This window comes from Mesocricetus auratus, unplaced genomic scaffold (assembly GCF_017639785.1).
Source record: "Mesocricetus auratus isolate SY011 unplaced genomic scaffold, BCM_Maur_2.0 Super-Scaffold_100009, whole genome shotgun sequence".
NCBI lineage: Eukaryota > Metazoa > Chordata > Mammalia > Rodentia > Cricetidae > Mesocricetus > Mesocricetus auratus.
Window position 1 is genome coordinate 38,094,186 of NW_024429193.1, and position 144,179 is coordinate 38,238,364.

At 37.9% G+C, this 144,179-nt stretch overlaps 1 protein-coding gene across 4 annotated transcripts; it reads left to right on the top strand.

Annotated features, from left to right (window-relative positions):
* Nucleotides 1-15,410: 15,410 nt before the first annotated feature.
* Ptbp2 (polypyrimidine tract binding protein 2) lies at nt 15,411-78,258 on the top strand. Of its 4 annotated transcripts, none has more exons than XM_013118402.3 (14): nt 15,411-15,538; nt 17,148-17,178; nt 34,795-34,870; nt 39,783-39,955; nt 40,892-41,035; nt 50,493-50,657; nt 50,744-50,854; nt 57,887-58,082; nt 71,233-71,387; nt 72,822-72,855; nt 73,279-73,371; nt 75,978-76,194; nt 76,294-76,371; nt 76,527-78,258. In XM_013118402.3, exons 1-14 carry the CDS (start codon nt 15,531-15,533, stop codon nt 76,657-76,659), a joined length of 1,614 nt encoding a protein of 537 aa, XP_012973856.1. In that variant the 5' UTR covers nt 15,411-15,530; the 3' UTR covers nt 76,660-78,258. The 4 variants fall into 4 exon arrangements, with proteins under 4 accessions (XP_012973856.1, XP_012973858.1, XP_005077180.1 ...); XM_013118404.3 differs by having other exon boundaries at nt 76,530-78,258; XM_005077123.4 differs by having other exon boundaries at nt 71,248-71,387.
* The last annotated feature ends 65,921 nt before the right edge of the window (nt 78,259-144,179 follow it).

Below are 144,179 nucleotides of genomic sequence, written 5' to 3' on the forward strand. Positions count from 1 at the left end.
TTTGAACAACAATAAGACAAAAATAAATGAATAAAAGGAATACAAATGGGGACAGGAAAATATCCCCATTTGTATATGACATAGTTCTGTACCTGAAAAGTCCTAATACATAACTCCATTATAAAACTCTAAATTCTTATGCTTTCTACAAAATCAATGTATAAAAATCAATTAACTCTTCTACATATCAATACCAAACTTAATAAAAAAGTAGAAAAACACTCCGTTAATAGTAGCTTTAAAAAGAATATCTTGAAAATAAGAACCTTGAAATGCATGTAATGTAGGAAGTGAAAGAACTCTATAATAAAAATTTTAAGACACTGAAAAAATAAATTGATGAAGATACTAGAAAACAAAAGACATATTATACTCAGGGATTAGAAAGATTAATATTGTAGAAATATCTATGTTACTGAAAGCCATGTACAGATTTAATACAACCCCCCTCACATACACACATACTCCAATTACTTCTTCACCAAATTAGAAGAAAAGTCATAAAATTTCTATGCAGACACACAAGACTCCAAATATCCAAAACAAAGCTAAGCAAAAGGAACAATACTAGAGTTATCATAACTTCTGACTATACTCCAGAGTTATAGTGACAAAGACAGCATACTCTTGAAACAAACACAGATGAGTAGAACAATGGAATAGAATGGAGGAAATAAACCAACACAGCTATACTCATCTATTTTCTGACCAAGGTGTCAAGAATGCACATTAGAAAGAAGTCAGCCTGTTTGATAAAGTAGTGCTGGGGAAATTGGATATCCACACAGATGCACGTTTCTCAATGTGCACGAAAATCAATTCAAAGTGATTCAAAGACATTAATATAAGAACAGCGATGTTGAATCTGCTAGAGAAAAAAAAATGGGTAAACATCTTTAAGATACAGTCACAGGCAAAAACTTCCTTTCAAGGGCAGAAACAACGCCAAATATCAACAAGTGGTATGACATGAAATCAAGTGTTTAGCACAAGAAGTAAACAAGAAAACCAACAGAGTGAAGAGTTTCATATCTTATTGTTATGACAACACAGCACGACAGAGGCTTCTTAGTGGAGAAAGGGTTTATTTCAGTTCACTGTTCCATGTTACTGTCCCCCACACTGGGACGTCACTGTGGCCACAGCCTGCAGGAGCTTATCACATCACATCTGTGATCAGACAGGGAGAACAAAGAGTGCATTCCTACTTGTGCTTAGTTCACTTTTTCCTTTATCCTTCAGTACAAATCCCTACCCCATGGGATGGCGCCACAGTCGTCTGTGTCTACCGTTCCAGGGAAGTAAATGCCCTCTTCTTGTTTCCATGGGCTCCTGCATATGTACAAATACTCTTATACAGAAACACACACATATACACACAAATAAAAGTAAATTATTATTAAAAAGCTAGAAAGGGGATGATCAGGAGAAGAAAACTTCTTATGGGTGGGAGTGGAGATAAAGTACATGGAATCAGAAGAGGGGCATTGTGAGGAAGGAGAGGGTTAGCAGAAAGCAGGGGGTAAGGGAAAAGGGAGCAGGGAGCAGGGAGGCGTACCAAAGAGAAGGAAGCATATGTGAAAACACTATGATAAAACTCATTGCTTTGTATACTAATTGATAATTACAATCTTTAGACTGGGCATCACTATGAAGCCCTTACTATCTTGGAACTTGAAATGTAAATCATGTTCACAGAGCTCCATCCAAGTGCTGGTGTTAAAGGGTTGAAGTATACCACACCTGATTTTAAAAAAATGTCTCTCTTACGCCTTTAATTCCAGCACTCAGGAGGCAGAGGCAGGCTGATCAGTGTGAGTTTGAGGCCAGTCTGGTGTGTGTTCCAGGACAGGCTCCAAAGCTACATAAAGAATAGAGAAACCCTGTCTCAAAAAAAAGTCTCTCTTTGATCCCTAACACCTGTTTTATCGAAGTCACACCACTACAACCAATACCTAGACCTGAAAGGCAAAAGGACTGGGGAAGGTGAGGAATAACAACAATGAACAAATACCCCCCTCAGAGCGAATAGGATACAATAATTGCATTAGAAAAAAGTCAGAAGGCATGGCACATTGATGATATACCCAAATATAAAACTGTAGAACTTTGCGTTGGGTACTAACACATGGTAATGATGGCAAAGCCAGTGATATATTTTGAGAGATGCTATGTAACTTATTTTACAATTCATAGTATGTAATTCCAGTTAGTGCAGAGAAAGGACCATAGTTTTAGCATTTGTATATAAATAATGCAAGACTTTATGAATTTAGAAAATTAAATACAAATTTAAGGTAGAGGTGAAAATCAAATAAAATGTTATTAATTGAGACTCTTAGGTTGTACCTAACAGAATTAATTAACTTAGAGAGAGGGAGAGGGAGAGAGAGAGAGAGAGAGAGAGAGAGAGAGAGAGAGAGAGAGAGAGAGAGAGAGAGAGAGAGAGAGAGAGAGAGAGAGAGAGAGAGAAGAAAGGGGAAGGGAGAGAGAAGAACGATGAATGTAGAGAATGAGAAAGGGAGACAGGGGAGGAAGAAGAAAGCAAAAATCTCAAGGTTCCCGTATCAATGAGCCTTGGCAAATCCCGTAGTAAAGGTGCGGCAAACCAGGCATTAAGTGTCCTCCATCCCTCAAGTCCTTTCAACCAAGTTCTCATTCCTCTGCACTGGCATCATTCTTTTGCCTGTCACTGTAAGTTAGCAAACAGCTGTCCACTACTCCTGTGTTAGAATTTTTACCCTCAGAGCACTGGAGTCTTCCTCTCTGTGAATTTGTAGGATGGAGACTCTAATTGACAAGCGTTAATAAATTGCCTTTCATGACTGAATCAACAACGGCCAAGAGAACTCTGCTCCCAGTGCAGGTGGCACAGCTGAAGGCCCCTTTGTGTGAAGAGAGATTAGGAACTAGGAAAGAGACATGGCATAGAGAGGGGTTTTCTTTATGGAGAGTCCTCAAGTGTTCAGATCAAAATGTTTCATAACACATTCTAGAGTAGAAATGGCAAGGTCCAAGGCATTTCCCAGTGCAGGGTACCTTCTGCCTCAAGGACAGACACGCTCAGCCCCTCCTCCAACACTGTGCTAACAGGGAGCTGGGAGGCAGTTCATTCCAGTGTAAGGCAGCTTCATTGTTAGAAGTTAGTTGTTATGCTGAGCTGGAATTTGCCTTTCTATAACTTTAATCCACTCTGCTCTGTTGAACAAAAACTACAATATGCCTAATTCCCCTTTTTATATGACAGCCCTTTGTTTGTTTGAAAATAAGTGATGTATTCTCTGGTTTTCCCCAGGGTAAACATCACCAACTCCTTCAAACTTTCTCTGGATGTCATGAATGGCTCATTCTTCATTATTTTAGTGGGTAGTTTGGCTTTCAATTGTCTAAAAACATATTCTGACTGCAAACGCATAAAGTAGTAAAAGAATTACCTTTGCTCCCATCCAATTCTGTGTTCAGAAAATGTGTCAACCAGCAGCGCCATTATCCCTAAAGGCTTAGGGAACAGGTATCGTTCACCAGGTGTCTTATATTCCAAGGGATGGAGGCAGAAACCAAGCAATGAATGTTTAAAAAAATGTATATATAGTACATATGTACATATATAGTGCTCTATACTGTTAACATGTGCTTTGAGAAATTCATACCATGAGAGGCAGTATATTTGTCGGACGGTTATTGGTAAGCCAATCAGATATTAGTGGGTTAAAAGATTCCTCATCATTGGCGGGTGGTAAAACCAGAAATTGAAACTGCAGGACTTTGATTACTGGTTAAAGAACAGATTCTGAATAATATCTCCAGCCTTTCTTAGAAACATGGGAAGTTCTAAACCACCCCAAAGAATGCAAAATTGCTACCTAGCTGGATGCTTTCTGGTAATGAACAACAACAACAAAAACCTATACCATTTGTCCCTTCTCTTAAGTGTTAATCCAAGCCAGGCGTTGGTGGCACATGCCTTTAATCCTAGCACTCGGGAGGCAGAGGCAGGCCGATCTCTGTGAGTTTCAGACCAGCCTGGTCTACAGAGCAAGTTCCAGGACAGTCTCCAAAACAATACAGAGAAATGCTGTCTCAGGAAAAAAAAAAAAAAAGAGTTAATCCAAAAGGTCCTGTCAATCACCTGGACAGGAAACCTCTATGTTCTAGAGATGATAGGAAAACATTTAAAACCTAGCCTAAAAATGTAGGTTGATGCAATGGTCTTCCGGGCCATTGCCCACTCTCGTGCCCCACTTCACTAAGAAGAAACTCTATCTTTTCTTCTATGCTCTGTGTGTCTCGGATGAATTCTTTTGATAGAGACATAAAGAGGACGAGGAAGTTGAACAAAGGCTAGAATGGAACCCTGGTAACATCATCTGGGTGTCCCTCTGGGATGGGGCAGGGTTGAATAAGGACTGAGAAATGAAGGCATTATCTGTCAGGGAGGCAAGAAATATTGAGGGAGAACAGAACAGCTTACACTAAAACCCTAAAAGGAGACAGGATCTTGCATGCCAACCACACCAGGGACCGTGGAGGAGGCTGACGTTCTGGTTAGGAATGAACAAACAAGACAGCTGTAAAGAATGGGGTCAGAGAGAGGACAAGAGAGCAGCGCATACTGGTTTATAAACCTCTGTCAGGATTGTAGCTTCCTCTCCGATGAGGGCAGGTTTCATTTCAGGAACCTAAGCAGAGAACTGTGATGCCCGCATGTTCTAAAACGATCTAAGTTCTTAGGAAGAACAGGTTGCTAAGGTACAGGACCGTTTCCTTTCTTTTGGTAGACTTTACATTTAGGTAAGTTTCTTTTGTGCTCTGCATGGTCACTGGCGTCCATCAGAGCTATATGCTCCCAATGAATGCATTTGTACCATCATCAAACATAAATTTCAGGGTTATTGATTTACCTCTGAAGCAATCTCTGTTTGAGCTTAGATTGACTTTGGGTCTTACCAGAAACTGTCATGATAGCTGGGAAACATTACCTTGATTAGCTTATCCCAGAGCTGTAAAAGAAGGTCAAATGAATGGAAATTGCATGGCTAATCCACAAGGGAAGGACAGAAAGAACATAAAACTGCCAATCACAATACTTTTCACAGTCACTTTGTCAAAATTAGTATTTGCTTTCTTAACGTTTATTCTAACTCAGCACAATCTGGGACTATGCTGTCCTTAGTTGAGAACATTAACTTCATTAACAAGATCTAAGATTTTAATTGCTTTAGGTCAGTGTCCCATGGTTTCTTTATGGGTATTGTTATAAAGGCATGAATATCCTTATATGTAAAGCACTCAACACAGCAGCTATTTTATTTGTTAATTAAGTGTGTGTGTGTGTGTGTGTGTGTGTGTGTGTGCGCACGCGCGCGCGCTTATACATGTGTGAATATGCATAGTATAGCACAGGTGTGGTTTCAGAGGACAACTTGAAGGAGTCAGTTGTCTCCCTCCATCCCTTAGGTGCTGGGCATGAAAAGTTTGTTGTCTTAACCCTTTCCAATTCACCGTTTTTACTTTGTCCTTGCTGTTGAAGATGTGATCTCTCACCTTCCAGCTTCAACTGACTGCTGACATGCCTCCTACACCATTATGGATGCCTCTGTGGAACTAGGCAAAGGAAATTCTTCCTATAAGTAGCTTTTGATGATGATTTTTTTTTTTTTTTGGTTTTTACGAGACAGGGTTTCTCTGTATTGTTTCGGAGGCTATCGGTCCAGCCCGGCCTCGAACTCACAGAGATCTGCCTGCCTCTGCCTCCCGAGTGCTGGGATTAAAGGCGTGCACCACCACCGCCCGGCCTGATGATGATATTTTTAATCACAGCAACAGAGAAGTAATATATTCAGCTTGGTAACAAGCATTTTTTTCTACTTTGCTGTCTTGCTGCCCTAATATTTTATGTTGTTCTGGTTTTACATGTATTTATTTATTTGCGGGGGATGTCACAGAACACACAAAGAAGTCAGAGGACAACTTGTAGGACTCTATGCTCTTCTTCCATGATGTATGTCTGGGAAATTGAACACAGGTAACTGAGGTTTTGTTTTTAATCTAAATAAAATATTTTGTACTTATGTTTTGCTGTAGTCCTTTCCAGGTTTTGTGTTCTGGTTCTACTTTTGTAGTATAAGTCATCTGTCACTTGAAAATCTGATTAACATTATTTATGGAAATATTTAATAAGAACATTCCCTTTCTTTTCTTAAAGAAATTATATTCCTATTCCTATAGTTAAAAATAGGCATGGGGGTGAAAAAAACACAGACTGGAATAGCGGTGCTCCAAGTGAGACATCTATTATGAAACAATTAAGAGCAACCACATTGGGAGTATTTTCAACTCTCATTTCTCATTTCATCCTTTCTATCATTAAGGAGTCAAACTACTTCGAAAGCTAGAAATAGTAAGAGATTTTTAAGAGGCCGACTTCTTCCATTTGCAATGTTCCTTTTCTTTGTAATATTTGTTACTTAGTCTATGAAAATTTCATACAGGTATTCAATATATTTTGATCATACCCACCCAACATTACCTCTGTCCAATTCCCACTAAGGTGCCACCTTGTGTCACTTCCAATTTCATGTCTTCCCCTTTTTGTTTTTGTTATTACCAACTTTCTGAATTCAGTTAGTGCTGCCCATATGAGCATGAATGTGGGGGCATCCGCTAAAGCATTAGCAACCTCCTGTGGCTATGTCCCTAAAGAAAAGTGAATCTTATCAGCAGACGTCAACTTTGGATAGTTCCTCATTTCAAGGGTGGGGTCTTGGGGGTGTTCTCCTAAGCCATGCTGAAGTTTTGAGTGCCTTGACCTAATATAGGTCTTATGCAGGTAATAATAACTGCTGCGAGTTGGTATGTATAACAACCTTGGTCATCTCCAGAAATCTGGATTTCACAGTTCTCCTCCTCATTTGTCAGTCCTACATTCTTTCTATCTTGTCTTTTGTGATGCTTCCTGAGCCTTGGATTATTGGAACTTGATATAGATGATTTAGCCATAGTTAATCACCCTCAGTTACATATCTTGGCACTTTGATGAGTCTCTACATTAACTGTTTACCAACTGCAAAAGGAAGCTTCTCCGAGGAAAGGTGAGAGCAACACAAATCTATGGGTATAAACTTAAATATTTAAAAGCAGTTTGAGAGCATGACCAGTTAGCAAGACAATAGTAAGTTTCCCCTTAGGGCCTATGATCTTTCCAGTCATGTTTACAGTTCTGGGTGTTGTGTTATTTTGTTTATGATCAAACAAATAAAGCTTTCTTGAAGATCAGAATGCAAAGCTAGCCACACTAGTTAGCCATAGAGGCCAGGCAGTGTTGGAACACACTTTTAATCCCAGAACTTGGGAGACAGAGGCAGACAGATCTCTGCTAACTCAAGGCCACCCTGAGCTACATGAAATCTAACCAGTCTATAAGAGAAACAAAGCTCACACAAAGGTGATCTCAGCACTTGGGATCCCACACCTTTAATCCCAGACTAGAGAGGAATATAAGGTGAGAGGAGACAAAAGTTCAGAGCATTCTGAGGTTTGGTGGAGACAGATGCAATTTGGAGATGCAGTCTGAGGACAGGATCACCGTTTCAGTCTGAACATTGGTAGAGGTGAGAACTCTCTAGTGGCTGGCCGCTTTGCTTCTCTGACCTTAAGCTTTATCCTCAATATCTATCTTTGAGTTTTTACTGTTAAGACCAAGTAGAATTTGTGCTACACCTGGGCATGACCTCTTGTAGAACAGACCTTATATCCAGTCAGAATGTGGTTGGCTACCACCACAACATTCATATTACAGTAAGCCCATCTTGTCATGCAGGTCAACACTGTTGCCTGTAGAGTCCAGTGCTGGGTGAAACCATAGATGTCTTTTTCTAGAAGCCAGAATCACACAAAATAACAGAGGTTATGGCCATTGCTCTTGATTGTTCACCATAACTAGGTGATAAAACCCTGGTGCTGAAGACACTTTGCTTTGGATGCAGGACATAAAGAAAGCAAGCTCAACTGACAAGGAAATGCTTCCTGCTGGCTAACTTACATAGTGATGAAAACTGGTTCCTTTCTTTGAAAAATTAAAAACGAATGTGTAAAGCCTTACTCTTTCTTGGTATGAGCTAAAATTTGTATATTCAAAAATTTCTGTCCTTAGCTTCCATTTATGTGGGTGTTTGCACAATGCCACATATATTATGACATGGATTTCAGATTTCATTTTATTGTTATAGCATTCCAAAATGAGATGATGTTGTTTCCTTTGCATTTCACTCCCCTGCCTCTCTTTCACTTTTCTATGTGTTTTTTGTTTTCTGTCTCACCCCTAGTTGGAGTCTTTATGCGTTACCATTCTGAAAAATGTTGATCCAATCAAAGTTATTGTGTGCTCTTCCAGGAATAATCTTTATCCTGTGCACAATATAGGAAGGACAGTCATCTCTGTTGAACTTTCTTTTAGTAAACACGCAGACAAGCAGTCACTGAATACCAACAAGGTAGCACTGCACTAAAACCATACTTCACTCCCTGTAACCTAATCCCTTTTCTTTTTCAGCACAAAACTTAGTTTCTATCAAAGTAAAACATTCACATAGCTTTGGAAGCAAACATCTCTGGAAGATCTGGCAGAAAATAAACTGAACCCAAACTGTGCCCTTCTTCTTTCCTAAGTTCCATGACCCAGACAGAAGTGACCACTTTCAAATTTGTCACATTTCCATGACCTAGTGAACTCCTAGAATCCTCACCTCTGAGTTACACCTCTGCCATTTTCTCAGCCACGCATTGTATGCAGACTATCTGTTGACCTCCTACTTTGGAAGAGGCAAATTTTTAACCCTAACACATTGGAGTACACAGGTGAACACACACACACACACACACACACACACACTTCTCTACTCTTCTCTGCAAAATTGTTTCACAATCTTAATGTTTAGTATACTATGATGACATTTCATTACATTTTTAGTTATTCTGGAATTAATGTTTTTAAAAAATCTGTATGGGAAAGATGGCTCAGCCAGTAGAGGCACTTGCCACTGAACCTGATGACCTGAGTTGATCCGCAGAACCTACATGGTAAAAGTAGAGAAATTACTCCCACAAGTTACCCTCTGACTTTCGCACACATGCTGCATCACATATTTCCATACTTAGACACACTAAACACAGGATAAATGCATACATACATATTAAGCCTTTTAAAATTCCATGTAATTTTTGCTTCTTTTCCTATGCCAAGAACTATAAATCTCTGTTTAATGGATCTATATGGTTAATGACTGTGTGTTCCATGTTTTTCCTGGAGATTCTTTTGGGCAGCATTTCCTCTCTGGTTCCACAAGAAGTTAAAGACTGGTTTATAGCTAGGGTGTGGGGCTTCTGATGTTCTCTTGAATCACACATGGGATGTCAGGTTTTCCAGAAGTTTCATTTCCTTCTTTCCTAAGTATTAAAAGGCACATCACAGCAAAAGACTTAATTGTGTGCAGAAGAGCTTTGCTGTTACTAGTTTTGTTTTGTTTTACCTTTAAGGCATCTAGAAGGATTTTTTTAAAAAGAGATTTTAATTTATGTGTATGTATGTGGGTATGTGCAGATGAGTGCAGGTGTCCGCTGAGGCCAGAGGGGTCAGCTTCCCAGAAGCTAGAGTTCTGAATCATTGGACAAGGTGCTGGGACCCAAACTCAGGTGCTCCGAAGGAGGGGTACAGGCTGGCCTTTTAACTGCTGTGCCATCTCTTCAGCCCTCAAGCAATTTCATTGTGTCTCCGTGTGTCAATGATAGTATGGAAGAGACTCTTTTTCCTCAGGACTCAGTATAATATTCCTAGGACCTTGTTAAGTGACACTGGGAATATTTGTTCTCATTTTTGGGAAAACTTTTAATATCCTGTTGCTCGTTTTTTTGTTAGATTGTTGGCTTTTTATGGTTGCTTTTAGACTGCATGTTTATTTGCTGTGTGTGGTATGTATGTATATATGTATGTATGTATGTATGTGACATGGCCCCCTGACAACTTGTAGGAGTTGGTTCTCTCTTTCCTCAGTATAGGCCTGCCAGATCATGTGGTCCATCAGACTTGATGACAAACACCTTTATCTGCTGTGCTATCTCTTGTTGACTTTTGACAATTATTTAATTACAACAGCAACTGCTAACCTTCGTTAAGGTCTCAAGTCACATGTTGGGCAATTTGGTAGCATCTTTCACAATTTAGAAAAAAATACTTTAGTTTTATTTTTTATTTATGGCAGTTACCTAAGAGATGTATTCAGGTATGAAAAGTGACCCAAAAACAATGGAATTAACTGCAGAATTATTCACAAATATCAATATATAGACCACCTAAGGCCTCATTGACATGACTTGTTAAATAAAGTGTAATTTACTTGGTGGAACACATAGCCATGTAGAAAGAACAAGAAATTCTTAAACTCCATCATGTATTTTTCTTAGATTTCAAAGACACAGTTTTTATTTACAAAATAATGCCAGTTACATAAGGATTATCACCTCTGAGTAAAAGAATAAATACTTTTGTCCCAGTTTTCTTTCCAGTTGCTGTGATAAAACACCTGAGAGAAACAACTTGAAGGGAGGAAGGGCCTCTGCCTCTTACACCCCCAGATGACACTCTTAGCCACTGCTCTATTGCTGTGAAGAGTCATCATGACCAACTCTTAAGAGGAAGCATCTTACTGTTGGCTTGTTTACAGTTTACAGTTTACAGTCCATGACCATCATGACGTGGGGCATGGAGGCAGGCCTAGCACTGGTGGGCAGGAGCAGTAGCTGAGAGCTTACATCTGATCCACAAACAGAGGGCAGAGACTAAGGAACACTGGGTCTCAAATCTCACCTCCTCCACAAGTCCACACCTTCTAATCCTTCCCAATAGTTCTACCAGTTGGGGAGCATGTTTTCAAATATATGGTCCAGGGTGGCCATTCTCATCAAAACACTGCACAGTTCATCATTGGGGGGAGGGGAGTCAAGGCAACAGGAATTTGAATCAGCTAGTTACATCCACAGTAAGAGCAGAGAAGGAATGAAAGCACATATGTTCGCTACTCAACTCACTCTCTCTACTTTGATACAGTCTAGGACCCAAACCCACATAATGTTTCCACCCATAGCGGGCTGCATCTTCCCACTCAATTAATGTGACTGAGTCAGTCTCCCACAGTTATACCCACAAGCCAACCTGATGTACACTCCCTCTGCCACACCCTGAGGCTCTTCTCAGGTGACTCTAGACAGTGTCTAGTTGACTGTTAAATCAACCATCACAATGTCAATACAGGTATTAAAACATATCTGAAAATGTATGTGACAAAGTGCCAAGACAGATGGCCAAGATATGGAGATGGAACCGGTTTGGGGGAGCAGGGTCCTAAAACACATGCTCTTTTTTTCTTGGGATAGATTTATTGGCACACAGTTCACATGCTCCGAAAGTCATGAGCATCAAGCCTCAATAAGTTTGAGTGTCTTTGGAAAATTGCACAACCCTTATCACATTGTAGTCTGGCATCTATTTACATCTGTTTTACATTCCATTCCCAGAGTTAAGTAACCTAGTGTCTGCCTTCTGTTTCTAATTGTTTTCCTTTTCCAGGGAGTTTGCACACATTTTTATAGCTTTTGAATTTCCTTTTCTCTACTTTGAATTTATATTACCTACTTAAAAATAAAATATTATCTAATTGGCATTATTATTATTTCTCTTGTGTGAAGTTAAATGGAACTTTTCTGTCCTCTAAGCAGACCACAGTGGGGCTAAGTATAAAATCCTCATGTTGTGAGCATGGTCCCATTTCCTACTTTTATTGCACTAATATTAGACCTCATTTTGGCTTAGCCTGTGCTGAAATTTAGATTTTATCATTGCTCACATAAGTGAAAATCTCTGTAAAAGGTCAAAACATTTACCATTCAGATGGGAAAGAACAAATCATTATACCGAAAGAAGATATGGGTATGAAAATAAATACTGTCTTGGCACTTCACTTTTTATTGCCTTATTCTGTTAGGAGTCCATAAAATGAATCAAATATTGTCAGAGATTATGAAGTTTAGCCACCCTCTACTGTTGAGATTAATAATCCCAGCCATGGTTAACCCATAGCATCATACAGATTTAGATTTGGGTGGGACTTTACAAATTTACGCCCGTGACAATCTAAATTCATTAGTGATATGTAGAACCTTTGTGAAGAATCTCTATACAGATATATCGATATGGACATGGACTGTTGCGAAAATTCCAAAAGCCAAACTCGTGGCCTGTTCCTTCTCCAGAGAACAGAGTGGTGACAACGACATGAACAACAATCAGAGACAGAGAGAGTAGCACCCTTTCTTAAGTATCTACTGCAGCCAGCCAGATCATTTGGACTTCACAGCTATCGGGGGTGAAGGCATCACTTTTAATCTCATTCTCAAGAAAGAATACTTCATCCTCCGGCTATAGCAAACATGTCTAACATCACATAGCCAATAAATGGGGCATCTCAAATGTGAAGCCAGGCTTCCATGGGTATGTTTTTGTGATATGTATATAGCATACAGTCTTATGCCACCACCAGGAGCTTACAAATGCATATGGCACCACACTCTGAATGTTATTTCTTTCTGTACAACCATCTTCTTTATCCAACTTATGCTATTAGCCTCACACTGCTAGTACAGGAGACACAGCCAGTGAATAACAGTAACTGATAAAAACAGAGTAAATGTAAGAACATACTAATGAAGGTCATATAAATGTGGTTTTCGTGTGTGTCTTAAAATATCTTGCTGCATTTTCACCTCCAACGAAGCATTTTACAACTTCTTGGCATATATGAATTGCCAGAATGACTAGTCTTGCATTTTGGGGTCACTGTTGAGTAAAATAAGGAACCCCTGCATATAAAAACCCTGAGATACTATGACAGTTAAACTGATGAGAGATGCCTGTCCAGTGAATAACTAACTGGAAGATAGCATTTTATAGCCTTGATGCCCTAGACATGAAAATGACTCAGGTCCTAACTGGCCAGAGAGGCATGGAGAAGATTTCATTATGCTTTATTCAGAATGGTGCATCATTTAAAACTTATAAATTGTTTAGTTCTAGAATTTACACCTAATGTTTCCCAGCTATGGTTTACAACTGAACAAATGGCCGAAACTGAAACCTCAGGCAGATGTCCAAGGCAGCCTACTGCTGTGTGTTGAAACATTAGTGTCATCCCCAACTTATAATATATTTTACACTTATTCATTAATTCTTTACCCATTTTTTTTGGGTTTTCCTTTTTTTTTTTTTTTTGATTATTTGAGACACACACAGTCCCTCTGTGTAACAGATATAGCTGTCCTGGAACTCGATTTGAAGGCCAGGCCAGGCTGGCCTCAAACTCACTGAGATCCACCTGCCTCTGCCTCCCTGGTGCTGGGATTAAAGGTGGGTACCACAACAGCCACTCTTATTTCCTATTATTTCTTTTTTCTTTCTTTTTTTTTCTTTCTTTCTTTTTTTTTTTTTTTTTTTGGTTCTTACGAGACAGGGTTTCTCTGTGTTGTTTTGGAGGCTGTCGGTCCAGCCTGGCCTCGAACTCACAGAGATCCTCCTGCCTCTGCCTCCCGAGTGCTGGGATTAAAGGCGTGCACCACCACCGCCCGGCTCTTATTTCTTTATTACATTTTAAAATCTAGTACTTGATGTATCTTGACTTTTGAACTACTTCAAATATTTTCTACAAAGTACTGACTTAAATAAGCCAGCATATTGATTATTGTTGTGTGTTTTCTCTCTTATACTTTATTAGGAAGAAAAACAAAGTGTATTTTAATGAATACTTGACACTTGACAGAAGAAATTCTGTCTCTTATGACACAGTTTGTCTTCCCCAATATAAAGCAAGAGCCAATTAATCAATATTGACTGAGCCAATGTGAGATATATAGAGAATGAATGTTGTATTCCTCTCTCCCTTTGGGAGCATACACATTTAATTGTTGAGTGAAACCACGTGAACAAAACCACAACACATGAAAAACTATTATTAATGGAAATGATAATGGGTCCTTTATGTATCATAAGTCAACAGTGTAGTCAAAAGGGAGGCATTATAGGAAATTAGATTTTAAAAAGAATTGGCAATCTCTGAGGCAAATCAAGAGTATTTGACCATGTGGTGGCTTTCAAAAGTTCTTACAGCAACAACACTGTGTGCGAGTGTGTGCGTGCGTGTGTGTTGTTTTTACTTTTGAAATAGGGTCTCACTAAGTTGCCCAGGCTGGTCTCATCCCTTGGAGTCGATGGGGCCAGGTTCTGATCTATCATTTAAAAAATTATCGTCAACCTACCATTTAGTGAAGTAAAACTCCAACTGGTAAGGGCAAGGGCTTTCCTGAAGGAGACATGGGCAGATCTGGAGGGTACACTGAGAACAACTACAGAAACGCAGCTGATGAGTGTTGAAAAGTAGGCAGTGAAGAGTGAGCGAAAGAGGGTCCTGGCATTAGTGTTATCTATTGAGCATTTTCCAAAACCAAAATTTAGTTGAGGCTATGCTACAAATACATTAAAGAAAAACAGAAAACATGTACTATGCTATTAAATTTAAGATCTTGAGTCCTATGGAAAAAAAGAGTGACTTTGTCTAGGCCATTTTAACATTTTCACCCTCTCTAGCCAATGCTAACTCAATTGTCCGCACTCCCATTCTCATTTTTCCATATCTCCAAATGTTGGAATGCACAGTCACTCTGACACTCGTTCAGCGTGTGACCATTCCTATTTAGAGAACTGGGAGATACGTTTTTTATTTTATTTATTGATTTTTAACAGATGCACAGTAATTACTACCCGAAATGAGGATCATGTTTTCTTCCACTTGGCCGGATTGACCGGATTGATTCCAGGTTTGGAAGCAAACGCCAATCTTGATGAGCCCTCCTTGTTTAGAAGTACTGTTTTTACTAAGCAGTGGGTCTTGTTCAGTGGGATAAGACTTTTGAGGATGGGCAGTCTGTAAGTACAGTATAGGATGCAGCTATTAAGTTATTTTCCCTAAGGCTAAGTGGGTGGAGGGTCACCAGGTTGAGGCTGGGATTGGCTTGTGTGGGTGGCAGTAACCCAGTTTGGGGTTGGAGGGAAATCCTGCAGTCAGGGCCAGCCTGAGGCACTCTGGGTGCAGGCTGGAGGTTGTCCCACTCACACCGCCCACAGAAGGGAACCCAGGACGCCTCGCCAGCCACTGCGGCAGGCACGTCGCAGAGGGCGGGAGCAGGCGCGCGGGCAGGCGGAGGCAGCCAACGGCGGAGGCGCCCACTCCCCCCGGTCCCTGTGCCCCGCCGCTCGTCTCCCGCCGCCGGGCGCCCGAGCGCTCGGCTCTTTCCGCCGCCGCGCGCTGCCCCGTGCGCTCCGGCACCTTCGGCAATTTCCGTCGGGCCCTGGCCGCCATTTTCTCGCCGCTTGTGTGGCTCGCTGGCTGCGTGGCTCGGTTCTTGGGAGCGAAGCTTTGTCCGGTTCGGCAATGGACGGGTAGGTCCCGGAGCCCGTGAGGAGATGTGAGAGGGAGAGGAATGTGGCCGGGCCGCGGCCAGGGTCGGGGGTCGGGTCGGAGAGCGGGGCTCGGGCGGCCCCTCCCAGGCCGCGCCGCCGTTACCCAACCCCCGCCCCATCACACACACCCCTCCCCGGGCTTCCCTCGGCGGCTTCGGCGACTAGCGCGAACCGCAGCCGGGGCTGGGAGGCCGGGGAGGCCTCGGGGCTTCTGTGGGGACTCGGTGGGGCCGGGCGGCGGGGGATGGGGCGGGAAGCCCGGCGCGGCCCTGCCCCCTCGGGAGCCATGTCGACGCCGCGGGGGGACCCGAACCCTGGGGTGGCGGCGGCCGCGGGGGCGCGAGTGGGGAACGCCACGGAGGCCTGTGGGGACCCGCGAAGCCCGAGGCCCGCCATCCCCGGCCTCGCCCCGAAGCACCGCGGCGGGAGAGCCGAGTGGGAGCCGCGGGAAAGGGGAGGGCGCGTGGCGGCGGGAGGGAGGAGGGCACATGTCACACTCCTTTGTTTTCATCCGAGTCTGGGAGCGGGGGCGGGAGGCCATCGAAATGCCTGTACAACCAAAAATTGCGAGGCTCGGCCCAAAGGGCCCAGAAATCAAACCAGAAACAAAACAAAACCCCATGAAGTGTTTGAGGGAAGCATCAATCACACGGGCAAAGGCCACCAAGCCATGGCAAAGACAAGAATGGATATTCCACACAGGGATTTTTTTTTTAAAAGCCACTTTGGTTAGTTTCTGGGGGAACAAAACTAAAAACAAACAAAACCCCAAGGAAACATGGAACAGAGTCCCGATGCATCTTTGAGAGCCTGGGTGTGCGGATAGGATGCAGACTGAGATAATAGCGGTAAGAAAAGGTGAGGACCAATGTTGCGCCCGTTAACTCATCTCAGAGGACTCAGTTCAACTCATTGTTGAGAGAAGAGGGCACTGCAGTTCTGGATACAAATAAGACACTACTCACAGCTCACATAGGGGAAGGGGATTAAAAGAGGCCTCAGATAACACGAACGTCCATTAAAAGGAGTATCAGTGTTTGAAGAATCTAAGGTAAAATTTGAGTTCATTAAGTTGGTTTTCTAGAGTTACCTAATGTTTTTAAGAGATAATAAAAAAGTAACAGACCGTAGAACTCATGCCACAAATTACCTTAGTGGTTTATCATTTCCAACATGAAACGTAGGTTCACACATGTTTAAAATTCCCTCCAGACAATTGATACCAAAACTTGAGTAGAAATCCATGTTTTCCAATTCCCAGATTCTATCTAGATTACTGAAGAACTTGAGTTATGTTGCTAATGTCGGCATACAAGCACTGTAGGAATGGCATAGTGTTCTGGACTTTCATCTTGCTGCTAAAGGTTCTTAAAAATGACCATAAACTGAAACATTCCATGTTTTCAAGTTGTTTCTAAAAAAAATCAAGGTAGATAATAGCTTTAAAAATTCACTGAACAGCTCTGTATTTGTTTTCTAACTGTATTTGCTAGTGTCTGGAGAATTAATGAAAGATGTTGAAAGTTTTAAAGTTAAACAGTGATCATTAGAAGAACAAGAGGTTGACACTTATTTTTTTTCTTTTCAGAATTGTCACTGAGGTTGCTGTTGGTGTGAAGGTAGGAGACTGTGTTTCAAAGTAAAGTGGAAACCAAAAATGTTGACTCTGCTATCATTATAAAGAGTTGAAATTTCAGTTAGCTTTGACAACAAAACCCAGTTATAAAATATTTCCTTTAATTTGTAAAGTCAGAGTCTATAAACACCCATATAGTCGGATAGTGTAAACGACCGTAAACTTTGTTAGTTTGAGATAGTTTGACTCTGATTAAAGTGAAATGTGTATGTTAAGAATAAGTCACATTGGAAATCAGTTGCCCTGACACCAAAGAAGAACAGAGTTGTTAAGTACTTTCAGCTTGAGTCCGTAAAAGCTGTCTTGTCTGTGGTAGGTTTTTACCCATTTCCTGGGTAGGGAAACTGCTCAACCTTCACAGTTGACTCCATGCTTACCATCTGGTGCTTCCTGGAAGACATAGACCTTGTATTGGTGTATTTTAGATTTTTGTTTGCAAGTCCATCTGCCCTGTTAGGGCATATTCCTGTCTTTTAGCTTCTGCCCAAGTCTTGAATAAGGAGATTTCTCCTGCCCTTCAACCAAAAATATAAGCATAAATATGAAGCCTCTCAAATATACGTATACTTAGAATTGTTAGTATTCCTGGTTTAGTGAGGTTGATCCTCAGTATTTTTCTTGAACCTTAAAAAATTGTGTTTGTGCTGGATTGATCTTCTTAATAGATTAGTAGATGTTATTGTTTTTGTTTGATAATTAACTTGCTGACCATACATTAATATTTAGGTTATTTCTTGAGTTTATATTGTATAGAACATCTAGTTTTATTGATAGTCATTTTCCAAGTTGAGATAGTTAAGAGCTTTGTAGTCAGGAATAACTCAAGTACAAAATATGTTGATGTAGTTATTATCCAAATAGATTTCTTCTGTGAATTTTGTAAAAGAATAAAGATATAAGTTACATTGTAAAAATGGCTTTGTAACTCTGTGGTCTCTTGTCAGCAGATGAGTTTACACACAAAATGTCATGAACAGTCAGGAAAAAGGAGGACACTTAGACTAGACAGCCTGGATAGGCTATGTTGGCTTTACTAGTTTTCAGAAAACTGTAAAAAAATACTTCTCATTTTAGAAAGTGTTTGATATAAAAATTTGCAAACTAAAAATTTTATATCATTTTATAGAACATTGGTTAAATGCATTTATTGGTGTCAATTATGTACAAGCATTTAAACTTTCTTAAAAGTAAAAAAATAATTTAAAGGAAAGTAATATATGTGCATGTTTGAAATGTAGCATGCATTCTCCTTGATCCACAATATATCCTCTTAGGTGTAGATCAATAAATTGTTTTTAAATTTCTTTCATGTTTTGAAAAGTTATTGACTTGCATAATATATATTGTACACCTGTCTTTCTTGTACAAATACATTGTGTTATGACCCTTTAAAATTTTTTTATTTAAAGTATGCAGTGTTTTGTATGTATACACCACTTGTAAAATAACTTCTGTTGCTCTTAGAAATGCCATGCTGCCTCTTTGTAGTCCCCCCACTTTCTCCTCCAGATGCCAGTGGTCTGCTGCATTTTTAGAAGTTTAAATGAATGGATTGAGAACGAGGTCCTCTGGTCTCTTACACTCAACAGAAACTTTTAAGTTATTTACACGTGTTTATTGATTGTTCCCCACCCACACCTTGCTTAGTATCACTACAATATCTGGTAATTAAAAACTTTTAGTGGGCATTTGTGTTTGGGGTATTATAAGGTTTCTCTGAACATTCCTGCACATTTCTGCTTAGACATATGCTTTTATTTCTCTTGGGGCCCATTGTTAAGAATGCCTGAATCATGTTTGTCATATGCTTAACTAATTGAGAAACTGCAGTCTCTTTTCCACAGTGGATGTACCATCTTGCCATCAACAGGGTATGGAAATTTCAGTTCCTCAGGAGACTTCTCAGTGCCTTTTAGTGTTTAGTGGGTGTGAAGTGATAATTTAATTGTGGTTTTAATTTGTACTTCTGTGTGGTATCTATCATGAGCAGTTTTCAGTGTGTCTTTTGCCAGCTGTTGTTGATTTCCTCCTTTTTTATCCTCTTTTTGGGTTTGTGAATCAAGGTTTCACTGTGTGAACCAGGTTGGCCTCCCAACTAGACTAGAGATCTACCTCCTGAGTGCTGGGATTAAAGACTTGCACCACCAAGATTGGTGTATTATAGTCATGGTTCTAGTCTAGAAGGAATAGAACTAATAGAGTAAACCAGTCTCTCTGTGTGTCTCTCTTTTTCGTGTGTGTGTGTGTGTGTGTGTGTGTGAGTGTGTGTGTGAGTGTGAGTGTGTGTGTGTATTCACACTCAGAATTTATTTGAGTAGTTTATAGGTTGTTGTCTTAGTTATGGTTTCTATTGCTGTGAAGAGACAACCATAACCATTGGCAACTCTTACAAAGGAAAGCATTTAATTGGGGCTGGCTTACAGGTTCAGAGATTTACAGGGTGGTGTGCAGGCAGTCACGATGCTGGAGAGGAGCTGATAGTTCTACATTTGGATTGTCAGGCAGCAGGGAGAGAGAGACACACACTGGACCTGGCCTGAGTATTTGAAACCTCAAAGCCTGCCCCCAGTGACACACTTCCTCCAACAAGGCTACACCTTGTAATCCTTTGAAATAATGCCACTCATGAGTTTATGGGGGGCTATTTTCATTCAAACTACACAGCTGTGGTTCAGCTAGGCTAACCAGTGGCAGTCTCCCATTGGCAAGTTCAAGAAACCAATGGTTGTTCAGTTCACCAGGCTGGGTGTCACAACTGGTCTTGTGTATGTGTCAGAATCCTGAAGGAGTAGGCTCTGATGCCAGTGAAGGAATGCCTCAGCAGGATCTATGAAGTTGCCATTGAGAAAGAGGGCGAGCATGCAAAAAGCAAAAGATGCTTTCCTCCATGTTCTTCATATCGGCAGATTCAGGGTGTGTCTTCCTACCTCAAAAGAGGGATTTATGATGAGAATTCCCACCTCCAGTGAGCCCACCAAGAAAAGTCGCTTACAGGGTTACCCTTGGGGTTTCATTAATTTCAGGTGTTGTCAAGTTAACAACTAAGAATAGCCATCACACCTGGCTTGTTATTAAGTATCTTTTGAAGTCTCTTGTCCAAGTTTTACTTTTGGATTTTGACAGGCTTCATTCTGGACATGTCCTTTCTTAATAGCTGCACATTTTTTCCCATCACTTTGCATTCTCTACACAGTACCTTTGAGGAATAACAGCTATACTGGTGAGCTCCATTTTAGTTCGCCAACTTTTTCATTTATGGATGATGTCGTTTGTCCTATCTAAGCCTTTTCTAACCTAAAGTAAAATGACTCCTTCGTTTTCTAAGAGTTTTCATTTTAGTTTAATATTTAGGTCTCTTCTGCATTTGGGATGAATTTCTTTTCCACTGCCTTTCCATTTTGTTAGATTAAAAAACAACAAAACTCTAGAAGAAAATAGGGGAAAAGATGGGGAAGGAAATATCGACTACAACAAGAGAAGCAGAGAGAGGGGAGAAAGAGTCAAAAGCCCCACAAATCAGGAGTTAACGATTTTTTAAAAGGCTACAAAGCATGGATTGAGAATTTTGATTTAAATATGGGCATCCGTTTTTCTAGCAATGTTTGCTGAAAATGTTTTCTTTGCTAATAAACCTTGTAGCCTTGTCAAAAACAAGTTGACTTTAAAAAGTTGCCTGCGTAAGTTTTTTTTTCTATACTCTTTCCTGTTGACCCATTTTTATCTGTCTAGTTGCCAGAAACATACTGTAATCTCTTAGTTACTGACTCTTCACATCAAGTTGCCTTAGTTTGCCAACTTTGTTCTTTTTCAAAGTTGTTTTGGCTCTTTAGGGTCATAGAAAGCATGCTGGAATCTTACTGTATTTGGCTTGAATGTGAAGCAGTTTGAGGAAAATTAATTTAATAATGAATTTTTCTACCAATGCAGTTTTATCTCTTCATTCACATAGCCTTTAACATTTTTGGCATTGTTTTTTGTTTTCACTGTAAAGATTTATGCATCATTAATTTTGGGGGGAGGTGGATTCATCTCTAAGTATTCACAGCTTCTGTTATAAATTATCGGTTCTCAATCTCTGGGCCTTGAACCCTTTTCATAGGGGTTACCAAAGACTATTGGAACATACAGGTATTTACATTATGATTCATAACAGTAGCAAAAGGACAGTTATGAAGTAGCAACAAGATAATTTTATGGTTGGGGGTCACCACAACATAAGGAACTGTGTTAAAGGATGGAAGCTTTAGCAAGGTTGAGAACCACTGCTTTAGAACCTGTAATCATGTGAGCTCTCTGCTTTCTAATACTGATTATTCATGTTTTGATTTTACCTTGTTTTGATTGTCAATTGATTTCATTAATTATCTCATAGTGGTCAACTTCATGAAGTTTTCGTGTCCGTGTCCTTTCCTCCCGTCTCTCCCCACTCCTTCTGCTTTTGTCTCATGTTAACTTCTGCTTTTCCTTTTTTGTTTCTGAAACAGGTTCTTACTATGTGGCCCTGACTATCTCAGAGCTCACTGTGTAGACCAGGTTGGCCTCAAACTCACAGTTGTGCCCCACCCCCATCCCCACCCCTTTTGCTCATCAAGTGCTGGGATTATAAGTGTGTGCTTTTTCTACCACATGGGTTCATTTGCTTCTCCATTGCTTCGATCAACACCATGCATCTTGGGGAAGAAAGACGTAAAAGTTAGTGTGTTACTCAGCCCGGACAGGAACTCAAAGACAGGCACTGAAGTAGAGACCATGCAGAAGTACTGCTTACTGTCTGGTTTCCCATGCCATCCTTCTGATACATCCTGGAACCACCTTCCTTCCTGCAAGTGGACCACTCATAGTGGGCTGGACCCTTTCTTGTCAACCATCAAAGAAAAGCCCCATAGATTTGCTCCTAGGTCAGTCTGATGAGGAAGCTCTACAAGTTCCCTCTTCCTGGGTATCTCTGTTTGTGTTAAATTGACAAAACTTAACCACACATGAACCTTTTCTTTTTTTAAATTTAAATTAGAAACATGCATGCTTCAAATGTCAATCCCAGCCCCCCTTCTCTTCCACCAGCCCCACCCCCACCCCCAGCCCAATCCCCACATCATTCCCCAGAGTCTCTCATTTCATCCAGGGCAGGACCTACGCCCTTCCCCATGTGTCCAGGCTGAGAGAGCATCCCTCCATGTGGAGTGGGTTCCCAAAGTTCATTTGTATGCCATGGTGAACACTAATCTGCTACCCAAGGCCCCAGAGATTTCTGAAACCTAACTTAACACTACATTCATAGAGTCTGGATCAGTCTCCTGTTGGCCTCTTAGCCATCAGTCTGGGGTTCAAGAGCTCCTCCTTGTCCAGTCAGCTCTCTTTGTGGGTTTCACCAGCACAGTCTTGACCCCTTTGCTCATCACTCCTCCATCTCTGTCACTGGACATGTGAACCTTTTCTAATAGAAGGCTTTGGTTCTATGTTATCTATCCCTCTTAGTCTCTTAGTGGTGCTTTTAAGACGTCCTCTTCATTTTTCCTTGTTGCTCTTCATTGAATATGTTGTCTTCAAGTTTTTCATTTGTTTATATCTACTTAATACAGCAACTTTAGATGCAGACTTGTATGGCCAGATTTATAGCAGTTGTTTTGTTTGTTTGTTTTGGTGAGTTAACTAAAAATCAAGATATGATTACAACTGGAGTGCTGTAAAGTTTTGTTAAAAGTATTTTTCCCCCCAAATTGGTTTCTGCTCCATAAGTAACACATAGCCTGAGGTGGTGGCACATGCTTTTAATCCCAGCACTTGGGAGACAAAGGCAGGTGGATCTCTGCAAGTTTGAGGCTAGCCTGGTCTACAAGGCATTCCAGGACAACTAGGACTGTTACACATAAAAACCCTGTTTGGGTGGGAAAAAAAGGTAACAAACACATCGTAAGCTCATAACTCACAGTTTAAGTTGTACTATCACTATCTTTGGCTTGACTTAATGGGTAATTAAATAATGCTAAGCATGTCTCTTTTTGGTAATAGTTGAATATAATTTATTTTTAATATGGTATGTGTTTCACAGAGTTGTTTTTGCTCTTTAATGAATGAAATCTTTTAATGTAATGCTGTAGCATATACCTTGTGCTAGATTCTTTTTCTAATAGTTTCGTTTTATAACATAATCTCTATTGAATGACAGCTCTGTTGAACATACACTTTTAAAACAGTTTGTTGATTTTTCTTCCATTAAGTGCACATATTAAGTAGTAGGTTAATACTTAATGACTCTGGAAGTGTCTTGGGTTTTACTGTAATGTTTGTAATCCACGAACAATTCAGCATTAAAAAGACAAATACTGGCTTTATCTCACGACATTCCTATTTGTTGGAGTTCTAAAAGATTCAGTCTCTAGAAGGATGAAATTGGGGATAATGCTTAAGGTTTTAAGTAAGTACCATACTGACAGGCTCAGAGTAGGCTCTCTGGAAACAGTGAGCTGGGCTTTGTAGTGGATTGGTTGAGAGACAGAAAGAGCACAGAGCAGAGCACACTAATGTTAAGCACACACACATTTGTTAAATGCACCTTATTTTAATAGAAAAAAGTCCTGCTACTTAGTTGTCTCTTTCCCCCCAAAACCTTGTAAGTCTCTGTACAGCTCCAACCAGTTAACTGAAAGTGCAGAGAACAGAATACAGCAAATAAATGCAGCCTTTGTAAATTCTGTAAATTCTGTAAATGTTTATGGCTTCTCTGTAGCAAATGAGATATAATAATTAAAAAAGGATGGAGAACTTTTGGGTAAAAAAATGTTTTAAGAAGTAATACCAACTCCTTCACACTGACTTTTATTATATTCGGATCCTTCCTCCCACATAATAGAACCTTTGAATAAGATAACATTCATGAAAAGTTACAAATTGTAACACAGATTTAATTTCTGACAGTACTAATTGCAACCTTTTGTATATCCTAATAGTTTTATTGCTGTTGTTGGTTGCTTTTTGAGGGTCCATGTTTTGAAAGGAAAACACTGAGACATTTACGTAGGAAAGGCATAGGTATATGGAAGTTGTCACAGTAACTGGAGAAGAGTTGATTGTGGTGAGTCTCATATTTTGGCTATGGTTCAAGATTCCCATAGTTTCCAATATTATCATATTCAGGAAGAACTGCTTGCTCAGAACTCCTGTGGTAACTTTTTGTGATGCTTTATTGCTTTTAAAGTGAAAAATAGTAACTTTATTTCTAATGCATTCCACTTATAACCCAATTAAGAATCCTGTTAAAAGTTTGCTACACAAATAGCAAATAGCAAATATTTTGTCTACTTTAAATTGATCTGGTCACAATGATACCATTCTTTTTATACAATAAAATTAATGATAACTTTTAATATCATGGGAAGTTTCCTTTTAAATTAAGAACAAAGGAAAGCCACTAACTTAATTAATGCTTGTTAGATCTCTTTTTATCTATAAATCTCATTTTCTGTACCCTGCCCCTTATACTTTCTTTGTTAGAGAATTTGTACATTTTCTACTCTTCAGTATTCTGCTGATTATACCTTGTTTCATTTACTCCTTGGATTTTCTGTATTGTGAACTTATAATTAGACAAAACTTGATCAAATATAGGTTTAGTTTTTCATAAGAATATCTTGAAAGATATGATCTATGTATGTAAATGGAAGTTTTTCTGTCTCAACTGGTTTCACTGGACCAGTTTCTCTCCCACTTGTTGGTCCCTGCAGCTGCTTATTAAATATTCATTCTGAGGCTTAATATTAATTATAATTGCTTGACCAATAGCTCAGGCATATTACTGACTAGCTCTCACTATTAAAATAACCCATTTCTATTCTGTATTTTACCATGAGGTTTGTGGCTTGTTACCTCACATCTTGCTTCCCCAATGACTGCATGGCGTCTTCTCAGCCTCTCCTTCTCTCTCTCAGCAACTCTGGGTTTTCTATCTAGTTATATTCTGCCTAGCCATTGGCCATATCAGCTTTATTCATCAACCAGTAAAAGCAACACATATTCACAGTATACAGAAGGACATCCCCCATCACATGTAATTGCTGTTGTATTATCAAGAGGAACAGAATATTAACATCAGTAGGGTGAGGTTTTACATACTGGTTACAGAATGCTCCTGTCATTTATTCATTTTTAGTAATGAATGATTATGTAGTTTTATTGGTATTGTGGAAATAATACATTTTCCTCTTCATATATTGAAGTTCCTCTTTCAAGAACTTTGCCCATGAATTATTAGTTTACATTGTAGCCACACCATTTAAAAAAATGGAAGCAGTATAGATCTTACTCTTTGATAATTGCATACATGAGTATAATGCATTGTAGTTGTTCTCATTCCCATTTTCCTCTCTTATTCCCCTTTCCCTTTTCTGCTGTAACCCTCCTTCCCATGAAGTCCCAGACCTATTTTATCTTTGTGTGTGTGTGTGTATAATCCACTGATTTACCTTGCATTTCTTGAAGAGCCTGGCTGGAAGGTTATTTACTGGAGTATGGGCAATTTATTAATGCCTATACCACTAAGAAACTAATGCTCCTCTTCTAGCAACCATTAACTGCTAATACTCCCTTGGGGAGGGAGGGATTGGGTCTCATAAGCCCCTCCCCATCCCATTTTTTTTTTGATGATCAAAACTCTAGTGTAGTTAGTTGAAGTTCCTTCTTTTTAATTGCTATTACCATTATGAGATGAAGCATTTTAACGTTTACCTTCTAGTCCATTGCAGTGACTGTTTTAAAAATGCTATTACATCTTGGGCAGGTGGAGCTTCAAATAGCAGTAACTTTAATAATGTGGTTGAAGTATCTTTGTTTTAAAATTAATCAGCCATGCTTTTAAAAAGTCTCTGTGTCCAAGATGTGAAAAATGTTCTTTAGAAACTACAATAATAGGGTGCCAAGGGGATACTTGATCTAAGATTGTTACTGCTTCAGGACCCTTTCAGTGAACAGTAGGTTTTTTTAGATAAAAATATATTGTGAACGCATTTATTATTTCTCATTTGTATTTAAGGTTACATAGTTTTTGATTATTTTTTTCAGATTTATTTATGTGTATCTGTGCTTTGTTCACATGTATGTCTGTGTATCATGTGCATGCATCCTGGAACTGGAATTATGGAGAGTTGTGAACTGACATGTGGGTATTGGGAATGAAACCCCAAACCTATGTAAAGAACAAGTACTTTTTTCAGCCTCTTGATTTTAGTGTTTGTATCTCTTGTCCCTGAAAAACCTTGTTTGCAATGTTAACCTTAATATATTATACATAGCACTTTAAAAACAGTGGCTTTAAAAGACACTAGTTTTTGAAAAGCAGATTAATACTGTATTCATATTATTTAACATAACATACAATTTTTTATAGTCATGTTTTGTCTCTAGGGTTTATTCCACAAAAAGGCATAGTATAATCATTGAATTAAAGGTTATTGAAATTACTCTTCCGTTTTACCACCAAATTTGGTAGATTTGTTTCATTTTTTAAAAAATATTTTTTAACTAAATTACCTCTGACTTCTGTAGCAAGCTCCAAAAAATGACTTCCAGCAAGCTACAAAGAAGCTTAGGTAGCCTACCACATTGTATTCCTTCTATATATATTTTCATTAATTGATTCTTTATTCAACTTATCCATTATATTCAAGTTTTTTCATTTTCCTTCCCACAACATGTAGAAAGTAGCATAGTATGTATAATGTTTCATATCTTGACATTTTACTAAATGATGCATACCTCCTTGGAGGACACTGCTTCGCTGAAATAAGGAAACATTCTCATTGCCTTCTGTAGTCTTTCACTGTTTCTACTCTTGCTAGTATGAAAAATCACCTATATTTCTTTAGAATAGCTCCTAAATATGAGTTGTTTGGTCATTGTGTAATACAAATACAGTTTTACTAGATATTCCTAAATGTGTTTGTGTGGGGGTTGTTTGCTATCCATAAATATGAATGCCACTGTCTCACAGCAAGTTTTATAGTATGTGCTTGTACCTTCAAGTGGGTATTGGGGAGGGGCGGGACAAGGGGATCCCAAGAGCTTGCTGGCTAGTCCTTAAGGTCCCTAGGCCCCAGTGAGAGACTCTGTCTCAGGTAAAGAAAAAATTGGAAGTGTTGCTAGTCTGGTGGATGAGAAAGTATCCAAATACAGAATTAATTTGAATTTGTTTTACCATGAGGAAGATTAAACAGATTTTCAGCTTATGATTTCTACTTCCTGTACCAAAAACTTCCTAAGTTTTTAAGTCTGTTTAAAGTTTAGATTTCCTTTTTGATTCATTTATTTAAAATTTATTTCAAAATTTTATCTGTTTAAACCAGTTGAACTTGATTGCATTTTTCTTTCTCACTATGCTTTTCATTAAAAATATCTTTCTGTGTTTTGCTAAACATGGAATGTATTCTAGAATTCATATTGCAGTGGATTTCATGGACATATAAATCAATATTAGGATGATGTTGAAGCAGTGAAACAGATTTTTGTCTACTGTTTTGATTTTTTTCCCCTTTGGCAGAAAGAGTATGATCCATGTTTTTCCTATGCATATTCCTGTTTTAAAATATTGTTTATATTGTTTTTAGAAAACAAATCTTGGGTGTGGATTGATGAAGTTAAGAACACTTGTTGCTCTTGCAGAGGACCCAAGTTTGGTTCCCAGGACTTTTGTCAGGCTTTAACTCCAGCTCTAGGGGATGTGTCCTGGCTAGTATTATCTTTAGAATGACTATAGTTATCCTAAAGGAAGGAACCTCAATTGAGAAAATGCCTGTGTAAGATGCAGCTGTAGAACATTTTCTTAAATTAGTGATTGATCGAAAAGGTCCCAGACCATGGTGGATGGTTCCATCCCTGAGCTGGTTGTCTTGTTTCTTACAAGGAAGGAGGTTGAGCAAGCCATGACTAACAGTCCAGTAAGCAGCACCTCTCCATGGCCTTCCATCAGCTCCTGTATCCAGGTTCCTACCCTGTTTGAGAAACTGAGACAGAATTCAACTTTTTTCTGTAGTCAGTTGGTTACCTATATATATATTTGCCATAAACACATGTAGACACATACACATAAAAAGTAAAAATGAAATTTTAAGCAAGTCTTTCTTGGTGAGTAAGAAGAATGATTAGAGTATGGGGCAAATTTATATAGTATTAAGTTGTATCTTTTGCTTATGAAATTATTTTATGATAGCTTTTAAGATATTTGTGGGGGGGCGCATTATCATGTTGTGTATGTGGAGGTCTGGACAACTTCTGGGGATTTCTTACCTTCCACTTTGTTGAAGCAGTGTCTCTTGTTTCTGTTGTGCTTCGTCTAACTGGCCTGGAAGTTTCAGAACTATTTCTGTCTCCGTCTTCCATCTTCTGTAGCAGTACTGGGATTACAGATTAGTGGTTTCACATATCCAACTTTATTGTGGGTTCTGAGGATCTAAACTATTGTCATCCGGCTTACACTATTAGCCATTTTACCTGCTGATCCCAGTTCCTGGGCTTGTGTGATATCTTAATCTATAGCATTGGTTGTAGTTTATTCTGGTTCTTTTTATCTTACCATTTGATTTCTTAACATTTGATTATTTCACAGAACTGACTTATTAGGATGATTAAAATGCTTTGTTCTTATTCATTGTTTTCTCCCTGGAACCATTAATTAATTTGTGAGAATATTATTAGCCCCTTATCTATTGCTTTAAAAATGTGAATGTTACCATATATGTGTATGCCTGTATGCTTTTACCTCCCTCTGTATCCTAACACAGGTGTGCCCTGAAGATTTTTTTCTTACCCTTCCAATATGATTTTGTCATGGAAATGAAAAAGGTTAACATTTGGTCTTCCATGTTCATTGGCTTATGTTCTGCCTCTGGGTAAACTTGGACTGAAAATATTGCCTCCAAATTGTTTATGTGAAAACTTTCTTACTGTAAAAAATGCATTTTCTCTACTGTTTATATTGTATATTTTTGTTTATATTGTATTACATATTTTAAGTAATTTAGAGATTGAGTATGTGTCAGAAGATGTGTACAGGTTATAAGCAGTGGTGCATGTCATACACAGGGCATGAGCATTCTCTTATTTTAATATTCCTAAGGATGCAAGAGCTAATTCTCCCAGATACTCAGGAACTGGAGTTGTGCATGATCATGTGTATATACATAGGTTCATAAATGCACAAATGGAATACATTTTATGTAAATAGTGTAGCTGTATAATGGTTTCTATAATTCGTCTTTTTGGAGGAGGGGAGCAGGGTCTCACACTGTAGTCTAGGCTGACTTGGAACTCACTATGTAGCTCAGGTTGGCTTCCAACCTGTGTCAATCCTTCTGCATAAGCCCCTGGGTGCTGAGATTACCAAAGTGAGCCATTACACCTGACTGTGGCTGTGACTTCTGTTTTGATTCAGTGATGATTTCAGTAATTAGCCAAATTATATGTGCAGTTGCATAATACTGTGGAGAGCTCTTCTGTGAAAATGCTCAAATTATCTCATTTGGTAGATATTTGGGATACGGTTTTTAAATTTGAACAGTGCTGGTACATGCATGACCTTTTTTTTTTTTAAGATTATACACTGAGATTTGAGCATGTTAAACTTACCAGGTAGTAGCAGATTATTTCCCAGCATTTCATTCTGAATTATGTCTCAGATTAATACAGGAAAGTTACATGTCAAATTCTTAGTGGCACTTCTTTAAATAGTTTTTAAATTTCTGTTAATCTGGTGTGTTGTGATTTTTTTTTATTGGTTTGTTGTTGTTTTCTCTTGATTAATGGAGTGTACGCTGTTTTTGTTTTTTATTTTTAATGTGAAGCTTCACATTAACTTTTCATGTTCAGTATCAAATATATTTCATGCACTTAGCCACCAAGAACAAAAAAATTTCATGACAAAATTAGATCTAGAAAAACAATTGTTTTATATTTATATTTTATAACACATTGTCTACTTTCAGTCTTCCCTCAGTCTTCCCTCATCCCCTTATATTTAGCCCTTCTTTTTCTGTTACATTACCCACATGTACATTTGTATACACATAAGCATATATTAGCTACATTTCACATATGAGAGAGAAAATGCAGTTTTTTTTTCTTCTGAGATTGTGTGGTCTTAATACTGTACATTGTAAGTTCGCTTTCCCTGCAAATTTGTAGTTTTTTTCTTTAGAACTTAGTGTTCTATTTTGCACACACACACACACACACACACACACACACACACTTTCATTATCCATTCATCTGTTGATAGGCAGCTAGTTAATTCCTATTTTTTGATATAGGGAACAAAGCAGCAGTAAACATGGGGTGCAGATTCTCTGGGTATATATGCTGAGGAGTGAAATAGTTGGGTTATATGTAATTCTTTGTCAACTTTTTAAAAATCTCCAAGCCATTTTCCAACCAATAGCTGTTACTTTGCATCCCTACCAACAGTGAGTGGGGGCGGGGGTGGTGGTGGTGTTCTTATTCTCCTACCCTCTCCAACATTTTTGAGAGATTTGTTGATTGTAGCCACTCTTAACTGGGGTGAGGTGGTATTCGTGGTAGCTTTAATTTGCATTTCTTTGGTTGCTAGGTTTATTGAATACTTTTAAAACTAGTTATTGGACATTTTTATTAATTTTTAACACTTTATTCTTTGCTATGTGTTGATTGGTTGCTATTTATTTCCTTGGTGTGTAACTTTTGCAGTTCTTTGTAAATTCTAAATATAGATACTTGTCTGATGCATAATTGGTAAAGATTTTTTCCTGTTTTGTGGGCTATTCTACTGATTATTTCTGTTGCTGTAGAAAACTACTTTTCATGTAGTCACATCTGTTGATATTTGAGGTTAGTTCCTGTGTGGTTAGTGGATAATTTTACAACTTTGCTCACTCCAGCACCTTGAAGGCTATCTCCTGTGGCTTTTAAGAGTGTTTTAGTATGGCCACATGTTGCATTATTTGAATGTCAGTTAAAAATATATGAATCCATTCCTTGCACATTTTAATTTTTCTCTTGTTCTTCTGGCTGTCTTTTTTGATTGATAAAAGCCTGTTAGCATTATGTTTGGGAAAACAAACTTACTGTCTTCTTTCCAAAACCCAGTGGCAATCAACATAGAAAGAAGACTTTTCTGACCCCAGAAGGTTTGGAGGCTTCTTCCTACTAGCAAACAAGTAATTAATTCTTCAAAAAAAGAACAGTGGGTGTCCTCCAAATAACTTCTGACATTGTATCTGGAGAAAGCCTTACATTTCACAGGTTGGGGGGTCTGTCTTCAAATTTCTGTCCATTTTGGAATGCCAGTCATAAGCCCCTGGTTGTTTGGCATTGCTTCGAATGTGTTGTTCCCACAGTTGTCTCCTTGGGTCATTTAATTTACTAAAGAAAAGGACTTAGAGCTTTATTAAGGATAAAAAGAGATGGTCAAGGTGAGAGAGAAGGAATGTAGAGCTTTTCTAGGTGTGCCGTTTTAGGGATCTCTACATGTTAAACTTGGAAACTGTCAGGGACTAGTGTTAGGGTTATACGAAGGCTTCATTACATAGGCATGTTTGATCAAACCATTGCCAGTCAGTGATCAAAATTAACCTTTACCTCCTCCCCTCTTCATCTTTGGTCATCCAGTGACCAGCTGCTATCTTGAGCCTGCCCTGAGCCTTCCAGCCGAAGTTATCTCATTAGTATCATTTTTATAAGAATTTTTTCAGAGTTTTATGCCAGAAAATGGAAATGAAAACCATGTGTGTTTGTGTATGTGCACATACATATATTTGCAATGTCATCAGACCTTTTAATCATTTTTAATTATTGCACTAGTTTTTCCATAGGGATTTTGTGACTATATAGTACTAGGATTTGCCATTATTTCCTTTTAGATTTAGTTTCTTTGTGGGAATCCTTGAAATAAAGATAATTTTTTTGAAGAAGTTTCTTTCTGGTCATGTAAGAAAATGATTTCAGCAAGCCAGATTTCTCCCATCTTACATTTATGATTCCTATGCCTCATGTTCTTGGCTAATTGGTCTGATAATATATAACTGCCAGTTTTTCTTCTTGCTATTCTTCCTGAAGGTTTGTCTGTATTGTTGATATTTCAAAGGTAACTTTTGACTCTCAGAATTCTGTTAGGTCTGTCAATGTTTTGAATATTTTTATGGGCACTGTGATTTAGTGCTTTTCTAGCATTTAATAGGTTAGCACTCATTTCATCTTTTCTCTGTCAAGGATGAGTAACTTCGTTTTCTGAAAGTTTAATTTTTATCTGGAACCTGATATTTTTTCTTTTTCCAGGTCATGATTTCCTAGGCTGGCATCTTTAGAGTATAAAGTGCTTGGCTAGATGTCAGTCTTCAACCCAGCAGGGCCCATGGACTTTTCAACTTCTGCTAACGGTTTTTGCTTGCCATCTTGGCAGTCCTAGGAATTCTTCTGCTGGGAATAGTAGATGGTAGTTAGGTTCAATTATGATAAGCAGAGTACTATTTAGTAATAGAAGAAAAACCCATTCAGACCATTCAAATTAATTACAAATGACTTGCATTTTTAAAAAAAAATCATATTCATTCCTCTGAGAAAAATTTTAATCCTCTTGTGAGCATTTTCTTAATTCAGTGGGATAATTTTTTTGAAATGATCATTTGTACTATATAATAGATGTCAAAGTTTCTCTGATCATACTTACCAAGAGGCATTCAAACTAATTTTGACGTGTAAATTTTTTAGTTGAATGTAGGACAGGTTGACATTTTAGATGATTCTAGAGAGTATGTATTCTTAGGACAGGTTTTTATTCTGAAATTAAATATTATAAGTTTGGTTTGTTTTCAGCAGCCACTACAATGGAACATCCATCAATTATTATCATTATGTGTCTTTTTTAAAAATAGCATCCAATTTAAATGGCTAAGTTGAATAAGATATTTCATGTAAAATTCCACTGCTTAATGTGGTAATCTAATATCAGTGTTGTTGAGTCATATCTCTTGGTCATAATAATGGCAAACTTTTTACTCGTTGAAAAGGTGAGCATAGTTTTCTGGAAGGTAGTCTAAATAGCCCTCAGTAATTCTTCACATCTTAAAATCATTAATAACTTGTATTCTGACTGTTAGAATAGATTCAAAATGTACTCAACAGGTATGAAGCAATTGGGTGAAAAGTGACCACCATATAAAAAAATTTTAAAACTCAAAACTACTTTGGTGAAAGTTTGTTGTAGGGAGAAGGAAGAGAGCCTTCTGCATGCAGTGAGTCAGTTAGAGGCTTTTCTTTAACTTATAACAGGAATCAGCTACCCATCACTTTGTAATTACTTATGATCTCATAGATTTGAAAAAAAAGCCAGGAGTAATTTAAAGATACACTGCTTATACACATCTGAAAGGATGTTGTGTTTACCCTTTTTTGGAAGCTAGGATATGTGTAGGGGTGAAGATGAATGTTTAGACATCAGACATTGACCCCTCTAAAGGGTTGTGTGTCTTATTCCAGTAAGCAAAGCACTAAAACTTACCCCTTTTGCCCCGCCCCCTTCATGTTTAGAATCAGATATGGAATGAATCAGTGAAGGGCTGATTTTATTCACTGAGAAACCCCTATCCTATAGTTAGAGGACAACTTTGTGTATGCAACGATTTATTTCTCTAGTTTTTAAAAATACTTTGTAATATAGCTTTTTTATTTTATCATTTTGATTTTTGTGTTCATCTTATTCTGATAAATTCTTAAAATCAACCAGTATTATTTAATTGTTTTAAATTTTAATGTCCATCTATGTAAATAGACACATTTTTAAAATAGACAAAACAGTTGATTTACTTTAAATGTTAGTCTAGTGAAGTATATTTTTATAAAATACAGGTGTTTTCAAATAACTAAAACATCAATGAGTGATTTGTATATGACATTGTAACCTTTCCTTAAAGAATTTTAAGATGGGTCAATTTCTCATTTTCTTTTTTGTCTTCAGTGTTCTATTTGCTGATATTTTTAGCCGTGTTTTTGATTATGGCAACAACTGGATCCCCATTTTGAATTTCCTAAAGACCTCATTTATCTGAATGCGGAAAACTAGTGGACTGGAAGATTTAAATAACACTTTTGAGAAAGGCTATCTCCTCTGTCCTATTCTTTTCTTTTCTTTTTGGTAAAAATTTGAGGTGTAGCCTTTTAAAGAATTGACTGTGGAACTTTATACTTTTCATGCGTGGACTTGGGTGAAAGAAGGAAAGGAAAGCACTGCCACTTGATGCAGATGGGAGAGTAAAGGGGATGAAGTTACCCTTTGTTTTTGGGCTTCGGTTAGAATCTGTGAGTCACACTCTTGACAGGGGTTAGATATCAGATATCCTGTATATCAGGGATTTATATTATGATCCATAATAGTAGCAAAATTAGTTATAAAGTAGCAGTGAAATAATATGGTAGGGGTCATCACAACATGAAGAACTGTAGTACAGGGTCGTAGCATTAGGAAGGTTGAGATCCACTATAAGGGATTCAGTTATGTGCAATAGTGAAAAGTTAGGTATAAAAGATGAAGCTTTTGTATTATTTTTTTAATTGCAGTATCTTACGGTACTGTTTTTATTTTTTATAGAGAGGATCTGACGAGCTACTCTCAGGCAGTGTTCTCAGTAGTCCCAACTCTAATATGAGTGGCATGGTAGTTACAGGTAAGTGTTGCTGTGTTAGCAGTCCTCATTTACTGTTTCCAGGGCAGAATGTTAAAACTTAAGCATGATTTAGGCCAGAATGTCTAATGTCATTGCTCTTCATGTCATGGTGTTTCCTCAGATTCTTCCTCCTTCCCAACATTCTTTTAGTCTGGTTTTCCTGCCTAACCTTATCCTGTCTACCCACCAGCCAGCCAATCAGCTGAGAGTAATATATAACCAATGAGAGTAATATATAATCAGAATTTTGATACTAAGTAGGTTGGTTAAATTTGTACAGGTGGGAACTTGCAGTGCCCATTATAAATGGCCTTACTAAGGTTTGAGAGTTATTACATGATCTCATAGGCTGAACAGTGTTAGTGTTCTGAGACACTGCAGTTCTGAGAAGTCAGATCTTCTAGAGTACTTCCAACTTAAAATTTGGATGCAGAAAGTACAGATCTTTAGTAAATTTATGTTCGGTAGTAAATGCCATTCATCTGAGAAATTGAAAAGTCTAACATGACAGTATGTGAATGCTTTGTCTGTAGTTTTGTTGCTGGCTAAAAATATAAACCCTTAAGGAAGACAACATGATTAAATCTTCCTTTCTCAGTCATCCATAATATTGGTATACTAAAATAAAAAATTACAAATCATGTGAAGAAAGAGGAAAATAAAGACCTAGAGACTTCTATAGTGCCATTTAGGAGAATTAGTAAGCAAAGGCTGTTACAGCATTAAGTTTAAATGAAAAGGTTTAAATAACAGTTGAACAGAAGATGGAATGTCTTTAGATAAAGACTTTTTATTTTAAACTATACCAAAAAATTCTGACTGAGCAATAGGATATTTGAAATGAAAATTTTGCTAGTTGAGGTTAAAAGTGGGAAAATATTTAATAAACTTTCATAAAAATGAGTTAAATATTGACTCTGCCAAAGAAAAAGTATACCTATGGGGATACCAAGCAATAAACAAACAGTCTTACCCGTCTCAATCCATATTTAGATTTCTGGATAGTGCATAAAGAGAAGGACAAAATATAGTCTCTCTCTCTCTCTCTCTCTCTCTCTCTCTCTCTCTCTCTCTCTCTCTCTCTCTCTCTCACACACACACACACACACTATATATATATGTATATATATATATAAATGTATGTATGTATACAAATGCATACATGTATGTGCACATATGTGTGTCCATGTTTGAAACAGGAATTATTGAACACTTCTAAAACTTTGTGGGAAATAAATGAACTTAAGAGTTCTAAGAAGCTCAGTATGCCCTCCCCTTACCCCCACTCCCACCCATTATTGGGTTAATTTGAAAAACAGAAACACAGACAGGCACAGAATAGCTAATAATTGAAAACTAATGTTAAAGATATTTAAAACATGTACTCGAAAGACATTTAATAAGAAGTCAGGAGTTCACACCGAAAGCATACAAACTAACCTTTTTAGATTTAATAAAAGGATATTAGCTAAAAACTCAGAGCTACAGAAAGGTTATGAAAAGTACTGTGAAATAGCAAATGTAAATAATTCTTTTAAACCCTGCTTCATCTGAATTTCTTTGTTTTCTCTGCATTTCAGTATATTATGAATACTGTAGTGAAAACTGTATTACAGGCTTTATTATATAGATGGCATTGACAATAGCCCCAAAGTGAAAACAAATGAGATTACTTTCACAAAATACTTGCTATTTTATATAAAGTAATATACTGTTGACTTTAACATAAAAACATTTGGAACTTTAGGTTATATACTAAAATCTTAGTGCTAGCTATAAGAAAAGATAAAAATGTAACTAGTATATAATGGTGAAAAAACTGGAAGATTGTCTGATTTTGGTAATGACTATAAATTATAAAACCAAAATAGCACTGTTTGGCTTAAAGATAAATAGGCTGGTTGGTAGAACATAATACAGAGAATTCAAAAGTAAGCCCACAATTTATGGGTAGCTGATGTTTGTGGGAGGTACAAAGTCTTGTAGGAAAAAAGAGATTAAATAGAATGCTGTATAGTTTTTTGCCTTCCCATCCAGCTCAAAGTGATTTTTAAATTTATGTCTTCATATAGGTGGAAATGAACTCCAAGTGTACTGTTGTAAGTTATTCTGAAAGTTATAAAAATTTTAGAAGAAAACATAAGTAGAAATTATGTAGGTAATGACTCAAAAAGTCCAAAAAAGAAAAGAATTAAACATGCTGTGTCTTCCCTTCTAAGACACTTAATGTACAAAGGAAGCCATCTGATAGCCAAATACTTTTTGTAGAGTGTGACTATAGAAACTAGTATTGAGATCATAAATAAATTTAGAGATTATGCAAACTTAAATTTAACAGCAAGGTGATGAACAACCCAGTTTTAGAACTTGATAAAAATACTTGAACAGATTAAGCAAAAAAGATAATCACATAACATGTAGTATTAGGGTGTAAGAGTTTTGATAACCATAAAGTTGTAATATAAAATTCTAAAACCACTTTAGGAAATAATTTGGCAGGTTTTCTTTTAAATATTTTTAATTTATTCTTCAGAAATTTCATATGTTTTGTATTTTGATCATATCTGTCCACCCTCCCTCCTGCTCTATTGCCCTTTACACTGTCACTCTTTCCAACTTAGTGTGTCTCCTATTTTGTTATTAACAACCCCCTTAGTGCTCCCCACATTAGCTTGGTTCTGTGGCCACCCACTGGGGCATTGGCAATTTGCCAGCAGACATGTCTCCAAAGAAAAGTGACTCTTAATGCCTTCAGCAGCCATCCCTCATGAGTGTGAGCTCCTCGTGGCTCCTCCCCATGCCATGTTGGAATTTTGACTGTCTCAATCTTGCACTGGTAACCACAGCAGCTGAGTTAATATGTACAACAGCCTTGGAAAGTGTATTTCACAGCTTTTGTCCTCATTCATCAGCTCTTTCTTTCTGCTCATGCTTCTACACACTGAGCCTTGGATAGGGGAAGGTTAATAAGATGATTCATCCACAACTAAGCATTAATGGTTACTTATACTTAGTACTTTGATCACCTGTGAGTCTGCTACACACTGCATGAAGAAGCTTCTCTGACGAGATTGAGAGCAACACAAGTCTGTGGGTATGGGCCACAGTAGTATTGGGCCATGACTATTAGCAAAACAGCAGTAGTAATTTTCCCCCAGGGCCTATGATCTCTCCGGTTATAAGCTTTTGACCATGTTTTGGTAACAGACATGGAATTCCTCCTGTAGGGCAGGCTTCTTCTTTTTGATTTTTGAGACAGGATTTCTCTATTGCTTTGGAGGTGTCCTGGAACTCACTCTGTAGACCAGGCTGGCCTCAAATTCACAGAGATCCACCTCCCAAGTACGGGGATTAAAGGCACATGCCACCAGTGCCCCACCTGAATACAAGGGGAGGTGCTTAGTCTTACTACAACTTGAAATGTCATGCTTTGTTGATACCCATAGAGGCCTGCCCCTTTCTGAACAGTAACAGAGGAGGAGTGAATGGGGAGGGGGGTGGGGAAGGGAATGGAAGGAGGGGAAACTGTAGTCAGGATGTAAAATAAATAAAAAGGAGATAATCTTCAAGTCAATGGTGGTTCCTAAAGGCTGGTCCAGAAAAGTGGAAGAATCAAAGATGAAGATGCTTATTTATTTCATTTTTATCATTATTTTTAACCAAAGTGCTCTGTCTTAATGGGAAGGTAATTTCTAGTGAATTGTAGGAGATCATAAGAATATTTTGAACAAACAACAATTTTAGATAGGCAGTTGTAAGGAAGATAATTAAAACAGAAGCCAGAGCAACATGATTCTTTCACAGGGTCCGGCATAAGATTACTCATTAAGATGTTGATGTTAGATTGAAATAGGAAACAGGCTTTGAATTTAGAGAAGTGTTCAAGTAGAAATAGTTTTAAAGTTTCCTTTGAGTTTTTAAAGTAGAAGCTGTCCTTAAAGTGCCTCAGGACTGAATAATACATGGTAAATGGTATAATTAGAGACTTCCGGGCCTCTGAGGAAGCTCAGCAGGTAAAGGCATTGGTTGCCAACCTACTAACCTGTATGGGACTCCTGGGGCCCACATGGTGCAGAGCACTGACACAGGCAAGTTGTCCTCTGACTTCATATGTACACCGTGGCATCATAAAGTATTTAATTTTATTTTAAAGTGTATCTATGACTATATTAGCATGTAAAAGGGATTTTTCATGTCAGTTGCAGTCTTAGAAATGCACTTGTATCTAGGAAATTACAACTGATCAGATGTAGAAATGCCTTACAAACAATTCTGTATGAAATATAATCTATAGGCATTCATAATTACAGAGAGTTTTTCTCTTTTGGTGAAATTTTGTAATGAAGGCATATTCATTTATTGAAATGAATGCTACCTGTCTACTTTAGTGATTGAGAAGTGTATACTTTTACTTCATTATGTTGTTTCATTCTGTTTTGTTTGTTCTTAGTAAACTCTTACTGTGCCAAGTATAAATTAACCTTACCATATGCTTGTAACATGGAAAAAAATCTATAGAGCTTATTCTAGCTGTTTATAGATCGAGTGGAAGCTTTGGAATGTATCTCTTTTAGCTAAGGGGAACTTATTGTATCTGTTAGTTTGTAAAAAGAATTAAATGGTAATATATTTGTGTACTTAGTCATTGGACAGTTTCTATATGAAATTGAATCTTAATATTTTTTCTGATTACTTAATATTTTCTCTAAATTGATTGTGCACATAGCTTAATGGTAACTTTAATTAATGATTCAATAATTTCTCCATCTGTCAAGAGCCTAATTTTAATTTCTCAAAAATTCATATTTTCTCACCTATGTTGTAAGGTTATTTTTAACTTTTTATAAAAATAAGGAAATCCATATGTTTCTGTTGTACTAAAATATAAAGAGTGTTTCTGAATATCTTTCAGCCAATGGTAATGATAGTAAGAAGTTTAAAGGAGAAGATAAAATGGATGGGGCACCCTCTCGTGTTCTTCACATTCGAAAGTTACCTGGTGAAGTGACTGAAACGGAAGTCATTGCTTTAGGTTTACCTTTTGGTAAGGTGACTAACATCCTTATGCTGAAAGGAAAAAACCAGGTACAGTTCTACAAACGTTGCTGGCATATTAAAACTCAGATACTCAGATTACAGAGAATAATTGTTATCTGTCACCTAATGAGAGGATTAATTTTTTGACAAAATTAAAAAGAAGTCTTGTTCCTTTTTTTTTTTAAAGCAGAACCAGGGGCACTATTAACATCTATTGCTTATTTATCTGGTAGCATTAGTAGAAATTAGTCATAAATTTTGGATATTCATTCAGTAAATGTAACAGGAGCAGTAGGATCCAGGTATATTAAACATGACATTTTGTTTTAAACTATTTAATGATTCTATTTGGAAGAATTTACAAAACTTAACATTCTCTAAAATACAGCTAATGTTACAGTTATTCTGGCTATTTAAAAATTTTCCCCTTGTATTTTTCAAGTGAGACCTCTAAGGTAGTAATAATAAAATTCTGGTGCTAGAATATGTTTATTTTCTCTAGTTTTTGTTAGGAAACAGATTTATGGAGTATAATTTGTAGATGGAGCATGCAAATAGTTTGTTCTCAAAGGCTATTGCTTGAATTGGCTTTACTTGTATATTTAAAATATTTCTAAGATGTGTTTTATTATGTTCAAATTATGTATATGTGTGTGGATAGATGAATATGAATAGAGGTACCTACAGAATCCTCTGGAACTGTGGTTTAAGACATTTGAGTTGCACCATACATGGATGTTGGGGGTGTAAACTTGGGTTCTCTAGAAAAGCAACAAGCTGTCTTTAACAGCCACCTCTTCTATACCTTCAGTAGGATACTAAATTCTGATTATTAGAACACTGAAATGTAAATTGAGGGTTATATTCTAGGCAATTTTTAATTAGCAGACTGATTACACAGATACTTGAGTTTGAGTTAAAATTTGTAATTTTTATTTAAAATTTTAATTAATAGTTTTTTGTTTATTTGAAACTCACTTTCAGGCATTTTTGGAACTGGCAACAGAGGAAGCAGCTATTACTATGGTTAATTACTATTCTGCTGTGACACCTCATCTTCGTAACCAACCAATTTACATTCAGTATTCCAATCACAAAGAACTAAAGACAGATAATACATTAAATCAAGTGAGTGTTGAGTGTGTATATCTACATAAATAATATAGCCGATAGCGTCTTAAGAATCTCATAAATCGTATATATTAATAGAAAATAGTTTCTGTATGTATTGTTATCTTTAAAAATATCATAGTGTATGTATGTACATGTTAAGTATTCATTTACAAAAATATGGCTTTCTGATACTCATTTTCATGGTCTAAATGTTAGATTAGTTTTACTATTTAAACACTTTCTTGTTACAGATTACAGTTTTTAATATGGAAACTAGGGCTAAGGGTTACTTGAACATGTTTGAGGTTCTGGGTTTATTTAGTCCCTAGTACAGGCAACAAAAGGAGCAGACACTGGCAAACATCTGTAGTCTTAGCTGGAGCTAAAAGTTAGGTGCAAGAGGGGAGCCGGAGAGGTTTGAAAGATGAGATGGAGTTGTTAGTATAGGTTTTACTTTTTTTTGCTTAATATTAAATTAGGAAATGAAGTGTTGATGTTGGTATTCTTTCCTTATCAAAGTTTTCCCCCTAAGTGCTAATTTTCTTGAGGAAATCTAAGAATGAATACTATATGAATGTTGGCTTTTGAAAATATAATATAGAAGATATTTAAAATTAATGTTAAAATAGATAAGAATGCTTTTAGACCCCAACATGTTAATAGTGTTGTCTAAGAATTTTTAATTTCTTTAATAGAGTGCTTTTAAAGCTTATTGTATATATGTATGTAGATATGGATGTATCTGGCTATTTGTCATATCAAAAACTTTCATTCCTTGGAGATTTTCCTAACTTTGTGAAAAGTGACTTGAAATTATTTTTAATAGCTTTTGAAAAGTAAGCTGAAACCTTTTGCCTAAAGAACAGGGCTAACAAGCCATAAGCGCTTATTGTTTTAATTTGTAACAAACATTTCGTTTCCCTTGAATCGAGAAAGCTAGAAAGTATGCCAAGAGAACTGTTTCTTCTGTACCTTTTATTGAAATTTTTTGCTTCTTTTTTTAATTATCAATTGGCAAATCTTGAATGGACATTTGTGGAGTACAGTGTGATGTTTTTTATCTGTCCTTTTCTACTACCTAAAATATTTAATTCCTTTATGGTGAGAATGTTTAAAATATTTTGAAATATACAAGTAGCTGTAATTTTCATAGTTTGACTTAGGCTACTCAGACCTATCCTGACCAAAAGAGCATCCCCCAAGAATCCTTTTTGCCACTGGAAGCCAGTCTTCTTGCTACTTCTATGAACTTGATGATGTGAGATTCTCTCTGTGAGATCATGTACTGCATATCTTTCCGTGTGCATTCTGTTACACTTAGTAAATTGTCTCCTTAAAATGAGGTTTCTCCCAGTTTTATTTATTACTTTAATTTTTGAGTTTCTGAACACATTATCATTCTTTCTATGTGGTGAATTAAATCCAAGGTCTTGAACATGCTAGTTGAGCACTCTTTATTGCTGGGTTATGTTAGAAGATTGAACAAACAGAAATCTATGAAAGGGAATAAAAACAGGGAGTCTTTAGATACATAATTTAAATAGTGATGGTTACTTAACGCACCAAATAGAGGGTTCTTTTGTTTGTTTGTTTGTTTGTTTGTTTTATGAGACAGGGTTTCTCTGTATTGTTTTGGAGGCTATCGGTCCAGCCCGGCCTCGTACTCAACAGAGATCCACCTGCCTCTGCCTCCCGAGTGCTGGGACTAAAGGCGTGCACCACCACCGCCAGGCTAGAGGGTTCTTTAGAGTAATGAACTTCCAAGTAGTTAGAGAATAAATCACTTACTTTAGTCTAGTTTGATCATACACAAAAGGAGTGTTCAAATTAAGTCAAGTTTTTAACTTTAAAAGTCCTTTAATGTTACGTTTTGTTTTGTTTTTTTTCTTTTTGTTTGTTTGGTTTTTGGTCTGTTTTTACATTGTATTGGGTACAGAAAGAACATTGCAGTTCTTTGAAGATTTTAAGTACAGTTTAAAATAACTTAGCAGAGTTTAAGTGGTCTCTTCTTTAGTTTTATCTTTTAGTTTATCTTGTTCTTACTCTCCTTACTTGCTCTTCATTTTTATTCATAGCTGAGAATGCACAGTTAGAATTTTGTTAGACTCATGTGATTCCCCCACAGATTAAAGTAATGAGGAAGGAATTGGATGCATCTGCCCCTGCATCCCATTCTTTACCCATTGACAAAGAGACATTTATTTTGAACTAATAAATATGCCTTTTAGGCCTTTTGATTCTTTTAAGGAATGGTTTTGTGTTTTTAGTGTTGACGTGATGAGTCAGAAGCAAGAATTGAGTTGCTTGTTCATTATCTAAACTTCCTGCTAATCTGTGAACCTGTCAGCTAATGCTCTGATACCTGGGTTTTTGTTTGTTTGGGTTTTGTTGTTGTTGTTGTTGTTGTTGTTGCCAGTAAACCTCCCAGTTTGCTGTGTGTTCACTGTGTCCTTAATCTGTTTCCATTCATTTTCTCTGTTCTTGGGATTTGATAAAAAATCATTCTCAGCCTGTTGTTTAGTATTTGTTAAATCTATTCACTTTGTAGGCATTTTGATATTTCATAATAGATGAGGGGGGCAAGTAAATATGTGCTTAACTCTAAATTCTATTATAATCATTTATTAAATATATTAAAGACCTGTCTATAAACAAATAGACAAAACACCTAATAGCAGATGTTGGAGTTAATATGTAAGGAAACTTGAATACTTATATGTAGGTGACCAGAATGTAAGTAGGTAGAATCATTTTTGAAAATTGAAGTGGCTCAAATTGAGCATATGCATGTTTTGTACTTAATATTTTCTGCTTCTAATTATGTGGTTATGAAAACATGTGAATCAAAAGATATGCAAAGGAAATTCATGAAGCATCCATTACATTGTAGTAGCCCAAAGCTTGAAAATGACCCAGATGTGCAGTAGTAAAATAAGTTGCCGTGAATCCATTTAGTAGCATATTTATGGCCATAAAAAATGAACAAGCTCTGTGTGTCTGCAAAGCATAAGCAGTAGATGGTTTTTGTTCGTTTTTGAGGAAGATGATATTAGTTCAGACAAGTCCAATTTTTGGTATTTTACTGAGGTCTCTCACAGCATTTGCTTCCTTTTCTTTGGTATATGTAATATTTTCAAAATGTCACATAAAATCTAGATTGGCATGCTAACTGTGCTTCATGTATTAAGTATAAAGTTAGTAGTTACTCCTATGAGAGATCACAGTTTTTAAGTGAAAAGAGATGATTAACAATGAATAAGCATAAAATTAATGGAATTTATTCCATGAGAAGGCATATTATTATATATATTACATATGCTTTTATAGAGATTTTGTCTCTAAGAAGATAGCCACAGTCCGTATTTGTGAAGGATTAGTACAGGAAAAGAAACTTAGGTGATAAAGTTGCAGGGAAAGCATCTTTTGTGTTTACTGACATTTAATGCTGTGATCTTATGATTCCTGGTCTTAAAAGACATTTAAAATTGTAACAGACGTTTGTAGTTGTATTTAATTGTGGATAAATGTGTGGGGGGAAACGATGGTTTTAAGGTCTCTTTATTTTTCTGTAGTAGTAGTATTAAAGTATAAGTAGTTATGGCCTTAAAATTCTGAGTTTCATTTGAGCTTCTTGAACTGATACATGCATTTAGGGTTCATATTATTAATAGGCATTGAATGATGTTTATTAGATATATATGTTGACTTTTTGAGGATTGAGCATTGTGATCCCTGGATTTTCTTCTTTACTCCCATAAGCATTTTAATTATTTTGAATTTTTCTTTTATCAGTTATATTTATCTGCAAATAAAGATTTGTCAAATCATGAAGATAATATGGAAGTTAAATACTGGTGTATTTTTGCAGAATTGATGGTGTATTATCTACTGTAAAATAACATTGAAAATATCCTTCACAGTATATCTGGAAATTTTCTTGAAAGTTGTACATCAGTTTATTTTTAATTTTTAAAACTCATCAACTTTATATCTGAGCAGCAATCTTCTCACATCCTCCTCTCCCAGTTCCTTCCCACCATTTCCCCCTCCCCTCCCCTCCCAATCCTCTCCCCCCACTCTCCAATCTCCTCCTGTTACATCTCCATCCAGGAAAGGTCAGGTCTCCTATAAGTATCAATAAAACATGGCATAGCAAGTTGCAGTAAGACTAAGCACTTCTCTGTAGCCAGAGATCTAACTATGCACCTGTGTCACTGACCACAGGTGCATACAAGAGGGGAGGATTTAGGTTGGCTCTGGGGGGGCGCTTCCTGTAGGTTATGGAACAGGCTGGGAGGATCCTAGGAGCTGGAACCTGGGGTAGCCACCCTTGTCTTCTGTAAGTGTTACTTCTCCAAGTAAACCTTTTAACCTGCTCTGGGTGTAGCGAATCTTGACTCCTACTTGTATTAAAAGCTGGCATGGTAACCCAGTATGGTCCCAAAAGCCAGTGAAATAGTTGGGGATAGTTCATGTTTCAGCTGTTACAAGTCCTGCAAGAAGACCAAGTGACACAATTGTAACATATATGCAGAGTACCTAGGTCAGTCCAATGCATGCACCATAGTTGTCCGTTCAGTCTCTTCTATCCCCTGTGAGGCCAGGTTAGTGGATTATGTGAGCCATCCCATGGTGTTCTTGACCCCTCAGGCTCCTACAATCCTTTCTCCTCCTACTACTCTATAAACTCTGCTTATTGCTTGCCTGTGGGTCTCTTCATCTGTCTCCATCAGTTGCTGGATGGCACCTCTCTGATGACAATTGGGCCAGGCACCAATCTGTTTATGGGAGACAGCAGGTTCAGGCTACTTGTCCACTATTGCTAGGAGTCTAAGCTGGAGTCCTCTACTTACTCTCTTGGGAGATTCCCCTGTGCCAGTCTTCCACCTGACCCTAAAATTCACCTCCCCAACAGTCCCCCACAACCCTCTCCCCTTTGCTCCTCCCCCAAACCTGATCACTCATTTTTTTCATCCCCACCCACCCTCAGTCCACTCCCAAAATCTGTTCCCCTTCTCAGAGAGATCTGGGTGTCCCCATGAACTCTCCTTGTTACCTAGTCTCTCTGGGTCTGGATTGTAGCATAGTTAACTTTTATTTTACAGCTAATGTCCACTTACGAGTGAATACCATGTTTGCCCTTATCAGCCTGGGTTACCTATCTTGGGACTATTTTTTCTATTCTATCCATTTGCCTTCAAATTTCCTGGTGTCCTTGTTTTTAACAGCTGAGTAATATGCCATTGTACCACATTTTCTTTATACATTTCTTTGTTGAGGAACATCTGGGTTGTTTTCAGGTTCTGGCTAATACAAATAAAGGTGCTATGAACATAATTGAGCAAGTGACCTTTTGCTATGATTTATGATTGAGCATCCTCTGGATATGCCCAGGAGTGGTAAAACTGGGTCTTGTGGTAGGTTAATTCCCAGTTTTCTGAGAAACCGCCACACTGACTTCCAAAGTGACTGTATAAGTTTGCACTCCCATCAACAATGGAGGAATGTTCCCCTTGCTCCACATCCTCCAGCATGAGCTGTTGCCTGCATCTTTGATCTTAACTGTCCTGACAGGTATAAGGTGGAATCTCAAGGGTCATTTTGATTTGAATTTCCCTGATGGCTAAGGATGTTCAACATCTCCTTAAGTGTTTCATGGCCGTTTGAGATTCTTCAGCTGAGAAGTTCAGATTAATGTCCCATTTTTTAACTGAATTATTTGGTTTGTTGACATCTAGTTTCTTGAGTTCTTTATATATTTTGGAAATCAATCCTCTGTTAGATGTGGGATAGTGAAGATCTTTTCCCATTCTGTAGGTTGCCCTTTTGTCCTATTGACTGTATCCTTTGCCTTATAGAAATTTCAGTTTCATGAAGTTCCATTTATTGTCCAGTCTTAGTGCCTATGCGATTGGTGTTCTATTCAGAAAGTTGTCTCCTTCCTATGCCAATGCCTTTCCCACTTTCACTTCTATTGGGTTCAGTGTAACTCAATTTATGTTGAGGGCTATGATCCACTTGGACTTGAATTTTGTGCAGGATGATAAATATGGATCAGTTTGCATTTGCTTGCTGACATCCAGTTAGAGCTTTCTTTTTTTCCATTGTATACTTTTGGCTTCCATGTAGAAAATCAGGTGTCCATAGGTTTGTGGATTTACATCTGGGTCTTTGATTCAGTTCCATTGTCTGTTTTTATACCAATACGATGTGGGTTTTATTACTCTAGCTCTGTATAGAGCTTGAAATCAGGCATGGTGATCTTTTATTTATTGCATAGGATTATTTTAGCTATACTGGATTTTTGTGTTTCCATATGAGGTTGAGTATAGTTCTTTCAAGGTTTGTGAAAAATTGTATTTGTATTGCTTTCGGTAAGATTGCCATTTTTATTATGTTAATTGCATGATACATGAGCATGGGAGATCTTTCCATCTTTTTCAGTTTCTTCAAAGAATTGCAGTTCTTGTCATATAAGTTTTTCACTTGCTTAGTTAGAGCTATACCAACATATTTTATATTATTTGAAGCTATTGTAAAGGATGTTGATTCTCTGGTTTCTTTCTAAGCCTGTTTATCATTTGTGTATAGGAGGGCTACTGATTTTTTTTTAATGTAGTCTTATATCCAGCCACTTGACTAAAGGTGTTTATCAACTGGAGGTGTTCCCTGGTAGAGTTTTTGGGGTTGCTTATGTATACTATCCTATCTGTGAATAATGATGCTGTGACTTCTTCCTTTCCAATTTGTAACCCCTTGATCTCTTTTAGTTGCTATATTTCTAGCTAGAACTTTGAGTACTATATTGAATAGATGGATATGAAGAGAGTGGCCAACCCTGCTTTGCTCCTGGTTTTAGTGGAATTGCTTTGAGTTTTCTCATTTAATTTGAAGTTGGCTGTAGCTTTGATGTAAATTGCCTTCATTGTGTCTAGGTATGTCCCTGGTATCCTTGATCTTTCTAAGACTTTATCATAAGGGAATGTTGGGTTGTCAAAGGCTTTTTCAGGATTAAGAAGATCATGTGATTTTTTTTTCCTCTCAGTTTGTTTATATTACAATGACAGGTTTTTATATGTTGAACCATCCCTGCATCTCTGTGATAAGCCTTTTTGGTTATAGTGGATAATCTTTTCGATGTGTTCTTGGGTTTGGTTTGCCAGCGTTTTATTGAATATGTTTGCATCTATGTTCATGAATGAAATGGGTTTGTAATTCTCTTTGTTGGATCTTTGTGTGGCTTGGTTATCAGGGTGACTGTAGCCTCATAAAAATAATTTGGCAATGTTTTTTTCTGATTTGTGGAATAATTTGAAGAGTATTGGTATTAGCTCTTTGAAAGTCTGGTAGAATTTTGTACTGTAAACCATCTGGTCCTGGCTGTTTTGTTTTTTGTTTTTTTGGGGAGTGGCGTTTGGTTGGGAGACTTTTAATAATTGCGTCTATTTCCTGAGGTGTTATTGGTGTATTTAAATTGTTTCTCTGACCTTGATTTAACTAAGGTTAGTGGTATCTATTAAGAAAATTATCCATTTTGGTTTTTGGGTTTTTTTTTTTTTTGGACTTTCCAATTTACTGGAGTACAGGTTTTTTGGCTTTTGAAGTGTGTCTTAATGATTGTCTATTTCCTCAGAGTCTGTTGTTATATCCCATTTTTACTTCTGATTTGTTTTTATTTTGGATATTCTTTCTCTGGCTTTTAGTTAGTTTGGATAAAGGTTTCTCTAAGAGCCAACTATCTGTTTTATTGATTTATTGTTCTCTTTGTTTCTATTTTAATGATTTCAGCCCTCAGTTTCATTATTTCCTGCATTCTACTCCTGTGGTGTGTCTGCTTCTTTTGTTCCAGATTTTTCTGGTGTGCTGTTAAGTTACTAGTATGAGAACATTCCAAATTCTTCATGAAGGCACTTAGTTCTAGCGCCACTTTCATTGTGTTCTATAAGTTTGGTTATGTTGTGCATTCATTCTCATTGAATTTTAGGAAGTTTTTACGTTCTTTATTTGTATCTTGACCCAGTGATAACTGAGTAAAAAGTTGTTGAATTTCCATGAATTTGTAGGCTTTCTGTTTTTGTTGAAATCCAGCTTTAATCTCTGATGGTCTGATGAGATACAGGGAATTGCTCTTTTTTTTTTTTTTTTTTCTTTTGTATCTGTTGAGACTTGCTTTGTGGCCAAGTATATAGTCAATTTTGGAGAAGGTTCCATGCGAAGCTGAGAAGAAGGTATATTTGTGTTTGGGTGACATGTTCTGTAGATATTTGTTAGGTCCATTTGAATCATAGCGTTTGTTAGTTCTCTTGTTTCACAGTTTAGTTTATGTCTGGATGACCTGTCCATTGGTGAGAATGGGATGTTAAATTCTCCCAATGTTACGGTGTGGGGTTCTATGTGTGATTTAAGCTTTAGTAATGTTTCTTTGACAAATGTGGGTGCCCTTATATTTAGGGCATAGATGTTCAGAATTGAGAAATCATTTTGTTGGATTTTTCCTTTGATGAATATAAAATGTCCTTCTCCATCTCTTTTGACTAATTTTAGTTTGAAGTCTATTTCGTTAGGTACTGTGATAGCCAGTTATACCAGCTTGCTTTTTAGATCCATTTGATTGGAAAATCTATTTCCAACCCTTTATTCTGTGGTTATGTCTATCTTTGATAATGAGATGTGTTTCTTCTATACAGCAGAACGTTGGATCCTGTTTTCATACCTAATCTGTTAGCCTATATCTTTTTATTGGTGAATTGAATCCATTAATGTTGAGGGCTACTAATGACCAATTATTGTTAATTCTTGTTACTTTTTTGTTATTGGTTGTAGCATTTAGGCATCTGGATTTGGGATGAATTTAGGTCTAGGTGTTGATTCCTGTGTTTGTCTTTGCTCGATAGGTGTTTTGTTCCTTTGCTTCTCTTTTCTCTCTGGTCTTCTAGCCAAGGGATCTGGTGACTAGTGTTGTTTCCAGATTCAAATTCAGTAGGGTGTCCCCACTGTGTTTTTGGGGGCCTATGGGTTCCTAGATACGGTTTGGCCTCTGATAAGGCCAAAGTCTTTTCCCAGAGTTATAGACCAGGACATGAAGGCCAAACCATGATAGTATTAATATGAAAAATACTTGTTTTTGTCTAATTGCTAAGATTATATTAGAAATAATGAGATTAATGATAACATTTGTGAAAGATCCCTGGTACTCCCTTTTCCTGCGGTGTTCCTGTTTCATAGAGTGAATAGTATGAAATTAAGGTTTTGAATGGTTTCTGGTTGTAAATTCAATCCAGGTACATCATATTTTGTCAAAGTAAATGGCATTGCCATCTGTGTCAGCATTGGTGCCAAAGTGTTTAGGTATCTGTTTTGAAACAAATATAGTAGAATACTTGAACTATAAAGAGACAGTAGTATATAATATGTACAAAATGTAAGTGGAAATAATGACTGAGTTAGTGAACTCCTTGTCTGTCAATTGCAGCGTGCTCAAGCAGTTCTTCAAGCTGTGACAGCTGTCCAGACAGCAAATACACCTCTTAGTGGCACCACAGTCAGTGAGAGTGCAGTGACTCCCGCCCAGAGTCCAGTACTTAGAATAATTATTGACAATATGTACTACCCTGTAACACTTGATGTCCTTCACCAAGTAAGTGTAATGTAATATGCATAATTGCTTATAACCGGAAGAAATAATGTATTGGTAATAATGCCTTGATTTAAATGTTTTCACAGATATTTTCTAAGTTTGGTGCTGTATTGAAGATAATCACATTTACAAAAAATAACCAGTTTCAGGCTTTGCTCCAGTATGGTGATCCAGTAAATGCCCAACAAGCAAAGCTAGTAAGTTTGAGTTTCTTGGAATAGTGATGTGTTCTGATTGACATTTAGTATTAATTTAACTTAGAATTTATTTTTAACAATAATTGTAGCTGTAGTCATCTGTACTCTTGTGTTACGTATTTGTTCAGTTTGTTACAACACTTTCTGATCTTGGTAAGCTGCTGGGGTTGTATTATGTGTGCTCATGGTTTATGTACTTTATGATAGGAGTTTGATAGTAACTTTTCAAGGAGTTTGGTTCAGATACTTCAATATAGATGTTGTGCACATATTGTGATCAGCTCTAGTTACATTGTATCTTACACAGTTATTAAAGAATTGTTGAGGCTTTTTTAGATCCTTTGTATGCTAATCAGGTCATTCATTTTTTTAAGTCACTTTTAGATATGGAAGGTAAGAGTATAGAGAAGTAAGTTACCACTTGTTATGATGCCAGTGAAAACTCATAAAAATCTTTTTCTGAATGCCTAAATCTTTCTGTGTATTTATTCAATTCTGTGTTTACTGTTTAACTTATTTTGTTGTATTATCTCATTTAATTATTAAACCATTAACTATTCATACTGACTTAATGAAAATGTTCAATTGTGTATTTACTGTTTAACTTTTGTCATAGTATCACATTTAATATTAAACCATTAACTGTTCATACTTTAACAAAATTGTTAAGCCAATTCTTTACTTTAGTCTCAACCTAATTTTTGTTATTTTTATTTTCATACTAATCATGCTCTCTGCTACTTCATTGATTTCTTCAGATCAAGATTATCCATGTTAAAGTTGGACTAGTTTTTTTATTGTTTTCACTTTCTTTTACCCACAGTATCAGATTTGGCTAGCAAAAATATGTTTTAGATAGCAAAAGGGCTATACTAGTAATAATGGCATAATTGTAATACAGCATCTTTTCACTTCGTTAATGTAAAACAATGTTAAGATTTAAAGAGGTTTATTTATCAGCTTTTCAGGCATTTCAATTTTAACCTACTTGTTCTCAGGTTATATAATATTTCACTATGCTTTCCTTTGCAGATACCAGTTACCTATTAAAATTCTTTCATGCCCCAAATAATTATTCTTCACATGCCTTGAATCTGAACTTTGGAAAGTTATTATATTTACCGAGTTACCAAAAACTAATGTGGTATGAAATTATATTATCGGAAATGATTAGAAACTGTGATTTTTTATGACATTTTCTACAATGTCAAATATATTTGTAAGTGGTATACATTTTCATGATATGTATTATATATTTGTTTGTTTGTGTCTTTGTGTATCTCTTATTTACCTAATCCAGAGGAAAATATTGACAAAGGATCAATGAACTAGAGTTTGATTCGAATTTGTTCTGCATTTGTTATGGAGAAAATAGCTGTTCTGTGTATCTTGTCTGAAGTAATCTACAATTAACATTTAATATTATGTTAAAGAACCACAATTGTTATGCGTATGTACTTTTGTGCAAATAAGCATCCAACAATACACATTTGTGATTATTTACATATGCTCACTAACGTTTTCTGTATAGAAGATAGAAGTCTAAAGTGTTAAATTTAAGTGTAATGCACTTTTTTTTTTTCTTTTTGAGACAGGGTTTCTCTCTGGCTGTCCTGGAACTCACTCTGTAGACCAGGCTGGCCTCAAACTCACAGAGTTTCTGTGTCACATGTGCTGGGATTAAAAGACATGCGCAACCACTCCCAGCTGAGTACATACTCGGGTAGCTGAACCTATTAGAGAAGGAAAGGGTACCCACTTTCCACACTTACTTGCCCTATTTTCTTGCCATATTAATGACATGGGAAACCTTTTGGTGATTCTTGCAATTAATATCCTTCATGCTTTCAAGGATGTACCTAGAGAATATTAAATACCATCATATCATCTGACAATTAAATGCTTTACATTCTGTTAGTATGTTCAGAAAGTAGTTATTCTTAGGTAAATCTTTTCACATTCTTTAGTCAGTAGTACTCTGTTTTACACAATATTAGAGAATACATTTTACTGTTTTTCTCCTCACTCATTTGTCAAAAAATAATTTAAAATGTCAGATGGGAATTCTAGTAGTTTCTAGCAAAATCTGATACTTATACCTATCTTTTTAATGAAAGAAGTATTTCATCACCTGTCTAAAATCAGAAAAGAACAGATGCATAGATCTCATTCATTGCTACCTTAGGCTGTATTAGTAATAATGGCATAATTGTTTTATCTTCTTTGACTTTTATTTTTCCATTTCAACTGCTTGTCACCAGGATTTCAAATATGCTCAGTTCTAGTGAATTTACATCAGATCTTGCTGATTTTACTGCTGTACGTGTCTCTCTATCCCCATCCTTTCTTCCAGTTTTTCTTTATTATCAGACTTCTTAAGAAAGCTGTTTGCTACTTACAGCTTTTCTGTCCTCCTCATTTCTGTCTACTGTAACTTGTTTTCATCCCTGTCTACACCCTTCAACTGTTAGCAGCAGTAGTAGTAGTAGTTTCCAGTCATTATCTTGCTTACCCTATAGGTAATACTTTGTGAACTTGCTTTCTCAGTTTTTGTTTCCTCCTGGTCTCTGACACTTTTTACGCAGATCTGTCCTGTCCTACTTCTCCAACTGTCTTTTCGCCTTTCCACACCCGCTTCTGTTTGGCAGACTTATACTCATATAGCTTAGTTATATTAGTGCTTATGTTAATTTCTCTAACTCAAATCTTGACTACAAGACCCAAACTAGAAATCTAGCCATTCATTGCACACTTTCAAACTAGAATGTTCCGTGCTATATCCAGTTCCTAGTATTCCCTGTGTCTCATAGCACAAGATGCCAACATTGTTCTCATTAACAAGCCAAAAAACTTGGAGTTATTCTTTCCTGCTATCCTATTTCCATATACACATTCTGTTTCCTGAACTGTTCAACCGTTTTCCATCCTAGTTTAAACAAGTATTGCTCAAAATGCTTAACTTATCCAATGTGCAAAATCGCTTATTTGTAGCTTTAGTTAGTGTTGATGCTGATAGAATGTTTTGTGTGTTTAAAACAATGCCGTATATTTTCTATCTAGTTTTAGTTTGACATATTGCCTTCACTATAGCATTTTCATATCTGTATATAATGCATTTTAATCATATGCATACATTCTTAGCCTTTCTTGTTCTCCTACCATTCCTGTTGATCCCTTTTCTCTTCCATATTAGGCCCCTTTCTACTTTGTGTCATTCTGCTGTGTGTGTATGTGTGTGAGTGTGCACATTTGTATCATGTATGAGTAGCATCATTAGGATCACTCAACAGGAGTGTGTGTGAAGGGTTATTAACAGAAGCAGGGGTCTTAGTTTCTTTTCTCTTGTGAATAGACGCCATCATCAGGACAGCTTACAGAAGACTTTATTGAAGACTCACAGTTCGGAGGATTAGAGTAGAGTCCATGACCATCATGGCAGGGAGTGTGCATGGTGAAAGCATGGTGGCATGGGGCTGGGGCTGTTGCTGAAGCTTATATCTGATCCATAAGCAAAGAGAGTTAAGTGGGAATGGCATGTGCTTTTGAAACCCAGGCCATCAGTGACATACCTCTTCTGACAAGAGTACACCTTCTAATCCTTTTTAACAGTTTGCACCAACTAGGAACTAAGTGTTCAAATATGAGCCTGTGAGGATTGTTCTCATTCAAGCCACCACCAAGGGCAACTTAACCAGTATCTATGCTACTGAAGAAAATGCCTCTTCTTATAATCATAAGTGCCTGTAGATTCTCACTGCCTTCTCCTTACTCTCTGTGTCAGTGTCTGGTGTTCTCTCAAACCCCATAAGTAAGATTTTATGCTGTTCCCAATATTTTTCCACACACTACATGATGACCCCAATTTAGCCAGATCACTCACATTCCTAATGTCCTTCAATGGCTACCTTTTGTCTTTAGGATAAAATCTGTAGTCATTAGCATGGTTTAGGAGATGGTCTGCTTGTTTCTCAAGTCTCATTCCCTGCTTTTTCGTACTGTGCAGTTGTGCATTCTTTGATCTCGGAGGCTTATAGCCACTTACTACTTTTCATCTTTTATACCACTTCAGTTGGTTTTTGTTTTTTTTGTTTTAACCAAATTTGCTTCGTGGAGAACTCTTTTTCATAATGTACATTGAATTTGATTATATCTTTATAATTATTTCTTAGAGTACTGTTTTTCTGTTAGTATGAGTACATACTGTGTCTACTTTTTCTTTGATGCATTTAATGAGCATTGCTATTTAAGGTGATAAACTGAAGCCATAACAGCAAACCTCATTATTATAAAGTGAATGATCTTCATAATTTTGTAAGAAAATTTATGTAGTATACTGGGAAAGGAAACATACTCTTTCCATTGACTTTCTAATAATAGTTTCAAAACTGGGATACATAAAACTAATTGATGTTTGTAAATACCCCAGTTTTAAAAAGCAAGATATGTGATAGAATCTCCTTTTTACCTGGGCTTTTAAAGGTTGATTTTTACAGCTAAGGTATAACATCAATGTGTGAGTAACAACTGTCTCTTTGTTTTTATTAGAAATAGCTTCTCATGAACATGTCTTCCTTGTAGATACTAAATAATGGTGCTGTGTCTTCTAGAATTGTTTACATACTTGTGGGTTACTTTTCAGCTTTTATTAAGATAACAGCAGTAAAACTGAGATGGTTGTAGCACTAAGATCATGTCTCTCAGTCCTTCTTACAAAGAACTCCCTGTTTTATGCAGATGTTTTGACAGACCTAATGTGATCATACTTTGTGGGCAGTTTATTTAAACTTAATACCAATTTATAATGCATCAGTTTTAAAGAATTGTACGTAATCTACTAGTGTAGATTTTTTGTTGCAGATAGTTGATTTGAACTACTTACTGTTAAAAATCCAATTTTATATTTTTGTTTTTTCGAGACAGGGTTTCTCTGTGACTTTGGAGGCTGCCCTGCAACTAGCTCTTGTAGTTTTTCTCACTTGCTAACAACTGGACAGTAAGCTATTCAGAGAACTTGGAGTGAACTTAGATCCTCCCTAAAGCATCTGCTATGCTCAGCAATCTCTCACTAAAACAAGTTGTATACAAATAGTAAACAGTGTACATGGAAGTATCTGCATATTTCATTGTACTGTTGTTACTATATATTTTAACATCTTAACTTCATTTTGATGCTTGTGTTCTATAAATTTTAATTTCCTTGGCAAATTTTTCCTGATTAGTTTTGCTTAGTGATTAAATTTTTATTGAAAGTAGGAACATTTGAGAAGTCTTTGCTTGCTACACATTATCTTGAGCTTTAACTGCCAATAATCTTTGCTCAAGACAGATTATTTCATTCCTCATGGCTGCACCACAGAATGGGTTTATCACTTCTTTCTTGGGATTATGCAATGAAGCTTGCATCATTTTTTTAACATGAATTTTCTTTTTTCTTTATTTATAGTCACTTCAAGTACCTTTTGAAAAATGTTCGGATTCCTGTTTCGCTCTCCTTTGTTCCACACAGTTATAATTTAAATTTTGCCTGGCTGTTTCTCCAACTCATTCTAGTCTGTGTGTAGTTGTGTATCTTTTACCTGTATATAGATGTTTTTTAAAAGTTTAAGTTGAAAATATCAATGGTTTCTGTAGGGTTTTGTAACAATTGCTACATTGATTTTGGGTAACGTGGAACTCTACCTTAATATTGCTTTAATTTAAAAATGCTTTCAAAATTCTATTGTAGATTTGGTAATTCCTGTCAGTACCATTAGCATTAACCTAGGGATAGTGATTCAAGCCAGTTCTTTTAAGATGATATTTTCTCTTTAATAATAATCAAATAGTTACCATGTTCTCTTATAATATTAAAATGTTTGCCTAGGAGTAAAATATTGCTACTTATCCACTGGTACACATTTGCAACACTGATATTTACAGTACCATTCAGACTACATAGAAATCACAAATTCTGTCACAAATATGTCTGGCTAAAATATGTCATGCTCTACAGTAATGCCTTTACTTGCTCTTAAAAAATACCAGTTTGAGTGTGTTGTTTGCCTCCACAGGAGGATGTTTGATTATTTTACATTAAATTGTTGATAAAGTTTATGCATTTGGTGTCTACTTTTATGTGGTATAGATCATTGCATGTGATGATTTGCTTCATCCAAATGTAATTTGTCATAATGTGAATGAAGTACCTTTAAGTTAGTTTTCACCAGCCCTGTGATCTTCTGATGATCAGTTTTTACTGCTTTTCAGTTCAGCAAACAATTGTTAAAATTTTTATAGATAGGAGAATAGATTATTATACCAGAGAGTAAGACTATTTAATGTTTTGAATGAACTCCAAACTTTAAATACTTTATACCTAAGCAATTATAAAAATTTAGTTTTTCACTAACAAGACATTTTCATTCTTTTAATGACAATTAACTCATTGTTCCCATTTATAGTTTGTTTCTATATCTTGTTAGTCTAGGGTCATAGGGTGATGTAATTAGGCTTTTAACTCTAGACTTGACAATCTTTTGATTCCAGAATTTCCTGGAGTGACATTTGCCTTTCTAATTTCATCAATATCTTCTGTTTCAGGTCAAAAAGTTTATTTTAAGAAATAACTTGTTTTTATTTCATTATATGGGAATTATTACAAATCTTGGGGCTGCATTTATTTAGTATGAGGCAATTTCATACAGTGTGGCATTCGGTACTAGTTGTATCAATTCATATTAGTGTCATCCTGAATAAAATGTGTGAAGAATATATTGTTCAAAATAGTAAATACTATTAGGGTTGACTGTATGTGTGACTGTTCACCAGTTGGATTTTTTTAAAGCTATTTAACAGCTTTTTATTTTATTAGAAAGTGTTAGCATTGATGAAGAAATGTTGTAATTTAGAATTAGGTAGCATTTTCTACTTAATGAAAGCAGTGACAAACTTACAACAGAAGTAGCATGGCTTGATGTATGAAATTTTAATCCTTTTCCTGTTTGGCTGATTTTCAAATTTAAAATGGCTGATACATTTTATTCACTTTCACAGGCCCTAGATGGTCAAAATATTTATAATGCTTGCTGTACCCTAAGGATTGATTTTTCCAAACTTGTGAATTTGAATGTAAAATACAACAATGATAAAAGTAGGGATTATACACGACCTGATCTTCCATCTGGAGATGGCCAACCTGCATTAGATCCAGCTATTGCTGCAGCATTTGCCAAGGAGACATCCCTTTTAGGTATGATTTTTACTGTCTATACCACCTTTCTTCCATTGTTCGGAGGGAAAGTACCTGATAACTGCTGTAAGTATAATTATTCTTATATATTAAACCTTAACAAATTATGTTCTTATGTTATGAGTTTTGTTTTTGTCTGTTCAGAAGGTTATGTGAATTCCATTACAAGGAAATCTTTAACTTGCTAAGTATAATTAAAAGTGTATTCATTTTATCCCCATGCAACTCTCCTAAAGCAAAAGAAGAAAACCTGGAGTGAAAAAGAATTTTAAGTTTATTAAAATATGTATGCTTCAGATTTGATGTCTAAGCCTAAGTAGCCTTTATGCTTACTTCTTAGGGTTAATTTGATTGCTTTAGCAGTGTTCAAAAACAACAAAGTATTAACAAAGATAAAAATGAGAGTGTGGGATGCCTGGAGTTTTTAAAAGCATAATGTACCATAAATCTTGAAAAATTATAATTTAGACTTTTTTCCCCATAAAATGTGTATTGCTCTTCCTTTGGACTTTGTTATTTATATATTGCCTTGCCCTGTAATGGATTTGTGCCACATATGCATAACAGTGTAAAAATGAACAACTGGTAATTGATGGACTGAAGAGTCTAGAAACAATTGTAAGTTAGACTAAGCAAACTGATTTTTGTGTCAGAATAGTTTTCTTGATTTGATTGTTTTGGGAATTTTTAGTTTGGTATTTGTAGTCAAGTCTTTATTTTTACTTATGTTTGGATGTTTTTCCTGTGTGTGTGTTTGTATGCCGTATGTGTGTAATGCCTGTAAAAGCCATCATCAGATCCTCTAGAACTGGAGTTTACAGACAGCTGCTGTGTAAATTCTAGGAACTGAACCCAAGTTGATTGAGAAAGGAGAACTCTTTTTAAAATTTAGTTTATGTTCATCATTTTTAAAAAACAGATGAGTTGAAAAAACTATGGATATGTTACTATCACATCCACTTAAAATACATAAAATGAGTATGTATTTGAAATGAATCTAATGTTACTGCTATTTGAAGTCAATTCTAATGACCACAAAAAACAACTGCCCCCTAGCATTTGGTGTCTCCAGCACAACCACGTGTTTATTGTGGCTAAAATAGTGATTGCTTTAATTTGCTAGCAGTGTTTCTTGACAGCATCTTAATGATAAAGTTAAGATTGAGACCATAGTAAATGACAGCGTTTTCTTTTACTTGGCAGAACTTGTACAAAAAGGAAAAAAAACCTGTAATTGAGTAGCTTGTGGGTCTTAGGTAGTTTTCTAAATACTTGACAAGTATATTAGTGAATCCATAAATAGTCAAATAGAATAGGTAATGCTGTAAATTTTATAGTCTCTAAGAAAAGCTAATAAGTCATGCACCACTTAAAGAAATTGGGGATAAAATACCAAAAAAAAATTTCCATTGAAACATTGTTTATATGTAACATGGTAGGATTCTAAGAAGCTATGTGTATGTTTGAATCCTGAATAGAAACATGTTTTGAAGTCATTTGGAATTTTCTATGGAATTTGTAGCTTGTGTAATTTTTTGTGATGACCTGAAGGCTTTGGTGAAAAATTTTTTATACAAATACCTTTAATAAAATGAATCTAGGATATAGTAAGTGCTTTCTCTGTTGGTATGTGGTACAGAGTTTGAATCCCAAGTACCTTTGTAAGAAGCTGCACAATGATAGCCATTTTTAATACCAAGGTGTAGAGTAGAGAAGTGGGCAAGAAGAGATGGAGCTCATTAGCCAACCTATTTGGTGAGTTCTAGGTTAAGTGTGAGGAATTAAACTTGCTTTCCTGAATCCTTTCTCTTGTTTTAATTGGTGTTTGTAAATGGGCTTTTTACTTTAGCAGTACTCAAATGCTATTAAAAATAGGTGAGTTTAACTTTCAAAACTCCACTAATAGAATTTATAAGGTGTGGTATTCATAAGAAATAGCATTCATATATTTTGTCCTGTCATCTATTAACATTATTGATACAAAATTAAAATAATTTTTTAGTTTTTGTGTTTTGCTGTAATTGCCATTTACCTTAAAGTTTTTAGATAGAAATGATAATTTTAATAATTAAAATGGATAGATATATCGTCATTGGTTACTTTGGGTTTTTTATGGCTGTAGGACATTCAATCTTTGAAAGTGAACATTAAAATAGATTTTTTATTAAAAGTGTTACCTTAAATTATTTCCTAAGACTATATTCCTAGAACTACTTTAAAAACATTAAAGATTTCTAATATTTTTAGATTTTTCTTCCTGGAAGATACATATTAATTTGAAATAACATAAATGGTGAAGAAGACAGTGTTTTTTGCCCTCTCAGTGTGGCTTTCTTGAGACAATGTTACTGCGTAACCCAGAAGTGCTCTACTCCCTGTTTGGCCCTGTACTCTGTAGTTTTCTGCTTTAGCTTCACTAGTTTTGAGATTAGTGGTTTGCTCCATTACACCTGGCTTCATTTCTTTACTTCAGAGCATATTCATTTACTATGGGAATGTCTTGATCATTGTACACTAATTTTCAGTTCTTAAATACTTGGTATTTGTAACTTTTCAATCATCCAGACTCTGAGGTGGTGTGTTAAGTAGTTCTTTAAAGTACTGACTAGAGACTTAATGTTTCTTTAGGGTTTGAGCTGAGTCTTCAGCTTGTTTTAGAAGTTTTTCCTCTCAGAAATATCACCTAGGAAATAATTATTGTCACTAGTTTTTTTAAATGCATTTGATGCCTTATTAATTTTCTGAGACAAGATCTTGATCTTGCTTTGCCGTCTTCAAGGTGATGAGATTATAGACATATGCTATATGTCCAACTCAGTGATCTGTTGTTCTTTCCATACACTTTATAGGAGCATCCAGTGTTGCATTAATGATGCCAGTGCCTTTTGAAACGATAACTATCTTTTCTCTCACCTTTGCCTGTTAGGATATTTAATCAGGGTTACTTCAGAATATAACCAAAGTAATGGTGACAAGATTCCTTTCTTAGACAGCCTTTCCCAGGCAGAACTTTGGAAATAATTGCTACAATATTCCTTTCCTTAAAAGGTTATATATAGTTAAATGTTCTGCCAAATATTCTCAATTTTATGTTTAGCTGCTTCAGTGAATGCTGTTACTTTTTAAAATCAGTAATTCAGACTTCATTTTAAATAATAATTTCTAAACTCTCACTTATACCTGTTTTCTATCTCTTTTACTAGGAATCACACTGTTTTGGAAAATGTAGTGTATTCAAAGAAGAGAGAGACAGTACTTTGTAGTTAGTTAGAAATGTAACATCTGAATACATGATTATAAGCTTGGCAGTCCATTTATTTACTCACATACTGTATTCCAGAGAACGAGGTCTTCAAAAATTATTGATTATAAATTAAGACATTATAATGACCATTTTGTTAAGGTAAATGTTAGTGTACTAAGAGATGGGTAGTGACTAATTCCTTAGAAGAATAGAGCTTTTTGATACAATTTCAATTTAATAAAATAACACCCGTCCTGTTCTGAGAATGACATAATTTATCAGAGACTGAACAGTTGATGATTGTACTCCTTGCGTAGTATACTTACTGGTATGGAAATACTCACTAAAAATCATTGCAAGTATGTCTAAGACACTAATAGAGTTTTTAGTATCCCAAAATATTTTAATAATGCAGGAGTTGAAATTGACTACTATTGGCGTATTTTATGTACTAAATTTTAGGGTTTAGTAGTTACTTATGATGTCCTCATAAACAGACATCCTTCACAACCATTGCACAGTATTTTAATTTTTTTATTCATCTCATAATTTTTATTCATCTCATAATCTACCTTGGCATAACTAATGATAAAATATTAGTTTATTTTTAAGCTTTGTTTCTCCCTTCTATATTTAATTCTAGAATTACCAAGTAAGCTTATTTCAAAATTCTAAAGCTTTTTCTATTTTTGCTTTTGAATGGATCATGCACGTGTTAATATTTTACAATTGGCATTCAATCATTGTCTGTCTTAGAATGAATCCTCCATTTCTGTAATCACTTCAGTACTGATCATCATGGTTTCCTTAGGTTTTTTTTTTTCTATTGTGTTTCAAACCAAAGCATTGATATCACTTGTCACATCTCAACTATCCACCACAGTATCCCAGATTTTCTTTCCAGAACATAGTATAGTCCTACCACATCAAGAGTTGTAGGTCTCATTATGTGGTCCAGTCTATAGTCTGGCCTTGGAAATCTGTGTAGCACATACTGCCCTCAAACTCATAATGTTTTGTTCTTCAGCCTCCTGCATGCCTATGTTACCCAAACAGGCAGTGGATTTTCATTCATCCTTTTTTTACTTTGTTTCTTCTTTGATTGAAAATAGATTCGTTTTTCTCACATAATATATGAGATTATAGTTTCTCCATTCTCCGCCTATCCCTGTTCTTCTCCCCCAATAAAATCTGCTCTCTTTCTGTCTCTTAGTAGAAAGCAAAGGGTTCTAAGGAATAATAATAAAATACAAGATAAAACAAAAACTGATATCAGCGTAGGACAAAGCAGAGCCCAAGAAAAGCCAAACAAAAAAAGATAGACACAGAAACTCACTTGTTTATACACTCAGGAATCCCATAAAAACAGAAAATTGGAAACCATAACACAAGATGTGTAGTGTAATAAAAGAAAAAAAGTAAAAATTGAAGAGGAAAAGAAAAGGCCTTAAAGTAACATTATAAATTAAGGAACCTCTAGAAATACTGTTGAGTTCCTTTTGACCATCTGTTGAGTTCTTTTGGCCATCTACTGCTGAGCATGAGGCCTACCCTTATGAGTGGTTTGTTTTTCCAGTAAGAATCCTTTGGTGAAAACGAATTTTCATTTGTAAGAAGTTACCTATTGTAGATTGCTTCTGTGTTAGGGACAGGGGCATGTGTTCACTTTTAGTTCTAGGCAGCAGTTTCTTTTTTTGGGGAGGGGGTCATTCAGCTTTTTATTAGACCAATTAGGTGCCTTGGGCAGGCAAGGTAAAACACCAGACATCTTTACATAGTTCAACAAATACAGCATAAACCGAAGCAACACATAATTAAGCAAGTTAAACAATTGTAGCACAAACACATCTTTGAATAGTTGAACAAATATTCTATTCGGCAACATGTGATCCTTTGGCATATGGTTTATTTTGAGCTAAATAATTGAGAAACATGTCTGTGCCTTCCCTCCCATTTAGACTGAAGAGGAACAAATATTTAGAGGGCAGTTTGGCAACATGACCACTTAGCAAAACAATACCAGTACCCACAGCCCACCTTTTTAGGGCCTGTGATGTCTTTTGACTGTGTTTACAGTGCTGGAAATGAATTCCCCTTGTAAAGCAGGCCTTACATATCTAATAATTGGTTACACCATAGAGAGTTCACCTTTCTCCACATCTTTGCCAACATTTGCTATCATTTGTTTCCTTGATGATAGCCATTCTAACTGGGATGAGAGAGAATTTCAAAGTAGTTTTTTTTTCCTTTTTTTAAAAAATTTGAATTGGAAACAAGCTTGTTTTGCATGTCAATCCTAGTTCCCTCACCCTCCCCTCCTCCCCTGCTCCCCACCAATCCACCATCCACTTTCTGCTCTCCTGGGAGGGTGAGGCCTTCCATGGGGGATCTTCAAAGTCTGTTGTATCATTTGGTGCATAGCCTAGACCCTTCTCTGTGTGTCTAGGCTGAGAGAGTATCCCTCTATATTGTTTGGGCTCCCAAAGTCCATTCATGTACTAGAGATAAATACTGCCAGAGGCCCCGTAGATTGCCTAGGCCTTCTAACTGACACCCACGTTTAGGGGTCTGAATCAGTCCTATGCTAGTTTCCCAGCTATCAGTCTAGGTAGGGTCCATGAACTCCACCTTGTTCAGGTCAGCTGTGTCTGTGGGTTTCTCCAGTCTGGTCTTGACCCCTTTGCTCATCACTCCTCGCTTTCTGCAACTGGATTCTAGGAGTTTGGCTCAGTGTTTAGCTGTGGGTGTCTGCTTCTGCTTCCATCAGCTACTGGATGAAGGTTCTAGGATGGCATATAAGGTAGTCACCAATTTCATTATAGGGGAAGGGCATTTAAGGTAGCCTCTCCACTATTGTGTAGATTCTTAGTTGGGGTCATCCTTGTAGATATCTGGACATTTCCCTAGTGCCAGATTTCTCTTCAAACCTATAATTGCCCCATCTATTATCTTTTCTTGCGCCCCTCTGTTCTTCCCTGACTCAGTCTTCATGCTCTCTTATGTCCTCCTCTCCTCTTCTCTTTCTAACTCCCTCTCCCCCTTCCCTCCCCCATACTCCCCTTTGCTTAGGATATCTGGTCCCTTTCCCCTTCTCAGGGGAGGGTGTTGGGGTGGGGAAGATGGATGACCATGTATGTCTCTCTTAGGGTCCTCCTTGTTTCCTAGCCTCTGACGTTGTGGATTGTAGGTTTATAATCCTTTGCTCTATGTCTAAAATTCATATATGCGTGGGTTACCTCACTCAGGATGGTCTCTTCTACTTCCATCCATTAAGGCAGCAATTTCTTAATGTGACCAAATATCTAAACTGTATTAAATTTTTTTTTTATTTTTTAAAAGATATTTATGCTTGGTATTTTCAGGCAGAGTCTCATTATATAGCTCAGGCTGAATTGCTCTGAAAAAGATACTTAGTGTTGGTTGTTGTATCTGTCTTCATAATTGCTTTTCATAGTGTGACAGCCCATTCTATCCTTTGCCCGAACTTCAGTTTCGTTGAGTTGATAAAGAAGCCTTAAATTAGGCTTTAAGAAGTTTCTTAGTTTTATGCTGCTCTGATTATTTCCTTGAAGTATCATAATTTGTTCTCTATTCTCTGCATTTGGGACTATGTACCTCTGAAGAAGACATGGAACATCTCGTTCTTCCATGTCTACTGACTTAGTTATACTGGAGATTGATTGTGACTGTTGTGTTTTATTCTGTTTTTCTGCTAATGGGTTTAGGAGTGAGTACTGCCTTACTGTCTTTCATCAGAGTGAGGGGTTATAAAGATTGCTATCCCTTCACATGCATTTTTTCCATTAGTACAAACTAGATTTTTTTTTTCTCCTTAATAACCTAGACCTTTGGCTTGTATAATAGAGTGTGTATAGAATAATTCTGGGTTTTCCTTCACATACTTTTGGGCTGAAGGCCGTACTAGAGATTAAACTCAGGACCTCTCCTTTTTAGGCATATGCTGTATCACTCAACTGTATCCTTAGGCTTCTATAGAGCAATACGTTTCTCACTTTCTTTGCTAAAGAAAACAGTTGCTGGACACAGCCATTTGCTGTAAATAGTTGTGTTCTTATCAGTTGATGAATTGGGTACAAGCATTAAGTTTTGCCAAGTTTATGAATTGGTTCTTAATATCAGAATATATATCACATCTCTCCTATCATGAATTATGAGAACAAAAAGACCCAGGTGTGACTGAACTAAAGTATAAAAGTTTGTAATGTAATTTAATTATAATAGTTTGACTATTGCTTGCTCCTCCCTCCTCATCCCTCTTTGTCTTTCCAAGTAGGCATTCTTCTACTTTCATACCTCTTTTAGAGTCTAATCCATAGATGACAGAACATCTAGGCTGAATCTTTTCATCTCTACAGAATCTTTCATAGAGTAGGTTCATCATTTTAATGGGGTCTGACTTCCTGGCTTTTTGTCTCCCTGGCTTTTTGTCTCGGTGACTTGTGGAGCTAGATTCTGGCCATTTCAGTTATTTAGCTTAATTTCATTATCCATTTTGAGTTACTACTATATGAGAAATGAGGCTTGAAGTTTGTTGTTTTGCTGTTCTCCCAGTCCAAAGGAAAACAAATGTCTATTGAATTACATTTGCTCCTTTTCAAATGATAATTAGAAATATTTTTTGGATTTATATTCTGTGTGTGGGGGTCAATTCACGCTTCCCATGTTTTTGTCAGTACCAGATTACTTTGGTTATTCTAGCTCTATATTAAGTATTAATATAAAAAGGTTTCCATCATTTTGTCATTTTCTTTTTCAAGATTATTCTGGATGTTTTAGTGCCTTTCTGTCAGTTTTCTGCTTTTTAAAAAGCATTTCCTGAAATTACATTGCCAAATGGTTCGCTTTCTTGTGAGTTTTGTGACATGCAGAAAAATTGAACAACTGTTATGAGACATTCATTATGTTATATGTGTTATATTACATATTTTATAACAGCAGACAGTAGCAAATGATCGTTGGAGCAGTGAGTAATAATGCAGTTCTCGTCTTGAAAATATATGTACTAGTACCTGTGCTTTCATTTATGTGTATTAGGAAAACAAAAGTTGTCATTTTTTTTAGATACTATTTAATGCTTTTTAGCATGGGGTTTTGGAGTCCTCCAAAGTGATTGCTACTTCTAAAGTGTATTCCTGAACCATTAGTAGAACCAGTGCTTAGGGAGACATAAATGCTGATTGTCAGTTTTGGGAGTAAGTAAGACCCTTTCAATTAATTAAGACAATGCTGGAATAAGTGCCTTTCTAAAAAGAAGTGCCAGGGAAAGAGTTGTAGACACATGAATCTTGGGTACAAGGACTAGTGCTTTCTGTACTGCCACTCATTATTTAACTCCTTAAATACCTAGACAGATCCTTTTGAGGATATTTTTCTACCTGAAGAATAACTAGAAAAATACCAGTTTAAAAAATAATGATTTAAGATTTCACCTCTATTTAAAGTTCTTTATGCTATTTGTTGTGGCAGAAACATATGAACTAGAATCATTTACTGAGTGTTTCATTCATCAGTGGGCTCATGAGGATGTTCCTCTAAGATAATAATGTAGTTATATTGTCTTATGGTGCATTATAAAGCAGTTGTGCTACCCAATGTATAAACTACAGTGTGTACAGTTAATGTACAGTACAGAATACTTGATAATGTTGTTTCTGGCTTATATAGTTGAAATACCTTTTAAACATTTTAGAAAAGACTCCAGTTACTTATAAAACTTGCTATAAGATAGTATGCCATTTTGTTTCAGTAGCAGTCTTAATGCATCTCCTGTTTGTGAGTGTGATGTTTGCAGAAAGATGATCTTAGAAAATGATGGTGGAGTCTTGGTTTATTAATCTGTCTTCTATTTTATTAAACTTCAAATTTAAAACTCTTAATGTTTAAGTCTTAACTCTTTTAGAAAAGAAATTGGGGAACACCCGTGGTAACTTTAGTCTATAATCCTAGGATTCAAGGAGAGTTAGTATTTTTAAAACTGGTAGCCTGAATTCCGTGACAAGAGTACTCTATGGCTAGAAAAGATTTGTTAAAATGAAACTCATCATAGTCATGAACACCTGTAATCTGACTTGAGAGGCAGAGGCAGGAATGGCATGAGTTAAAAAACCATCTGGACCACCTAGTAAGATCTCTCACCAGAATAACAAAACAAAAGTTGACAGCTACAGATGATCATGTGTAAAATATAGAAAAGGTTACTAAAGATGCACATTACCTCTCTCTGTGCAGTTGAAGGTGACAGGTCATGGTATAAAATCTGCCGGTGGTGTAATATTATACACAAGAGTTTCCCCAACTAGAAAATACAAGATGCAACACACTATTCCAACTAGATTCTTGATTTTAAGCATTTATTTCTTCATATTACTGTGAACTGAAGTATAACAAGGTTTCTGATCTTACAGATTTTGTATTCAAGTGGGAGGAGGTTAACAAGAATAGTTGTAATTGGAGGTAGACAAACATACATAGTGAAATGAGTGATTCTTCCAAAGGAGGAATTGGGAGGGTGTTATGAGCCAAAGGCATTGTATAAAAAATGCACTATAAAGCTTGTGCTGTATTTTGTGAGGGGCCAGTATTTTGAATGGCATAGAATAATTGGGAAGATATGAATGAAATGATGCCATAAAAGTTTATAGAGCAATATGTTAGGAATGATTTTATCTGTGAAATGTGAATTTTATAATAGAATAATTAGCCTCTTACCATCAAGAGATAAGTTTCCAAGTATTCAGGTTGCTTATGAGATAATTATCCAGGTCCTTTGGACTAACCTACTTTGTAGCCTGGTGGTAGCCAAGGAGTGATAATAAATAATAAATTTTGGTGATATTTTCACTACCTTCTTCCTAAGAGGAGATAAATTGCATCTGTTTTTTAACCTAAGCTTTTCTTCCATGAAATTTGGCTGTCTTTTTATTAAAGATAATATTTATTAAAATGCAGCTTAGACTGTTTAAACTGTCCTTTGGGTCTGTAATATTTACCTTTTAATTCTTAGTTATTTTAGGTTCATTTAAATAATTCTTTTAGTTTAATGACATTTCATTATCTAAAGCCTTATCAAAGTATTTTACTACTGGGTTTCCTCCCTTATAAAACAAAGATTTCAAAATCTGGAGTATTTTTTAAAATATGCTTAAATATTTAGAGTTTTAAATAAATTTTATTTAGCTTTAAATTTTTGATAATTTTGTTAGATTATTGAATCACTGTCATGGTAGAAATGTATCTTGAAAGAAGCTTTTTTTCCCCAAAAAAAGTAAAGTAGCAAATATTTAGATAGAAAATTGAAGAAGATCTTACTTATATTTTAAGTGAATTAGAACTGCCTCAGTAGTAATTTTAACCACATACCCTAGTATTACTTTTCAGATGTCACTTCAGAACTTTCTTTTCTTTGAAATGAGATGTCTTTTAAATTCCTTAATATGGTTTACTGTTAAGAAATGTTACCAAAGATTGTAGGGTCCGCAAAAATCAAAATTTCTGTCATTAACAATAAAAAATGTTTTGCCTTTTTGCCTTTGATTTTCTTGTTGTATGTTTAGTGGTTTTGTTTTCTACATAAACCTTAAGGCTAATAGAGTGCATAATTGTATGTTTTCTTATTTTTAATTATATGATAGCAAATGTTAGTAGATATAATTCAGGTAAATACTTGTTTTCCTCAGTAATTTTAAGTGTAAAAGGGGGATATGAAGCTAAAGGGGTTCAAATTTCTTTGGCTTAGATATAAAGTTCAAGAGAACTCTAGTGTTTGGCGATTCTTGAGGTTATTTTACTTTTGTGTTAAGTTATAGTTGGTTTTTCAGGAAAAGTTTTCTGGGTTAATGGCTTTGAGAGTCTTTCCTTGCCTCTTAGAATTGAAAGTATCCCTTAAATGACTTCATTTGTCATCGTGGAAAAGAACTTATCAAATAACTGTTTTTGCTTTTGAAGTCGTTATGTAAAAATGTGAGATATAACATGGAACACTTGTTTTCTATTGCACTCAGTGGATTGCAGTCGGTGGCTTTGTTTTTGTTTGTTTTAATTTTTCCAGGATTAATTCTGAGTCTCATAAAGACCATGGAATTTAATAGCATTTTAAATTAGTTTTTCTTCCAAGAGGTAGCCAATTTAAGCCACTGAAACAAAGAAATGATTTGACAATATAATTAATACATCTAGTATTTCCACTATTATTAAATAATTGTATTGTCAACCTGAGTGCTTAGTACATTCAGCCAAACTGCCTTTAAATGCTGGGTATTTTCCTTATGTTGTTGTTATTTTGTTTCTAATCATGGAGAGGTCACTTGCCAAGACAATGTAAGAAAAACATTACTGAGTATGAGCATCTCTAATTTATAAATGTGTATACATCCCTTGACAAAAAATAAAATTACACTTTGAATGTTAAAAGGAAATAACCTGTGAGACGTGATGAGAAGTATTTAATAAGTCAGGGCCAAGGAGATGACTTAGTCGGTAAAGTGCCCTTCATGTCAAGCACAAGGAGCTGGAGTGGCTCCAATCCTATAACCTTAGTTCTAGGGGTTGAGGTTGTGGAAGCTTATCTGCTAGCCAGTCTAGATGTGTCAGTGAAATTCAGGTTCAGAGAGACACTGACCTCAAAACATAAACAGAGAGTAGCACAAAGCATTGGGTCTATACATGTGCACACTTACATTATTGAGTACATTACATTGTCCAATACACATTCCATATACAAAAATGAATAAAATGGGTTAGTAGCCAATAAAGATTGTGTCGGGATTACTAAATACATGTGATGATATTTGGTGGTTTGTTATTCTACTCATCTTATTTTCTTTGAGCCTGAACATCCTGAAACAACAAAAAGTAACAACTAAGGAAAGTAGGCAAAAGCTGCAAAATACACCCACCAAGAACAATTTTATAAATGAGAGTCTTCATTGTAGTGATAGAGTACTCACAGAAAAAGAAGAAAAGCCAATGAAGAAATTTAGGGGCTGGTTCATGTCAGAAACTCAGAACTTTGTCTGTTAAGTCTAGAAACTTAGAATGAAAGGTCAGAGTAGCCTCTGTAAAACCGTCTGAAACCTATGAAAACCTAAGAAAGAGTAAGGTCTTTGACCTGAAGGCAGCGCAGCCCCACGGCAGCACATAAGACCTCTACAAAGAGATGATGAATTTATACAGCCAAGGGCAGTTGCTATGCAAGTATGTCATGATATTTGTGTCATTTAAGCAGAGTGCTGGTGTCATTTTTATGGGAAAGCCTAAATACTGTTAAGCATTGTACTTAGTGAGTAATAAATAATAGGTAAATAAGAATTTAAGGGTTGAAAGTATTTGGCATTCGTTGTTTTTCCACTTGAATTTGAAATTGAGAAGGCAAATGTCCTCTAGTTTTCTTTAGGACATTTGTGTGAGTTGTTTAGGATTTGTCTGTAGGAACTGAATTTTATAGAAAAACAATTTTGTCTATAGGAACTGAACTATATTTGCTAAGTGCTGAAGGGTTTCAAAATTAGGTTGTGAAGGAGGCAATACTTGTAGAAATAGATGATAAGAACCATTGTCTTAAAGGGTTTCTTATATTTTCTCACTGTAAATCATGTTTACTCTTCATGCTTTGTTAGCTTTTCCATAGGGAAGATACAGGACTATCATGTATGCAATATGCTACCATTATACAGGTATGTACCTTAGTTCAAATAATAAATGACTGGTGAAATCAGCTATTTTTCTATAACTGCTCAACACCAACAAACCATTTTTCTAAATATCATAAAATTAACTTACAGGAACCATTTGGAACGGTCAGCCATAAGCCATGCAGCCATCGTGCTTAAATTGGTTTTGTAAACGACTTGTGTGTGTTTCGTAAAATATGCTTTATTTTAAAATTAGGGCTTCCTGTTGCAGCTGTTCCAGGAGCTCTCAGTCCTTTGGCTATTCCAAATGCTGCTGCAGCAGCTGCTGCAGCTGCCGCTGGCCGAGTGGGTATGCCTGGAGTCTCAGCTGGTGGCAATACAGTCCTGTTGGTTAGCAATTTAAATGAAGAGGTTAGTGAAATACTTGTTAATGCTTTTTCATCTCCATTTCATTTGTGAAAGTTTTCATATTTATTTCATTTTGCACTTGCCTTTCCTTTTATGTATATATTCATTAGCCAAAATATCTTTTGTATTTCTGCTTCTGAATAAAATTTACGTACTTGTTTAGGTAGTACTGTTTTTTGAGACAGTCATATATCCTTATATATGTATATATATATTAATATAGCTACCTATTTTTCCTAAGAAAAATATGGTGAAGTACCGTAGTTTGGCTTTTTATTTTGTTTTGTTTTCAAAGGCAAATGTGATCTAATTTTGCAAGTGTAACTAGAAAACAATTTTGCTCTTTGCCTTCTCTAATGATTTGCTTGTTCATTTCATGCTTATGTGTCATTGCATTTTTTTTAATCTTATTTTATGTGAACTACTCTAATACATTTTTCTTTGAAGGTTCTTCCAAAGATCTTGACGAGGCACTCTTCCAGTCTTTCTTAGTAATTTTTTCTTTGCAGTTTTTAGTCATTGTCTTCTACAAATATATTTCAACCTTACCCTGCTCCCTTCTTGTTAAATAAAGTTGCTATTATTTTCTTTAGCTGTACGTTTTATGTCTGGTATATTTTATTTTGATTGCTATGAAAGCTGGTATGAAATGTGGGACCCTTAAATGTATCAGTTTATGATGTCTAATTTTAATATTTGTCTCATTTTTCATTGGCCTCTGTTAATAGTGGATATAACCTAATTTTATCATTTAATACTGTTATCGTTCACAGTTCTGCATGCTAAAGTGTTTGGATCAGAGTGCCTTTGTTTTAAGACTTTTGCCTGCATTTCATAACCAGCCATGCTTATGCAGTTAAAATTCAAAGTTTAAAATTCCTATGCATGTGTTCCTTCCCTATGTTGAGATGAAATGCTGTAATTTACTCTTTGATATAGATGTACTTTACCCATATTTGTCTTGGATGACTACATTTTGCTCAGTTTTTCTTGTACAGTACATAAACCAACCATTTTCTGACCAAATTCCTGCATTTCCTATGTACTGACCTATATTTTATTTTTTTTTTGTTCCCCGATTCCTTATTTTTTTCTTCTGCATTGCTGTTTCCCTTCCCCATTTCATCCTTTTCCCTGTGTGTTCACCTCCCCTTTCCTTGTCTTTCCCCAAATGCCCATTCCCTTCCCTGTCTTATCCTTTATTTTCCTTGTCCTTGTCTTCATTCCCTGTCTCCATTCCCTATGTTCATGCTTCTGTGCTTGAACAAATGTTCCTCGGACCAACTTGCCCCAATTAACCGCCTTGAACCATGATCCATGACCACCTCACCATTCTGCGGGAACCACCCTTCGTTATGGATGATCTGTTCATCTCCGCTCTTCCTCGACTCTTCTCTCTTCTTGTCTTACGCTGCTTGCTCTTCTCTCCTTCTAAAGATGGTTACGCCCCAAAGTCTGTTTACCCTCTTCGGTATGTTATTGTTAGCACTATACTTTTATTATTGATTTGATTTTTTTTTTGTTTCACCTTAATTCTTATTTGTAGCTAGCACTTTGGCTTAAAGTTGAATAGTAAATCTTTTGCTATTTTTCTTTGCTATTTAAAACTCTCCATAGACACAAAGTTTGTTTTAATGCATGCTGATTTGTTTTGCATGGTTTTTAATTTAATATCATTCACATAGCTTTGAGGGTTTATCAAAAATTATTCTTTTCAAAATTCACTGTTCAAAATCTTGTTCTTCTTTATTCATTTGTGCAAATGGTGAGATTGAGTGAGTGATCATGTTGATGTCTGAGTGTTTCATTGATGTGTCAGAAAGATAATCTTTAGCTGACTTGCGTATAAAATTAATTCCATTTCTGGATTACCTCTCTGTGGCTCCACAAAAAGGTGTTTATGGAGATGTGCAGCGCGTGAAGATTTTGTACAATAAGAAAGACAGTGCTCTGATACAGATGGCTGACGGGAACCAGTCACAGCTCGGTAAGAGGAATATACATTCAGAATTCATTGTAAGATTTCTGTTCCTGGTTATTTCCTGAATTAGAAAAGGATTCTCTATATAGGTCATAAAACCCTGATTGATGTACTTATGTTTTTCTAAAATCATGTATAGGTATTGATTCAACTTAGCAGTGGAAAGGACAATCCTTAGATATGCTAAGTTTTATAAAATGAAAAATCTTCACCAATGGTTATTTCAAAGGCATAAAATGTAGTTAAGTCAAATTATGTATATATCATTGTTTTTTCATATGTGCTTTAATCAAGAATACATCTGTATACACAACATGCAATGCTCTATATACTGTGCCTATATCACTAAACTCTTAGCTTACAATTTGATTAATTTAGATTCAAGAATGATGCTACCTTACTCTGATTGCATTCAGTCTTTTAAAATTTGAAATTTACCATTTTTGGTGCTATGCAAGATCTCAATATTTTAGGCAGGTTCTCAATTTTTGTACAGTAACTGTTTTTTGTTTGCTTTTTTGTTACTTTGGTTTTCGAGACGGTTCCTCTGCGAAACAGTCCTGGCTGTCCTGGAACTTGGCTCTATACACCAGGTTCGCCTCAAACTCATAGAGATCTGCCTGCCTCTGCCTTCTAAGTTCTGTGATTAAAGGCGTGCACCACCACCAACAGGCTATAGTAACTTACTTTAGTATGTAGCATTTGATAGTGTTCTAGTGATCAAAAGCATTCTCCAGTACTTCCTTTTTTATTAGGATTTGAATTGAACATGACTTTAACACCCTGTAAGTAGTACCAAATCATCATATTGAGAATTATGTGTGGTGTAGGGATCAAATTTATTCTGAACAATTTTTGTTTTTATTTTGCATACTTTAAACAAGTGATATTTTAATCTCTATTCTGCTTGGATACCACAACAAAATTCTCGTTACGGATGATAGAGTTCCAGATCAAGGTGTGAACATACATGGAAGGCTGTCTTGTTGACCTTGGAGAGAGCCACCCTTACTGTGCTGCTCTTGTTTTTACCCAATTATGAGCATATTGAGTATATTCCCTTCTTTCTTCTTTGCTTCGACAGAGTATGTGACCAGAGAAACTTAATGGAGAAAGGGTTTATTTTGCTTGCAATTTGAAGGCAGTCTATCACATTCTAGTACTACATCAGTAAGAACTTGGAGGCAGCTGGTCATATTGAATTTGTAACCAGGCAGCTAAGAACAATGAATGTTAGCTTAGTTCAGCTTGCTTTATGTAACCTTGTCTAGTCTAGGATGCAAGCCCATGGCATGTTGCTGTCCATAGTTATTGTTGGGTCTTCACATTTAAGTTAATCTTGGTCAATACTGCCATCCTTTAGTGCAGTTCCTCATGTTGTGCTGACCCCCAAATATAAAAATTTTTGTTAAGAATTACGATGTAAATATCTGATATGCAACTTCTGTGAAAAAGTCATTTGACCCCCTAAAAGGATCACAACCCATAGGTTGAGAACCACTTCAGAAGCTTGTCTCGTGGGTATAGATCCTGTCATGTTAATTGTCAGTATTAACCATCATGTTGTTAGACTTTCAATACAAAGTGAAGAACCTACTAAAAATAGTCCCCCTTCTAATATTAGGCAAGTTCTCATCTTTGAATGACATGCTGACCACAAGCCCTGTGATATCTTATTTTCACAGTACTGTGTGCTGTGCAGAGACTGTTTTGTCTTTATATGTATTACAATTTGAAGGGAGAAAATAGTAAATGATTTGAATAAATTTTGGTGAATTTAAAGGTATAGGCTATCCATAAAGTATATTTAGTGAGATCTCAACTTTTGCAACATAAGATTAAAAGGCCTTCTTGTAGAAGAGACTTCAAAAAATGATATGACAAGATTAAGTATGGGAATGCTTTCTAACCAGACAGCATGTAAGGAATACAGTACTAAGATGCCATTGCATAATGGCTTGGATAGTGTCTTACTACTTGCTTCCCAGCACTAACACAGTAGTTGCTATTATATACCATCTGCAAAGAAGAAAGATGGTATATAAGGGTCAACTGGGAAATGTAACTGTTAAAAAGTAAGCCTAGGTTAGATATTGTTCATAAGTATTTTTTCTAAGTAATGACATGATCAGGTTCATAATCTGAAAGTTTTTTGCTCCTCTGTGTATAGCATGGGTGGGGGGAGATAGAAGAAGATTCAGTAGGAAGATAAGGAATTGAGTTACCCAGATCTTTAAAAAAATGACACCGACCAAGGAAAAATAAAGGGAACATAAATTGGATAGGTATCTGAAAGGAGTAACCACAAACCCTGTTGACCAGGAGATAGAAGACATTAGAAAGTAAGCAAGGGCAGGATGGGAACACTAGCAGTGACAAAACCCAGTTTGTCATCAGGATTGTCACAGAAGAGAGCTTTCCAGAGGTTATTGCTCTGGAAAAAAGCTTTTTGCTACAGTACTTGTCTAGTAGAAATGGAAAATGAAATTTAAGTCTTAACTACCAATTCTTATGCTAAATTCATGATTTATTTTCAAATCATAACAAAATTCAAAATTTTCAATTTAGAAATATTGCTTTCATATTGTAATAGACATTCATCATTTTTCTAGCCATGAATCATCTTAATGGGCAGAAAATGTATGGAAAAATTATTCGTGTTACTCTCTCTAAACATCAGACTGTGCAACTACCTCGAGAGGGCCTTGATGATCAAGGGCTAACAAAAGATTTTGGTAATTCACCATTGCACCGTTTTAAAAAACCTGGATCCAAAAATTTTCAAAACATTTTTCCTCCTTCTGCCACCCTGCACCTGTCTAATATCCCGTGAGTATTTCAGCTGACTTACTGAGAATCTCATCTTGTTTAGCAATGCTATGATTGGTTTGTATTAATTCATGCTCTTTTTGCCTAATTTTTTTTTAGTCCTTCTGTAGCAGAAGAGGATCTTCGAACTCTATTTGCTAACACCGGGGGCACTGTGAAAGCATTTAAGTTTTTTCAGTAAGCAAGCTTCTTTGTCTTTACATTTGTGACTTGATAGAAATTAAAATTTTCTCCAAATGTTTTTCATAGCTTTTATGTTTAACCTCAAATGGGTAAAAATCAAATGTTTAAACTCTTCTTATGAAGTATCTAATTTCATAATTTTGTTTCAGAAGAGATCACAAAATGGCTCTTCTTCAGATGGCAACAGTGGAGGAAGCTATTCAGGCTTTGATTGATCTTCATAATTATAACCTTGGTGAAAATCATCATCTGAGAGTGTCTTTCTCCAAGTCAACAATTTAAGGAAGGGAAGATGAAGATTATGGGCAAATCACATTGTTTGGTGTCATCACCTATTGACTGTTCAGAAAAGTGGGGACCAGAGTTTGATTTTTTTTCATGCTGTTATCATTCCTTGGTTATAAAATGAAATGGCATATAAAGGCAGAATTACTAACTGCTATGTTTCATCTGTTCTATAGGAAAGCCATTATTATTGTCTGTTTAAATTTTTAGTTTGATTTTGCTTTTTTTTTGTTTGTTTTTTTTTTTCAACTTAGTTGACATACGTGCCTTACAAAGGAAAACTAGTGTTGCTGTTGTGCATTTACTAGGACAAAAGAATTGGTTGTTTAGGGCACATTGTTATGTGGGAATTAAAATATGTTTTGGCAGGGGTGTGTCAAAAGGTTAAGTTTTTGTTTCTCCTGCTTGGAACTTATTTTGAATTATTGGCTTATCACATTTCTTTCTATTTAATAAGATACTTGATACTGAAAGAATAAAGCAGCATTTTTGGTTTCTACTATCTTAGGCTTTATTGCTTTTGAAAACATTGGCCTTTTGTATCTCACAAATCTGGTCTAGATTCAGTTATGAATGTAGGCATTAGTTAAAATTAACAAGATGCAGAGTATTAATTTCTTAAGACACAAGTGATTTCTGTAAGTTTGAGCCCTATGTGGAAAGCGTTGTGGAACCTTAACCTTTTTGTACACACTCTTGTGGGACGTATCATATAAATGTCAGCACTGAGTAATGTCTTGTTTGTGGCTGAATATTTTTCGTAGATGTTTTTGAAGTTGACATGACTTATGTGCATTTAAATATATATTGCCATCCTTAGTTTGTAATTAAGATTTGGAAAATGGTTGTGGATTTCTGAGCATGTGCAGACTGGTCTAGCTAGTTCAGGAACTGGTGCATGTATTTTTCAAAGACAAAGAAAGTGTACTGCGAAAACTTGCAGGAAGATTAATTTTGTGGCAGTTTTCTAAAACTGACAACCAGGTGGGACCAAAGTTTATGTGCCTTTAGTCTTAATTTACCTTGCATTGTAATATTCAGTTTTAATAAATCTTCAAAATATTTTGTATTTAGGAATAGATCTGACTTTAATAAAAACATGGCTCAGAATCTACAGGTCAAATTTATTTGAACAGTTCTTGTCAATCTGAATTGTTGATTCTGTTAAATGACCAATACTTTTTGAAATTGATGTACTTAGTTTCAAGATTCATAGATTCTGTTATCTATGTAGACAGAATGGTCATGTATATTTTCTATTAGTTGAGTTTTTACATCTTTAGAAATGTAAAATTCAGTATAGTTTGAAAGCGGCACAATTAAAAATTAATTTTCTAACAAAGTTGGGAGGTTTGATGGTTGTTTAATTTCATTTTGTGTGTACTCTGCTTACCTCTGTAGCATGCTCAATAAACACTTCTGTAGCTCTGTATTCACCTTTCTGTCTTTCTCTGCTGCCTTTTCTCTCTCTCCTTTGTTTTCACTCCACTGTGCTTCTGAATTCATGTTTACTCTCTGCCAGGGTGGGAAAGGAGTAATAATATTACAATCCTATGGCTTTATACCATAAATAAATCTAGATGCTGTGAAAATGCACCAGCTGTTCCTTTTTTTAATGAAAAGATGGTAACTGCTTTTTCAGGAGGACACATATTAAACATTTCCCACCCTGTTTATAATCTGCTTTAAAGACATAACTTCTATTGTAGCTCGTTAATTCTCTCTATCTCTTTTGTTGTTGTTGTTGTTTTCCCGTAGATTTATGCACTAATAGATCTTTTGGATTTGCCATGCTTTCTTGCTGCAGTTTCATCTTTCATCTTTGTGTCTGCTCAAGATTTCTTACTAATTTTAGATTACCTTCTGAGCTACAACAAAGAGCTCTGGTGTGACTAGAAAGAAAGGAGTGCGTCATCTGCTTTTAATTGGGTGGGGGATATCTGTACATACGTGGAGGTATTCAGACAAACAACATTTAACTGCTCATGGTGCAGTGTTCACTCTTTGTACTGATGTGGTCAGGGTGCTAGTTGTTATTTCTTTGTTTTCTTTTATATTCAAATCTTGCTACCTATTAACTTTGGAGTTGCACATCTATACCTCAAAGTCACACAATGTAGACATTAAAATGGCTTTTTAAAATGAAGGAGCATGATTAAAAATTAAAAGCATGATTGCACTTGTTCTAGTGCAAGAATTCACTCAGCTCCAAGAAATAAATACAGTAAGTAAACATGATTCTGTTGTAGAATTAAGAATTTGAGTGTTGCTTGGAAGCCATGGCTGATCGTTTATGTTTTTTCTTAAAGTGATTGTGGCAGTACAGTGACATGGTATAAGAACATCAATTATGCCTTTGTAGTTTACAACCAACATTGTGACAGAACTACTTTAATGGGGTTTTCTTCGGTACTACATGGATGAACCAATACTTGAAAGTATATTTTTATCTTCATCCCGGGTAGTGATTTGTAGATGGCAATTTGCTTGAAAGAAAAAGTTCTGAGCTGGGATCATTCTACTTGATGATGTGGAAGTAGTTCCTGAGGTCTGTTTAATGGTGATGACAAAAGACCAAGTTCTCCCACACAAGTCGTAGCTGGTTTTAATGGCTTCCCACCAATACAGTCTTATTTTTAAAGTAACAAGCCAGACAAGTGGTAATTTTGATACTCTCATATTCAATGCATAATATTACAATAGCCCACTTTGGCAAGAAAATATTAGGTAAAAGTACTTTAAGTGTTATATTGTCATTTCCTTGACCTTCCCTCTCCTGGTGGCTTTTGTTAAAATACTGTTAGTGATAGCTGCTTTGTTAGAAGATTTGCCTTGGGAATTTTGAAACAGATAAACTTGACTTTTTCATATATATAATTGAGAAAAAAACTGATTCCTTTTATGTGAAGTAAGATTTGTTTTGAAGCACCTCCTTAAGAAGAGGGTTCATATTGCTTATATTTAATGTTGGAAACTTATTTTTGTATGTAAAAGCAGCTAACAAGACCTTTGCCAGAAAGAGGGTAGCAAACTTCTGTAAAATCATTAAAAGTTATATGAACAAACAATATTGAGGATTTAAGGTTAGGGAGAAAAGTGTGTTAATCCACTTAATTAGTTCATGTAGCTCTATTTGTACCACCAGGAATATAGTTTTAAGGAGAATAATTTTCTTAAACCTGGAAGTAAAAATGAGTCCATAAACTCTGTGCTTCCTCCCTAGGGTTTTTGTGAAGTTTAGGTAGGATATGTGCTGTGCTTTTGATCAACTGTTGTTTACTGTATAATGTAAACAGGAGGCTAAGGCAGGAGAATTGCTACTCTGGGATGAGTGAGACACTGTCTCTAAAACAAGATATTAAAATACTAGCATTCCTATATGGCCTGCCAGCTTTGCCTGGTGTAAACCTAGTTACCAGCAGTCCACATCATCCCAGTGTCTGTCTTACTGTTGGAAAGAAACGTTGTGTATTTAAGGAAGAGGGATAACGTGCACTTACAGAGTACATTCCACAGCCCAAGAAAAGGAACCTTTGGATGTAACTTTAGATTTCCATTTCAACTATCTGATAACAAAAGGAGATTATATATAAACCTTTAAAATTTGCCATAAAACTTGGAAGTAATTCTAACCTTAAAGATTTTTCAGTTTAAGATGGAAGAGACAGCATATTTTTGTGAGTATCCCAGGAGATTTAAAGGGAACATCAATCTCCATTCATAAGATGAAAATATAGAATTGTTTGATGAAATTGAGCACTGATAGGATTTTATTTTTGTAGTTGAACGCTTTTCTAGAAAGTGAAAAGAAATGAGAATGAATATTAAACTGGTATTAAAATACTTTCTAGTTTCAATGTTCATTATATAGTCATTTTAGAATCTTACACAGGTACACTTTAATCTGATTTTATTTCCCTTAAATTAATCTTAGTTTGGTTTTATAAATAATGTGTATAGCTGCATATTACCAATTACTCAAAGTGAAAACAAGCCTGTAAAGATGGAGAAAAAAACATAATGGATACAGACCTGTCCACTCAACTCTGCTGAACGCTACAGATTGACTTGCCTGTCTTTACTTATATTAGTACCTCTTTCTTACTTGTACCTCATTTTGTCACTGGAGAAACTCATTACCTTGAATTTAACATTTAGTGGTTGCTTTTCAGAGAATTTGTTCCATATTCTGTCGTTGTGTATGAACTTTTTCTTCTTAGTGAACAAAAATAGTGTAACAGCCAAGCTGTTTGTGCTTTTTTTCTTTTGTGCATCACAGTTGTTAATTGTTAAGATTTGGATGTTAAGACACTGATACTTCAGTGAATAATAGTTTCCTTGAATCTCAAGTATTTCTGAAGATATATATCTGAAAATAGGTAAGTGGTTATGGATCGTGTTTAAGAACTGGCTACATATTTAAATTGTACATATAACTTACCGACAGCTGCACAGAAGTGCGTTTCAACTTTTCCTTTAGTACATTGCTTCTTCTCTCCCTCTGTTTAGTGGACAGAAAGAACATTTGTTTTCTCTCTTTTTGTCCCCTTTATCTGGTATTAGTGCTGTAGTATTTTTACTTTTAAACTGAGAAAATTAGAATTTTTTTTACTAAAAATGTATTTATAAAGAAATACAACTTTGTTTTCCTTCCACCAACTTTCTCCCATTTTAATGCATAGCCCACGAACCTTCTTCAAGACTGTTTTACTTCACAGTATTTTCTCTTGTCAGATGTCTCTTCTCTAATACATGAACTAATTTAACTTGACAGTCTTGGATTTCTTCCTTGCTACCCAACATAAACCGAAAAACCAAGGGCATTTAGTTATCACAAAGAACCTCTCCAGCTGACACAGCATCTGGGCAGGGTTTCCTGACATAGAAGCTTGAGACAACTGTAAAACAGGAGTGGGCATAGTTTTGTTTTCTATTTTCTTCCCTTAAGGAATTTTGTTACATGTCATAGTAATTTTAAGTAAGTAAAAGGTACTGGTGAGACCATATGAGGAAATAGCAAACCACTTAACGTTAGCAGTGACTTAATTCTAATGATTGCAGGTCACTGGTTTTCCAGTCCATTCTTGACTTGCATTGCACTGATTGAAGGAAATACAGAGTTGCTGTTAGTATTAGTAAACAATGTTGATAGGCAAATATTTATTGAAATCAATGAGACTCTATTTAGCATCAAAAGGGGGAGTTTCCACTACAGCTGAATTTAAAGTTACTGTAAATTAACTCCAGCCCCGACTTGGTCAGCATTAAGAGGGAAGGCAGCCTTGTGTCTTTTTTTTTTTGTGAATACCATTTTCTTTTCACTTCCTGCCCTTTAAATGCCCCTTTTCAATTCTCTTAGAAGCACAGATACCTAAGGCCTTGGCTGGTGAGGAGTGTGCCTTCAGGAGCCACTCCCCACTCCGACAGTACAGCAGCTGTCTGTTCTGTGCTGCCTAGCTGTTGCCTGCTTCCGTCATTGCTATGTCAGTCTTGTGCTGATTCAACTGCCCATCCCTGCACTTTTTCTTGATTTGTGTCACCATCCTCCTTTGAAATGAACTTTTCTCTTGCTCTTTGGTTTATAATTTAAAACTAATTAGATTTTATAAAAAGTTTCTGGCTGATGAACACAGGAATGTACTATATGTATGCAATAAGGTGTGTTATTATGTTTTTGTCTTGTTCGGCTTAGTAGCACACACTCACTCTCACTCTCCCTATATTGAGATAACTCAAGTCTCCTAAGACTTGAAACTTCCAGGTGTTTTGTCCCTAATGTAGTCAATGTTAATGGAGAGGAATTGGTCAGTTTGACTAAAGAACTTCTTTAAGAAGTCACAGTTCTATGAATCCAAGTTCATAGCATCAGTAGAAGTTGCCTCAGGGAGAAAGTATAATATTGCTGTGGTTGTTTCATCCTTGTCTAAATCTGGAATGTTCTAATGTGAAAGTATACTTAATTGTAGAGGCATCTTATGAAGTGTAAGCATTGATGACACTAAATGGTATTGAGACCTCATTCTACTCCTGTGAGACCTTCATGAGCCTTAATGTTCTCATTCTGTGAGGCTAAGCCACTGGGTGGCTGCCTGTGAAGGTTATGTGAAATAGTTCCATTCCCTTGTTAGGGTTATTTCCCCCATATTACAGACTGCCATTCCATTTAGCCACTCCACCTCAACTGATTTTGCCTTATCTTAAATCTTCAAGAGATACTTGGTGTATGTTATCAATTGTTGTGAATACAAAGACAAATAGAGGCCCAGTATACTCAGGTTTTTCATTACATCTTGAAAATAAAAATGTTTGATCAGGAAACAGCATAAACAGATGGGAATTTTATGCATGTATATATGTATACACATACTTGTGTGTGTGTTGAGGGGGGAGGAGAAGGGGGAGAGGGGGATTCTTTTGAAAAAAACTATGATATGAACAGAAATCAAAAATCCAGTTGAACTAAGCTGGGCAGGGCTGTAAAGATGCAGTGCGTACCTCATCGTGTATGGGCAGCTTCTGAGTTCTGCATGTGTTAAGAGCTACATTCATTTCTGTTGCTAACTTCCTATTTCAGGCAAGCCTCCTAACACTTCACATCAAGTTATAGTCCTTCTGCATTCTCTTCCTCATACATGCCCCAAGTCTTTTTCAGAGTAAAGTGTCATAGTAATAAAATATTTCTTAGCCACTTAACATGGAAAATTATGCTGGTTTTCTAAGTCTTTGTCACTGGTAAAGCGTCTGCGTGTTTTATTGCAGCTTTACCATTTCTCCTTATGTCCCTTTTTGCTTTAAGAGATATGGATACTTTGTTTTTTTTAAGTGACCATTCAAGGTGCTTCTAATTTAATTCATATTGTTGCACCATATAACAAAGTAATATGAATTTGGACGTTGGAAAACAAGATTACATTTATTTCTCAGTTGCTATTCAGAGTAGCTCAGGCCAAACAGTTCACTTAGCCCAGACCCTTCGCTCATCAGTGAGATGAAACTGATGCTAATCGGTGTTCACTAGGCTGTTTTAAAAAGGGTAGCTAATAAAGCCACTATAAATAATCAAGTTCTGTGGAAATAAAAGTTTGGTAATACTTTTTGTACTGATTTTTAGATGGCATTACAATTTTCTGGGTCAATAGATTTTCATCCTCAAAACACCCATTTTCTTTCAATACTGTAGATGAATAGTTTAATCTCAAGAGAGCCAAAGAGGCAAAATTTAGTCTTGAGGATTCTGTGTCATTAAATAATCTAGTATTGTGCTTTCAAATCAAATCAGCCTCCTTTAAAAGTTAGAATATTTTGTCACCCACAAGCATGTTTTGGTATGTGTAGGTGCACATGCGTGCATGCAGACAGGTGCCCATGTTTTAAGTCATGTGAACCTGAGGCTGTTGCCCTGTACACTACTTTGGCTAGCTGTCTTGCTCTGGAGACTCATCTCTTCACCTAAAAAATGTCACCTGCTAATATTATCAGCTTAGCTGATGGTGAAATGGATACTAAACTACACTTTTGTCTGATATTGGGACCTTCATCCAAGTGTAAAATGATACTTACTGTAGTAACAATTTGTGAAGAAACAACTAGACTCGACTAGCATATGCTCAGCTTTTAGAGATGATTAGGGTTCTTGTGAGTAGTTATATGTGAATTACCTAGGTTTGGGAAAAGGGCACGAACGTGGATAGAATAATTAACGAAAAAAATGAAAAAAAAAAGAGGTGACATCCTTTAGAAACTAAAAATTTAGCACACCAAAATCAGATTTTCTTTTTAAACTAGCATTCAAAGTATTAGCATGGTGGGATTTTTCATTTGTGCTTTTTAGTAGCTTGGTCTTTGACACCCAGTCTGTCTTCACATCCCATATTTCACTATACACCACCAGCCCTGCCTCCATTGTTTCCCAGCTCTCATCATTTCAGTCTCCTTTCTAGTTTTTTAGGCTTTTCCACACTCAACACCTGTGTATAGTACATTATGTGCATATGTTACAGGGTTTTGCTGGGTTTGGATGAGCTGCTTAGTAATGCTTTCCAGATCCATTCATTTTCCTGTTAATTTCCATTTTTATAAAAAGGTGTAATATGTATGTGTTGGGGGTAGGGGTGTGTGATTGAGTGCAGTTTCCTTTGAGACCAGAAAATGGTATGGGGTCTCTGGTCCTGAAATTAAAAGGTAGTTGAAATTAGAACCAAACTGCAAGAGCTGTGCATGCAATTCACCACTGGACCATGTTTCTTGTCCTCATAACTTCATTGTCTTTACAGCTGAACAAAATGCCATTGGGTATATTTGCCACATTTCATTTTCTGTCTTGGGCTAATAGATGCTTAGGCTGATTCCATATTTTTGCTATGATAAACATAAAAAACAATGAACAAATGAAGAGAGACAGATAAGGAGTGGTCAGGTTGTGGGCACTACTGATACGGTTACAGTTATCTAAGACCAGTAGGCATACTAGAGATTTTGAAATAAAAGTGCTACTTTAAATTCTTAAGTCTGAGCATATATTTGTGTTGATAATCTAGTAAGTTTTTGACCAAGCTTTTTTCTTTTTCTTTTTTCTTTTTTTTTTTTTAAGGCAGGGTGTCTGTAGCACAAACTAGTCTTGAACTTAACCGTGAAACTCATGTAGCTGAGGATGACCTGCGTTCAAACCATGGAGTGGTTAATTTGTTGGTAGATAAGGTTCTCCATAATTCAAGTTGGCTTGCAGTCAGCAGTATTCTGCCTTTGTCTGTTGAGTGGTACAAATAGAGGCATGTTTTAGGGTTTCTATTGGTGAGGTAAAAACCACATGATCAAAAACAGGAGGAAAGTGTATATTTCAGTTTATGTGTCTCAATCACAGCCCATCATGAAGTGTAGTCAGAGTAAGAACTCAAGGCAGGAACCTGGAAGCAGAAACTCAAGCAAAGACCATGGAAAGATGCTATTTAGAGGCTCCTCAGTTTTCATAAGGACCACTGAACCACCTCTCCAGGGATGACCCCATCCATAAGAGCTGGGCTCCACATTAATCATCAATCAAGAAAATGCCCCACAGATTTGCCTGCCAGCTGATCTTAGGAATGCATTTTCTCAATTGAGATTCTTTTCTTTCAAATGACTAGCCTGTGCCAGGTTGACAAAAACTATCCAACACAAGATGTGAGCCACCAAGCCTGGCCTTCTCAACTTTTTTGTCAAATAATAGAATGATGTCTTGGGGGTGTGTAACATTTAGTCTTCTTGCCTGTTGTTGCTTTCAGCTCCCAAATGACACACAAGACACTATATTAATTAATTAAAAAGCTGTTGGCTGTTTGCTTTGGTTTCTAGCTTTGACTTACTCATTAGCCCATAATCACCAATATATGTATTTATAAGGACTCATCTTTCTGAGAATGCCAGACTTGTGTTCTCTCTCCTCCAGGGATCACATGACTACATTTCCCAGAATCCTCCTAGACTCCTAGTCCCACCTATCTTGCTTCCCCATTGGCCAACAGTGCTTTATTCAAACCAACCAGGCACATATTTACAGAGTGACATCTCCCAACAGGGGTGGATGCATGAATTATTTGATACTTTTAGATTAACTTGAGACAAATGAAAGGGACAACTCAAATGAAATGACACTAGAAAATCATGTAATGTGTTGAGATTCCTGAAAGATAACAGGTGAGCCTTTTTCCCGTGGGCTTATTACATACATCCAACAATCAACAACTTGTGCATTAGGGTCTTGAGCTACGGTGACCTCTTAACTGTCCCCAAGAATGAAACTTTTTTTCAGGAGCTTATAGCAGCCATTGACAGTTTGTAGTTATTACAATATCTTTATCAGGTACTATTATTTACTATGATGAGAACACAAAATCAATTTGGTGTCCATCCAGGGATCTGTGTTTTGTTAGATTTTCAGTACAAAAGAACAAACTCCCTTTAGGTTGTATATTCAATCCAACACTGAAAGTAAAGCACATGATTGGTTCCTTCAGTGAAAGATGAACTCCCTCCAATCTTTTCTGTGGCTCTCTGAGTCATCCCTGTCACTGTTTGATGCTGTTGTCTGCTAGCTCTCCTTCAAGGAAAGAATTACAGGACAAGAAGTTTGTAGTGCACCATGCCTAACATTGATTGCAGCAGGGATAGCCTGTAAGCACACAAAGCCAGAGCCTGCTCCTTAACGTGGGGAGGGGCAGAGAGAGCACTGTCTGCCCCATGGAGTCTGGGTTTATACAGTTTGTTGTTGTTTTGAGACAGGGTTTCTCTGTAGACCAGGCTGGCCTTCAACTCATGGAGATCCCCGTGCCTCTATCTCCAGCATACTGGGATTAAAGGCATGTGGCATCACCACCTGGCTTTATATACTTTTAGTAGGGTACAGATGGTTGGATCATGTTAAATGACAGCAAGGACCTGATGGTGAGACAAAGTTAGGGACCTTATAAACTCAGCGGAAGCAAGCCCATGGAGCCTATCTGTTACCCATATTACTAGCCCACAGGGCAGCAGGAAGGGAGAGATAGTTAGCCTAATCAAGTCCACACTTTGTGCAGCACAGGGAAGTAGGGAAGGAAGTTGGCTTGCTGGCTGAAAATTCATTGACCTGCTACAGAGGGAAAAGGCTCAGTAAAGATCCCAATAAAGCTGTCTGGGATCTAAAATGGAAGTGCTCAGAGATAAATCTGATTGGACCTAGCATCTCTCTTCCTAGCTGTCATCTACCTATTTAGGAATTAACTATTTCCCTCTTCCCCTCAATACTAACATTTCTTCTGTCCTTTGTATGTAAGTGCTATACATTGTAATCACGTGTAAGCATACAGTTTATAATTTATTATACAACCAGTACATAACTAAATACTTTTGGATAAAAGACAGTTTTTCTGAGCCATCTATGTGTTACAGGATCAAACAAGAAAAACGTCAATATTCCTTTCTTAATAAAACCACAGGAAACATGTTGAAGAAGTGACAATAGGAAAAAACTCTTGATGTGCAGTGGGTGTGGATTGATCCATCTGGTCTGTAGCATGCTGAATGGAAGAAACTTAAAGCATACTTTTATTATCACAGACTGAACTCTATCTGTATTAGCTCATGTAAGACCTGCAAATGTGAGGCAAGTATTGTCTTTGGGGAGAATGAGACACAGTAGATGTAGTAAAATAGCCTGACTATGTTTAAAAGAATTCCTCCATCACCCTAGCCCAGATTTTTAATGGTAATACTTTGTCATGTTTATAGAAATATTTTTTATGTTGTGTGCACAAAATAATTACGGTCTACTTCAGACTAGTTGCTATCTCTGTGCCTTTTTTCTTTTGAGTTCCACATTTTTCTCCTAAGCTTTCTTCCTCCAACTTACATCCTTCCAGTATCAGTATCAACTTTAGCCTTTGCAATATCTTCTCTGATGTCTAATCATGCACATTTCTCTTCATAATATTTATTTGATCACCTCATTCATTCAAAGTAAACCTTTCATTGCTCATGACTAATTGTCAGGAATGCATCTACATTCCGACGTTTCTTTGTGGTGCTCTTCATTGTAGCCATACACCCCCAGTATTAGCTATACTTAATAACTAGTATGAATGTGCATTCTCAAGGTGAACTGTATGTCACTGAATAAGAAACTAAAGCGTTCAGGATCTGTTTTTTACCAAGCTCTCTAGATGTCTGATGGAACTAATATTCAAGTTACATTGGCATAAACACCAAACCATTGACCACCCCAGCATCCTTGTCTGTGAGCAGGCTGCCAAACCTGCTAACTTGTTAGGTTCTGGTTTTAAGGTCTTCAGGACAGGGAGCAGGGAGGCCTCCATCTGTTCTGAGTTTCTTAATGCCCTGGTTGCCATTTCTCTAGGGAACCTACTCTTTTTTTTTTTTTAACTATACAAGGTAATGTTTTATTAGAATTCTGAGATGACAGCAAATTGGTACCAAAGTGTAATAACTATGAGAAAAAGATACAGTGTTGTAAACCTTGCTAAGTAGACATGGCTTTTATCTTATTTTTGTCTTTTCATCTTTAATTTTCCCTTATATTCTGTTAAAGAAATCCAGGAAACTTCATTAAGTCTTGCTATTTCAATAAGGTCTTGCTATACAGAATAAGAAAAATAACCACTCATGTCAGCTAAGCAGTACAGTCTGACTAATTACATCCTGACGACTGTTTCTCAAACTAATTGTTTGAATTCCAAAAGTCCTGTCACCTACTCACCCCTGTGTTGATGGAAATTTTCCCAACAGTTACCTCAATGATAATATTTATTTCATTATAATTCATACATGGTTTTTAATTTTTTAAACAAGATAAAACATAAACCATCACATCAAAGTTGAAAAAGGGAAACCAACAAGAGGAAAAGAGCCCTAACAGAAGGCACAAGATTCAGAGACCCACTTATTCACACATAAAATACTAAGCTGAAAGCTATAGTATGGATACAGGAAACATGTTGTAGAATTGTCCAGGCCCCGTGCTTTCTACTTCAGTCTCTGTAAGTTCATATGAGCTTAGTTGATTTAGAGGGCCTTGTTTTCCTGGTATCCTCCATCCCCTCTGGCTCCGATACTCTTTTCATCTCCTCTTCTGACAGGAAGTGTTAAGAGAAGCTTTTTCTTTGCTAGCCGCTTTGGTTTATCCCCCGCCAGTCGCCTGGGCTCTGCCACATTGTAGTCCCCAAATAACACACAAGACGCTGTATTAATTATGAAGCTGTTGGCCTTTGCTTGTTTCTTACTGGCTAGCTCTGACTTAAGTAATTACCCCATAATTGTTAATCTAAGTATGTCTCTTACCGGAGAATAGTTCCGGGCTCCTACCCCTTGGCGTTACATCTCGAACTCTCTGTGTTTTTCCTACCCAGAGTCCTCCTGGACTCCTAGTCCCTCCTATCTAGATTCCCCATTGGCCAGACAGTACTTTATTGACAAATGCACAGGACTTCCCCAACATCTCCTCTTTTCTGTTTAAACAAAAAGAAAGGTCTTAACTTTAACATAATCAAATTGTATATGACAGAACAGTTATCAAGTAAGAACACAGTTACAACATTTTGTCTATTAACATTTAGCAAGATCTAAAGAAAATACCATCCATCCCATCCTTGTGAGTCCAAAGTCCTATATGTAGCTTATCTTTTATCATAACTAAGGAAAACTATAATTATAGCTATCTGTCTTCAACTCCATCAAAGTCCACAGAAGGATAATATATAAACACTAGGATTGACAGAGATATCCTACTGCCTGGACAGTCACCCGAAGTTCCTCTGTAACGTTGGGGCATCCATCTTTAGCTCATAGGCCACAATGTGTCCAGAAGATTTCTCAGCAAAGCAGGAAATTTCAAACTGTCCATCTGCATTGGCAGTCTGTCAGTCATTTTTCTTTGTCCTGCAGAACGTCTCCTAGACTCTTCCATGAAGCAGGAACCCTGTAAGACTGAGTTCAGCAGTCACTTTCCTGTGGGTCCTGCATGTCCAGATTATACAACAACAGTCAAGCAGTACAGGCAAGAGCAGTTTCTTGCCCAAATGGCTAATCTTGCCATGTTGAAAGCAAATTCCATAACAAGTTTCTTCGATGCCCATCTTCCTCTCAGACATAATTGGTGCTGCCAGGAGCAGACATTTCTCATTGTCAAGAAAAACCCTAAACCATTTTTAAATGCCATTTTCTGAAGGTCTTTGAAAGGTTTGAGGACTATCTATCTGTCTCAAATATTATCTCTATATATTAGAAAACCTAACTTACCTAACTATAAATTCTGACTATTAAAAGTATCTATAGTCTGTATTCAATTATGCATTATGTTTTAAAAGATCAGTATAAGCACAATACTTAATCAAGAGGAGAAATATACATATCACAAAATTGACCTTGAATTTGTATCAATAAATGAAAAACAATACCCATACCATAATTCCCCTTTTTACCATTAAAAGAGATTGGCCGTGATCACTAGCCAATTATAAACAATCCCATTTAAATGAAAACAAAGATTTATAAACAAGATGGGAATTGGGACGTTGCTCATTCCAAACTGCTTCCTGCTGGAAGGGGGTGCTGTTCATACCATAGGGATCATGACAAAACTCAGAAACCTGTATCAGTCCTTATTTTCGGGGTCTGTAAAGCTGCATCATCTTAGCTGTCTCAATTGTTGAAACGCCTGGCCCACTGCTTCCGGGGGTCTTGGTTCATCAAACCACAGAAGCCTGGAAGGAATCCTCAGCTTTTCATTTTCTGTGGAAACATAAACTAAAACTCCTTTTCCGAGTAACATATCCTTATACTTAAGTTTTGAAGTCAAGGCATTTTCAAAAGATATAAGTTGAATTAATTCAGCAGCATTTATAATCAAGTATACTTCAGTAGCTGTTCCTTCCTTAGCAATGAAAAAACTGAAAAACATAATAGCGTACAGTATCCAGACTCTCTGTGTATTTTCCATCTTTGCGTGGCTTATTTATTTATCTATTATTACTTTATTTATTTTACTTTTATTTATTTTTCTTTGAGACAGGGTTTCTCTTTGGAAATCCACCTGCCTCTGCCTCTGGAGTAAATCCTACTGGCATGCGCCACCACAACACCTGCTTTTGTATTTATTTACCACTTTGCCGTTTCATTTTGTCTCTCAATCTCACGTATATTTTTAAACACACTGTAAACCTTTAGAGATTTTCTTCATCCAAGTCTGACTTTACTGTAAATCTTTATGTTTTTCTGGCCACGTGTCTTATCTGTTAAAACCGCGGCTATTTTAAACTGCGGTTTCAAGATGGCGGGCGTAAGCATGATTCCAGCTTACCGCCTCAGTCCATGCTGACATCCAGCAAATGCTGCCACTTCCAGCTGTACGTACACACCTATCAATCGTTAGCAGAGTCTCTTAAAACAACCTTGTTGCCTTTTTTTTTTTTTAATGTGGAGTCAGGGAGACTCCAGTAAGCGAGCCACATGAATCTCGGTTTGTCGCTAGCAAAACAGAGCACACCTGAGAAAATGCTGCTACCAAAATCTGTGCTTCTCTCCGTTCTTCTGTTTCTAAAATTCCTTTAAAGCTTTTGTTGTTTTGCGTGGAAATTCAACCCCGCTTCTGACAACCATTCTGTTAAGTGAAGCTTTTTCTTTGAGAGAAGCCTTTCCACCAGCCTGGTTCCAGATCCGCATCAGTCCCAAATAAACACACAGGAGGCTATATTAATTATGAAGCTGTTGGCCTTTGCTTGTTTCTTACTGGCTAGCTCTGACTTAAGTAATTACCCCATAATTGTTAATCTAAGTATGTCTCTTACCGGAGAATAGTTCCGGGCTCCTACCCCTTGGCGTTACATCTCGAACTCTCTGTGTTTTTCCTACCCAGAGTCCTCCTGGACTCCTAGTCCCTCCTATCTAGATTCCCCATTGGCCAGACAGTACTTTATTGACAAATGCACAGGACTTCCCCAACAGGGAAGGATTTGATAGAGATATTTATTTAGAGTTGTGTGTCCCAGTGTGTAGTATTGGGTGTCTGTATTTGGGGAAACCTATTCTTAGTACTAATTTCCACAAGTACAGATCAGACTTCTGTTTTCCCCTGGACCTCATTGTTTTTGTTGTTGTTGGTTTTGGCTTTTCAAGACAGGGTTTCTCTGTGGTTTTGGAGGCTGTCCTGAAACTAGCTCTTCTAGACCAGGCTGGTCTCGAACTCACAGACAGAGATCTGCCTGCCTCTGCCTCCCGAGTGCTGGGATTAAAGGACCTCATAGCAGACATTATTTAAGAATTCCTATGTACTAACTGAACACAAACTACTTTATAGAGTTTCTTGGTAAAGCTGGAATTCTACCTTGGGAAGAACCTGTCCTCATTTGCAGTATTGTGACCCTTAAATTTTTTGAGTCAGCTAACTTACTCTTAGAGTGCTGCTCACAAGCCCCTAGCATCACCTTTTATTGCTGTGTGTCACTGTGGTTTCCTGAGCCTACTCTCTGCTGGTCTCTACCTTTCTTGCTCCATGAACAGAGCCCTGTATGAACTTAGTGTTCTGTAATGCCTTTCCCACCAGTCTTTTAACACCCCCAGGAGTTCTCATTTCATATGCATTCTAAAAGTGAGCCTCCTTTTCTCTTCATGGATTTCATAAAGAATCTGCTTTCAAAAAACAAAACCAAAATGGTGACAGCAGTAAAGTAATTGCATCTGGCCACATCCTAACCATGCCCCCTTTTCTACCCATTATCATCAACCTTGGTGACTCCTTTGTTTGCACTGGAAACATCTGCACCTGGCTTTTTATTTCTTTCTGACACTTACCATCCTGATTAACTTACTTACTTAATCTTTTTGATTTATAAACACTCTAATATCCTTGGTGTTTCTTGTTCTCCCAAACTCAGAGGATTCAGATTTCCACTGCAAGTGTCATCTTTTCTCATAACAATATAAGTAAGGTATTTTCCAAACTGATTTATTTCTAGAAACATGAATTTCGTCTTGGTATTTGTCATTTTCCCCCTCTGTACTGAATCTCCAGAACCTAAAAGTTATTTGACTCAAGGAAACTGTTTACTAAGTACTTCATCCTTGGATTAAAACTTAAGAGTAGCTCAATTCTAATATATGTGACTTTTGAAAATTACTTATATTCCTGGTTCCACTTAATCTGGAACCAAAATAGTCATTAAACCTGCATCAATGAAATCTTCACTTTCTTTGCCATGTGTAGCATGCTTTCAACTTTACCTTTTAGTAGATTCTTCACATCACAGAATTGAGCTATTATTCTGCCTGCAATGTTTCTTTGTTTCTAGCTGTCTGATTTGTACTTTCCCCCAGGATTGAATTGTGCAGTTTGTTGTAGTTGTTGTTTTTCACTTTTGGGGGCCCAATATCCAACTCCCAAATAAATGCATGGAAATTTATTCGTACTTATGAATGCTCAGCCTTAGCTTGGCTTGTTTCTAGCAAGTTTTTCTGATTTAAATCAACCCATTTCTCTTTTTGCCTCTGGGATTTTACCTTTTTTTTTCTCAGGAGGTCGTTCTTCCCTTCTTACTCCATGGCTGGTTGTGTGGCTGTGTGGCTGTGTGGCTGGCCCCTGGCATCATCCTCTCCTTTCCTTTTTCTTGCTCCTAGCTCTTCACTCTTCTTAAAGCCTAGATTTCTTCTCCTATTTATTCTCTCTGCCTACCAGCCCAGCCTATTCCTCTCTCTTGCCTAGCTATTGGCTGCTCAGTTCTTTATTAGATCACTCAGGCGTTTTAGGCAGACAAAGTAATACAGTTTTACAAAGTTAAATGCAACGTAAAAGAATGCAATACATCTTTGCATTGTTAAATATTCCACAGTATAAACAAATACAACACATCTTAAACTAACCTTCCACAACAGAATTGTATCATAACAACGTACCAAATTTGTTTAAGCAAAAATTATATAATAAATAATTATTAAATTGTAAATTAATTAATTAAAAATGTTCCATAGTATGGTCTAGCAAAGAAAGTAAAAAGCATCCATGTTTTATATGGTAACAATAAACACACACACATATTGATGCATGTACTATATATGTGTATGAGGATAACTCATCTGAGGAAGTGGCATTTGAGTTTTAAAGCATGAGTCACTAGACATTTGCCAAGAAGAGAAGGCAATGCGGACAGTATCTTGGGCACAGTGAAAGATTCTTGAAGTATCATAACAAGATCTTGTATTCACCACTGTAAATAGTTGAATCTAACAGGTGAGACATGGCAAGGGGGAAGACTGCAAAAGTGGGTGGTCTCATCTCAATGCAGGATGAGGAATTTGTCTTTCCTATAGACAGAAATGGCAGATATTTAAACAGGGGCTCTGTATGGTCAGATTTCAGAAAGTTATGAAAGATGACTCATTGGGATGTGGATGAATTGCAGTGAATTAGTTAGTTGAAATCAATTGGAGAATTTTTGGACCACTGCATAACAAAGATAATGCTATGAGCTCCAGCAGTGGGGTTTTGAGGAAAATATTACAGATAGTCTGGGCAACAGACTGAGAAGATGTGAAGAGGGAAGAGTTGGCCAGAGGGTCTGTGTTAGGAAAAGTAGCTCTTGCTGTGTGATGTAAGAAAAGTGGAATCCTGGCTACATGTTAGTGTGAAAACTTTTGTTAGAACATTTACTTTTAAAAAGTGTGCATGAATCACAGAAAGGAGGCAGGAGCAGAGTCAATATCTGGAGAGCTTTTGGGCTGGACCACATGGATAATAACTTGGATAGAATGGATAAGGCTTCTATAGAAGGGATAGATGGTGGCATATCTGTCTGTTTATTGTATTATCAACCCTGTCTGCTCACCTAGTTTTCATAGGGCCATACAGCTTATTGCCTCTAACAATCCAACAGCACGAAATGATACTTCCCCGTGAAGGTATCTGCTTATGCAATGTGCTCCCTTTTGGCTCTTTTGTGTTGTCTTGCTCTTTGCTTCTGCACCCTGTTCAGTTCAGCACAGAGTAATTTAGAAAGTCATTTCTGGCGGAGTAAGTGCCTGGTGTAAAGAAATGCCACCATAGGGAAGGACTTAGGTAGCTATGCACTTATGTAACTGTAGATACATATGTAACATATGTAACTGTAGATACAGCCTCTTACACCTTAGGGGCTTTGTAAGAACATGGAAAAGTTTTTGTTGCTACTGTTTGGCAAAGTGATGTTGACATAATGTGTTGACTTGTATGGTCCTGCTTTGTAGTTTAAAGTTATGCCAACCTGACAGGCTACAACATACAAATCAATGTGAGTTCTTAATGGCTTTTTGCCACATGTATGAAAAAGTACATCAACTATTACTGCTTATTCTGTGACAAAGAGTGTAGAGATACTTTTAGAGAAATCACACAATTCTGGTCTTACAAATATACTCTTGATAGGCTGAATCTAAAAATTAAAAGTTTTGTGTTTTTTATTTTCCTTCATTTGGCTGGACGAGTGTTCTCTTTTGCTCCCGTTCTTTCTCTGTCTCCACACTCACAATTTCTCCTTCTTCCATGAGTTAAATAAGCAATTTCCTAAGATGCCCTTGTCAAGCGACATTATGGAAATTATTTGAATATCATTGCTAAGCCAGGTGAGCCATTTAAAAATGTAAATAGCTTGCAATACCTTGAATCCAGCTGATGAAGAGCAACCTTAATGCTGATTGATTTATTAGAATCTTTTCCTGATTAGTAATTGCTTCCAAATCTCTTTTCTGTGGTTCAGTTTATCATGTTAGTGTCAGCTCTTAATATATAACTCTGTAACTACCAAGTCTGCAACAAGCATTTTCTATTGTTAGTTAGTTCCCCTGTGTTTCCAGCCAGTGATTGAGGCCAGAAACTGTATCCTTCCTAGCTACTGACTGCACACTCTTAGTGCCAGGCTGGTCATAGTGTAAATATGGAAAACCTTTGCACTGGTCCTCCTCAGCACTAGTTTTCCCAGAGTGAACTACTTTTAAAGTTATTATGGCAACAAAACAACATTCAGGTTATGAATGAGCTTTCAGATTTTCACTCATTCCTCAAAATTAATTTAAAAGAGAAAAAATGTAATCATGACCTTGAGACATTTGAACTTGAGCTTCGCTGAAAATTCACAAACTTGATTATGATTTTACGAAGCAGTGTCTTAGAGTTGCCTTAGTGCTGTAATGAAGGTGCTAGGAATTTTCATTTATTCTCAAGTTAAATCTCAGGAAAGCTATCTCATCACAGCAAATCAGCCAGAGCTAAAATACCGCTTTGACTCTGGAGTTCAAATTTATTTGTAGAACTCCTGAGAAATGCCTATCAGTCAATCACAGACATTTTATTGCCTATCATATTTATTTTTAATATAAATTTCAATTTAGCATTCTCTGATGGTAAGTACTCTGTATATTATTACTTTTTTATGGGTGTATTTTCATTCATTTAACTATAGGTATGTTGGGAAGTTTGCCAAAGTCTTCACGTCATTGGTTTTGGTTGCATTGTGATAGTTGTATTAAGTGCAATACATGTTCATTTTAAATTCTTAATTATGGCAGATTTTCTGTGTTCTAGTTAAAAGAAATAAAAGGCAGAATGCACATCTGTAGCTGGACTTTCAAGATGGCTCAGCAGATAAAGACACTTGCCACTGACCTGATGACCTTAGTTTTAGCTCAATCCCCAGGACCCTCCTGGTGAAGGAGAGAGCTGACTTTGGAAAGTTGCCCTATGACCTCTATAGATACACATACAACTAAATAAGTAATGGATATAACCTTTAAAAAGTTGTGGTGAGTAGTACACATACCTTGTAATCCCAGGATTTAGGAGGCTGAGGCAAGGAAAATGGCAGGTTTGAGGCCAGTCTGGGATACTAGAGACCTTATTTCAAAAGCCAGCAAACAACAGCAACACCTGGGGGAGGGGGTGTGATTGGAGAGATAGAGACAGAGAATAGGCTATAAGAATGTCCGACAACGTGGAATGAAGATTGCTCTGAAGTTATTTTGATAGCTGTGGTGATCATAAAAACCAAAATAAATCTAAGGAAAGTCTAATATTTGTTATATCCTTGAAAATAATCTACTATCATAAAAGTAAGTGTATGCCTCTTTTATTTGTTCACCAGTTCTCAAATACCTTATATACTAAGTACTGTTTTGTTCCAAAAATATCCTCCTATGAAAAACATAAATCCTTGGTCCAGGGCATTTGCTGTTCTTGCAGAGTACAGTTTCAGCTCCTAGCATTCATATTGGGCCGCAAATGCCCACCTGAGGTACAAGTGGTATACATATATGCACTCACACACACTCTTCTTGCTTATTTTCTATTGCTGCGATAAACATCTTGACAAAAGACAACTAGGAGAGGAAATGGTTTGTTTATTAAATCTTACAGCTTGCTGTCTATCATGAAGAGAAGTCAGGGCTGGAATCTGGGGACAGAAACCATGCAGGGGTGCTTTTACCAGCTTACTCCCCGTGGCTTGATCAGCCTGCTTTCTTAGACCACCCAGGGCTACTTTCACTGGAGCAGCACTGCCAACTGTAAGCTGGGCCTACCCATATCAAGCATTAATTATTCAAGAAAATGCCCTACGGGCTTGCCTACAGGCAATCTGGTGGAGGCATTTTCTTTTTTGAGGTTCTCCCTAGATAACTCTACTTTACATTAAGTTGACAAAAAACAAACCACGATACTGTTTACTGCTCTAGAGGCAGTGGGACCTGAAAGAATGGAATTCATAATGAGGCAGACTGAAGTCTCAAGCAACAGCCAACTTTCTTCAGAGCATCAGACTATTTATAATCTCAGGGTTAAGAGGACTCACATGAGTACAGTGAACAATCACAAGGGCAAGCTGCACATGGTGGACAAGCCTCACATGGCAAAATCCTGTTTTTCCATAGATGTATATAAACAAATAACGAGCCAGTTTTAATGAATAATTCTTGTCTGCTATACTTTGGAGGGGTACAGAAGCACAATCCAGGAACAATGCCGGGGTTTTGAAGACACTGAAGTCAAAAGTCACTCATAAGCACTCAGAAATTTCCTCACATGAATTCTTCACATGAATTCTCAAATTTTATTAGAATTAAAAGCAATATAATTATATAAATGATGTACCAGTATTTATTACTTTTACAGTGATTATTATTAATACAAGGAAGCCAGTGTTTCAAAGACCATAAAATTAAAATATTCAGCAGTATTGCAGATAAAATATGATTTTTCCTTGTGTGTTCATCTAAATGTTAAGTAATTTGGGTAGCTGGAATTATATATAAGTTCCATAAGTTCTATGCCCTTTTCTTATGAAATATAGGCTAATTCCATTCCATTTATGTTTGACTAGAGAGGAATTTGTGAGGGGTAAATACAGCATTTGTTTGAAGCCATATACTATTAGAATTTATGAGGACCATACCATTTGTGAAATCAGTAGAAGACTGAAATTAGAAGGATCCTAGCAAAATACAACAAAGACCTTAATATAAAATCTGAAACTTAGAAAGTGCTACAAGAAAACACAGGTAAGGGCCTCTGGAAAGACATAGGCATGGGTAGGGACTTCAGGACTCCAGTGGTCCTGGTCAAGTAATTAATAATAATAATAATAAGACATTACAATGTAGGAAATGAAAAGGCTTCTGCACAGCAAAGGCAGTAACAGAGTGAAGAGAGAGATCACAGAATGGGAGCAAAGTTTTTGCAAAGGTATTCATCTGATGGCATTAATATCCAGAATTTATAAAGTAATCCTGGTCAGTAAATGGGGAAATGAATTGAACTGACAGTTCTCTAAATGAGAAGTAGAAATGGCCAATAAATATACAGAGGAATGTTCACTATCCTTAACCAAGGAAATGCAAATCAAAACTATTTTGAGATTCCCTCTCACCTCAATCAGAATGGTCATCCTCCAGAAAACAAACAAAAGGTGGTTATTATACAAGGGACAAAGGAACAATACAGACAAGCAATGCTTGTGCGAATGTCAGTTAGTGTAGTCTCTACAAAATCAGTGTGTAATCCTCTAAAAAAAACAAGAATAGAACTCTATAATCTAGGGTTAATGCTCCTCCGTGTATACCCAAAGAATCAACACATGTAATTGAGATACCTGCATGTCTGTATTTATTGCTGCACTAGTTACAAGAACCAAGTTATGAAACCAGACTAGATGCCCAGCAGGTAAATACATAGACTATGCATGCACATGTATGCTCACACACATATAATGAAATTTTACTGAACCATTTAGCAGAATGCAATTAGATCATTTTCAAGAAAATAGAGGGAACTGGAGATCATCATGTTAAGCAAAGTAAGACTCAGGAAAATAAGTACTGCCTGCATGCATCCTTTTGTACAATATCTAGTCTCTCTCCCTCCCTCCCTCCCTCCCTCCCTCCCTCCCTCCCTCCCTCCCTCCCTCTCTCTCTCTCTCTCTCTCTCTGTGTGTGTGTGTGTGTGTGTATGTGTGTGTAACACAAATGACATGAAAATAGAGCTATTTGAAATAAGGAGAGGAAGAGACCAGCATAATGGGGGAGGGTGACAAGATAAAAGAATGGTAGTGGTGAATATGATAAGTGTGAGGATATACATGTGTGAAAAAGTCATCTCCTGGTTTGAATAAGAATGGCCCCTACAGGCTCATATTTGAATGCTTAGTCACCACATAATGTTACTATTTGAAAGGACTGTAAGGATTAGGAGGTTGGCCTTGTTGGAGGAAGTGTGTTACTGTGGGTAGATTTTGGAGTTTCAAAAATCCATGTCAGGCCCAATCTCATTCTTGGTCTGCATATCTAGAAGAACCTCTCAACTACTTTTCCAGCACCATATCTCCCATTCCTGTTGCCATGCTTTCTGCCATTATGATCATGAATTGTGGCCATAGTGTCTCATCACAGTAATGAAATAGTGACTAAGACATGTCAAAATGAAACCTATTATGTTATAGAATTAACAACAAAAGATTCAAGGACCTTTGGGATGACTCAGCAAATAAGGGTACTTGCTACCAAGCTGACACCTGGGTTTGATCCATGAACCCATAAGGTGGAAGGAGAGAATTGTATCCTGGAGGATGTCTTCATACATCCATGCTTGTGATGTGGCTGACACGTGTGCATGCTTTTTTGTATACACATAAAGTGCATATACAAATGAATAAAATTTAAAAATTGTTAATATTCATAGTGCATTTATTTTCCAATTAACTTCATTAAATGTCTCTTTTTCTTGCCCCAAAACAAGAGATAGTTCAAAATGCTTAGATGAAGCTTTAAGTATTAAAATAAAAATGAAATAAGCCCACTTGTAGAACCTAGAGACTTGATAACCTCAGATTTATGCATATATTTAGTTCAGTTTTATTTCTTTAATCTGGAAAATTTGTATTCTATGGTGAAAAACTCTTTACAATTAAAACAGTATATAAGAGAACACATTAAAAAGGCTGGGAGAGTGAGCTTGTCTTGACTCTGATGGATTTAAATCTGACCTTGAATAAATGAATAAATCATTTGTCCATTTAGTAGATACTTTTTCTCATAAATAGATTTAATTTGATTAATTGATGCAATTTCAGAGGAACTAAAATATCTTATCATCTAGAAAAAAATATATTTCCACCTACCCATTTCCATAAGACATGGTGCCATTTTTAAAGTACCAAGGAAGGGTACTTCCCATTGTAAAGTAATTAGAGACAAATCATTTAACAAATTCAGTACAGGGAATAAAACACTCATAGTAGTTGGAAAAAACATGGATTGACATTACCAGAGCTGTATTCCTACTCTAGGTTGTCCCCTAACTTAGCTCTCACTTAGTACTAGCTCCTGTATCATGATGATTCTGAAAGATCTCTGTGGGACTTATGTTTGCAGTCTACTAAGGAGCCACAATCATATTGGGTAGCTACAGGAGGAGCATGCCATCATTGGCCTTGTCTGTTTTCTTGGTTCAAGGCTCATTGCAGGCTCTGCCCACACTCAGAGGTGGGGATGGGTAATATAATGGAATGATACTAGAAGAAAGAAAATTGGTGTGTCTTCCATATCTGCACTTCACTTTCTTTCACCAATACTCTTTTTGGTTGTGTCCCCTGGGAACTTTTCAGATTTACCTTCATGGGTATTAAGAGTGTATTTGTGGAACAGGTATGCCTTAACTGATAGAATGGAAAAAGGCTAGTGTGATTCCAGGTAGGTTGTCATATGAGAGGAGTTTTTAAAAATGCTGTGGAAGCTGATGATCTGGAGGTTGATTTTCTTCAGGCCTCCTGTGCTTATCTCCCATGGAATATCTTGACCTACTGCAACGATTCCTAGCCATGCTTACATCTCATTCTTCTATTTAAACATCTATAGACCAATGGACCTGGCTTCACAGTTTGCCTTATGTTGCCTAGAGCTGCACAGGATTCATAAAATTACATTAATTTACCCACAAATGGCTGTTAAAGTGATTTTGGCCAGTATGGTTTGATTAGACATACCCTTTACCCAGAATTTCATGTTATATATGTTCTTTGGGATTTCACTTTATTTATTTATTTATTTAATTTTTTATTTGCACATTATGTCTTGTAATGCAAAAAGTTAATTACCCTTCAGTAGAAGACAGATTCTGTTTTGGTGCATGTCCTAAACTCATTAGTCAAAGTCAGGATTTCTTGGGCGCAAGATTTTATCTAGGAAGAAATAAATGGTTAAGGAAAAAATAAAGATTAGAATGTTGAATGGATTGAGGAGAGGTTATATATTCTGTGCTAATATTGGGCTAAGTCTTGAGAATCAACCTTTGATAAATTTGTGGAATCAATAATAGAAAATTCTGTATTTCATTACCAGGAAAGGCCCAAGGGTGTATGCAAACCTTGGCTGGTCCACAGGCCAGATATCTGCTTTCACAAATACATGCCCACTGTTATGTCACAATGGTAATAGAGTTCATGCAATTGAAATAGGCGCCTTGTGACCTTCAGAAGCCCACACAGAAAACAACTGTTAACCCCTAGCCCAGAACACTGGTAAATTCTAGTATCCAAAGTTTGCCATTGTGTGAGAGTATGAGAAATGGTTTTATACCTTCAAAGCACATGAAGGTCAAAGATCCCCCATGCACTCAACATGACTAGATAGAGACTAAGACTATCTGGGGAGTTTTCTACATTGCTGTGGGCATGAAGTCAACAGAATGGTAAGTGTATAGGAATGACCTCGAAAACCACCAGCTATTGGAAAAGCCAGCACAGACAATATCAAAGGCATGGTCAACGTTCTATGATCCAATGGCCACAGCACTAAAGGATGACAGCTATCTTAGTAGACATCAGGCCTCACTCTCCCTGGGGAACAGAAAGGGGGCAGAGAAGGAGGGAAGGGAGACGGAACTGGGATTGACATGTAAAAGAAGCTTGTTTCTAATTAAAAGAAAAGAATGAGAAGTTCAAAATTGCAACAATTTTGCATAATAGTTTTCACTGCTTGATAGTATAGAAAAGTTCAGTGTAGAACTTGGCAGAAGTTTCACTAGACAACCTGTTAATATGCTGAGTAAATCTATTAGAATTTCACCTTGAATTTTCAGAGTGTGTCTGACCCTGCTAAGTAGTTTGGTTCATACCTCAGAAGGAGAGTGTGCATTGGGGAAAGAAACAAATGAAAGACAAAAGATAGAGGTCATCCAGTGAATACTGTGATCTGTCCTAGATTTATTGCTCAAAGTTCTCATACTAGAATCAAAATGGAGAAAAGGCAAAAGACTTCCTTACCAATGATACAAGGAACAAATAGGTGTAACCACCTCTTCAATACCCAAAACATCAAGAAACCATACCCTGAATTAAGTAAGTAGTCTTACTTACTGATCACATCCAATGATCACCTCTTAGGCCAGACATCCTATCATTTAACATTAAAAGAGCAAGAGTAGGTTTAAACTCTGTCCTTAAGTCAAGGTGGAATGAAGTCAATTCCGTGGGCTGCCACAAGAGTGCCTCAGAAAAGAAATGTCAAGAGTAGAATATTGCTATGAATAAGATTTGAACTTGAGTAATATAAATTGGGTCTTTCAAAGTAAAAAACTGAATGAAATTGAACAGAACTTATCAGAGGCCTTCAGGTTGCTAAACAAGGGAAAGTGAGTCTCGATATGTAAACTGTGGGTGGTGAATAAACTCTGTCCAGACAATCTCTAGTAAACTGCTCTCTAAGGTATTTTCTATAGAAAATAGTAGAATTAATTAATTTATAGTCTTCCTTTATTCTTGCAATGCTTTCCTAGAATAAATAGGTTGTGCTGATACAGGTGGTATGCTGCCACTTAACTCACTGCTATCATGCCTCATTTCCCAAAGAAGTCCTCCTGAAACTTACATTCTAGCAGAGGATGTAAGAAAATGAACACACTGTGCTTTATGTGCTATCTAAATCTATCCATAATCTACCACCTATCTGTCATCTATCAATCTATCATTATCTATCTATCTATCTATCTATCTATCTATATATATATATATATATCTGTGACCGTTTGAATGTAATTGCCTCCATAAACTTGTAGGGAGTGGTCCTATTGGGAGGTGTGGCTTTGTTGAAGTAGGTATGGCCTTTTGGAGGAAGTGTGTCACTATGGAGGTGGGCTTTGAGGTCTCATATAATCTTAAGCTACACCCAGTGTCTCAGTTCATTTCCTGTTGATTGCCAATCAAGATGTAGGACTCTCATCTACAGTACCATGTCTGCCTGCATGTTTCCATGTCATACCATTTTGGTAGTGGACTAAACTTCTGAAACATTAAGCTTCCCCCTCAATTAAATATTTTCCTTTATAAGAGTTGCTGTGGTCGCTGGGCGGTGGTGGTGCACGCCTTTAATCCCAGCACTCAGGAGGCAGAGCCAGGCGGATCGCTGTGAGTTTGAGGCCAGGCTGGACCAAAAGCCTCCAAAACAATACAGAGAAACTCTGTCTCATAAAAACCAAAAAAAAAAAAAAAAAAAAAAGAGTTGCTGTGGTCATAGTGTATTTTCACTTTCACAATAGAAAACTTAACTAAGACTATCTATCTTCTATCATCTTCCATATCTATCATCTCTATATCTATCATCTCTATCTACCTATCATCCATCATCTCACATGGCAACATGCTATGGAGAAAACCAAAGAAGCTAAACAAGGAATAAAGAGATTGGAACAGAGGTGTGTGCTTAAAGAATGTCATTAGTTGATTAGGAGACATTTGAGTGTCCTGAAGGGTATGTAAGAGAGCTTCAGAGAGTGGTCTCAAAATGGCCTGAAGGTTCCTCTACCACTTTAGAAATTAGGAATCCATAATTAGTTCAGTCAGAGAAAAATTAGAGTCCCTTTTCTTTATCACCTGAGACTGAAATTTATTATCTGCACACTAATAGGAAGCTGTCACTTTTCTCTTTCCTCTGTCCTTCCTGCTTAGTCTCCATTGTCCTGTGTCAATTGCTGATGATTTCTAGGTGCCTGTCACACCTTCCAGATGTTTGCCCTGGCCAGACAGCTTTGTCCTGCAGTTTCCCTTGCTTACCCTCCACTTCACAATTGTCTTCTTTTTCCACATGCTCTGGGCTTTGCTGATCAGAATATGCACACACACACACACACACACACACACACGCACATACACACACACACACACACAGTGTGCAAGAAACAGATCACACTGTGTACACCACCTAGAGGAAGTGAGAGAAGCCATGGTGCTGTTGAGATTTTTGGGGAGGAAGGAAACTGAGGCACATATTTTGAAAGGATTTCTCAAGCCGACATCATTGGAGATGTAAAAACCTTGATGCTCTCCTGATTCCTTCCTCTGATCTACTGAATAAGGCAGGTTCTCTCATGCACTGCATGGAATGTGCTGCCCTCCTCTGAAAGCTGTGTTAGTTTTTACCTTACCAGGCATAGCTCAGATTCTTAGATTCGAACTTTGTTAACATACTAATCCCTCATGCTACACTCATGCAACATTTACTTGCTATGCATCTTTACATTCATTCACTATTGAAGTTCTGTGATGTATTCTAAGCAACAATGGTGATGAAGATCACAGTGAAAAATGACAGCAACTTACCTTTGCTACATCATCATCTATGTGCCCCTGTCAGTTCTAGAAGATATCTATCTGTCTGTCTGTCTGTCTATCTATCTATCTATCTATCTATCTATCTATCTATCTATCTATCTATCTATCTCCTGGGATTGCTGGTCTTTTACTGGCGAGGAGACTAAAGTAAGTCATGTTAGGAAGTTAGCTATCAGTCAGTCGCCATTGTCTAATAGAACCTGCAGCCTCCCTACTCTACTGTCTGCCCCAGAGTTCCTCTAGTTTACAGCTAAGCAAACAAAGGCTTCAATGTTGCTCTTCGATGGTGGCACTAGAAATAGAACACAAGGCTTACTAATTCCATTGCTTCATAAACCTTCTGAAACAACATAGCACTATTTTCCTAGCTTAAAATGGAAGCCATTTGAATCAGCTTTTACCTAGAGCAGAAGATAGAAATAAGAACAGAAAGTCATTTAGTATTAATTTCTGTAAGGAAGATTCAGGCCCCAGGACTGATCTACCCTGTTGGGGAAGTCCTGTGCATTTGTCAATAAAGCACTGTCTGGCCAATAGATAGGAGGGACTAGGAGTCCAGAAGGACTCCGGGTAGGAGAAACACAAAGAGGGCAAGATGTAACCGCCAGGGGTAGGAAGCCTGGAACTATTCTCTGGTAAGAGAAATACTTAGATTAACAATTATGGGGTAATTACTTAAGTCAGAGCTAGCCAGTAAGAAACAAGCAAGGCCAACAGCTTCATAATTAATATAGCCTCCTGTGTGTTTATTTGGGACTGATGCGGCTCTAGAACCAGGCTGGTGGGAAGGCTTCTCACAAGGAAAAAGCTTCTCTTTACACTACCCCTTTCATCCTTCATAGCCTAAGTAATGAGCACTTGTTCCTAGGCTAACCTAAGAACAAAAATTCTCCCGAAGAAAGCATTTTTCATGCAGTCTTATTACTCACTTAACATGAACAACCATATTCTCCCATGACACCACAAGGGCAGGTGGGGGGGGGCTCAGAGTGCCTGTCATCTATGCCTGTAGACCTGAGTCCTGCTCTGCCACTGCTGCAAACAGCCAGGTTTGCCAGAGTGTTTCTGTAACCCCATCACTGGAGGGCCTGGGATGAGAAACTGAGGCAGTTAGGTGGCTGGAACTTCTTTGCCAACCAGAAAATAGATGAACTTCAGGAACAATGAGAGACCAGGTCTAAAAAGGAAAGGGGTGGCATGGAGGAAAACACACAAATTGAACTCTGGCCTCTTTGAGCATGCACACCTTGCTACACATGCACTTGCACAACTCATATGAGTATGTTTACACCCTCGGTCACCACACACACACACACACACACACACACACACATACACAAAACCAGCAAGCCCAAATGTAATTTCCAGTTTCTCCTTTCCCATCACGAATACAGTGGCTTCTCTGAGTTGATGCAGAAGAAGAGCCAGAGTGGAGACAGGTAAGAGATTCTTCAGGGGATTAGCTGCAGCTCCAGGGAGACAAGCAATCATTTGGTGAACACTTTCATCTTTAGAGTATTCCAGTTTGTGCTCATAAACACCCTGTTGCTTGCCATGGTCTCTTGAGTGTGTAGCATCTCCTCAGTGAAACAGAATGAATACAAAGTATACAGAAATGTAGGCTGGGTGAGGAAGATATTTATTTGGGGCACCCTCACACAATGAAGGTAAATAGCTATCTCAGTTTTTTTACCCTGGAGGCACAGGATTCTGCAATGCAGGATGCTCAGCCCACAACCTAAGAGAGAGAGCAAGGCGCCTCCTCTTCTTTATAAGGGATCATGCCCACACACTGAAGCCACACCCTAAAGCCAGTACCTCAAATCTGTTGGTGGAACAAGATGCCAGTGCACTTCCCCCTTTTGTCTAAATAAGAGGGTTTAAAACCTGATACAAAACTATATACGATGATAAAAGATATCAAGTATAATGCAGGAGAAAGAAAGGTAAAAACACACACAAATTTAGACCTACAACCAATAAGAACAACATAAACAAGAAACACATACTAAATGTCCAGACCAAGGGTAAATGGCATATTACAGAAAATACTCTTAATAGCTGTCCTATCCTGTAAAGTCTATGACTTATACTTAATATGCTCTAGCTAAGTTAAGGGAGGATATTAAATGTGACTCACTAGTCTTCAACCTCATCAAAGGCCTGTGAAGGAAAATAACATTACTTGGGTAAGCAAGAAGTGTAAGCGGGTGACTTCCTAAAGATGCAAGAAACGACAGAAACAGTTGGCTACCTGGACAGTCACCCAAGGTCTCATAGTAACTTTAGGGCAATTAACTTTGGCTAAGGCCTAGAGTATCTGACAGACCATTATCAGAAGCAGGAAAATTCGAGAGACTATCCAACCCTGTCTTGGCAATGTTTAGCAGTCTCTTTGCTTATATCCTGCTTGTCCAGTTAGGACAGCAAGTCCATTGTCAGCAGTTGAGGCAAGGGCAGTTCTTTGCCCAATAGGCCAGTTTTACCAAGAAAAAAAGGAACTCCAAATGGACAAATGGAGTGTCCTTGATGCCCAATATCCTCTTGGGAAAGCTTAGTGCTGCCAGGAGCAACTGTGTCTCATGTAAATGGAGTTCTAAATTATTAAAACATTTAAATGATATATTCTGTAGGTCTTTGAAGTGTTTGAAGAAATGGTCATTTTGGTTTAGGGTTTCAGAGGTACCTATCCATGTCAGGCTGATTGTATTGTTTAGGGGCCAGTGCTGTGGCAGAACATCATGGTGGAAAACAGGATGCAGCTGATGCTTGGGAAAAGGAGCATTGCAGAGAGAAGGGAAGGAGAAACAATGACAGGGATAAGGATAGGGATGGATGGATAGAAGGATAGAGACAGGGATAGATGGATGGATAGGGAGAGGCTGAAAGGTACTGGGGCCAGAATTTCAATATCCCTTTAAAGGCCACACCCCCAACTTTTAAAATCTCCTTCCTTTAGGTTCCATCTCTTAAAGTTACACACACACACACACACACACTCAAAAGCACCACAACCTGAGCCTTTAACAACATGGCCTTTGTTGGACACTTCCAATCCAGACAGCTGGTGATTCATCCTTGCAACCCTCTTTTAGAAATGCAGAAGAAGCCGAGGTAGAAAAGTCAGGATGTTAAGAGATTTGCAAAGAGCTAAGGAGGTATTTTTCGAAAGCTGAGATTAAGACGGAGCCAGATCTGTGCCTGAGGTTCTGTGCTCACAGACTTCTCTTGCTCCATGAAAAATACATGCCATTTAAATATTTACATTTTGCTAACAGTAGCAGATATAATGCCAACAAATGTTAATTAAGCAGCCAGAAGATGATGCTCACACTGGCACCGGCCTCCCCAGCAAGTGTAAATCTATTAACATTTCCTATTGACTCAGATGTCTCACTGTGATATGTCTCCATGAGCTGAAACAAACCCAGGTTTTTGATCAAAGAGATTTTTCTCAGGGGGGAATCAAGTTTTCGAAGAGCTGCACAGCGTATGGCTGGTGGGGAGTGGATGTTTATCTGAGGGCAGCTGGAAATGGCAGCATGCCCCTGAAAGAAGATTTGTCATTAAAAATAGTTACTTTCTGGGGGTCAGGCTTGAACCAGCACTCCCCAGCTCCTGTCATTACTGAATTCAGTCATTTTTTGAACAAAAAGACGTCTCTGCCTGTTGCTTAGACACACAGGGTTCTGACATCTGCAAGCAGAGTTATAGTCCTCTCCTACCCCAGGTTCTGTAAACCACAGACGTCTGGTGGGCTTGCGTGCTAGGCAACATGCTTGTCTCCTCATCTAGCTAGCTCTTTCTTTACTAAATTGGGGGCTGGCCTCATCACTGGCCTGGTGCTAGGCAGCTTAAGGGTGCTATTTTCCAGATCATGAATCTATTCCCAAGTGTTTTCATTTGCATTCCAACATCGTGACACTGGAACTTCTTTGCTGTTTTACTCCCTGTGTCCTGTCAAAAGAGTCATGGACATGCATTTCTTGGTGTGCAATTACTATCTGCATTATTAGATTTGGTCTTTTTTATTAGCAACACTCCTTTCAGCTCTGGACTTACACACACACACACACACATTTACTTTTTACTTCTTTCTTTTTCCTTTTTTTCTTTCCAATTAGGGCCCCTTCTTCGTGACTTAGTTCCTGCCTCTGTATATACTAGAGAGACAGACAACCTCCGGTTTCCCTGCCAAAAGTTACCTATGTCTGATTTTTTTGTGACTCTTGAGGTTACAGACACTTGTCACTAAAGAAAGGGGACTTGGACTGGAGAGATGACTCAGCTTAAAGGCTAGAATCACAACCAAAAATACAAGAAAGAGGGACTTAGACTTTGTTGACTCCTCATGGGAGCCCTTACCGATTGTGAGGAGTGGATAGGAGGTGGGCTGGGGGGAGTGAGGGAGGTGAAAGGAGGGGTGGGAAGGAGAACTGTGTTTGGAATGTAAAATGAAATTAAAATAAATAAATAAAAAGGAAGGAGAGCTTTCCTAACAAAGAATTTCAGCTACAAGTCAAAATGTATAGTTCTGAAGAACTTCAAACCAAGAATTGCTTCATTTGTTTAATCAGAAAATATCCTCCTTAGTGTTGGGACTGCAAAGTCATATTGCCTATCACGCAGGAACTCATGAAGTAAAAGAGGGTTTATAAGGTCTTCAGTGGTCAGTCAATGCAGCAAGACAAGCATCCAGAATACAAGGATGTGTATGGAATATTAGACCAATAGAGTAAGGAAGCCTGCATGGTGGGGGTGATGCCAATGATTAATTTTGAAGGATAAATCTGCTTAGGAATCAGTAGGAAAAGAAGGTAAATTATGAATTGGGTTATGAATGAGCAAGAGGGATGAGAAAATTTGGGGTGGCTGATGATTTCTCTCTCAGTTGAAACCAAGGCATCACATGTTGTAAGTAATATGCCTAAGCACTGACCCTACCACTGAGCTCTAATTCGAGCTCAGATTTCTTTTGAGTGCCTTCCTGGACAGAATGCTGGCCACTGAGATGGGAGGGCAGGAATGGGATGGGATGGTTAGAGAAGACACACTTGTTTTGGAAGTTTCCCTTGAGCTGCTTGCTGCCCAACCAGGTAAAGATGGCATTCAACTTTCTCTTCTTTCAAAGCCTCATCTGTAGATGGAAAAACCAAGGAATGTTTTGTCAGGCCCTACTAGAGCAATTTCCAACTAGAAAGGAGTCAGCTTTTTTTAAGCATCAGAAACCCTTTCTAAGGTCTTTTTTGGATGCATTGACTTAGGACCAGAAGCTCCCTTAGAGGACAGAACTAGCTGTGCGTTGAACACTTGTCTAACCATTACCGCAAGCCTTGGACACCAGCAGGAGAAACATGTTGCTGTTGGCTGCTGCAGGAAGGATGAGAAGGACCAAAAGATTTCTGTTCTCTTAACACAGAGTCCCATGAATAAGCCCTTCTCTGCTTGAACCCTAAGCCTAAAATGCTTGTGTGGGAAGAATCTTGAAAATGGGTACACACTGAACCATGTTGCAGCCAGACAACCTGAGCCAAGCAAAAGAAATTCTTCTCTCTCCATAGAGCTCATGAGTCACAGATCCTCAAACAGCCTAGAACAAGATCTGACAGAGAGTTGGAGTTATAATTTGAATGACAAGTCCTTTCCCCCTTGCTGTTTTCCTCTCACACTCCATGTTACAGAGCAGAATAATCTAATGTTTATTGAATTTTACAATGCTTTGCTGAATACCATGAGTTGGAGACAGAAAGAAAAGTTAAGAAGTTAACTCCATATTCGGACTGGGTAAGCAGGCAAAATAAACATATTTGTAATTGCAACATTAGTTCTTCACTTGTTCTTTTGGCAGATTTTTCTCTCAAAAGTTTGGGTCAGTGAGATGGATTAGCAAGGTGAGAGAACATCGACAAATGAGGTCATCAATTAGTACAAGGAGAGAACCAAGTCTTACAAATTGTCCTGTGACATCTACCTGCCAAACATACACATGTGCACGCACGTGTGTCCACATACACACACATGCAGACATGCACATACACATGAACACACACATGCATGCATGCATGAATGAACGAAACACACATACACATGCATGCATGAACGAACACACTCATGCATGCACACACAGGTAAAACAAAAGAAAACATTAAAATAAGTTTAAGAGGGGCTAAAGATATTGTTCAACAGTTAACTGAATTGTCTAGCTTTTATTCATTTTTCTCTAAAATGTGGTATTTAGGAGAAAAGCCATGTGAGACATTGTAAGGGTAATTTGGGCCTGAGGAGATGTGTAAGTTTGAATGTGAGTGATTGGTCATTCCAGGCTACTCTCAGAACTTCCAGTTCTGGTTCTCTTAACTTTTTGTTTATTTATTTTTGTGGCTCTCATAGCATGCCTTTCAATCCCATTCATCTCCCCATCCCTTCTTTTTCATCCTTTGCCTATGCAACCTACCCCTGAAATAAGATAAAATAAGTTTTAAGGGAAAAGAAAAAGAGAGAGAAAAATAAAGAACGTAGAAGGTGTAGTGTGACATAGTGAATCACACAGTAAACTATTTTGTCCATATCTTAACTTGCAGCTGGTAAGGGGCAGGGACAGCTCTCCTGCCCTGTGGTCACCTGCCACAGGCAGTGAGGAGTGAGGAAGTTAGAGCATCTCTTCCTCACTCAAACCACCACACGGCAGATGAACGGGCAGGACCAGCCCTCTGGACCGGCTCTCTCTCGCCCCCAAGAACAGGGTCAGCTCTGTATGTGCTGCCCAGGTGAGGTGCAGGGCCTGCTGTGTCGGGGGAGGGCGGGGCCAATTCTCCATAGTGTTGCAGCCAGTGAGGGGTGAGGCCAACTCTGCAGCCTTTGATGGTAATAGGAGCCACAGACATCAACACAGACTGTGACTGCAGCAGGACCACTGACCCAGACCTGGGCCTTGGCTGCAGCCCATGCTTGGACATCACGATGGCCCTGGGTGGCAAGTAAGCTACCCACTTCAGTCAGTTCCTCACTGCCTTCACCTCTTCAAATCTGCCTCTCTCCATGGGACATGGACCATTCTGTCTCCCTCCCTCTCTCCCATGCCTCACCATAACAGTGCCCTACTGCCTAGCGCCTGTGCCAGGCAGTTTGTGTTTTCTCCTAGCTGCTGCTGTGGGTCTTCTCCTGCTGAGTTGTAATGGCCTTGGTTTTCTTTTAATTACATTTATTTATTTGTGTGTAGGTGTCACATGCCACTACCCAGACTTGTGATAATCATTTCTCCCCTTCCACCGCGTTGGTCCCCGGGATCCCGAATTCAGGATCAGTCTTCCTGCAGACATCTTTACCTCCTGGGACATCGTGCCAGCCTGTCTTCGCTGCTCTCCTTTGCTGTTCCTGTAGGAGGCGTGTTTTATCCAGGTACTTCAACTGGAAAACAAAAGTCCTACCCCTCACTTTGGTTTGTTTCAAAGAGAAAGAAGCAGCCCATGTTCAAACTTCAAGAAGATGGGTTTAACAAAAACACAGTGCAGTGTTATAGATTTATTTTAAAAGGAAAAAGAAACATAAATACTTAGAAAAGAACGCAAGATTAATATTATCAATTTTGCCGATCATGAACCAGTCAAATTGAGTTCTCCTTTCCGGATGGTCAGTGTGTGAAGGATTGTGAACGCACAGTTGACACTATGTATTCCTTTTATTTGTGGGGGGAATGCATGTGATTTGAGGGCCGCAATCCCAAAGGCATTCTAAGAACATTGAAAATTCTGTGAAGCCGGCCTTTCCCATGCTGCAGGTGTAGTCCGATTGCTGTGTATTTACTTGCCTTGTCCTTCTGTCCCATCCTCTCAGAGTCTTCTCCCAGCCCAGGAGGTGTTTAAAGAGAGGTCAACACTTAGACGTTAGTTCTTTATTCAGTTTATCTCATGCTACCCCCTCTCTCAACCCTTTAACCTTCCCATTAATCTGTTAGCCTCTCTTTAGAAGCTGTTTGCTTTTGGTGGCCCTCCTCAGGCCCCGGGACTTGATTAAGGAAAATATCTATGTCATTCATTAAAGCCAGAGGAAAACCCAAGAAGTCTCTCCTCTCAATCGAATGCAATTTTTGCTTCACGCCCATATTTACTAACTAGGTCAAGAAGCAGACACGAGTCCCTGAAGGTCTTTGTTGGACCTTGATGTGGGCCAGGCGGCCTTGAGGAAACAACAGTGGACCTGAGTATATATTGTTCCTTATCTTGCAGGCACTAGGCCCACAGCTTCTCAGGTTTATTTCATATTACACATGATGCTCATGAGTGCAGCACAATTCTTGGTTACACCCAGATTATAGGGGTGTGCCAAGATCACACTGAGTTCAGCTTAGAAGCAATTTTTGGTGGTCTGGCTCTAAATCCCTTTTCCATTTTTACTGAGGAGTGTATTCTGAACTGAGTAAAATTCCTGTCATCACAGTGGCCTCATCTGGATTCTAGCCTGGTGTTTATGGGAAATCTGTGTGTCCCCATAACCAGGTATTTATTACAGGTGACAAGTTACTTACAGCATTTCATAGCTGATGAAAGCTCCAGTGGATTAAATTGCCTATACCAGGGTCTAGACTGGATGCTACAGATGAGCCAAAGGCTTCACCCTTCAGCACAGACTATTAGCTTAAAGAAAACTATTGTGTGTTAAGTTGTCCATGATTCTAATAACTGAGAATGTTCCAGACAGGCTAGTCTTTGTTTTTCACATTGCATCTGGTTATCAGTTTAAAACATAAAAGCTTGCGCACGGGCACGCACGCACACACACACACACACACACACACACACACACACACACACACACTGTTGCTAGACTTTGCCTACTTTGAGCATCTAATGTGGCTCCCTTTGTCTTTTGTCATGAGACTGCCATGCTTCCTGCTACACTAAGGAGAGCTTTCTTTTTGTTCCATCAAAATCTACAGGAATTGATAGACCAGGAATCATTCTTTAGCATTACAGTATATGTTTAAGTTCATGTACTTTGCATATCTGTGAAAGGTATATTGTTTGCATTTTCAGCCTTATTTCATCTATGGAATGAGAAGTATTTGTAGCTATGGATGTGATTTTGAGACCCTGCTTTAGAACCAGGCAGTTTACAGTGAAACAAACCTGTGGTAAGATGACTTTCCCTTTTCTGAGAGCCATGTGGGCTCCCTGCCGCCTCTGCTAAGATCTGGTAGAGCTTGCAAGCTGACAGTAGTGACTTTTCCTCCTGCAGGAGCAGCAAAAGACCCATTTCACCAAGGTTCAGAGTGGCCTGTCTTCCTGAGAACTATTGGATATAGTTCATTTTCACAGGTTATCTTTTTAGATACAAGTTCTTCTTTCTGATAAAAAGTGTTATAAATTGGATAAAGGAAGCCAAATGTCAAAAAGAAAGAAATCCCAAGGCTCAGTAAATATCAGAGAAGAGGAGGAAGAAAGAATGTACCAGCTGAAGGATAAGGAGGACTGCTGTGAAATGTTGTCTCTTGGATACACATGCCATTGCACTCATGAGCTTACATCAGTTGTGGTTACCAGCACAAGATTTGTACAAGATTAAGCCTACCAGCATTCCATCATGAAGGGGGAGGAGCACAAGGGGACCCCACCATTAGTTGAATAGCCAATGGCAGCTAATAGCTACCTCAGAAGGGGGATTATTTACCTTTGTAGTATAGTCATTGGTTAGTTGACCATACATCCATAAATAATTTCATGCCTGTGTTCCAGCAACCCAAACTAAACTCAGAGAATTGGGTCATTAAAAGAGACGTGGAGGCTGAAAATCTGGCTCGGTAGTCAAGAGTGCTTACTCTTGCAGAGGATTAGAGTTCGATTCCCAGCATCCATGTGTGTGTGTGTGTGTGTGTGTGTGTGTGTGTGTGTGTGTGTGTGTGTCTCACAATGACTATAATTCCAGCTCCAGGAGATCCAACACACTCTTCTGTGCACACACACACAGGTGCAGATACACATATAAATTCAGTATTTAAAATAATAATAATAGAAAACCCGCCCACACAGGAAAGACATCAGCCCTTCCAGGCCCCAACCTCCGGCGACCCCAGCTTCAGCTTCAGGTTCAGTGTCAGCGTTCCTAGCCTCAGCTTCAGGAAGAAAGGAGACCAGTAGAGACTGAAAGACCCCACGTGCACCCACTGGAAGAAGAGATGGGAAGAAGACAGAATAAGAGCTCACTCAACAATAGAAAGACCAACATGACTCCACCAGAATCTAGAGAACCAATGCCAGCAAGACCTGAAAAGCACTACATAGACAAAGCAGAGGAGACAGACCTTAAAAATTATTTTATGAAGATGATAGAGACCCTCAAAGAGGAAATGAGGAAATCCCTTAAAGAAATAGAAGACAAAACAAACAAAAAATCCATGAAATGGGGGAAAAATTCAAGAAACAAACAAATCCCTCAAAGAATCTAAAGAGTACCAAGAAAAAACAACCAAACCAATGAAGGAAACAACTCAAACAGTTGAAGGATTGAAATCTGAAATAGCAACAATAAAGAAAACACAGAGCGAGGGAATGCTGGAAATAGAAAAGCTGGCTAAACGATCAGGAACTACAGATGCAAGTATCACCAATAGAATACAAGAGATAGAAGAGAGAATCTCAGATGTTGAAGACTCATTAGAGGATATACAGTCGTCAACCAAAGAAAATCTCAAAACCAACAAATCCCTAACACAAAATATCCAGGAAATATGGGACACCATGAAGAAGCCAAACCTGAGAATAATAGGTATAGAAGAAGGCGAAGAAATACAGCTCAAAGGTACAGAAAACATATTCAACAAAATCATAGAAGAAAACTTCCCTAACCTAAAGAAGGATATGCCTATGAAAATACAAGAATCTTACAGAACACCAAAATAGGCTGGACCAGAAAAAGAAGTCACCTCACCATATAATAATCAAAACATCAAACCTACAGAATAAAGAGAAAATATTAAGAGCAGCTAAAGAAAAAGGCCAAGTAGCATATAAAGGCAGACCTATCCGAATTACACCTGACTTCTCAATGGAAACTATGAAAGGCAGAAGATCCTGGACAGATGTCCTACAAACGCTAGGGAACAAGGATGCCAGCCCAGACTACTATATCCAGCAAAGCTTTCAATTACCATAGATGGAGAAAACAAAATATTCCATGACAAAGCCAGATTTAAACAATATGTATCCATGAATCCAGCTCTACAGAAAGTGCTAGAAGGAAAACCTAGACCCAAGGAAGATAACTACACTCACAAAGACACAGGCAATAGATAATCCCACTTTACCAAACACCAAAAGAAAAAGTGAGGAGAACCTATGCAAAATAACTCCACTACCAATAAATCAAGCACAAACAAGAATCATCAATCAATGGTCACTAATATCCCTCAATGTCAACGGCCTCAACTTGCCTATAAAAAGACACAGACTAGCAGAATGTATATGAAGACAGAACCCATCCTTCTGCTGCATAAAAGGAACACATCTCAACATCAAAGCAAGACGTTATCTCAGAGTAAAGGGTTGGGAAAAGATTTTCCAATCAAACGGACCCAAGAAACAAGTGTGTTTAGCAATCCTAATATCTAACAAACTAGACTTTAAATTGAAATCAATCAAAAAAGATGAAGAAGTACATTTCATATTCATCAAAGGAAAAGTTCATCAAGATGAAGTCTCAATTTTAAACATCTATGCCCCCAAAACAAAGGCACCTACATTCGTGAAAGAAACATTACTAAAGCTCAAATCACACATAAAATCTCACCCACTAATAGTAGGAGACTTCAACACTCTGCTCTCACCACTAGACAGGACCTCCAGACAGAAACTTAACAAAGAAACAAAATAACTAATTGAAGTTATGACCCAACTGGGTTTAACATACATCTATAGAACATTCCACTCAAACACAAAGAAATATACCTTCTTCTCAGCGCCACATGGAACCTTCTCTAAAATTGACCACATAAGAGGAAACATAGCAAATCTCCACAGATACAAAAATATTGGAATAACCTCCTGTATCGTATCAGACCACCAAGCATTACTATTAGAATTCAACAATAACACAAATTGCAGAAACCCTACAAACTCATGGATATTGAACAATGCACCATTGCACCATACCTGGGTAAAGGAAGAAATAAAAAAGAAATTAAAGACTTCCTGGAATTTAATGAGAATGAAGACACAACATACCCAAACTTATGGGACATTCTGAAAGCAGTGCTAAAAGGAAAGTTCATAGCACTAAGTGCCTACATGAAGAAACTGGAGAACAGTCACACTTGAGAATTAATAGCACAGCTGAATGTTCTAGAACTAAAAGAAGCAAACTCATCCAGGAGGAGCAGACGCCAGAAAACAATCAAATTGAAGGCTGAAATCAATCAAGGAGAAACCAGGAAAACATTGAGAAGAATCAATGAAACAAAGAGTTGGTTCTTTGAGAAAATTAACAAAATAGACAAACCTCTGTCCAAACTAACCAAAAGATAGTGAGAGCGTGCTAATTAACAAATTCAGAAATGAAAAGGGGAACATAACAACAGACTCTGAGGAAATCCAGAGAATCATCAGGGCATGCTTTGAAAATCTGTACTCCACAAAATTCGAAAATTTCCTGGATAGATATCACTTGCCAAAACTAAATCAAGAACAGATAAACAATCTAAACAGACCTATAACCCTTAATGAAATAGAAGTAGTCATCAAAAGTCTCCCAACCAAAAAAAGCCCAGGCCCAGATGGCTTCAGTGCAGAATTCTACCAGACATTCAAAGAAGAGCTAATTCCAATACTCCTCAAAGTATTCCACATAATAGAAGCAGGAGGCTCACTGCCAAACTCTTTTTATGAGGCTACAATTACCTTGGTACCCAAGCCACACAAGGACACAACTAAGAAAGAGAACTATAGACCAATTTCCCTCATGAACATCGATGCAAAAATACTCAATAAAATACTAGTAAACCGGCTTCAAGAACACATCAGAAAAATCATCCACCATGATCAAGTAGGCTTCATCCCAGGAATGCAGGGATGGTTCAACATTAGAAAATCTATCAATGTAATCCACCATATAAACAGACTGCAAAAGAAAAACCACATGATCATCTCACTAGATGCTGAAAAAGCCTTTGACAAAATCCAGCACCCCTTCAGGATAAAGGTCCTAGAGAGATCAGGGATAACAGGAACATACCTGAACATAATAAAAACAATATACAGTAAACCAACAGCTAACATCAAACTAAATGGAGAGAAACTCAATGCAATTCCTCTAAAATCAGGAAAAGACAAGGCTGTCCACTCTCACCATATCTCTTCAATATTGTACTTGAAATTCTAGCTACAGAAATAAGACAACAAAAGGAGATCAAGGGGACACAAATAGGAAAAGAGGAAGTCAAGCTTTCACCATTTGCAGATGATATGATAGTTTACATAAGTGACCTGAAAAGCTCCACAAGGGAACTCCTAGAGATGATAAACACCTTCAGCAAAGTGGCAGGGTACAAGGTTAACTCAAAAAAATCAGTGGCCCTATTATATACAGATGATGAAGTGACTGAGAAAGAAATCAGAGAAACATCACCCTTTACAGTAGCCATAAACAGCATCAAATATCTGGGGGTAATGTTAACCAAAGAAGTGAAAAACCTGTATATCAAGAACTTTGAGTTTTTAAAGAAAGAAATCAAAGAGGATACCAGAAAATGGAAAGATCTCCCATGCTCTTGGATTGGTAGGATCAACATAATAAAAATGTCAATCTTGCCAAAAGCAGTCTACAGATTCAATGCAATCCCTATCAAAATTCCGGCACAATTCTTCACAGACCTTGAAAGAACAATAATCATCTTTTTATGGAAAGACAAAAGGCCGAGGATAGACAAAACAACCCTATACAATAAAGGAACTTCAGGAAGCATCACTATACCTGACTTCAAGCTCTATTATAGAGCTATAGTCCTGAAAACAGCTTGGTATTGGCACAAACATAGGCAGGTAGAACAATGGAACCGTATTGAAAACCCTGATTTTAACCCACCCACCTATGAACGCTTGATTTTTGACAAAGAAGCTAAAACTATACAAAGGAAAAAAGAAAGCATAACTGGGTATTGGTATGCAAAAGACTGAAGATAGATCCATGTTTATCGCCTTGTACAAAACTTAAGTATAAATGGATCAAAGATCTCAACATAAATCCAACCACACTGAAACTCTTAGAAGAGAAAGTGGGAGATCTCTTCAATGAGTTGGTACAGGAGACCACTTCCTGAACATAACACCAGTGGCACAGACACTGACATCGACAATTAACCAATGGGACCTCCTGAAACTAAAAAGCTTCTGTAAGGCAAAGAACACAGTCAACACGAAAAAAAGGCAGTTCACAGAATGGGAAAATATTTTCACTAACCCCACATCTGACAGAAGGCTAATCTCCAAAATTTACAAAGAACTCAAGAAGCAAGTCTCCAAAACACCAAAAGGATCCAATTAAAAGGTGGGGTGCAGAACTAAATAGAGAATTCTCAATAGAAGAGGCTAAAATGGCCAAGAGACACTTAAGAAAGTGCTCAACATCCTTAGCCATCATGGAAATGCAAATCAAAATAACTTTGAGATACCATCTTACTCCTGTCAGAATGGCTAAAATAAAAAACACTGAAGACAATTTATGCTGGAGAGGATGTGAAGAGAGGGGAGCACTCCTCCACTGCTGGTGGGAGTGCCAACTTGTACAGCCACTTTGGAAATCAGTATGGAGATTCCTCAGGAAAATGGGAATCAATCTACCACAAGACCTAACAATTCCACTCTTAGGCATATATCCAAAACAGGCAAATTCATACAACAAGGGCATCTGCTCCACTATGTTCATAGCAGCATTATTTGTAATAGCCAGAACCTGGAAGTAACCTAGATGCCCCTCAACTGAAGAGTGCATAGAAAAAATGTGGTACATTTACACAATGGAGTATTAGCTGAAAAAAAAACAATGGAATCTTGAAATTCGCAGGTAAATTGATGGCACTGGAAGAAACCATCCTGAGTGAGGTAACCCAGTCACAAAAAGACAAACATGGTATGTACTCACTCATATATGAATTTTAGACATGGATCAGGATAGTGCCAGTCTGCACTTCCACTGACAGAGAGTCTGGGAAACAGGAAAGAACCTAAGAGAGATATGCATGGTACCCCAGAGAATAGGAATGAGGCAAGATATTCTGAACAAATGGGGAACACAGCGAGGGGTGGGGGGTGTGGGAGCTGGGAAGAAGAGAGGGGGAGAAGAGGAAGAGAGAGTAGGTCATGGGGAAACAGGAAGGTGGAGTAGGGGGTAGAATAGGGGGAAGAGGGAATCATAGGTTAGAAAACATATCAGGCACCAGTGTGACCTCTAGTCATCTAAAGGATGACACCAGTTGGCAAGCTAAGCAATAGTGGAGAGACCACTTCGAATGCCCATTCCTGATAATGAACTTGATGTCTATAACCATCCTGGAGCCTTTATCCAGTGACTGATGGAAGCAGAGGCAAACACCCACAGTTAAACACTGAACTGAACCCAAGGAACCCAGTGACAGAGAGGAGCGATGAGCAAATTGGCAAAGAATGGGCTGGCTAAACCAGCAGAGACAGCTGATCTGAACAGGGGAGTGCTCTTGGACCCCAGATGACAGCTGGGAGGCCAGCATGGGACTGATCCAGACCCCCTGAATGTGAAAGTCATTGAGGAGGTCTGGGCAACCTATGGGGCCCTGGGCAGTGGATCAGTGTTTATTCCTGGCATACAAACAGACATCGTGTGTCCATAACACAAAGAGGAATGCTCTCTCAGCCTGGACTCTTAGGGGAGTGCCTGGACCCTACCCTGAGTGAAATGACAGACTCTAGATATCCCCTATGTGGAAGGAAATGGCAATAAGGTGGGAGGCTGGGGGTGGTGGTGAGGGGTACGGGTGGAGGGGAGGGAACTGGAATTGACATGCAAAACAAGCTATTTAATATTAAAATAATAATAATAATTAATAATAAAAGTTGTAAAAGCAGTTTTAAAATAAGATATTTAAAAAAGGAGGAAGACTCATTGGGAAGAAAAGGTGGGCAGAGGAAGTAAGTGGGTGGTAAGACAGAATAGTTAGGATGAATACGATCAATATACATCATGTACATGTAGTAAAATTATAAAGAATAAATCAAATATATTTAAAAGAAAAATAACAATATGAGAGCTTCTTATCAACCATAAGCCCCATACAGTCATATCTTCACTCCTTAGAAATTTATTTATAATTCTGTCTACACCTTTTCTGAGTTAGTTAAGCACACATGATAGGCAACTAATCAGGGTTTTGTTTTTTAATTAAAAATTAGGACTCAATACTGTGGAAGAATCCCATTGACTAATCTAAGTGTTAGGCATTTAAATTCAGTTTAAAACAAACCATACCCCTGATTAGGTATTTGCTACATTTCAATTTCTTTCATTTGAAAAGTCAAATTGCAGATAATAAGTACCATTTAAAATAAAAGGGCCTAAAGTATACCGCAAATATTAGCAAAGAAGGCAAACATTCATAGAATTCCAGGGAGCATGTACCACAGGCTCGTTGTTGGCCTGTTGTGCACAGTCAGAGCCTTCCTACATTTCAGAAGCAAGTTAAAGTAAGGACTGGCCCCTCTGAGCTCTGACCTGCAGGCTCCCCTGTCTTTGGTGTCTTCTCAGAGCACCTCTGTCCTTCAGACAGCGAGGCTGATGGTATGGATCCTGTTCTCCTCACGCTGACTGTGTGTGCTTCTCACAGCATAGATGCTCGATGCCTCTTCTCTGGTCAGTTCTGATGACAAAAGCAATGGCCCAGATGGGGTGTCTTCCAAGTAGACAGGTTAATGCTAGGGATCTACAGGACAGAGTAGGAAAAGAGGGTGGAAGCATGGCAAGCATTCCTCAGTGCTGCTTCTTGACTTGTAGGTGGCCACCTGTCCTTTGTGTCCACTGTGGGATAGACAGCTCATCCTCTCTTCCCACCATAACCTCACCTCCACGACTTCCTGTAACCCTAATGGCTTCCCAGAGTCCTTCCATACACCTTCACATTCAACGTATGAATACTGAATATTCACAGACAGCCAACCTCATCATTTACAGGTCCCTTATATTCTCCCATGTTGGGAAAGCTTTTGAGACACTCCTCCCTGTCGGCCTTCTGCCTTGGATACTTCACCTTTATTTTCTAAACCATGTACCCCGTGTTTCCTGATAGCTTAAAAAACTTGTTTTTAATCATGTCTTTGTGTGTCTGTGAGTATGTGCACATGAGTGCAGATGCCATAGAAGTCAGAAGAGGGAGCGTGATTCCCTGGAGCTGGAATTGCCTGCAGTTGTGAGCAACTGATAATGATGCTAGGTCCTAAACTCTGGTCCTCTACAAAAGCAGCACAGCTCTCAACTGCAGAGCCCTCCTTCCAGCGTCCCCTGATGATTTTCTTTTTAAACACACATCACATCCCACTGTTGTTGAATCCCTTCCTTAACTTGTCTTTCTGAATACGTTTCACTTTTTCCACTGGAGCCAAGGTAGAATACTTTTTCCTCCATCTACAGATGTAAACAGTAGAGATGAGCTCTTCTTGTGAGGAGAGGTGCTGAGGGGAGAGGCTGAAGAACACTAGGTGAAGTATAGCCAGACCTGCAGGGGGAGGTTCCCTGGAGAGTCACACTTGGTGCCTGAGCCCAGGAGGCTGCATCTGTCCCTGGGAGTGTCTGAGGGGAGCTGTCTGGTGGCTCATCTATGAAGAACCTCTGGATCTGAGTTTGGGGGGGCTGATACATCTTAGAAGGTACTTAAGAGGGGAGAAGTGTGGTAGGATTATTAGCTATGCTGTTCCCCAGTGGGTGGCAGTGCAAAGGAAGTTCTTAAACGGCCTTGCCAGGTTTGTCTTGGCCTTTGGGATGATGGCGAGGGAACTTCAAGGACCCTCCTGAGGAGTGGGTGGATGATTGATTTGGTTGTAGATGACAGGGAAAACTGCAGTAGGGATGTAAAACACGAGAGAAGAATACATTTAAAAAACCCCAATGTTTAACACATCATTTATCCAAATTTGTAGATTATTTGATTCCACTGTGTCCTGCCTTATCTTAGACATCATTGCAAACTCACCGCCCCCCTTGGGAATTTGAGGGCTTCCCTCTTTTTAAAAGTGATGAAAGAAACTTTCTTTGTAAGTTCAATAGGAGCATCAGTGATAGTGTGTTTATAAAAGATACAGCATTGTTCCTGGTTTGGAGAACTTCCTCAAAAAGATGTGGCTTTTATTCTAGTTATTTTGCTTGTCCCTGTTTGCATGACAGACACTTAACATATGCCCACTGCACCAAATCTTGATCTGCAATCTAGTTAGTTAATAGGAAAGAGCAACACCCATTAGAACAGGGGCATTTATCCATGATTCACCATGCTCTCTGTATGGAGAGCACAGTACACAGACATCAAAGCAGTCACACAATGTAAGGGAAGAAGTGGTCACTTTTGTTGATAGTCTAGCTTCCTAAAACATGAACTGTAGGGAGCAGGGATGTTTGTTTGTCAAAGAAATCAGACCTCTACATGGAGAAGGTAAGATCCTCATTGATTCCCTGGATCACTGCAAAGATTGACTTTTCACCCTTCTCAAAGGATGCAGGAACATGAACCCCCACCCAAATGCACAGTAGCACTTTGGTTAAATGTGAAAACAGTATTAGAGCGGACAATAAGTGAGCCATGAGGAGCTGCAGCATAGTGGGACCCACCAGGAGCTACTACAAGATGAGAGGAAGCAGAAGAAGACTGGGACTCCCAAGAAGAGGAGGCAGGCAATGCAGTTTTTGGCTCAGAGCCACAGGCCTCCCATCTCTGGCACAGTGCAGGCGCCGGATGTCTTGCTGAAGGTCTGCACCTTGGCAATATTAGGGAAGTCGAGACTGGCATTGCTAATCAGACACCTGGTAAGTGTCATAATCTGCACGAGGTAGAAAATTAATTGGAGAACAGACCTACCATGAAGGTGTGAGACACCAGGAGGGTGACTGGATAGAATGCCGTGCTTTCTGGATGAAAAGAAATTCTGTAAATTAGTGGCCAGGTAAGAACAAAATAAAGTGTTCTGCGAGTTCCAGTGGCCCTATGCTTCCTTTTGTCCTCATCCACACTTCCTGCTTCCTCCCCTCCCACTTTTGCTGTCCACATACCCTCTTCCACCCCTCCCTAAGCCAATGGTTCTTCAGCTTCCTAATGCTGTGATTCTTTAATACAGCTCCTCTTGTTATGGTGACCCCCAACCATAAGATTATTTCTATTGTGATTTCACAGCTGTGATGTTGTTACTGTTATGAGTTGTAAATATCTGATATTTCTGATGGTCATAGGTGACCCCCATGAAAGGGACAAGGGGCCATGACTGGCATACTGCACCAGGCATTCATGGTGGGAATAGCCTTAGGACGGCTACATTGAAAAGATCATCCCCCTGAACCTCCAAAGAAAATATGAAAACTCCAAACCTTCAAAGGGATCCAGAAGGAGGAAAGGGAGACTACATTATTTTTGTAAGAAGTGCTATGCTAAGAGGAATGGAACCAGAGAGAATCTCGATGAAACTCTGTTGTCAGGGAAGTTGAACATATGTAGAAGGCAGTTTGTGTTCTCTCACTGAGGAGTTCACAGTCAGATTAGCATAGGGATGATAACCAAGGACTGGAGAGAACACTACATTTATGGAGAGGTACTGAGACCTGCAGAGCTCAGGTGTGTAGAGTCAATTGACTTAATGAGCTTGCCACCACCTCCGCCCACCACCTACCTCCATGTGTGTGCCTGTGTGGAAAAGTATGTGAAGTTAGAGCAGCTTTTTTCATCACTGGCATTGGTGACAATTGGGGCCTAGGGCTTAGGTAGTCTTGTTGCAGAGCCCTTAGCCTCTGTTCAACAGAGTCAGGTAGCATACCGACTTCCAAGTTGTGATAGCCATAATGTTTCCAGCCACACAGTTGTTGCTGACTGAGAAGCAGTGCATTAGGGGGCAGATGGTTTATAATGTTTGCTGGTGTTTGTAGTGTCTGATGTGGGGCAGAAGCCCTCTCCGTAGTGGATTGATTCCAGGATGATCCAAGTTCAGAAGTAAAGGGAGCCACCATTTGAAACCTGTGTCTTCTCCAGGTATGACAAGCACACCGATAGCGTTCCCTCTGGGAAGAGTTTCTGTCTAAAACACAAGTCTCGGGGCAAGGCTGTGGAGACGACTTAGGTGGATATTAAAGAGAGACTAAAGATAGAGATTAAGAGACACTTTACATTTATTGTCCTTGAGACAGGGTCTCTCTATGTACTCTCGGCTGTCCCAGACTATACTGGTCTTACAGTCATAGAGACCCTCCTGCCTCTGCCTTACTTCTGGGTGCTGGGATTAAAGGCATATGCCACCATACCCAGCTGTCTTTTTCTATTTTTAGAGCTTTATTTTTACTTTATGTGTATTAGTGTTTTACCTAAATATAAGTGTGCTCATCACACGTGGGTCTGGTGTCCTCAGAAGCCGGAAGAGGATGTTGGGTACCGTGAAACTGTAATTACACACCATGGTGAAGCATCATGTGAGTTCTGGGAGTTGAACCTGGGTTCTCAGCAGGAACAACAAGAGTTATTGACCACTTAGCCAACTCTCTAGACCCTGTTGTATAAAATTTAACTTAACCCTTAGAGCTAAAACAAAACTACCTGAAACTCTAGGAAATGTACTGAAGTAACACTTTGCACCAAACACCTTCATGAAAGTCTATAATAACAAGAAGGAATTAAGTGGGATACAGCAATGCCCGGTTACCATCCATTTCCTTTACCCAGGCAGACAATTGTCCAGGACACCTGCTCAGCTTCTCAGGCAAGGAATTCCGGTTTGCCACTTAACTGCTGGGAACGAGTTAAATGCAGCCATCTCTGATGTTTACACACACAGGGTAAGCATATTTGAAGTGGTTTGAAAAATCTAACAAGAATTTGAAGGATGCCTTTGGTGAAGAGATGATCTCAGACATGCAGGCACGTCTGGGGAGTGGCACATGTATATACACAGCTTCTTCTGTAAGATGTTTCCATGAAAGGGAAACATACAAACATTGGGTTAAAAAGCAGAGAGCTGAGCCACCCAACACACAAAGAGCTCTAGGCTTTTAACTAACAGTGTGTGTTCTTCTAATACCCACATTTGAGAGGTTAAGCAAGTTTGGACATTATGTCCCACTTTGCCCTTTCCTACCCTGGCGCTTACAATAATCTCAGCTCTTTTCTGCTTTTCCCAGGGAACTTGACCCTTGCTGGTACACAACTCACCGAGAGATTAGACGAGTATTGTCCAGAGAATAATGAGAGCTGGGGAATGAACCAGGATAGCTTACAAAAAGGATTCAAAGAGTGGTTGCCCTGGGTGTAGTTCAGGCCTGGGCTGTGGGTCTTGTGAGCTCCATCAGTGTTGGGCCTCGACTCACCACTTCTATCGAAGCGCTTTCACCTTGAAAAGAAGGTTAATGTGATATTGACCAAACTTGCAAATAGCACGAAGCTTGCAGGTAAGGGAGATAAAGAAGATGACATATTACAATCACAGCGGGATGTAGATAATTCAGGGCACTGGTTGAACAAAAAGTGAGATGAGGTCTAATATAAAGACATGCGAGATAATATATGCACCTGAAAGAAAATAACTCTCCACACAGATTCAAATTACGGGGGTATTACTCAGGAAGCTGTCGTGCTGAGTGAGATTTGGGGAGGCTGGCGGATAACAAATTGAATAGGAGTTCACAGTGCATTGCCACAGCAAAGAAGACAGCGCTATTTTGAGATGTATGGACAATATAAAGTGATCTTTGAAAACACAAGCGAGGATGCAGTGCTGCTGTACACCGTGTGGGCAGCATCTCACCTTGAACTCCCTGGTGCCCTGACTTTAACAAAGAGGCAAAGAGTTGGAAGATTTAGCAAAGAGTCATTTGAATGCTATTCAACATGATGCACAGGTCTCCCTAGGAGACACAGGATTGTGCTCCTACACCAGACAGGCACATCTATAAAAAAAAAGTTTTCTCACGACAAGGTCCTCTTGCTATTATATTTCCTTTAATGCCTTTTTGACTTTCAGGAAGGGGAAATAATTGCTTAGATGGGAGAAAAAGACAGAGAGAAGGAAACAACCATATAAATTCTTTCAGGGAACAGAAAAATGAGCATTTCATATATTCAGCAATATTTATAGGCTCTAAATTCCTGCCTGCTAAATTACTTTGACTCTAATGAGAAAAGAGGGGGTAACATTATCATACAAGGACAAGCATTGCAGGAAGAAAGCTAGCTTCTGGAGAGCCAAGGCTATAAAGTTTCAAAGGATAGATTTTTCCCCCTATGTGCTGGTTATGGGATTTCATAAGCACTGTTTCCCGTGTGTGTGTGTGTGTGTGTGTGTGTGTGTGTGTGTATGCTAATGTGTGTGTCTGATGCCAATGGATGTCAGAAGAGGATGTGGGATCCACTGGAAGTAGAGGTACAGACATTGGAGAACAACCCGATGTGGGTGCTGGGATTAGAACTGTGGCCTCAGCAAGAGCAGCGAATGTTCTTAATGGTGGAGCTATCTCTCCAGCCCTGCTCATTTTCACCATTAAAAGAGCAGCAAGGTGGACTGGGCAGGTGAGCTAATGGGGGACACTAGAGCCACATGGTGGGAGGTGTCCAGCTATCTGTAGGGCCTTGAATGGGGTTGAGAAAAGACAAAGGGTTTGGGGGAAAAACTACACTACGTAGGAAAATCATAGTTTGGAACCAGGTGCTATGTTTTAGATGTTCTTTAGAAATTAGTAGATATGTGGGTATGGTTCATTTCATCCCTCTAAAAGTGAGTTTAATTTTTTTCATCAATATATTAGTTTCCAAGATTTCTGTGAGAACTGAAATTCACACGTGTGAAGCATTTAGAGGCTCATGGCAGTTTCAGTTGGTTGTTGATCAGCCATGAAACCCAGGAGAAAAAGAATAAAAAGCTATAAGCTTCACCCCTGACAAGGATTTGGGACCATTTTAGAAACAAAAAGATAGGTGAAGAATTACCAGCTCGGCAAGGTGTTTGAACTGCCTTTTATCCATGTTGAGTCTGAGGAGAAATCTAACATTCTGGCTTTTCATTTTGCCTAGTATACCTTCTCCAAATGGCAGTGTTTAACATGGTGAGAACGGAGACATTACCAGGTGATCAGGGTCTTGGCTGGGGCCTTCCAGGTTCTTGATATAATATTCAAGAGTTGAATACAGGAACACAGAGATGGCAAAGTAATAAAATACTTTATCCAAAGTAAGCAAAACACTGCCCAGACTGACAGTGGCCCATTCAAGTGAAGGTGCTCAAGTTCTAATTACTGTTTGGGATTCTTTTTAAGTTTAGGATCAAGAGCAGGGATTGATTGTTAAGGGGCATGCTTTGAGTGGTTGTCTATTTTGATTGACAACCTTAACTTACATAATTTTCCCTTTACTATCCATGTCCCTTCCTTCAATGCATCTGGGTTTTTCTAGTCATATGCATGTCTATAAGAATAAAACAGTAAATAGGAGTATCCCTAAGAGTCCACTCTGAAACAGAGTTTGACTACTCTAAATCCATCCCAAACCAATATAAGTGGGATTGGCATTCACACCTTTGTGCCATAGTTGGAGTATGATTGATTGAACAGAATCTAAATTTGGTGGTTGTTAAGGGGAGATACTTAGTCCGTTGTTTAAACTGTGTTGATGATGTGTGGGTTCTAGGTTATTGGTAGGCTGCTCGTTGCATTATTTGCAGCGTGTGTGTGTGTGTGTGTGTGTGTGTGTGTGTGTGATCAGCATGTGTAGGTAAGTGTCTCAGGCTGTCAAGTACATTATGAGAAAAGGAGTGTGTGCATAGCTCCACACAAGTGGGCTCCCAGATTGCTAAACTATTCCCTATGTTTCTCTGCCTCACAGACACCTTAATAGTGTGGTCTCATAAGAATTGTAAGGCCAGTACTCAACACTTAGACAAATGATAGTGTGTTAGAATTTTTGCATAATAGGTTTTGTGTATATATATGTTTCTATGCGTGTTTATGTGCACACAGGTGAGTATGTGTGTGTGTGCATAAGCATGTGTGCTTGCACCTGTGTTGTGTGCCTGTGCATATGGAGGGCAGAGATCAACTCTGGGTGTTTTCCTTTATTACCCCCATGTGACTTTTCAGGCAAGGTTTCTCACTGAACCTGGGACTTGTCCATTCAGCTAGACTTGCTAGTCAATGAGCTAGTTTCAGGGACCCTCTTTTCTTTGCTTCCAGTGACAAGATTATGGATGTCTGCTGATGCGCTGACTTTTTTAACCTTTATTTAAATTTTATGTATATGGGAGTTTTGCCTGCATGAATTTCTGTGCACCATGTGCTTGCAAGTGCCTCCGGAGGCTACAAGGTGGGGAGATCACCTGGGATTGGACTTACAAATGGTTGTGAGCCTCCATGTGGATGATGGGAATTAAACCTGGCTCCTCTGGAAGAGCAGTAAGCGTTGAGCCTTCTCTCCAGCTCCAGATGTTTTTTTTTTTTCTTCAAGACAGGGTTTCTTTGTAGCTTTGGAGCCTGTCCTACAGACCAGGCTGGCCTTAGACTCACAGAGATCTGCCCACCTCTGCCTCCTGAGTGCTGGAATTAAAGGCGTGAGCCAATGCCCGGGTCCACATGGCTTTTTATGTGCATGCTGGGAGTCCAAACGGGTCCTTGTATTTGAGAAGCGAGCACTTTGTCATCTGAGTCGTCATCCCAGTCCTTGCAGTACAGAGGTTTTTTGTTTTGTTTTTTTTTCACTATAGCTTCCATGACAAGATTTTTCTTTTTCTTCTTTTTTCTCTTAAATTTTATTTTATTTTTTGGGGGGCATAGATTGCCTGGGCAAAGGGTAGATATGAAGGGACAGGGAAATGAATGGGATCTAGATGCATGATGTGAAAGTCACAAAGAACAAATAAAAGGTTTAAAAAATTAAAATACAATTAGTATCAGGATGATCAAATTGCATCAGTTTTACTGATAACTTGATAATAGAGAAAGGTAAGTCTTATTGGCTATAGTCATTTTTCTTAAGCAGGGGTCAGCAAATGTTTTCCTGGAAAGGAGCAGATAGTATTTTGCACTTTGTGGTTCCATAGGTAAAAGCAAAATCCCAGCATCGGTCCCTATATACAACATAGGAAACAAACCTCTATAATTTGATATGTGTACATTTATCTCTCTCTGTGGGTCTGTGGGGGGGGAAGAGAGAGAGAGAGAGAGAGAGAGAGAGAGAGAGAGAGAGAGAGAGAGAGAGAGAGAGAGAGAGAGAGAGAGGAGGAGGAGGAGAGAGGAGAGAGGAGAGAGGAGAGAGGGCACGAGCATGCAGAACACAATACTAAAGACGAGTGAGCATCTTCCTGGATCATTCTCCACAGACTCTCACTGAACCTAGAGTTTACTGATTCAGCAAGACTGACTGACAATTGAGCCCCAGGAATCCTCCTGCCTCTGCATCCCTAACTCTGGGATGACAGTAGCACAAAACTGTACTGTACTATGCCAAGAACTTTACTGATTGAGCCATCTTCTCAGCCCCAAATTTCAAGTTACAATAATTATTAATCAATGTAAACGGTATACGAGATTAATTTTGTAATAAAAGTTTACTACTGAGAGAAATGGGCTTATTTGGGGGAAGTAAGATTTGATTTAACTGAGGTTTGCCACTGTGATGGATGGGGCCTTCTTTTCCTACAGAGCCATCGCCTGCTTCTCTGAAACACAGCATTGCATTTCCAGGAAACGCACAGGGGTATCTTGTGCCCAACTCTTGGTGCTCCTGCACAACTATAGGTTCCTTTAGTGGGAGGTGGGTAGAGCACCAGCCATGGGCTAAGCTGACTGGTAGAATGCCAGCAAAATGGGACTCCAGAAGCTGCATGAATTTGACTCTCACTTCAGGTTTTTCATCCATGAAATGAAAAAGGACTGCAAAGGCCATTACAAATATCAGATAAATCATGCATTATAAATGATATCTTCCTTTTACTTTTAATATAACAACGTAAAACTATCCTTAGTTCATGCTTGGTATAAAAGAAGACCATGGATTGGATACGGGTCATGGATGATAGTTTATTAAAAATTTCCCTTTTCTCTTGAATGGCCATTACAGCATTTCAGAGCTAGCCTGGGCCTCCAGCTATCTCAGTCTTGTGAATGCTATTTCATTCACGAGCTGTGCAAGCTGTTATCTTGGATTTATTTATTTTATGTTATGTGTATGAGTGTTTTGCCAGAATGTATGTATATGCACTACCTATGTAGTCACAGAAATTAGGAGATGGTATCGAATCCCCTAAAACTGGAGTTACAGACAGTTGTGAGCTCTCACACAGGTGCTGGGAGCTGAACTCTGGTCCTCTGGAAAAGTAGCAAGTGCTCTTAACTTCTGAGCCACATCTTCAGCTTCCCAAACTTTTTATTTTAATCTTAAAAGTTTTGAAGACAAGCGTGTGTATTTCTTTGGAATGCTCTTTTGTGATGCATAATATTCTGTGTATTTAAAAAATGTAGCCTTAGGTTTTAAGAAGAATAACTACAAAATTGTGAACTGCACCTGTTATAAGTTTTGGGGTATTGATTATAGTTAAATATTAACAAACCTATAAAGAAAGAAAATTGATAGTGGAGATGAGTTTGTTTTGGAAAGAACTTTAGGTATCTATAAAAGTCATCATTTACAAAGGGAGGTGGCAGATCTTAGTGTCACAATATCACTTTTAAAAGCATCCAACCATGTTTCTTGTGAAATTCCAATTGTGGGATCTTGGTTGAGAGTTAGTCTCTGGAGTTATTCCAATCGCCTAGTTTTAGCAGCACATCTATAAAATTCATATTGTCTTCTCAAACACCAAATGACTAGATACACTGACAGTCAATGTTACAATTTTACAAATGGCTTAAAACTCCACCAATGTTATGCCCCCACTTTTTTTTAAATAAAGCAAGCAAAAATAATTTGATTATCTGAAAGAAAATCTCTGAAATAGAGTTCTTTCAGTCAAGAATATACAGTTCAAGCAGAACTCCAAACCAAGAGCAGAACAGAGGATGAAACAAAGAAGGATTTCTCAGTCATCAGGAATATATGAACTTTAAGATGAGAAGCAGACTTGGCCTTTTCCCATTTGCTGTGTCTTCAGAGCTTGTAGGTGGGCACTAGGACCCAGAGACCCGGGGCTATGGTACATGGATTTTCTTTGATTTGTTTAATTTTCATTTGCTTTGTTCCAGCCCAGTTTGCCCTAGCCTCAAAGCAGCTTCCTCTAGTTTCATTCTTTCCCAGGCGCTTTCCTATTCATTGTTTCTCCTTCTCTGTTATTGTCTTTCCCTTACGAGAAGATTGTGTAAAATACCATTTTTTTAATTTTTCAAAATTTGGAGAACAACCACTCAATAGAATTATGCTAACTAGTATTTCAAAACTTTTCATAAACTGTATAATAGCTAGTGTTTATTGACTATTTTGAAACAATTTCATATATGTCAGTTCACTTAAACCTCTTGGTACCTAAGTTTCTTCACACCACAACTGAGGAGGGTGTGAGGAAATCATGTGGTTAGTAACGAGAGCCAAAGACAAAAAGCAGAGTTCACAGCACTCTTCTACACACAAAACCACACCACCTCCCGGTCTCTAGCGTCTTTCCCAAAGCATCCTGGAGAGGTCCTCCGTTGGACAACCCTCATCTCAGGAGCTGTTTCTCCTCGTCAGGTCCTCACTGTTCTTCCTGTAGCTCACTTTCCCTGTAGTTAACCGAAGCAAACCCCATCAAATGAATGGCATTTGACGGCATGCCAAACAAGCTCACCAATGTTGTAATTACGAAGTAGGTTTCAATGTCTCCTTCAACTCTCAGATGAGAAACTCAAGTTCAGAGAGATGGAACTTGCTTCAAGGTTCTTCAGCTGGCGAGGAGGCAGAGGATGAGGCTAACACTCGCAGTCTTGTTTCTTTCTGCTATGTGGCAAAGCCTTGAACTTCAGTATCAGAATATATTCTTCAGCAGAGGAGAGAACTGTTCCCTGGGCTATTAGGGTTGAAAGAGGTGGTGCTCAGTGAATGTCACTGAAACTCAGAATCAAAGGAAGCTTTGTCCGGCAGGTGGTTCAGTCAGCCCTCATTTTTATATTCTCCCCCTGGGAACCTTATGCTGACGTTAGGTTCCCTTTGGAGAGCCCCTAAGCTTTCCTCTCCTCTGGGAACACCCACTCCCCTCTCTTTCATCGCCACTGAGTATTATTTTACACATACCGTTCTCTATCTTAAAAGCCAGGAATAAAACAAATAAGCAAAAGGGAAACAATGTAAAACCCCTATTCTTTCCTCGACTTGAGACTAGACAAATAATTCCCCCGAATCACATAGCTCATAGCAGCTAGTCCAGCCACAAACCCATCCTCCCAAGTTCTATCCTTGGTCTCTTCCACTCTACCATGACAAACGCTGTCTTCCTGAAGGGAAAAGTCATTTAAAGGCCCATTACAGAGATGACAAACTGAGAGCCAGAAACAAAATCTTAAGAGAAACAGGAGATCAGCAGCTGGATTTGGGCTGAGGGGGCTGTTTCATGAGCCCGGGCACTGATTCAGTGTTAGACCTTGATATGATTTGAGCTCTCTTCCTTATCCCATCAGGGTACAACTCTCTTCCTTTCATAAAACTCACTGTGGACAATTATCTGCTTGGGGAAAATAAATAAGACTACAAAAATGATGCTTCTTCTTTCTCTACCATGCAGAAAGGTAGTTCAGAATGTATTCCCCTGAAGAACTTAGCAAAGACGTAAAAAATATTTTTAACCCTCACACACAGTCCCAGAGAAGAGAAAAACTAAACCACACACAAGACAAGTACGGAACATACAAACACTCTAAATGATTTTTCAAAGGCAATCCAATAAAACATATTCACGAGCACTCAGGGAATGGAATGGGCATACAAACACAATTCTTCCTGAATTGAAACAACAAAAAGTGATCATTTCAGTCCTCAGAAATGCTAATGTGCAATTTTATTCACTATTTTAAAAAGCTATAATATTCTTAATGTAGATTATTTGATCATTTAGAATATCACAGTGATTTTGGACAGACACTAAGTATGAATTCTTACAGAGTTCTGTAATAGGAAACTGGATTTAATAAAGCTATACTACTAAAGACCTTTCAAGACTGTTGCATTTTTTTCTTAAACATTTTATTTGTGTGTGTGTGTGTGTGTGTGTGTGTGTGTATGTGTGAGAGAGACAGAGAGAGATAGAGAGACAGACAGAGAGAGAGAGGAGAGAGACAGAGAGAGAGACAGAGAGAGACAGAGAGAGAGAGAGAGAGAGAGAGAGAGAGAGAGAGAGAGAGAGAGAGAGAGAGAGAGAGAGAGAGAGAGAGAGACGTGGGCAGGGGAGTAGAGACATTTGTACAAGTACCCACGGAAGCCAGCGGGGGACACTGGATACCTTAGCACTGGAGTCATGTGCTTTCATGAGTGACCCCAAGTAAGTGCTCAGATCCAAACACTGGCCCTCTGATAAAACAATTAGTGCTAATAACTGGTAAAACATCTCTATTTCTCATATCCTCAAATATTGTTAAAATTTCCGTTGTTTCTGTGGCTGGAAATGACAGAATAACAGATTATTCCACTTCACACCACAGTGGACAACTTGAAGTCAACATAAACTATTGAATAACTTTGCTCATTAGTTGATAACTGGAAGAAAATATAAATGAGACTAGCCTTTATTATCCTAGAATTTGTCTAGAAGTACTTTCCCAAACTGTGGCCAAAAGAAGGTGAACCCTGGCCACAACAACATCACAGTTTACGGGGACAAAGGTGAGAGTTCTTGGAGTCGGAAGCAGTTAGAATTTTGAGTATTAGAGAGCAGAGGGTTCCAGGAGTTTGCACAGAAGCCCACTGTACCTTTGAATAAATAGTAGGCAGAAAGCACATGACACAGTGTTAGAGTAGAATAGGGACGGTGCTATGGGCAGTACAGGACAAAATTCCCAGGCTTCAAACATGGCTGAGAAATGCTGAGGCTTCCGGCCATCTCAAAGAGCTACCATTGTACACCTGGAGCATTCAGTAGAGAATCCAGAAGAATGAGTCTTTAATAGAGGCACTCTTTATTAGGGGGAGCTAAACCAGACCTCGTGTAACTGCTGTGCTAGGTCTGCCCTATCAGGACCCAAGCAGAAGGTTCCAAAGGACTGAGCTGATTGATGTTACTGAACTGCCTATTTAACACCATTAATTCAACACTCTAAAAAGTAGCCAAATCCAGTCAGTTGTCAAGTAACATTTATGATGTGCAGCTTGCCTTCCATTCAAAGAAGCCAAAAACTACTACCCATGCATGAAAATAGAATCAGAAGTGAGAAAGAGGTTGTAATTAGTGAATGAGGATATTAAAGTAACTTTTATTAGTATCCTCACGGAATTAAGGGCGAGGGGATATAAACATAATTGGAAGAGAAATGGAAGATTTTCAAACCACAAAATGCTAGATCTGAGAAAAACATTGTCTTTGTTAGCAATAAGTTTTTTTGGATGAGCTTCCCAGGAACTTAAGAACTGTAGAATTCAACTGGAACATAAAGACTGAAATGAAGTAAATTGAAGTATATACAGGAGAAAAGACACTGAAAAGATTTGAATGGAGCCTAGTGACTTCTGGGATAACACTAAGGTATCAATAAGGGAAGCATTCCAAAAGCAGCCTGTTGTCTGTACAAAGAGGCGAATGACCTCAAAGCTTACGAATATGATGAAAACTGTGGTTCATAGATCCAAGAGGTTTCAGTGAGTCTCCAGCACAATAATTACAAAGAATCACACAGCAAGACATTGTAGTAAAGATTATGAAAAATTAGTAGTAAACATATCCATTAAAACAGAGAAAGATTGCATATTCCAATATTCTCAGATTTTATTAAAAAATAATGAAAACCAGAAGACAATGAACATCCTTTAGTAAAGTTCTGATAGAGAAAACCTTGCTATCTAGAAGTAAAAGTAGCCTACAGTAAAAATAGCCATCATAAATGAAGGTGAAAAGTATATCAGATAAAAACCAAGGTTGAGTATGGTGGTTCATGCTAATAATCCCAGCATTTGAGAGGTGGAAATAGGAGAATCAACAGTTTAAGTTGGCCTGCATTACAGAGTGAGTTCAAGGCAAGCCTAAGCTACCTGAGAACCTGTCTTAACAAAATTAATGTGTTTATCAATATATGAATAAATCTTTATATATTATGTAAACATATGTACTTGTATAATATATTGGTAGATACATAGCTGTGCAGATTAAAATTTTACACATATAAAATTTATAATTTTATATAAAATAGATATACAAAACAAAAAATATTTTTAACATACCCAGTGGTGCTTGTCTATAATTCAGACTAAGACAAGAGAATCCCTACAACTTCAAAGCCAGTCAAGCAAGATGGGAATTATTTAGGTTAGCATGTTAGGCCTCCAAAATGGAATTTGGAGTCCTAGGCCTGTAAAATATTTGAAGAAAGAAAAATTACTTCTGTTTCCTTGTTAATTAAAAAACTAATTGACCAGATAGAGCAAGACTGATTGACTCTTGTATATTTATATTTATAGCATGTGTAAAAGCAAAATGCATGACACTAACTCAAAGACTCAGAGCTCATGTGCATCACAGAGCTGATCAGCAAATGGCGCAGCCACTTTGGCAGTACAGTTTAACACTTATTTCTCGTGTGACTTAGGAATTTTGCTCATTCTTCAGCCAAGAAAAATGAAAGCCCAAGCCTTACAAAACTTCAGCACAGTTGTTCACAGATGCTGTCTCTGTTATATTTTTCTTCATTCTTGAGGATTTCATGCAGATATAGTGAATCTGACCATATCTACACTTTATTCCCCTACTTATGCCTTCACTCTGATCCCCCAACAAGTCTCATATAAATTCATGTCCTTTTTTTTTTTGTAACCCACTAAGTCCAGTTAGTAATGCCGTATATACGGTGCATGGAAGTAGGACCATCCATTGGAACATGGGAAATGTAGCAGTGGTCACATCCTCCAAACAAACGACTCTCTCTTCTCTAGCAATTACCAATTGCCAGTAGCTTCTCAGTCAGTGGGTGGCCTAGAGATCATTTACCCCATATATACTGAAGTTTTGCTGGCTTGATCTCATACAGTCATGTGAAAGTAACAACAGCTACTGTGATTTTGTGAGTGTGACAGTCATGCCATGCCCAGAAGATAGCATTTCTCAGTTTTCCTTCCCACTTCTGGCTCTTATACTCTTCTTGTCCGCTCTATACCTTGGTGGTGGTGGTGGTAGGATTGATATAGATGGCCTGTTTAGGGCTGAGCACACATGCCCTTTTTTTTATAACCCACCTTGAGAATTTATGATTCTTTCCATTGACTGCTGCCCTGTGCTCTTCCAGAGGACCTGGGTTCAATTCCCAGTACCCATATGACAGCTCATAACTCTCTGTAACTTCTGTTTAGGGGATCTAACAACCTCACACAGACATAAATACATGTAGGCAAAATATCAATGCACGTAAAATAATGAAAAATAAGAACAGAAAGTTGGGACTGCAAGTCTAAACTATATAAGTGAGCCCCTACTTCAAATAAATCAATTAACTAAAAAATAAAAAATAAAAAAAGAGGGTCACTTGTTGGGAGACATCATTCTGTAAATGTGTGTGATTGGTTTGAATAAAGCGAATAAAGCACTGTTAGCCAATAGGGAAACAACATAGGCGGGACTAGGAGTCTAGGAGGATTCTGGGAATTGTAGTGAGGAGAGCTTGTGATCTCCCAGGAGCAACAGGCGCTCAGGAGTGCATCCTCAAACAGATAAGTTCTTATAAAATATGTATTAGTAATTATGGGTTAATAATTAAGTCAGAGCTAGCTGATAAGAAACCAAGCAAATGGCCAACAGCTTCATAATTGTTATAGTGTCCTGTGTGTTACTTCGGGGCTCAGACAGCTCGACAGAGCCCAAGCGGCTGGTGGGAAGACTACATGTTACTCATGCAGTAGTGGCATGACTGCAATGAGGTCACTACCTGTCTTCTGACTGTATTTAGGTCTGCTCTTCAGAAGGCGTTTTGTGCCTGGTACTGCAATCTTGGTCAAAAGCTTTGGAGGTCATAGGCCCTAGGCTAGAACCTATTGCTCTTTCACTAAATGGTCATGCCGTCAAATTCCCTTCTAAATTTTATGTTTATACCCATAGACACGAGCTGCTGTCAACCTTGGACAAATGTCTTCTTTATTCAGGACAAATGCACATAATGGTGGTACACTGGAGATAAACCCAAAGCATCTCAAATGGTGAGTGATAAACACATTTTGTTATATCTGTACAATGAGATACCATGGTACTTGGTCATCAAAATGAACTATTTGTACATGGAACAACATGAGAGAATCTCCAAGCTACTATTCTGAGTGAATAAGCTAGACACAGAAGTAAGAGTACTATAATTTCAGCTTTTTCAGCTTCTGAACCGTAAAATTAACTCGTGTTTGTCTGAATATGTGCTCGTGCACTCATATATGTATATGATGGTGTGTGTGGAATGGCATGCACATAGAGGGGAGAGGACAATCTGCAGGGCTGATGCTGCACTTCCACTTTGAGACAGGGTTTCTTGTTACTGCTTCATGCGCCAGGCTGGTGCCCTAGGACTACAAACACTATTGCATATGGCTCTTGTGTGGGTTCTGTGGATTCAAACTCAGGTTGTCAGGCCTTTGTAGCTAGTGTTTTACCTGTTGAGCCATCTCCACAGTCCCAATTAATAAATGTTGACTGAATGTCCATCAGTGTTAGTGTTAATCTGGCCAGAGTTCATAAATTAATTACCAAGGAGGTGTGGAAGAATTTTTGGAGTAAGGATAGTATTATACAGTTTGACTATTATAAGCATAAATGAGTATAAATACTTGTCAAATGATTAAATTACTGCTTCAAGGTCTTTTTCTTAAGAACTATAAGATTTATAAAACATAAAAGATGTATTCTTTTTATAGCATATGAATTATGATCAATAAACCCATCTAAAAAGAAAGCTAATAAAAGAGCAGAACATTGAGACATTCTTATTTAGTGAAGAGACTTTTTATAGCAAACTGATATAAAATAGTTGATACAAAAGATTTGTATTCGTGGACACTTAGGGTGATGCAGCATATTTATGTTTCCTTCTGCAGAATGGTATTGTTACTGAGCCTCCAGACATTAGTAACTCTGTCCTCCCCACTAGATTAAAGGCTTGGGGCTTACACAGAGAAAGCTTGGCTGCCCACTTTACCAAGGCTCTGTCAAGAGGTGTCAAAGAGCAGTACATAGTTGTTCCATGTGGATGACACTTATCTTCCTTTCTGTTTTGTCATTGTGCAGAGGTCATCTCTATACCTTGCTAGTTTGCATGATTCATCACCTGATCATGTTTTCTTCTTGATTAACGTCAGACTACATCTTGCCAGCCTCTGTCTGCAAATAAAAGTTTTTTTTAAAAGCAAAAAAAAATATTTGTACTCAGTCTAAGTGAAAAATATGATTCTTTAGTATTCTTGTGCTTTCATTAATAAATTTTATGGATAAAATTACTCATTCCAATATGGTTGAATATCTTTTATTTTTCAATTGATTGTGATTTTTCTGGTTGCTAAAACGATATTAAATGAAAGGAAAGTAGAAAATAAATTCAGTCATTCTATTTTCTTTTGGTTAGTGGTGCTAATTTTACTCATTCACTCTGAATATTTGAGTAATACAATACAACGCAGGTTTTGAGTCATCTCCAATGCTGCCCAGTTATTAATTTTGGGAACTTGTGGGAACCTTATATACCTTGTGTAGAACCTTTTGGTTGTAAGCATGTAGCCAATAAATGGGGGTGGTGGTGATAGGTAATAAAAAACAAAAAGGTTGATCTCAGTAGATAAGAGTGCTTGTTCTGTAGGCATCTACCTGGTTTAGAATCCACAACACCCATTAAAAAAAGTCCAGCATAGCTGTGCTTGCCTGGAATTCAGAATTAGGCCGTAGACACCAGCAGATGCTGAGAGCTTACTCCTTAGCTAGCCTACCTTCTGGTTCAATAAGAGACGCTGTCTCAAGTAAATAAGTCCAAGGGGCACAGAAAAGCATATCTACTACCCTGCCTCCAAGAATCTTGCCCTTGATGGGAAGATAGATACATGGACACAGTGACATACCATGGTTATTGGCAGATTGGAGGAATGGATGTGGGCAGTTGAGATCCAGTATGGTGATATGCTAAAACTATTGGAGAGGTGAAAATTCAAGTTAAACTGTAGAGGTCTTGTCTGTAACAGTGGCCACACCCTTTTGGGCGTGGCTTCAGACTGATGGAAGCAAAAACAGGGAAGTGTAAGGCATGGTCTCGCTGGCGCTGGTCTTTCTCTTAAGTCCCCAGGTTGGGTAGGAAGGCCAGAGAAGCGCTCCCGCAGTTCTTTGTATTTTTTCTGTGTAAGTGTAAATAAACAACCATTTATCATTTATCTTGGTCTAGTGAAATCGTTACACCAAACTAAAGAATGAGTAAGTAGCCGTGCGTTGGTGGCGCACGCCTTTTATCCCAGCACTCAGGAGGCAGAGGCAGGTGGATCTCTGTGAGTTTGAGGCCAGCCTGGTCTACAAGAGCTAGTTCCAGAACAACCTCCAAAGCCACAGAGAAACCCTGTCTCGAAAAACAAAAAACAAAACAAAACAAAACAAAACAAAAAAAACCCAAAAAAAACAAAAAAAAAGAAAGAAAGAAAGAAAGAAAGAAGAATGAGTAAGAATTTCCCTAATTGACAAGAGTCATTTTTAGTGAAAGAAACCCAAGTACAGTGGGACATAATGTAGATTACAAGGAACAAAATGTTTGAAAACTGGGCATGGGACTGGGAAGTGACTGCTTACCTGTGAATTTGAGGAAATGTCCCCAAAGTAGCAATCTAGCAGGTGTCAGGAAGGTGCTGCTGTCTCATCTCCTTAACTCTTTCCTACCATGAATCTAAGGTTGGTACAATGACTGCCACCACACCCACATGATCACTGGAAAGCTGGGTACCTCACCAGCTAGCAGGAAGTTAAGTTTTGTCAATTCTCTTCTGCCTTCCTAGCCTCAGAGTGCATCTAAGTGACAGAATTTCATTTGCCTTTAAATGCTATCTACCAGGATGTTTAGGGAAAGGGAAGATTGTTTTTCTCCATCTGCAAAAGGTTTATAATGGATAAAATAATAGCTGTGGATACTGTGCACTTACTGGACCATAGCCAACATGCTGCCTGGCTATGGATTGTGTATCATTAATGAGAAAACATGTTACGTTAATATTACAGCACACTGTAGAGAACCTAAAGAAGCTTGGTGTTAGACATTGAACTACAAAGTCATGATTCCATTAAACTGTGTGTGAGCTTCTCCAGGATAGGATTGGTATCTTACTGATCTTTGGTTTTTCAGTTGGGGAATAGTACCCTATGAACAGTAAATAAAAATTGTTGAATAAATGAGTTGGACATTTGTCCAAAAAAGTTGATCAAGGCTGTCTCCTCAATGAGAGAGTCAGTTTCCCTGCCTCCTGCCAGGTTCTTATCTTGTTCCCTGCAAGAATGAAATAGTCAGTGAAGAGTGAGCAAGTGAGGAGAGCTTTATTAACAGGCAGTAGCAATTCGAGAGCATAAATAAAAGTCTATCAAGTGAGAGTGCCAACAGAACAAAACAGTAAAAACTTTGAGCTCTAGGTAACAGCCAGATGTCATCATTACCTGCATAGCTCTGAGTGCTTGGTGGTCTTAGAGTGCTAACTGAGAGCAGTCCTGGGAGATCAAGTCTGCAGAGGGCAGGTTGCTCATGAAAGTGACAGAGGTTGTGGGTCCTGGAGGGTAGTAACAGGAAGTCTGTCCTCAAGATGGAAACACTTACTAGAGCAGTGGTTCTCAACTTTCCTAATGCTGTGACACTTTAACACAGTTCCTCATTTTGTAGTGACCTCCAAACATAAAATTCCTTTTGTTGCTATGTCGTAACTATTTTTGCTTCTCTTTTGAATCATAATCTAAATGTCAGATATGCAGGTTATCTGACATGTGATCCCTGTGCAAGGGTCTTTCGATTCCCCCCAGAGGGGAACTGATGAACTAGAGGCAGAAGTACCTGAGAGCAAGACTCTGGATGGGAGTAGAAACAATGAAGGCACTGTGCTGCAGGAGTTTACATATAGGTTCACAGGGCTCTGGATTGCTACTTATGTGTATGCAAATGAGGCGAAGAACCGGAACTGTGGTGGTTTGAATGAGAATGTTCCCTATAGGCTCAGATGTTTGAATATTTGGTCTTCAGTTAGTGGCACAACAACCATGTAATGGAGCATGTCCTTCTGTATACTGTGAACATGTATTTCTCTTATTGGTTGATGAACAGAGCGGTTTCGGTCAATGGACAGGTAAGATTTAGCTTAGTGGGAAATCCAAACAGGGATAGAGAAAGACAGTAGGCAGAGTCAGGGAAATGCCATGTAGTTGCTGAGGAAGAAGAGGCCCAGACATCACTGGTAAGCCAAAACTACATGGAGATATACAGATTATTAGACACTGATTAATAATTAAGAGAGAGCCAGCCAATAAGAAGCCTGAGCCATCAGCCCAACAGTTTATAATTAATATAAGCCTGTTGTGAGTTTATTTAGGACTAAATGGCTGTGGGACTGGGAAGGACAAAAAACCTCCATCTACACCCATGCATCAATTAAAGGACATTAGCAACCTGAAAAATTATATATACATACATATATATATATGTACACTTATACATTTTTTTTGGTTTTTCAAGACAGGGTTTCTCTGTGGCTTTGGAGGCTGTCCTGGAACTAGCTCTTGTAGACCAGACTGGTCTCGAACTCACAGAGATCCTCCTGCCTCTACCTCCCGAGTGCTGGGATTAAAGGCGTGCGCCACCAACGCCCGGCCACTTATACATGTTAACTAAGGGGAATAATATACATTAAAATGGAGATATAATATATTAAAGCATTGTACACATAGATAAAAACAGGCTATAAATGTACACATGTATGTTCACACCCTCACAAAATGTACCCAAACCTATTCCAAGTGATACTCAATAGTAGGAGAAATATAAACCAAGCAAAAAATTGTTAAACAGTTTTTAAAAAATGAAGGAACATATGTCACAATAATATTGCTCACATCCTTCATCCTTTGGATAAGACAGCTAACTATAAGATCAGAGACATCATGTGAAATATGTTTTCAGATGCCCTTGGCAGTATTATACATTCCTGGACTAGCAATCTGCCTCCTTGTCCTTGCCTAGGTGGTTTTCTCTTGTGTGCTATTCTCCACAGCTCCATTCTTATTAGAACACCAGAGACAATTTGTAAGTGTGTTTGTTTGTCTCCGAATTCTTGGTGAAGTTCAGTCTGTGATGAGGCTGACATTCATTGCACTTGGTCTTGGTTTTAGCGTGGGTGACATTCCCAGTCACTTTCAATCAATCACAAGCCACTACTCTCTCAGCTTTGGGTTTTCCCTGATGCTTCAACTCTCTTGAAGCCTCTCCATTCACTTTAGAAACTCCGTTAACTTTGTTAAAATCCAATTCGAGGGATCTCTGTCTCCAACCATCCTTCGCCAAATT

Coding starts and splice junctions, on each gene's coding strand:
- Ptbp2 (XM_013118402.3), top strand. Junction 17,179..34,794: donor AGGTTGCTGTTGGTGTGAAG/GTAGGAGACTGT, acceptor TATTTTTTATAG/AGAGGATCTGACGAGCTACT. Junction 73,372..75,977: donor CGGGAACCAGTCACAGCTCG/GTAAGAGGAATA, acceptor TCATTTTTCTAG/CCATGAATCATCTTAATGGG.